Below are 129,082 nucleotides of genomic sequence, written 5' to 3'. Positions count from 1 at the left end.
AGAGGGTGAGGGGCCAAGCCACATGACCCACCAGTGTGCCCCATCTGCCCACTCCACGTCGGTGCCTGTGCTGTTCTACCATAGTGAGAGCTAGCACTTGCTTCGGTCCATGCACTGTTTCAGGTGCTTTCCCAGGTGTTGGTCCACCAGGTCAGTTGTCAGACAGTATTGCCATGTCAGTCTCCTGTCTCCCATGATGCAGCTCTCCTCCAAACAAATCACATAAACCCACTCTCTCCCCAACACCAGCAGCTCCAAGTCTTGTGCATTTTGGTTTCTCCATTTCTCACAGCTGATGACTGCAGTGCTCCATCAGGCACGGGACCTAAGTTGGGTCTGAATTGTGAGATCTGGAAAGGAAAAAGATAATGACAATGACAAATAATATGTGTGAGAACAGAGTGACAGAAGTATGAAGGAAAGACAGTCTATGATAGAATGAGTTTCTCAGAGATTTTACGACTGTGACAGGTGAATGGTTTTGAGTGAGTGTGACAGAGTGAATGTGTCATTGGCACAGGAATTCAAGAGGACAGAATATCATGGGCAGAGACTAAGTTGCAGATGATAGTGATAGTGATAGTGAGCCCCCAGGATGATAGATGGTAACTTAACATGTGCAGTGAGTGTTGAATAGTGCCACCGGATTCGTGGCCTGCAAAGGAAAAGATTTAATTCCGGGACCAACAGACGCAATTTCAGTCACTCAGAGAATTGTGTAGTAGGAATTTATTAAAGGGATAGTGATAGAAAAAGCTTCTGACATAGACATCAGAAGCGGGTGGAAAGAGCACCTGCTTTGCTAGTTTAAAGACAGCATTATATACTTTACTGCTAGCTGCTGAAAATAGATTTAGATTAAAATGATGCCTCAAGGCGGTGAAAATTTTGCCCAGACCCTTTCCCGTAACATACATCCTGGGATGACATCTGCAGTATATCACCCAGAAGAAATGGGTTAACCCAGAGCTCAAAGCCATAGAAGTTTTACCCAGACCTTCTCGCATGACATAAGTTCTGAGCTCAAAAAAATCATGTCCTTGAGCAAGAGATTCTGCTGCGGACCAGGCCTCCATGTCTAAAGTAAAAGAATGTGAAAAAGAAAGAATGTTCACCTCTTCCTTAAAGAGCCTTGGTCTCCCTAGCAACCTAAGTTAACTCTCTCACACATACGATGACAGAGTGAGTGTGTGGCACAGAGTGTCAGAGATAGAGTCTGGGAGAGATAGGGTGCAAGAGAGAATAAGTGTGATGGAAAACGCATTATAGAGTGACACAGGAATATTACAGAAAGAGTGTGTGTGACAGATATTCTGACTCAGTATGAGAAAGAAAATCTCAGAGGTAATATGTACAGAAGAAAATGGGTCTGTCACACAGGTCAGAGTGTGACAGGGAATGAACCTGACATGGGAGGCAGCAACCTGGGAAGGTGGATCAATCCTCAGGGCCCATGGTTCCCCGAGGGCGGCCATTCCCATGTCTCAGCCAGTCTGGAGGAAGTCAGCAAATTGACTTGGCTCAGATGCCCAATCACGGTCTACCCAATCAGTTTCATCAGTAATAAAGCTGATATTTAGGTTGAAACCCATGTCAAGGGAGATGTGTCAAAGGCTGCAGATGCTAAGCCGGACCTGTTTGGAAGGAGTGGGAAAGGTCACACAGCAGGTGTGAGTGGATGGTGTCAGTGAACTCCTTGTAGAGGAAATGATTCAGGTGGTCCAATGTGTAAAGCCACATGCTTTCTTTCGGGCTTTCAAAAGAGATGTGGTGCTTATCGTAAAGAATCCTCCTGCCAATGCAAGAGATGCAACAGACACAGGTTCAATCACTGGGTGGGCAAGATCCCCTGGAGAAGGAAATGGGAACCCACTCCATTGCCTGGAAAATCCCGTGGACAGAGGAGCCTGGCAGGCTCCAGTCCATGGGTCACAAAGAGTCAGACATGATTCATCCCCCACACACATATACACATATACTTTTAATCCAGGAGAAAGGAGAGGTTAGAGAAGCTTTTACAGTTCAGGACGAGCAAGATAAAACATGAGGAGGACTTCTCTGGGTTTCAGTGGATGGGAATCCACCTGCCAATGCAAGAGACACTGCTTCAACGCCTGGTCTAGGAAGATCCAACAAGCCATGGAGCAACAGAGCTTATGCCCCGCAACTCCTGAGGCTGTGTTCTACAGCCAATGTTCTGCAATAAGAGAAGCCATTGCGATGAGAAGCCTGTGCACAGCAACTAGTGTGTAGACGCGACTCGCCCCAACTAGAGAAAGCCTGTGTCCATCAAAGAAGACTCAGCACAGGCAAAAATATATGAATAATGTCAACATGACCAGAGGAGAGCAGGCCAGCTTCTCCGAGTAAAGGGCAGTACGGAGCTGGGCTAGGGATCCTGTACGAAAGCCAAGTAGGAAGTAAAGCCTCACAGTTGCTTACAGACGACTAAATGAGCTCTCTGTTCCAGGCTCCCTGTGGGTGCCCCAAAGGGGGAGCCCTGAGCAGACGTTGTTACAGTTTACTTGTAGGTTTCAGTTCAGTTCAGTTCAGTCATTCAGTCGTGTCCAACTCTATGTGACCCCATGCACTGCGGCTTGCTAGGCCTCCTTGTCCATCACCAACTCCCAGAGTCTACCCAAACTCATGTCCATGGAGTCGGTGATGCCATCCAACCATCTCATCCTCTGTCATCCCCCTTCTCCTGTCTTCAATCTTTCCCAGCATCAGAGTCTTTTCAAATGAGTCAGCTCTTCACATCAGGTGGCCAAAATATTGGAGTTTCAGCTTCAGTGAACACCCAGGACTGATCTCCTTTAGGATGGACGGGTTGGACCTCCTTGCAGTCCAAGGGACTCTCAAGAGTCTTCTCCAACACCGCAGTTCAAAAGCATCAATTCTTCGGTGCTCAGCTTTCTTTATAGTCCAACTCTCACATCCATACATGACCACCGGAAAAACCATAGCCTTGACTAGATGAACCTTTGTCGGCAAAGTAGTTTCTACTTTTTAATATGCTGTGTAGGTCGGGCATAACTTTCCTTCCAAGGAGTGAGCATCTTTTAATTTCATGGTTGCAGTCACCATCTGCAGTGATCTTGGAGCCACAGAAAAGTAAAGTCAGCCACTGTTTCTGCTATTTCCCCATCTATTTGCCATGAAGTGATGGGACCGGATGCCATGGTCTTAATTTTCTGAATGTTGGCCTTTAAGCCAACTTTTTCACTCCCTTCTTTCACGTTCGTCAAGACGCTCTTTAGTTCTTTTTCACTTTCTGCCATAAGGGTGGTGTCATCTGTATATCTGAGGTTATTGATATTTCTCCTGGAAATCTTGATTCCAGCTTGTGCTTCATCCAGTCCAGCATCTCTGATGATGTACTCTGCATATAAGATAAATAACCAGGGTGACAATACACAGCCTTGATGTTCTCCTTTTCCTATTTGGAACCAGTCTGTTGTTCCATGACCAGTTTTAACTGTTGCTTCCTGACCTGCCTACAGGTTTCTCAAGAGGCAGGTCAGATGGTCTGGTATTCCCATCTCTTTCAGAATTTTCCACAGTTTATTGTGATCTACACAGTCAAAGGCTTTGGCATAGTCAATAAAGCAGAAACAGATGTTTTTCTAGAACTCTCTTGCTTTTGCAATGATCCAGCGAATGCTGGCAATTTGAACTCTGGTTCCTCTGCCTTTTCTAAAACCAGCTGAACATCAGGAAGTTCACGGTTCATGTATTGCTGAAGCCTGGCTTGGCGAATTTTGAGCATCACTTTACTAGCATGTGAGATGAGTGCAATTGTGCAGTAGTTTGAACATTCTTTGGCGTTGCCTTTCTCTGGGATTGGGATGACAATTGACCTTTTCCAGTCCTGTGGCCAGTGCTGAGTTTGCCAAATTTGCTGGCGTATTGAGTGCAGCACTTTCACAGCATCATCTTTCAGGACTTGAAATAGCTCAGTTGGAATTCCAATACCTCCACTAGTTTTGCTTGTAGTGATGCTTCCTAAGGCCCACTTGACTTCACATTCCAGGATGTCTGGCTCAAGGTGAGTGATCACACCATCGTGATTATCTAGATCGTGAGGATCTTTTTTGTATACTTTTTTTGTATATTCTTACCACCTCTTCTTAATATCTTCTGCTTCCGTTAGGTCCACACCATTTCTGTCCTTTATTGAGCCCATTTTTGCATGAAATGCTCTCTTGGTATCTCTAATTGTCTTGAAGAGATCTCTAGTCTTTCCCATTCTATTGTTTTCCTCTATTTCTTTGCAGTGATCACTGAGGAAGGCGTTCTTACCTCTCCTTGCTATTCCTTTGAACTCTGCATTCAAATGGGTATATCTTTCCTTTTCTCCTTTTCTTTTTGCTTCTCTTCTTTTCACAGCTATTTGTAAGGCCTCCTGAGACAGCCATTTTACTTTTTTCATTTGATTTTCTTGGGGATGGCCTTGATCCCTGTCTCCTGTACAATGTCATGACCCTCGTCCATAGTTCATCAGGCACTCTGTCTATCAGATCTAGTCCCTTAAACCTATTTCTCACTTCCACTCTATAATTGTAAGGGATTTGATTTAGGTCATACCTGAATGGTCTCGTGGTTTTCCCTACTTTCTTCAATTTCGGTCTGAATTTGGCAATAAGGAGTTCATGATCAGCCACAGTCAGCTCCCAGTCTTGTTTTTGCTGACTGGATAGAGCCTCTCCAACTTCGGCTGCAAAGAATATAATCAGTCTGATTTGGGTGTTGATGATCTGGTGATGTCCATGTGTAGAGTCTTCTCTTGTCTTGTTGGAAGAGGGTGTTTGCTATGATTAGTGCATTCTCTTGCCAAAATTCTATTAGCCTTTGCCCTGCTTCATTCTGTACTCCAAGGCCAAATTTGCCTATTACTCCAGATGTTTCTTGACTTCCTACTTCTGCATTTCAGTCCCCTATAATGAAAAGGACATCTTTTGGGGGTGTTAGTTATAAAAGTTCTTGTAGGTCTTCATAGAACCATTCAAGTTCAGCTTCTTCAGCGTTACTGGTTGGGGCATAGACTTGGATTACCATGATAGTGAATGATGTGCCTTGAAAATGAATAGAGGTCATTCTGTCGCTTTTGAGATTGCATCCAAGTACTGCATTTCAGATTCTTGTTGACTATGATGGCTACTCCATTTCTTATAAGGGATTCTTGCCCACAGTAGTAGATATAATGGTCATCTGAGTTAAACTCACCCATTCCAGTCCATTTCAGTTCGCTGATTCCTAGAGTGTTGACGTTCACCCTTGCCATCTCGTGTTTGACTAGGAGAAATCCAGTTAGATAAATCTAGCTTTTTCGTATATGCACACATAGGTTGCTGGTTTTTTAAACTAGTAGTTTCTCTATGTTTTTTGCATCTATGTTCATGAGTAACATTGACCTGCTAATGCGGTAAATACATTATTGAATTAGACTTAAATCACTTTATTAAAATGGTACTTTTGTACAAACACAAAGCTTGGTATATATTTACAGAACTTATAAAGCCAGATATAATTTACCAACGAGCCTCAACAAATTTACAAAATCAACAAATTTAAAAGCAGCAGTGCCTGGTGATCATAGCACTGACTGTTCCTGCCTTTCTTTTTTCATGCCTGTGTTATCTTCATGCCTGTGTTAGTCATATTGTGATTCAGCTTCCCATGACTTTTCTTTATTTGGCACTTCCCGGGTGGCTCAAATGGTAAAGAATCTACCTGCAATGTGGGAGACGTAGGTTCGATCCCTGGGCTGGGAAAATCCCCTGGAGAAGGAATAGGCTACCCACTCCAGTATTCTTGCCTGGAGAATCCCATGGACAGAGGAGCCTGGCGGGCTACAGTGCATGGGGTTGCAAAGTGTCAGACACGACTGAGCAACTAACACTTTCACTTTCTTTATTTGACCTGCTGAGAAACCTTCGTTGGAACAGTAGAGCATGATCTTATTTTTGCTTTGCTCGTCAGAGATGTATTATTTACATGTCAAATTCACTTTTATTCTTTTCTCATTGGCTCACAACACCTCTAGTAGTGTCACAGGCACTCTTGTGCTTGTGAACATCAAGTCAGGAACGAAAATTACATGGTAGGGCTTGGTTATTAGATACTCATCTTGAAGGTCTAGACTATGTCAGGTTAATTTTATTGAGAGTCTCATCGAAATGAACATGCCATGTGTCTGTGTGCTTGGCCATGTCCCGCTCTTTGCGACCCCATGGACTGTAACCCATCAGGCTCTGCTGTCCATGGAATTTTCCACACAGGAATACTGGAGTGGGTTTCTACTTCCTACTCCAGGGACTCTTCCCCACCCAGGGATCGAACCCACATCTCTTGCACCTCCTACATTGGCAGGCGGATTCTTTACCACTGCACCACCTGGGAAGCCCAAAATGAACATGTGAAGCTTAGAAATCTTTTAAAAGCATCTGTGAACTCAAGACTCTTAGGTTATTGCCACTCCATCCAGAAGGAACCACCCTCCGTAGATTGCATTCTGGCTGGAAACAGCACAGATCAACACAGCAGTACAACTTCCCTGGACAGTGAGCAGTGTTGTAGATAAAGCCTCATACCCTGGGTGGGGCCTCCTCCAAGACCTGACATGTAGACACCAGAGCTTTCACACTGACTTTCAGTAGCTTCTCCATCGTGAACGGCAAGGAAAAGTGAGCTGTGTCCATGGACCTGCTGTGCTCTTTCCACATGCAGCCGTCTCAGCCTAAGGGGAGAGGAGAAATGGTCCAGTGCACTGGGACCAGTTACTTCCACCGGGTCCATCCCCCATCCCAAGGCACCAGAAGGGGCTGGTTCCTCTCCATCAGCACCAGCACTTCCCTTACAGACAGGCCACTGGTGACTCCCCCTTACAGCTGCCTGTATCCTCATGTTAACCTGAGCTACAATAAGTGAAAATGTCGAGGACAGGAAAAAAACAACCCTGGTTTCATTTGCTCTGGTCTCTTTTCTCTCATGATAATGGCTGTAAGCCCTGTTCATTCAACAGTGTTTGAGTGCCTTCCGTTTGCCAGGAATCCCACAGCCTTAAGGACCACCAGTTTCTGTGTGTTCCCTGATGGCTCCACCATCCTGTTCATACCAAACAAATCGGCCGGTATTTATTTACACAAGCCGGTATTTATTTACAGAAGGCTGGTAAAGCCAGGAGCATCTTTCCGAGTTCTGCTTCCTAATACACCATCTTAGGCAGAAACAACCCATGAGAAGCAGCTTTAAAGTGTTTTGATGCAACTCAGACATTTTCTGAAGGTTGTTTTCCTCCACACACATAGGTGAAGTTCCTTAATGTTATGGAACAAAGAGGCGAGTGGTGGATGGTCTGGGGCCGAACCGTAGGTGCGACATGGAGAGCTAAGGAAGGTGGCAGTACGTAGTAAACAAATTATTCCATTTTCATTTCTCTTTCAGACTTTGGCATATAGATCAGGAGAAAGTCTTTGACAAGCCCTGATGCCTGCTAACACTGCTTTTTAACAAAGAGACCTTTAAATAGATCTTAAACAAACAGATCTTTAGGTAGACCTAGACAGAATTAGAAATAATGTTTGGTTTTGTTGGTGTTTGTTTATGCCTACCACCTCTTCACTACTGAGAATACTGGTGTTCCCTTCACACTAGTGAGGCAAAATATCCCTTTTAAATGAAATGTGCTTGCATTGAAAGGGAAATGATTGAAAGATAACTAGTAAATAATAGTACTGTGCTGAGTTGCTCAGTCATGTCTGACTCTTCGTGACCCCGTGGACTGTAGCCCACCAGGCTTCTCTGTCCGAGGAATTCTCCAGGCAAGAGTACTGGAGTGGGTTGCCGTTTCCTCCTCCAGGGGAATCTTCCTGACCCAGGGATCAAATCCACATCTCCTGGTTGGCAGTTGGATTCTTTACCACTGAGCCACCTGGGAAGCCCCAAATAATAGTACTAAGTGTTACTCAAATCAAAATACAAAAACATCATGAAGGTGGTTGATGGTGAATCAAACTTTGGGAAGTACTCCCCTGGTGGAAAGAATAGAGTTTAGAAGCAGCCTGAACTGGCTTGACATGAACTTGGGCAAACTCCAGGAGACAGCGAAGGACAGGGAGGCCTGGCATGCTGTAGTCCATGGGGTCGCAAAAAAAGTCAGACACAACTTAGCAACTCAATAACAACAACAACTGAGCTGGATTGAAACCCAGCCCCGCCACTCACAGGACTGTGTGACTTTAAAGACCCCTCAGAGCCTCAGTTTCCTCATCTGTAAACAGGGTAGAAAGACCTCCAGGCATGCCGTGAAGTTTATTGGAACAACTCATGAGCAGCCTTCTTTGATATGGTCAAAGTTAGTTCCCTCTCTTGGCCACTGATGTGGAAGGAGAAACCTAATAGTATGTTGAATCTGAGCCAAAGAAATAATTTTTGCCCAAATGATGAGAAAATTACAAAATGGAAAAATATAGACTTTGGAGCCAGGCGACCCTGTTAGCTTTTTCGACCTTGAGCCTTCTGAGTCAGTTTCCTCATCCATAAAATGACGGTGATTAAGATGCCTAATTTGCATGTTTATTGGGAGAACCTGGGGTAATCTAGATGCTCAAATCACATAGTAGTAACCACACAGAGTGTGCAGCAGGCACTAAATGATGGCTCCTGTTGTAGTCCAGGTTAGGGGATGACCACTGCTTCCCTTCCTCATTTGGAACTGCCTTTGGTGGTTTGGGCAAAATCCTCTAGCACAAAGCCTATTTTATAATCAAGTGTTGGATATCTCGTGTAGTTTACTGGACAGTGTACTGAAGGTGAAAAGCAGAATGGCCATCTGGGTCCAGAGCGGTCGTTCGTGTATTGTGGTTTCCCCCGTGGTCACGAGGCTGACCGGGAGTTGCCCTGCCCAGCATCACGAGAGAGGATCGGACCACACAGCACTGCCCAGAAAAGAGCAGATTTCAAACTTCCAAGTACAGCTTTTAAAATGACAGCAGTCACGGCATCATGAGTCAGGGGCTATCTGCACGGCGGTCCCCTGGTCCCCTTGTGGTTACGATGGTGCCCTGGTTCCCATTAAGGGAAAGCAAGTGCGGAGCACCCTCAAGGAGGACCCTCCTGATGACGGTTCCTTTAAGTCTTCTCCAAGTCACATTTCCATAATTGCAAGTGAGAGTTTGCAGCTTAAATGTCTCCTGAAATTCTAAGGAGCTTGAAATTTGGCTTAATTAATTAACAGCTTCATTTTGCTAACATTTTAGAGTGCACTGATTTTCCAGAAGTTCTAATTACCAAGCTCAGCACACAAGACTGGCTGCCTATTAAACTGTCTCACCACATGCTCCCCACCGGGCTCAACCATGTCCTGGTTCAGCAGAGCCAGCCTCCCCGATGGGTAGGAGGCCCTGGCTGGTGCGGCCCCTTCAGAACCAGGCAGAGCACCTAGTGCCTTAAGCTGGGCTCCCAAAGCCATTGCCACCACGTCTGTCTTTAAGACATGTGTGTCCTTGGGGGCCAAACCTGCCTTGTGACATCAGAGAGCCAGAGCCTCTCTGCCGCCCTTCCCCACCCTCAGCTGCAGGCTCAGCTCCTGTCAGGTGACATGTCACGGTCCTGCAGCTCCTGCTGGGTCTAGGAGGCCCGGGAAGGTTCTGGCTGAGTCTGAGCAGGAACACAGCATGTGTGTGAAGTCACTTCAGTCATGCCTGACTCCTTGTGACCCTGTGGACTGTACGTAGCCTGCCAGCCTCCTCTGTCCATGGGATTCTCCAGGCAAGGATACTGGAGTGGGCTGCCACGCCCTCCTCCAGGGAATCTTCCCGACCCAGGGATCAAACCCGTCTCTAAGAGACGCCCTAAAACACCCTCCTTGGTGTCATTGCAATAGGTGGACACAGACACGCGTGAAGGTTGGTGTGTGGATGTCTATAACCATATAGGAAGATGTGGGACTTTGGGTTTTTTTCCATAATTTTTCTCATTGATTGTCCAGGGAATTTTCAACCCATGATACAGGTAATAAAGACCAGCTGAGCCCTCCCCACCATTTATGGGTCACCTGAACCGGGGTGACAGGCCACCCCAGCTTTTCTGAGTGTTCAGTGTTAACACGGGACAGTCCCAGATGCACAGGCGGCTGACCTACCCGCTCACAACCCCTGGGGGGCGTTTGTAGCCCACCCTCTCCTCCTCAGCCCCCAGCTCATTTCTTCCTCCCTTTCCCCACGCACCTGCCCGCACATGATCCTGTCCAGTGACCTCACCTCACCAATCAGGTCAGTTAGTAATAATTCGCCTGTTCCCTACCTGTTCCCAGTGTGCCTGGAAAAGTGAGATTTGCCTCCTGAGACATTTCAAAAGACAGCTTCTGTTTTGACATTAAAATGCGCCCTGAATCCATGGCTGGTGAGTGACAGAGATGGGGGCGCAGACACCACCATTGTCACCACCCCCTGCATGTGGCGCCGTGGTCCTGAGATGCTGGTGTCCCGTTAGGGGATTAGTTGAGGCTGCGTGAGGCTCAAGTCCTGGTGCAGAGCTTGCTGCCTGTTCACCAGGATCTGAGGGGGCTGGTGGGACCTCAGGCCAGGAGCAGAGAACTCGGATGGCTCAGACCCAAAAGCGTAATCCCTGTGTTTGCCCAGAGCTGTGCCAGTGTTTGTATGAGATAAAGATCATATGTGAAACGAATTGCCAGTCCAGGTTCGATGCATGATACAGGGTGCTCGGGGCTGGTGCACCGGGATGACCCGGAGGGATGGGATGGGGAAGGAGGTGGGAAGGGGATTCTGGAAGGGGAAAACATGTACGCCCATGGCGGATTCATGTCAATGTATGGCAAAACAAATACAATATTGTAAAGTTAAAAAATAGATAAATAATTTTAAAAAAAGCGAGACCTGAAGGAGATTAATATTTGGACAAGATGCACACACATGACATAATCTAGGAAAGTTACTACAGACTTTGAGAAGCTAAAGAGTCTTAACTCCCCTGTTTTTTATGACAAGGAACTGTGCTTGGTGATCGCTGCAGTTCAGAGCTTAAATGATGCCCTTTATCACATGATGTTGATTGGTGTTCATGCATTAGAGGGAGGGAGATGGAGGCAGTCATGGAAGGCTTCCTGAAAGAGGCAGAACAGGCTTGGCTTTTGCACAGCAGAGCTGGAAGGCACTGCTATGGGCTGAATGTTTGTGTCCCCCAAATTCATGCACAGAAACCCTTATCTCCAGTGGGATGGTGTCAGGAGGGGGAGCAGTCGTTGGGGTGATTGGGTCAGGAGGATGGAGCCCCCATGAATGGGATCAGTGCCTTTATAAGAAGACACGTGAGAGATGATCTCTCTCTGCCATGTGAGGACACAGCCCGGGGCACCGTCTGTGAACCAAGAAGAAGGTTTTCATCAGAACCCGACCCCGATGGCAACCTGATCTTGGACTGCCAGCCCCCAGAACTGTAAGCTATACACACTTTCTGTTTAAGTGGCCCCATCTGTGCTGTTCTTTTACGGCAGCCCAAGCCGCCGAGACAGGCCTTAGTGAGGAGGAAGCAGTAGTGGCCTGACACAGGGTGTTATTAGCGGGGCGCTGAGTGGATGGGGTGTGGCCTTGGTGGATGAGCACCTACACACACGTCTTTAACACCAATTATGGAGGATTGCCCTGTAAAGCGGATCCTGGAGCCACAGCCTGGGCCGGACCTCAGCTCGGGCAACCCTGCCTGCCATGTCGGGCAGATTGCTTCACCTCTCTGTGTCTCATCTTCCTCCAGCTGGGGATGGAAGCCGTGCCTGCCCGTGGCTTACAGGAGGATGTAACTGAAAGTCTTCGTGACTCCACAGTGGTATTTGTTTCCTGAAAGAGCTGTGAGGAGACTATGAGGGGCAGGGGGAGGGGGAAGGGTCGAGGCAGGCCTGAGGGCTCCATCAGGTCGGCAGAGCCTGCCCTGACCAGGGGAGAGGGCAGGGGACAAGGTGCTGGCTTCAGAAGTTCCCTGAGTCCTGCTCTGGTCGCTGGGTCTCATGTGGTGCTGGAATGAGCAGCCCCACTGAGCGCTTCGGAGCCTAGTATTTAGGAACCAGAGGGGACGTGAACATGGCTGTCCACCATGAGCTGAGGACCCTGTCGGGCGGCCACGCACTTCAGGGTGTGGGCTAGGGGTGGTTTGGGTGGTTGCAGGCAGCGGGGCCTAAAGTGTAGGAGGAGGGTACTCTGGGGGGCTGGAGGGTATGGGTCAGGATTGGTCTGGCTGCCAGGGCATGGTGGTGAGGAAAAGCAACCTGAAGGGATCCAGAGGGTCGGGGCGGTGATATCCAGGGTGTCCAGCGGCAACCTTGTGGGAGAAGGTGGGTCTCCATGAGCAGGGAGCCTGACGTACAGGCAAAATGAGAAATGCGGATGGTGCCTTAACCATATCTCCACCAGCAGCCTCACCGTACCTTTCACATCACTCGCTCAGGCAAAAATCGCAAACAACTTCCTGTCTCAAAGTACTCCACCGTGAGCGCCAGTTCAGAAGGAGCTCAATGTTAATGGCTGCCTGTTGGTTCTGTCAGTTCTAAAGGGGGCAGGGGCCCGGGCTGGGGAGGGGGTGGTGGGCAGTGGCCAGGGCCAGTCTTGGCCCAGGAGGAGCCATAATGCAGGGTTAAGCCTAAAGGAGAAATGTGGTGCTCTGGGCTTGTCGGTGCACGGGGACAGAGGAAGGACATGCTCCACTTCCTCCTTCTTGTTGGGAGCTTGAATTTCACTTTCCCTCCCTATTTTAGCCAATTGAGTGCTGAAAACCATGCCCTGCTCCAGACGTCCATTGCCGTCTGTCTGCAGAATTCTCTGGTGATGAGGACCTTGCAGCGCTATTTCCCCCCCTCCACTTTTTACTAAGCCTCTGCACGAAAGTCAGGGTTAAATCTAGCGTATGTGCCCTAGCCTCAAGTGTCCTTCCCGAGGGCATTGATTTCTGCAGTAGATGGATCAGGCTTCATCTTGTGCCTGTGCTGCTGTTGCGGGTTCAGGGTCCACATAGTTCGGTGATTGTTAAGTGCAGAAAATGAAAATGAGCTACTGTGCCCTCTCTGACTTTAGTTTTAGCTTCTGCACTTCTTAATACTGTATTTGTCTTCTGGTTGGAGGGGAGGTTCTGGGATCCAGATATTCAAGGAGTGCAACATAAGTGAAGACAATGTAAGAAGCCGGAGAATAAGACAGTAGTTTATTGCCATTCAGTATTAATTTTGGAATATTTTCTCATTTTATGAAGTGAAGTGAAGTGAAAGTCGCTCAGTCGTGTCTGACTCTGTGCGACCCCATGGACTATAGCGTCCATGGAATTCTCTAGGCCAGACAACTGGAGTGGGTAGCCTTTCCCTTCTCCAGGGGATCTTCCCAACCCAGGGGTCGAAGCAAGGTCTCCTACATTGCAGGCAGATTCTCTGCCAGCTGAACCACAAGGGAGGCCTGTGCCATGGCAATACTGTCTGAAAACTGAAGTGATGGACGAACACATGAAAGCACTTGAAATAACGATTGGACCATAGGAAGTGCCAGCTATCACTACGGTCAAAGAACACAGCTATGATGTGGAGTGGGCAAAAAGGGGACCAGGGTGGGTGGTGTGGCTTGGCCCCTTGCCCTCGACTCCCACCTTAGTCCCGTGAGACCCTTTGCGGCATACGTTGGAGAAATCAAAGTTGCACTGTGGAACTAGCTTTAGGCCATGAGACGGGAAAGTTGGCATTTGTGTCTCAGTGACGTCTCCGTGGACACTTGGCGGGCTCCATTCTACGCCAACTGAGCCGGCACTGGAGGGGCCCGTGTGCGCAGGCGCATCGGGGGCACCTGAAAGGAGCGTGGCATTGTGTCGGGGCGGAGTCCCTCCAGCCTCACGGGGTCTCCATGGCAGCCCATGGGTGGCTGGGCTGTATGCGCAGGCGCACTTTTGGCGTCCTTGCGCAGAAGGGGAGGGACTTCGTGAGGGGCCCAGTCTCTCCGCCCCTTATTTGGCATCTGAGGGAGACGCGCAGCAGCCATGCAGGCATCGCGTGGTGGTGCCGGTGGTGCAGAGGGCCGAGATGACCAGCATAGCTCCAGAGCACCTCCTTGCCAGAGTGGTTCAGGCAGCGCCGAAGGTGAGGATCGTCACCGGTCCCCAGAAGGCCGGGGTGGGCCTGGCAGAGGAAGAGCGGTGATGGAAGATCCTGGAGCTCGTCCCCGGGGTGAGCAGGCACCAGGTGGCCTAGGACCTGCTGGAGATGTAGCACCCGTGGTTGTAAGGCGTAGACGTGAAGAGGTGGTGCTGTATCCTTTTCATGGAGCCTTTCTGGGCAGGGTCAGTGGTGTGGTGGTGGGAAACATGCCGGCAGCCTGAGGAAGGGATAGAAGGGAGTACGGGGCGATCCGGGGCAGCAGGACTGGGCAGCCTGGCAGGAAAGGAGGTTGTCGAGGCCTGAGGAGCCTGGAGGGTGGGGGAGATGGACCGAAGGGTTAGGGAGGCAGCTCAGGGTGGTCTCAGGTTGTGGTCGGGAGGATGGGCATCCTGGGGAAAAAGCGGGCCTCTGAGGTGTGAGGAAGCCCGAGATACCAGAAAATTCAGTAATGGATGGTGCCTTAACCGTGTCTCTCCCAGCACACTCAGAGTGCCTTTCCAGTCGCCCCTGGAGGCAGACATGGCTCGCAGATCTCTGCTCCCAGATGCCCAACGCCACCAAGGATTGATTCGGAAGGAATTTGCAGTGAATGGCAGTGACCTGCTTGTGTGAGTTCCAGACGAGTTTGCCTTGGGAAGTGGGGGGTGGCGGGTGCTGTGGTCTGAGTTCCCTCTTAAGCGTGCTATGATGGAGACACTGTGGGGCTTGGTATAAGGAGGGGGGTTGGTACCCTAGACCTACAGGAGCAATCTTCCCTTTAACCTGATTTTCTTTTCCCTGCTTTTAGTAGATGGACTGCTGAAGACATTGCTTTCATCCGACTTTCCATGAACCCATTCCTCGATCAGCTTTCCCTGGTGATTCAGAACATTCGGAGCCTTGGGCTCCCACCTCGCTGAGGAAAGGGGCTGAGGCCTAACCTTGTGTCCCCTACTCAGCGGGGCATAGGGAATTCAAGCTAAGAGTCATCGCCACTTTGTTATTTGAGTCTAAGTTTTTGCCTTTACTGGCCTTTGGTCTCTCTTGGTTCACTTGCTTTGTTTCCCTGCTGCTTGAGGAGTGGGGTGCTTCAGTGTTTATTACAGCAGAAAATAAATCTAAGTCACTTTTTGTGCCCCAGTTTCTTTTCAGCTAATGCGCTTCGGATTTTAAAAACACTTTTTATCTTTGTTCTCGTGTTAGAGGGAAGGTACTGAAATTCAGATGTTTGAATTCCAATAACAAGGGAATTGAAAACAATTTGGGAAAATGAAAATCGAGCCTTATGTTCAGCACTAAATACGTCTACATTTAAGAATTTTTTCTAGTTGTACTTGCACATTAAATATATAATAGCATGTGATGTAGAAGTTATCATGTTTAGCTTTAATTTTTTTCCTGAATTTTTTTTCATTTAGTATACTAGCTTTTCCACTTTCTAAATTCTCTTCAGGAATGTGTTATTCAGTAGATAGAAGATGCAACATAATGTAATTATTGGGACTTCCCAGGCAGTCCAGTGGATAAGACTATGCACTTCCAGTGTAAGGGCTGCAGGTTCAATCCCTGGCAGCAGAACTACGATCCCACATGTCTTGTGGCGTGGCCAAAAAATTAAAATTGGGTCTTTAACTAAAACCAACAACAACAATAATAATCTCATTATGGAACATGTAAGTTGTTTCCACGTTTTTCATTACTATGGTTAATGAATTAGTGGAATTTATAAATCTTTCCATTAATGGTTATTTCCTTAAAGTATTAATATATTCCAAGAATTAGAAATACTGACCTGTTTACTTCTCTCTTTCTTTTTTTTTTTAAATTAATTTATCTTTTCAATTGGAGGCTGATTACTTTAGAATATTATACTGGTTTTTGCCATACATTGACATGTCCAGGCTCCCCCTGGGGTCCTCTTGGCCACAGAGCAGGGGACAGACATAGGCAGTAGACCAGGTCTTTGCACACCCTAAAACTGACTGGGAGCCAGAATCAACAGAAACTGGGAGGGTGGAAAGGTGGGATGGGGATGCCCCCCACACAGGAAAGGGTCAGCCAATGCTGGTGGCTCTTCCCCTCCAGTGTGGGTGAGGGAATGCTGCTGGGGGGCCGAGGACTCTCCAGCCAGGGGGTGGGGCTCAGGGACCGGATTGAAGTACAACCCCTGATGCAGTCACCTCCCATGTCACCAGTGGTCCCTGGCAGATGAACCCCACGCCCAGGCAGTGCTACCTCAGCCACAGGGTCTCCTCCGGATGTACCTTGCCTGTTGACTTGACCCCTTTCCAGACACAGAAGTAGACCAGCACCCATCAGGTCAGCAGACACAGGGTCACCTCCCAGTTGAGGTCCCCTGGTACCTCCAGCCTTCCGGACAGCCTCAAGACATTGACCCTGGGGAGGGAAAGGCCATGAGAGCTGTGCCAGCAGGAGAGGGCAAGAGACTGCGAGTGTCCAGGAGAACAGGGCCCTTCCCTCTGCCCTTGCGTCTAGCTGGTTCCTCCGGTGCTTCTGAGGAGCCCAGGGCTCGCCCACAGCCTGGAGTCCCTGCAGTCTGTGTGCCTGGACCCACAAGCATCCCTGCCCCATGCCTTCCCCAGTGGGCACAACAGTAGTCCCCACTTCCCTCTCCAGGTGGGCAGGAACAGCCCACTCCGCATTCTTGGTCTCAGGACTGCAGGGCCGGTTCCCAGCGCACCCCCATGTGCATGCACCTGCACATGCCCACATGCACGGACAAGATTGTAGACTTGAGCTACGTGTGGGAGACGAATGAGACCGACCGGGCCTGGCCCTGGTGCTCGACTCCCTTCCAGAAGTTGAAGTCAGTAGGCTGGTCACGTGAACATGGCAGCAGAGGTGTAAGGGGAAGGGGCTCACTTGGTGTTTCCACGTTTGGTGGGAAACAGTCACGTGCTCATAACCACCTAGGAGGGACATCCAGGGACTGATGTCAGGGCCTGATTGCATAGGCGTTCTCGGCACCCATAGTAACATCACCCACCCAGGGGCGTGGTTTCCTTTGGGTGCCTCAGCCCCTCAGACGGTCCGGCTGGCCGTGGTGGGCTGAACTGCAGCATGAGTGGTCCTGGAGGTCGCAGACCCAGTTGCCGGCAGAGGTGGCATGGCAGGAGGTGCTAGAGGCCATGGAGGCCCGGATAAACCTGTTGACCCAAATGGCCCCGAAGGGAACCAGGGCCTCAGAGGCGTGGGAGAGGCGGGTGCAGCCGCGGCTGGTGCCCCAGAACCAGCTCATGTACCTCACGCTCCGGGACCTGGCAGAAACGCCTTGCCAGGCTTGGGCGGACAGGCCTTGGCAGGGCCCGGTGGACACGCCGCGCCTTGGCCAGGTGGACAAGCCATGCCAGGGCCGGGTGGCCACACCGACCCAGGACCAGGTGGGCATGTGGTGCCAGGGCCCGGTGGTATGCCACCCCAGGGCCAAGAGAACACACCGGGCCGTGGCCTGGTGGACATGCTGCATCGGGACTTGGTGGGCATGTGCTGCCCGTGGCCAGAGGGCCTAGAAGCCAATTTCTCAATTTGTATCCTATTTGAAGAGAGGTGAGGGGTTGGACCAGGGAGGAACCGACCTGCTGGAGACAGTGGAATGGAGAGAAGGCGGTCAGCTTGGGGATAGGAAGTGCTGTGGGGAGGGAGACCAAGAAGACGGCTGGAGGGTCTGGCCTCGGGGGTATGGGTCAGGGGTGGCAGGGAGAGATGGTGCGTGGAAATGGCCTGAGGGACTGGAAGGGCTGGGAGCAGATTGGTGTGGCGATGGAGACAAGTGAGAACGGGCAGAAGGAAACAGGCCTCCGAATGAAGAGTAGGCCTGAGGCACAGGCAAGGTTGATGTGAGATGGTCCCTTAACCTCGCCGCCACTAGCTCCATCGTAGTGCTCTTCCCGTCACCCATGGAGGCAGAGATGGCCCGCCAGTCCCTGAGCCCACGCGTCCAGCACTACCACAGGGCAGAGGGAAGGAGCTCACAGTGAACGGCAGCATCCTAGCAATGTCAGTCTGCCAAGGGGCCTGGGCGGGTGGCAGGTGTCTGGGGTCATTCTAATAGTCAATTGGAAACCCCTGAAAGGCGAAGTCTAGGGATGTAGACATGTGCAGTGAGCCTGTCACCAGCTGAGGAGGCAGAGAGAATTAGAGGAACAGTTCCCACATTTAATTTGATTTTCTTTTTCCCTCCCTTTTTAGCTGGCTGACTGCTAAAAATGGTGGCCACTTCCGAATTTCCATCATCTCTTGTCTCAAGCAGCTTTTCCTGTTGGTTGGGATCAACCAACCAATGACAGGGTACTTTGTGCCCCTGGTTATCCCTGATCCTAGGCCAAGAAAGAGCACCTAAGATTAACCTAGGCAGTGCATCTTTCCCCAGGGCATTGATTCCTACACTGGTTGCTGATTTATTATGAGGGCCTAATTGTTTGTTTTTCTTGGCCTTTGGGCACTCTTGGCCTTGTTGTTTTCCTCTGGCTGGAGGAGGAGGAGGGTGTTTCAATATTTCTTGTAGCATAAAATAAAGCTCAACTATCATTCTGTGTCTGAATATATTTTCAAATACTGTGCCTCCACAGCTTATTGCCTTTGTCCTTGGTTTCAAGGGAAGGTTCTGGGCTTCAGATAGTCTAGTAGTAGAGTGTAATTGAAGACAATTTAGGAAATGGAAAAAAATTAAATGTATTATGCCTTGTTTTTCAGCATTAACTGCTGCCTGTATGTTGGAATACTTTCTTAGTTTTATACTGGCATTTTGGAGAAGGAAATGGCAACCCACTGCAGTGTTCTTGCCTGGAGAATCCCATGAACAGGGGAGCCTGGCGGGCCATGGTCCATGGGGTCGCAGAGGGTCGGACACGACTGAAGTGACTTAGCAAGCATAGTGGCATTTATATGGCTCAGCTGGTAAAGAATCCACTTGCAATGCGGGAGACCCGGGTTCGATCCCTGGGTTGGGAAGATCCCCTGAGTAGGGAAAGGCTATGCACTCTAGGATTCTGGACTGGAGAATTCTATGGATGGTATAGTTCATGGGGTCACAGTGGCAGACACGACTGAGAGACTGTCACTTCATATACAACAGTAACGTAAGTGTTGCATGCTCTGGATTAATTTTTTCCTGGAATTATTTTTATTTAACATATAAGCATTTTTCTCTTTCTAAAATTTCTTCAAAGCATGTACTTGGATGCATAAAAGAAGTACTATAATGTAAGTGTTAGATATTTAATATGTTTCCATTTTTCCCTATTAATGATTCAGTGGAAATCTTCTGTGTAAGTCTTTGCCTGACTGGTTATCTCCTCTAGATACATTCCAAGGGGTAGAAGTATGAGCTACAAATTCACATTTCTATTTATTTTTAAGGCTGTTGGTCTACAGTCGGTGGCTGCTACTCAAAAGTGTGCCCTTCCACCAGAATTCTTGTTTGCCCACCACCTTTTATCAATAGGTCTGATTCCTCCGAAAGTAAAAAGCTTAGCTTGCAGAAGATCAAACAACTCAGAAACACTAGATCTGTAACTTTATGGCCTACTGACCTTGTTTTAGAGCAATGTAGAAAAGTTTAGGGACAATTAGTTAAGCCTTTGGGGAAGGATTTAGCTCCCTCCAATGTCTATAGTGTTTCCTACAATCTCACCAGATTTGCTGATAGTTTTAGTAGTTCTGTGAATTACATTGTACTTTCTACATGCATGATCTGGTTATCTGCAGATAAGGTGTCCTCAGTCACTCAGCTGTGTTCGACTCTCCGTAACCCCATGGATTATAGCCTGCCAGGCTCCTCTATCCATGGAATTTTCCAGGTAAGAATACTCAAGTGGGTTGCCATTTCTTCTCCAGGGGATCTTCCTGACCTAGGGATCGAGTCTGTGGCCCCTGCGTTGGCAGTTGGATTTACCACTGTGCCACCTGGGAAGTGGCACAGGGTTAAAATTGAAAGAAACTAAATGTGCATCTTCACTGAGTAAAGATTCAGTAAATAGGAGTAAGCCCATCCCTTGGTGGCTCAGCGGTGAAGAACCCATGTGCCAATGCAGAAGACTTGGGTTCCATCCATGATTCAGGATGATCCCCTGGAGTAGGAAAGGGCAACCCATCCAGTATTCTTGCCTGGGAAATCCCGTGAACAGAGGATCTTGGTGGGCTACAATCCATAGTGTTGAGGAGTAGAACACAACTGAGTGACTGAACACAAAACAATAAGAAATCAGAAGAAGTTGAGAATCTGTGTAAGGATATGATATGTTCCTGTTCTTAACAGTATGCTCCCACCATGTGACTGTGGGTATTACTTGTGACACTTCTTTAACGTGTGTGGGTCTCAGTTGCAGCACGTAAGCTTTTATTTAATAGTTGCCGCATGTGGGATCTAGTTGGCTCACCAGGAATTGAACCTGGGCCCCCTGCATTGGGAGTGTGGAGTCTCAGCCACTGGACCACTGGGGAAGTCCCTGACGTAAGTATTTTCTTTACTTGGAAAAATACTACTTTGCTCTATTACATTAATGGGCTTCCCAGGTGGCACAGTGGTAAAGAATCAGCCTGCTAATGCAGGAGATGCAAGAGATGCAGTTTCAATCCCTGGGTCCAGAAGATCCCTTGGAGAAGGAAATGGCAACCCACTCCAGTATTCTTTCCTGGAAAATTCCGTGGACAGAGGAGCCTGGTGGTCTATAGTCTACGGGCTCGCAAAGAGTCTAACATGACTGAGAGACTGAGCATACACGTTCCATTAGATAAGGAAATAATCTTTCCCAGTCTGGTTCCTTTAAAACATTAGAAAATAATTTCGAAGTTGATGAAAAGTCTGTACCGCTGTCGAGGACATGTATGGGTTTTGTAACCCAGCAACCACTTTCCTTCTCTTGGTACTGATATGCTGTCACTCTGGAAAGTTGCCCCTTTCCTTTTCTCTAGGCCATTATGATTAGGACAGAGTTGACTTTAAGTCTGATTCCAGGGATAGACTTGTGGCTCAGGCCTGCCCAATTGGACCACTGCTTTCCTCCAGCCGTAGTGATATCATCCAACCAGTGACAGTCTGCGGGCTGTAGGGGATGCAGACTGGCAAATGACAGAGGGGGAGTTGGAGCAAGAAGGCAAATCTCAGGGAACAAAATGCTGCGTCCAGCCATGCCTGAAGACAGAAACTACCTCTGTACCTTGTAGTTAAACAGACCCAGAGGTTCCCCCTGTGGCTTAAATGAAGGTGAGTATTTTTTATTGATTTGTCCATTTTTTCACTTGCAATAGCAAAGTCTTGAGGGTTAGTCAATTGAAGAATCATAATTCTCTTTCTTACTTAACGAATGTCGTCTGAAGACTTGGCCCTTCTTTATTACTTCAAGGGAGAAATTGGCCTATTTTCTTACTAAGGGATTAGTTCCTTGCTGATCAACTCACATTGTGGTTGAAAACGAGACAGATGAGTCAAAGGAGGGGAGGGAAGGGAAACTGCAAGGGGAAGCTGAAGGAAGGGGACAAGGAAGAAAACCATCCCTTTCCAGACAGGGCGCCCAGAATTGACCCAAAAGGGGGCTACGCCAAAGCCTTTGACCGTGTGGATCACAATAAACTGTGGACAATTCTGAAAGAGATGGGAATACCAGACCACCTGACCTGCCTCTTGAGGAACCTGTATGCAGGTCAGGAAGCAACCGTTAGAACTGGACATGGAACAACAGACTGGTTCCAAATAGGAAAAGGAGTACGTCAAGGCTGTATATTGTCACCCTGCTTATTTAACTTATATGCAGGGTACATGATGAGAAACGCTGGGCTGGAGGAAGCACAAGCTGGAATCAAGATTGCCTGGAAAAATATCAATAACCTCAGATATGCAGATGATACCACCCTTATGGCAGAAAGTGAAGAAGAACTAAAGAGTCTCTTGAGGAAAGTGAAAATGGAGAGTGAAAAAGTTGGCTTAAAGCTCGCCATTCAGAAAACTAAGATCATGGCATCCGGTCCCATCACTTCATGGCAGATAGATGGGGAAACAGTGGAAACAGTGGCTGACTTTATTTTTCTGGGCTCAAAAATCACTGCAGATGGTGACTGCAGCCATGAAATTAAAAGACGCTTACTCCTTGGAAAGGAGGTTATGACCAACCTAGATAGCATATTAAAAAGCAGAGACATTACTTTGCCAACAAAGGTCCGTCTAGTAAAGGCTATGGGTTTTCCGGTGGTCATGTATGGATGTGAGAGTTGGACTATAAAGAAAGCTGAGCGCCGAAGAATTGATGCTTTTGAACTGTGGTGTTGGAGAAGACTCTTGAGAGTCCCTTGGACTGCAAGGAGATCCAACCCGTCAATCCTAAAGGAGATCAGTCCTGGATGTTCATTGGAAGGACTGATGTTGAAGCTGAAACTCCAATACTTTGGCCACCTGATGTGAAGAGCTGACTCATTGGAAAGGACCCTGATGCTGGGAAAGATTGAGGGCAGGAGGAGAGGGGGACGACAGAGGATGAGGTGGCTGGATGGCATCACCAACTCGATGGACATGGGTTTGGGTGGACTCAGGGAGTTGGTGATGGACAGGGAGGCCTAGGCATTTATAAGGCTCAGGGGTCGCCTGTAACTGGGAAATTAATTTCTTTATAACTTGTTCTTTTTTTTCTGATTTTGATCTAGTATCCCACCCCTATCTGAGTATCCCCAGTGGGTAATGGGATAGAAACATATGTTTTTTCCATTTGGCTTTTGACGAAACTTCCTCTCTTTTGTACTTTAACAGTGAGTAGGTGTTTGGACTCCCCTCCCCCCCCCCCGAGGTTCATGGTACATGGACTTGGAGCCATATTATAACATGAGGAATGAACATGGGAATAAATGTCTGAACAGGGGCAGGGACTAGCCAGAAGGCTGGGGAGTGCATCAAAGATAAGGAACAGAGGAGTAATGGTCCTGTTAGTTAGGCAGTGCAGAGGAAATAGTACCCTAGGAGTAGAACACAGCTAACGACATAGGCGATGCCAATGGAAAGACGAAGGATAAGTGACCAGTCCTGAGGGGAGATAGTTATTAGGCCTATAGCAAGGGCTAAGATTAAGAGTGCAGTTATAGTTAGAGAGACAGGAAGAGGCCAGCCAGGGCGAGGGTCAGAAGGTCCCAAGTTGGTGGTGGTTTGAATCTGAGGAGGAACAGTGTTCATTAGGATGTAGAATGATGTAGCGAATGAGAGTAAAGAAATCAATTTCGTCTGGAGTCAGGTTGTAGAAGGTTCCCTGAAGCCACAGTTGAGACCCCAGCATGGTCAGGTCTTCGAAGGAGGTTCCTGTTGGGGCGCTGGTCTAGAGGTCTTGTAGTAGTTGGGTCAGGAACAGCTGTAGGTTGAAGAGTGTCCACGTCATTCGGTGTCTTCTTAGATGGTCGACAGAGGTTGTCGTCGGGTAATTTTTAAGGAGGTGGGCCTGTGAGAGAGACCTGATAGGGGTCAGTTAAGGAGGGCAGTGCAGGATCAGATTTGAGGTGAGGGAGGTGTTCCCAGGAGGTGATTCCAGTGGGTAATGTGATAGAAACATGTGTTTGTTTGTTTGTTTGTTTGCAAAGGCAGTTTAATGTCTTAAGAAACTTGTGTCATGCACAAAACTCTCTTCTACTTGCCACAAACCGTTTTTACACTTTCTGTATTCATCACTTTATTTGCCCATTCATAGAACAGCCATCTGTAAGCCATACCTCTTTTTCTCTTAATAAAATGTACCACACATAGAACTTTTTTGGTTTCACTTTCCACAAACCTTTTTTACCCTTTCTGTATTCATCCATTCATAGAACAGCCATCTATAGGCCATACTTCCTTTTTCTCTTAATTCCATTTCTTATACCTTTTTACTGAACACATGCATCTTACTTTCTTTCAGAAACCATGAACTGTTGTTTAGCTCATTTATAAATTAACCTCAGCAATGTTATCCAGAGACAAAGACATGCACTGAGACATACATATATATCCAGACAGACAGAGATCTCACAGTTTTCTGCTTTAAGATTAAAAGGTCTTTTTGCCCTCTTTTTTTTTTTTTTTTTTTTTTTGGCTTGAAGTTGTACTAACCTGTCTAAGGCTGACATCTCAGGCAAAGTGGGTTGTCTATTTCAATAACGTGATAAGAGTTAAGTACAGGTTGTTGCCTAGGCATGTTTCTGTTATATCAGGGTTGGAGCTGTTGGGTCAAGAACAGCTGTAGGTTGAAGAGTGTCCAGGTAGCGCAGGATGAGAAGTGACCCGTTTTAGGCAGGAGAGGTGTACCCAGGAGGTGACCTTCTCGAGTTTAGCTGCGGTTGGGGTAAGCAGGATGATTTTGAATGGTCCCTGCCACTTTGGGTTTAGGTCACCCTGGGGAGTTTCTGACAGATAGACCATGTCCCCAATTTGTAAAGGGGGCAAGGGGGCTTGGGGGTCAGGGGCAAGCAGGTTGTGGTTGACGAATTTCGAGAGGGCATTGCGGAGTTCCGCCAGCAGAGGGGAGTGTAGGAAGCTTGGTATGGGAAGAGGTTCAGGGGGGAGTCCAGGAGGGAGCATGGGCCTTCCGTACATCACCTCAAAGGGGCTCAGCCACAAGGGCTTTCTGGGCAAAGCCCACATTTTGTGGAGAACAGTTGGCAAAAGTTTAGTCCAATCCAGATGTACCTCGAGGGTTAATTTAGTACGAGTTTCTTTGATTATTCTGTTCATCCTCTCTACCTTTCCTGAGGACTGGGGATGATATGGAATGTGAAATTTCCAGGGTATCTGTAAGAATTAGACAAGTTGTTGGGTGACCTTGGACGTAAATTCTGGGCCCTTATCAGACTGTAGGGATGAAGGCAGGCCAAACCTGGGGATAATTTCTGTGAGGAGGATTTGGGCCACGGTGTGGGCTCTTTTGTTTGTCGTGGGAAATGCTTCTACCCATCCTGAAAAGGTGTCCACAAGGGCCAGGAGGTATCTGAATCTCCAAACCGGGGGCATATGAGTCAAGTCTATCTGCCAAACCTGTGCTGGGAGGCTGCCTCGCATTTGATGGGTTGGAAAGGAGGTGGGTTTAAGGTTGGAATTGGGATTAATACGTTGACATGGTTGACAGGAGCGGTTAAGGTTATCTAAATATTGTTGGTCAGCAGTGGATGTGGGGAAGTGGTTACGGAGGAACTGTTGGAGTGTCTTGGATGAGGGATGAAAGAGTGAGTGTAGATAAGAGAGGATTTTTCTGGTGGTGGGAGGGTCGGATGGAGTCAGAGCTAAGATGACAGGGGACTGGAGGGAGGGATGGGACAGGGCTATTTCTTTTGCCTTCTGGTCTGCAGCTTTGTTGTAGGCTGATATGAGACTTTTCTTTTGATGTCCCCTACAGGGGAGGATGGCGGTTTTGTTTGGTAAGAGTGCTGCTTCTAGAAGTTTGTGGATCAGGTCTGAATTAATAATGGGGGAATCCCTTTTGGGTTAGGAAACCTCTCTCTCTCCATATTAGGATGTTTGAGTGAAGTAGGTTACAGGCATATTTGGAGTCTGTGTGGATGTTAACCCTTAGATATTTAGTCAGAGTCAAAGCTCTGGTGAGAGCTATCAGTTCTGCCTGTTGGGAGGTGGTGTGAGGTGGCAGAGGTGAAGCTTCAGTTGTCTGGGTCTCGTAATTGTGGCAAAGGTCCCTCTGGATGGTGGCATATCCCGCTGCGAAGGGTGGGGATTTTTGAGAGCCGCCATCAACGAACCAGTGTGAGGTGTCTGGGTCTAGGATGGGCTGATCTGTTAAATGTTGAAAGGGGTTTTGGGTAAGATCTACTGTTAGGCTGCAGCTATGTAGGAGAGGGTCTGTTGTAGAGGACGTGGGTAATAAGCTGACGGGGTTAAGGGGAGAGCAGGGGGAGAATGAGAGCCGAGGGTTGAGGAGAAAGGCATGTAGGACTTGCACCCTGGAAGGGGGAAGGGAGAGGAATGCCCGATGTGATAGTAAGTCTCGGAAGGTGTGTGGAGAACAGACTGTTAAAGGGGCATGTCAAGAGAGTTTATTTGCTTCACGTACGAGGGCTGCGATAGCAGCCATGGCCGGTATGCAGGGAGGCCACCCCTTGGCCACCATGTCAAGCTGTTTTGACAGATGGGCTACGGGAGCCCAGGTGTCTCTGGCCTGCTGACATAGAAGTCCTAGGGCCTGCCCTTGGTTGGAATGGGCAAAGAGAAAGAATGGTCTGGTGTGATCTGGCAGGTAGAGAGTTGGCACTCGGAAGAGGTTCTGGGTGAGCTGGCGAATAGGATTGGCCAGAGAGGTGGTGTTAAAGAGGGGCTCATCTGGACATCCTTTAGTAGCCTCATAGAGCGGCTTTGCAATGAGGGAGAAATTAGGGATCCAGATACGGAAAAAGTTTAGGAGGCCAAGGATAGACAGGAGTTAGTTCTTTTTGTTTTTGGAAGTGAAAAGTTAATTAAGGCCTAGATTCTATCTGGGGGAATAGTTTTTTGTTGGTGGGATATGGAGAGCCCCAAGTAGGTGATGTTTGTCTGTACTACTTGGGCCTTGGATTGGGACACCCGATAACCCCAGGACCCCAGGGCCTCAAGGAGCTTGGCAGTATGTTGGAGACAGAGTTTTTGGGTTGGGCTACAAAGGAGGAGGTCATCTATGTATTGGAGGAGATAACTTGGGGCTAGGTCGAGTGTGGCTCCTTTTGTAAAGCCTTTTCCAAAAAGTGGGGGCTGTCTCTGAACCTCTGGGGGAGAACTGTCCATGTTAGTTGTTGGGACATGTGAGTCTCAGGGTCTTGCCAGGTGAAGGCGAAAAGGGGTTGGGAGAGGGGATGGAGGGGGATGGTGAAAAAGGCATCTTTGAGATCTAGTACTGTGAAGTGGGTTGCAGTTGGGGGTATGGCAGACAGAAGGGTGTAAAGGTTAGGGACTACTGGGAATGTTGGCGTAATAGGCTCATTGATTTTTCTCAGGTCCTGGACCAGTCTCCAAGAGTTTGGTCCCTTTCTTACTGCCAGAATAGGGGTGTTGTGTGGTGAATGGGTAGGAATTAAGATAGAGGCCTGAAGAAGATGGCCTATGATAGGCTTAAGTCCCTTGTGGGCCTCTGGGGTGAGAGAGTACTGTTGTTGGGTGATTATAGTCGAGGGGTCTTTTAGGGTAATGTGGACTGGGGGATGATGTTTGGCTATGGATGGGTGATCAGCATCCAAGACTTGGGGGTCTCAGGCAGGTAGATCCAAGGGAAGGTCAGGGGTGAGGGATAGGGATGGTCCAGGTGCCATCTGCATGCAGAATATAGAGACTGTATCGAGGGGGGTTATGGTAATAAAGACTCCCAATTTGGATAATAGATCTCTCCCTAGGAGTGCCATTGGGCACTTAAGCATTATGAGGAATGAGTGTACGAGGGTCAATTTTCCAAATTGACAGAGTAATGGAGGGCTGATTTTTTGGCCTTAAGGGAACTCCAGAGACCCCCTTGATTGTGAGTTCTGAGTCTTCAGTTGGGCCAGAGTAGGAAGTTAAGAGAGAGAAAGCGGCTCCAGTGTCTACTATAAAGGAGGTCTTTTTTCTGGCCACTACCCCGTCTACCGTAAGTTCCGAGCTCATGTCCGGGACATGGGCTGGGGGGCTGCAACCTAGGCCCCGTCATTGGAACAACTCTCATAGTGTTGGGCTGGGGCTCTGGGGAGAAGTGGGGATCTCCCCAGGGGCACCAGGGCATCCCTGTGGACATTCCATTCTCCAGGTCTGGGAGGTGGGGACCTCTCCAGTGGTGTCAGGGCGTCCCTGGGGACAGTCCACCTTTTAGTGTCTCCACTGACCACAGGTTGGGTGTGCTTTTGTGGGGGGGGGTGTCACGGGTTTGGGCATGCCTTTGCCCAGTGTCCCGACTGGTTGCATCAGAAGCAGGGTCTGGAGGGGGGGGTCTTAAGTCCCAGTGTGGGATGACTTGGGCCGGGCTGATCTCTTCCCTTAATTGCTGCTGCCAAAAGGGCATATTTAGCTTTTCTCTCATGGTCTTTTTCTCTCTTAGCTTCCTCCTCTCTATTATTGAACACTTTGAAGGCTACTTCTAGAAGGTCTCTTTGGGGGATCTCAGGGCCCTTCTCTAGTTGTCGAAGCTTGTGTCTAATGTCAGGGGTGGACTGGCTGATGAATTGAACATGAAGGTAGAGTAACCCAGCAGGGGTGGTGATATCTAGGTTGGAATACTTTTGGACTGCCTCTATGAGGCGTGCTAAGAATAAGGCTGGATTTATGTGTGCCCCTTGGGTGATTTCTCTGACTTTATCATAACTGACATGGATATGAGTATTTTTCTGCATTCCTTCTAGAAGGCAAGTAATCGTATGATTGAGTCTCTTGATACCTGGGTCATTGGGCTGGTAAGTCCAGTGGGGATCTGTTTGAGGCACCGCCTCATCAGCAACTGGGCTATCCCGGTCTTGGTTATGTAAGTGATCGGCATGGGCTTTTGCTGCTTGCCAGATACGGTCTTTTTCATCTGGGGTGAGAGTGGCATTTAGGATATAATATATGTCACTCCATGTGAGGTTATAGGCCTGGGAGAGTCTCAGGAATTGTTTTCTGTATCTGGTAGGATTTTCATAAAATGATCCTAACTTTTCTTCTATCTGGCTCATATCTGACAATGAAAATGGCACGTGGACTCGTGTGGGGCCCTCTGGTCCTGCCACCTCTCTCAGGGGAAACATATGTTGGGTACGTGACCGTGTGGCAGGAGGGGAGGCAAGAAGGGAGGGGTGGTCACGGAGATGGGGTGGCGGGGTTGAGGGGGCGTCAGGAGAGGTTTTGGGGTAGTAGGTGAATTGGATGAGGGGGAAGGAGAGGGTTGGCGGGGTGGCAGATAGGGAGGGGGCTCGTCGGCTGGGTCAAATTCTGGGGGTGCAGAAGGTCATGACCAGTGGTTAGTTGAAGAAGAAGAGCCCTTTTGTTTGGGAGGCAAGGTGCATAGAAGGACTTCGTGGGTGGAGCAGTTCTTGCATAAGGGGGGCCTGCTCCGAAGGGCTCAAAAGGCTTGGGCATATGGGACCTCTGACCCTTTGCCATTCCGTTTGAGGAAGTTAGTGAGATCTGATAAAATATTGAAAGCAAAAGTCCCGAACTCAGGCCAGCAGTCTTGGTTGTCTAATTGGTATTGAGGCCAGATCTGTATACAGAGTTGTTTTAATCGGTTAGCTTTGAGTTCAGTGAGAGAGAGTGGCTTGAGATTTTTGAGAACACAGGCCAGAGGGGAATCCTTTAGGACAGATTGGCCAGATCCCATAATTGAAAGGCAAGTAGAGGCTCCTACTGGGAGCTCGAGTTGTCACCCATAGTTGCAATAGGAGTTATGAGAAGAGAGCTCTGTGTCTAGGTGGAGCGTCCCCTACTGTCGCCTACAGAGTGGCCCTAGGCCGGGGGACCCCGGGACCTGGAGAGGACTAAGTTTTAGGGCGCCTCTAGAAAAACTGTCCGGATTGGATCTTACCGTAATTTAGGGGCCGGCTTGAATGGAGTGTTGCATGTAAAGCGGTCAAATGGCAAAAGGCCTCTCTCCTGGAGTTGATCGGTCTCGAGAAAAAGAGAGTGTAGAGAAAACAGGAAGAGGGGCGCAGTATTCCTCGGGGTACGTGGAAAACCAATAAAGCCCTTACACAGGACTTGTACCGCTCACGAAGGCACAAGGCGTCCTCTCGAGGAGGTCGTGAAAGCTCGGGCAGGAAAGTGAGCTCGACAGTCTTCCACGCTCCGAAGAGCTGGCCGTGGAGAAGGAGAAGGAACCTCAACCTCCTGGGTGTCAGCATCAAAAATGTAAGGTACGGAGTTAGAGTAGGCGAGGTTCCGAAAAAGAATGAGACTGACACTCTACAGGAACAGATCACCTTTAATGAGGTGAGAAGGGGCAGCAGTCAGGTTAGCGAGCTGCTGCACTTATCTAAGAAAAGAGTAAGTATATATAGGCATGTATGTAGAAAGCTACTGTCTTAAGGGGGCCTGTTCTTCTCCAAGGTTGCTGGGAGTAGTTATCTCTTAAATGGCTGGGGCGAGGAGTTCTGGAGATCGGCCAGAAGCTGGGCCAGCTTGGAGCTGGGTGTAATCAACCTAATGTCTATTTTTTCTTTGAGTGAGAGAGTTCTTTCTTTTGCCTAGAATGGTGGGGAGGACCTGGAGGGGAGTTTTAACTCCAGCCTACCTCGAGCCATGCAACTTTCCTTCACTGCTGATATGGAGAGAAGGTTTTCACCTTTGCACAGAAGATCAAACCAGCCACAACATGCCCTTAAGCCAAAGCTTTACTCAGAGCAAAGCTGTAACTCTTCTCCTTTGTGAAGCCTGAGAGAGTTGAATGAAGCTGCAAAGGAAAAGTCTGAATCTAGCAGAGGCTGGATCATGAGGGTTAATGAAAGCTGTCTCTGGAACATAAAAGTGCAAGTTGAAGTCGCAAGTGCTAACGTAGAAGCTGCAGCAACTTATCCAGAAGATCTAGTTACAATAACTAATAAAAGTGGCTACACCAAACAACAAATTTCCAGTGTAGTCAAATAGCTTTATATCAGAAGAAGATGTCATCTAGGACTTTTCATAGTCAGCGAGAATGCAAGGCCTGACTTGAAAGTTTCTAAGAACAAGCTGGCTCTCTTTTAGGGGCTAATGCAGCTGGTAACTTTAAGAAAGAAGCCAATGTTCACTGAGCATTCTGAAAATCCTAGCGCTCCTAAGAATTAGGCTAAATGTATTCTACCTGTCCTTTGGAAGTGGGCTTCCCTGGTGGCTCAGACAGTAAAGAATCTGGCTAGAGTGAAGGAGACCTGGGTTCGATGCCTGGGTAGGGAAGATCTCCTGGAGAAGGGAATGGCAACCTACTCCAGTCTTCTTGCCTGGGAGAATTCCGTGGACAGAGGAGCCTGGTGGGCTACAGTCCATGTGGCCACAGAGTCAGACACGACTGACAGACTCACATTTTCACTTTCACTCTACCTATCCTCTGTCAGTGGAACAACAAAGCCTGGATGACAGCACATCTGTTTACTGCATGGTTTACTGAATATTTTAAGCCTGTTCTTGAGACATATTGCTCAGAAAAATAAAAAGATTGCTTTCAAAATATTACTGCTCTCTGGCAATGGACCAGTCACCCAAAAGCTCTAATGGAGATGTACAATGAGATGAATATTGTTCTCATACCTGCTACCACCCTATTCATTCTACAACTCATGGATCAAGGAGTAATTTCAGCTTAAGCCTTATTATTTAAGAAATACATTTCATAATGCTTTAGCTGCCATAGGTAGTGATTCCTCATGTAGATCTGGGCAAGGGCAATTGAAAATATTCTGAAAAGGTTTCACCATTCTAGATGCCATTAAGAACATTCATGACTCATGGGAGGATGTCAAAATATTGACATTAACAGGAGTTTGGAAGAAGTGGGTTCAACTCTCATGGATGATATTGAGGGTTTCAGGACTTCACTGAAGGAAGTAACTGCCGATGTGAGAAATAGCAAGAGAATTAGAATTTGAAGTAGAGCCTGAAGATGTGACTTAAGTGCTGCAATCTCATCGTGAAGCTTGAATAGATGAACAGCCGCTTCTTACGTGTGAGCAAAAAAAAAAAAAAGTTTTTTGAAATAAACTCGACTACAGGTGAAGATGCCATGAAGATTGCTGTATATGACATCAACTTAGTTGATAAAACAGAATTTGAAAGGATTGACTCACATTTTGATAAAAGTTCTGCTGTGGGTAAAATGCTATATCAAACAGCATCAGATGCTGCAGAGAAGCTGTTCGTGAAAGGAAGAGATAGTGAGGCAAATTTCATTTCTGTCTTATTTTAAGAAATGCCACAGTCACCCCAGCAACCACCATCTTAGTCAAGGTGGTACCCATCAACATCAAGGCAAGACTCTCCGTTAGCAAAATGACTGCGACTCACCGAAGACTCAGATGATGGTTAGCATCTTTTAGGCCTCAGTGCTGTTCTGTGCTCAGTAGTGTTTGACTCTTTGCAACACCATGAACTGTAGCCCTCAAGGCTCCTCTGTCCATGGGATTTTCCAGGCAAGAATACTGGAATGGGTTGCCATTTCCTACTCCAGGGGGTCTTCCTGACCCAGGGATTGACCCACTGTCTCTTGCATCTCCTCTGCTGGCAGGCAGATTCTTTACCACTGTGCCACCTGAGAAGCCCTTTAAGAATAAAATATTTCTTAATTAATTAACTTACATTGCTTTTTAAGATACAATGCTGTTGAACACTTAAAGACTACAGTATGATTTAAAGGTAACTTTTGGAATATGCACTGGGAAACCAAAAATTTGTGTCTCACTTTATTGTGATACTCACTTCATTGTGGTGGTCTGGAATACCCACAATATCTCTGAGGTATGCCTGAACGAGTTGTTACAATTAGAGGCTTGAGAGTGTGTACTATAAGTTACACTTGAGACTGATCACAGTTTGGTGAGGAAGTCCCCCACCTAGAAGAATTAAGACCAACCATACGTAACACTATTGAGGCAGCTGTCTAAACCTACTACATGGTACTTCATGTGCAATAACTTCTCCAATTCCTCCTCACCGACTGGCAGTAAAGTGGAGGACCATTTATTGACCATACAATTTGATCAACATTTTCCCACTACTGATTCCAGGGACTTCTCTCAAATCTCCTTAATTTGCCTCTGTCACTTTTCTATCATTCCTGTAACAAACTGCCATAAACTCAGTGGCTTAAAACAAGAGAAATTTTTAATCTTGTTGTTCTGAAGTCTTAAATGGCTCCCACTGGGCCAAGGTCAGGATGTTGGCAGGTATGGGTTCGTTTTGTTCTTTGTTATTATTTTTGTTAATTTTTTCTGTGCTGGATCTTCGTTGGTGCGTGGGCTTTTCTCTAGTAGCAGTGAGCGGGGGCGACTCTTTGTTGCTGTGTGAGGACTTACTGTGGAGGCTTCTTTTGTTGCAGAGCACAGGCTCTAGGTGTGTGGGCTTCTGTAGTTGCAGCACATGGGCTCAGTATTTGTGGTTCCCAGGCTCTAGAGCGTCGGCTCAGTAGTTGTGGTACATGGACTTAGTTGATCCGTAGCAGGTGGGATATTCCCAGATAAGGGATCGAACCTCGTCTCCTGCATTGGCAAGCCGATTCCTGACTGACGAACCAGGGAAACCCAGATGGATTCTTTCCTGAAGGCTCAAGGGGAGAATCAATTGCTTTGCTCTTTCTAGCTTTTCGAGGTCACACATATTCCTTGATATGGTTCACGTCATCCTTAACACCAGCAACAGCGGGTTGGATATTCTCATACATTACTCTAGCCTTCTCGTCTACCTCACTCCTACACTTCTAAGGACTCTTTACACTGGCCCCACCCAGAAAGGCCAAAATAGTATCCTTGTTTTAAGGGCAGTTGATTGGCAACCTTAATTCCATCTGCAGCCTTAATTCCCCCTTTGCTGTGTAGTATAACATATCCACATGTTCCAGAGACTAGGAGGTGGACATCTCTGGGGCAGGGATGTTCATGAGTCCCTTCTATTTCCTTTTCCAGAAAGCCACATATCTGTGCACAGCACATCCTAATCACCAAAACTTCCAAGAACTGTACAGGATCTAAGATTTTATCCTACATGCAAGCTAACAAGTTAGCTGGCCACGGTGTTATGGCTGCTGAGAGCAGACATGAGACTCCTGGGTCAGAGTCAAACGATTTGAATACTCATAGCGTTAGTGGTGGCCAGAGTATGAACATTCTCACCAGTTCCCCAGACTTCAGTTCCCACAGGGTAATGCAGAGGCCAGATGCTACCTGCATGTGCGCTAGGTTGCATCATAGGAGAAGCACCCCTAGCTTATGGGCATCGATGGAGTCTTTCATAAAGGGTGGTAAGCCTCCCTGAATCTTGCCTTGAGGAAGAAATGTCTTGGGCATAATTTCTAGTATAACCTGCCCTTTGCTCGAGAGAGGGTGACTCTATCTTCTAAGGCTGTTCACTATATAAATATCTTTGAAAATATAGTTTGGAAAAAAGGCAATCTTGGGTCTGCTTGAAAGATATACAGAAATTGAGATTTGTGGAGAATTCTCCCTCAATAATCTCTGAAGTCCCTTTTAATCTGGAACTGAGGTAATGGTCTCTACTCCAGTTACATTCTTGTGGAAGCAACTGGGCCATTTGCCCTGAACTATGTTCCACCTTTTGGAATTTTCTAATTGCATTCTTGTGATGTTAGTTCATAGTTCCCATGTCCCTATGTTAATATGGACTGATAATTTTAGAGGCTTGATCGATACAGATTCGATTTTTAGGCACAAGTACTTCAGAAATGGTACTGAATGCGTGTTAATTCATCCCTCCAGATGGCACATAATGTCTGGTTATCTCTCTTGCTGTGTTGAAGTGTTGTCAACCCAATCCACAGATTTTACATCTATGGATTTGAATTCTATTTCCTTAAATCCATTTCCTTCTCCAGGGGATCTTCCCGACCCAGGGATCTAAGCAGGGTGTCCTGCATTGTGGGCAGATTCTTTTATCATCTGAACCATCAGGGAAGCCCCACATATTTTGGATATTAACCGCTTATCAGACATACAATTTGCAAATAATTTTTCCCATTCAGTATGCTACCTTGTCATTTTGTGGAAGGTTTGACTTGCTATGCATAAACTTTTCAGTTTGGTATATTCCCACTTGTTTATTTTTGTTTTTGTTGCCTTTGATTTTGGTGTCAAGTCCAAGAATTTATCTCCATGCGTTATTTCAAGGAGCTTACCACCTATGATTTCAACAGAAGTTGTATGGTTTCAGGTCTTAAGGTCAAGTCTTTAACCATTTTGAGTTCACTTTGATGTGTGCTGAAGAGAGTGCTCCAGTTTCATTCTATTGCATGTGGCTGTTCAGTTTTCCCGGACCAGTAATTGAAGAGACTGACCTTCCCTTTTCATTTTCTTGGCTCCTTTGGTATAAAGCAATTGACCATCAATGTGTGGGTTTATTTCTAGATTTTCTCATCTGTCCTGTTGATCTGTATGTCCGTTTTCATAGCACAATCAAGTTCGTCAGCACACTCATCACCTCACAGAGTTAGTTTGTGTGTCTGTGTGTTTGTGTGTGTGGTGTGAACACTAAAGTTAATTTTTGTGTATGGTGTGCAGTGTGGATCACGGTTTGTGTTCTCTTCCAAAGTGTTTATCTACTTGTTCCAGCACACTTTTTTAAAAAGGCTTTCCACAGAGCTAGAGCAAATCATTTCACAATTTGTCTGGAAATATAAGAAACCTCGAATAGCCAAAGCAATCTTGAGAAAGAAGAATGGAACTGGAGGAATCAACCTGCCTGACTTCAGGCTCTACTACAAAGCCACAGCCATCAAGACAGTATGGTACTGGCACAAAGATAGAAATATAGATCAATGGAACAAAATAGAAAGCCCAGAGATAAACCCACGCACCTATGGACACCTTATCTTAGACAAAGGAGGCAAGAATATACAATGGAGAAAAGACAATGTCTTTACCAAGTGGTGCTGGGAAAACTGGTCAACCACTTGTAAAAGAATGAAACTAGAAAACTTCCTAACACCATACACAAAAATAAACTCAAAATGGATTAAAGATCTAAACGTAGGACCAGAAACTATAAAACTCCTGGAGGAAAACATAGGCAAAACACTCTCCGACATAAATCACAACAGGATCCTCCATGACCCACCTCCCAGAATATTGGAAATAAAAGCAAAAATAAACAAATGGGACCTAATTAAAATTAAAAGCTTTTGCACAACAAAGGAAACTATAAGCAAAGTGAAAAGACAGCCTTCAGAATGGGAGAAAATAATAGCAAACGAAGCAACAGACAAACAATTAGTCTCAAAAATATACAAGCAACTCCTGCAGCTGAATTCCAGAAAAATAAACGACCCAATCAAAAAATGGGCCAAAGAACTAAACAGATATTTCTCCAAAGAAGACATACAGATGGCTAACAAACACATGAAAAGATGCTCAACATCACTCATTATCAGAGAAATGCAAATCAAAACCACAATGAGGTACCATTTCACACCAGTCTGAATGGCTGCTATCCAAAAGTCTACAAGCAATAAATGCTGGAGAGGGTGTGGAGAAAAGGGAACCCTCTTACACTGTTGGTGGGAATGCAAACTAGTACAGCCACTATGGAGAACAGTGTGGAGATTCCTTAAAAAACTGGGAATAGAACTGCCATATGACCCAGCAATCCCACTGCTGGGCATACACACCGAGGAAACCAGAATTGAAAGAGACACATGTACCCCAATGTTCATCACAGCACTGTTTACAATAGCCAGGACATGGAAGCAACCTAGATGTCCATCAGCAGAAGACTGGATAAGGAAGCTGTGGTACATATACACAATGGAATATTACTCAGCCATTAAAAAAATACATTTGAATCGGTTCTATTGAGATGGATGAAACTGGAGCCCATTATACAGAGTGAAGTAAGCCAGAAAGAAAAACACCAATACAGTATACTAATGCATATATGTGGAATTTGAAAGATGGTAACGATAACCCTATATGCGAGACAGAATAAGAGACACAGATGCATAGAACAGTCTTATGGACTCTGAGGGAGAAGGTGAGGGTGGGACGTTCCAGGACAATAGCATGGAAACATGTATATTATCATATGTGAAACAGAACTCCACTCCATGTTCGATGCATGAGACAAATGCTCAGGGCTGGGGCAATGGAATGACCCAGAGGGATGGGATGGGGAGGGAGGTGGGAGGGGGGTTCAGGATGGGGAACACATGTAAACCCATGGCTGATTCATGTCAATGTATGGCAAAAACTACTACAATATTGTAAATAATTAGCCTCCAACTAAAATAAATAAATTGATTAAAAAAAAACCCCAAAATAAATAAATAAATAAAAAGGCTTTGCTTTTCCCCATTGAAGTACTTCGTCACTTTTTTCATAAACTGGTTGTGTATATGTGTGCAAATCTGTTTCTGGACCTCTATTCTGTTTCATTAATATATGTGTCTGTACTTACTTGCATCAGTAACACACTGTCTGAATTATTGTAGATTTAGGGTAAGTCTTAACATTACATAATAGAAATCCTCCATGCTAGTCCCTGCTTTGTGTATTCTAGTTCCTTTGCGTAGAAGTATAAATTTCTAACATCTCCATTTCAGTTTTCACCAAAAAGTTGACAAATAATTGATTGATCAAGTAGAAGACAAATGAGTAAAGTGTTATAAAATTTCAACAACACTCAATCAACTTGACATATATTAGAGAACACGGCACCCATCCTTGGCTGAATATGCATTCTTTTCTTGGGACACCTGAAACATTCTTCTAGATAGACCATGGGTTGATATCGAACAGAGTACGTTTTCCAACTGTTCATGGGCTTCATAGTCAACAAAAGTGTCCGAAATGCAGTACTTGGGTGCAATCTCAAAAGCAACAGAATGATCCCTGTTTGTTTCAAAGGCCAACCGTTCAATATCACAGTAATCCAAGTCTAGTCACGAACCAGTAATGCTGAAGAAGCTGAAGTCGAACAGTTCTATGAAGACCTACAAGACCTTCTAGAACTAACACCCAAGAAAGATGTCCTTTCATCATAGGGAACTGGAATGCAAAAGTAGGAAGTCAAGAGATACCTGGAGTAACAGGCAAATTTGGCCTTGGAGTACAAAATGAAGCAGGGCAAAGGCTAATAGAGTTTTGCCAAGAGAACACACTCATCATAGCAAACACCCTCTTCCAACAAAACAAGAGATGACTCCACATGGATATCACCAGATGGTCAATACAGAAATTAGATTGATTATATTCTTTGCAGCCAAGGATGGAGAAGCTCTACACGGTCAGCAAAGATAAGACTGGGAGCTGACTGTGACTGAGATCAAAACTGCTGATTGCCAAATTCAGACTTAAATTGAAGAAAGTAGGGAAAACCACTAGACCATTCGGTTATGACCTAAATCAAATTCCTTATGATTATACAGTGGAAGTGACAAACAGATTCAAAGGATTAGATCTGATAGACAGAGTGCCTGAAACACTATGGATGGAGGTTCATGACATTGTACAGGAGGCAGTGATCAAGACCATTCCCAAGGAAAAGAAATGTAAAAAGGGCAACACGGTTATCTGAGGAGGCCTTACAAATAGCTGAGAAAAGAAGAGATGCCAAAGGCAAAGGAGAAAAGGAAAGATATACCCATTTGAATCCACAATTGCAAAGAATAGCAAGGAGAGAAAAGAAAGCCTTCCTCAGTGATCAATGCAAAGAAATAGAGGAAAGCAATAGCATGGGAAAGACTAGAGATCTCTTCAAGAAAATTAGAGCTACCAAGGGAACATTTCATGCAAAGCTGAGCACAATAAAGGACAAAAATATTAGGGACCTAACGAAAGCAAAAGCTATTAAGAAGAAGTGGCAAGAATACACAGAAGAACTATACGAAAAAGACTTAGTGACCCAGATGATCACGATGGTGTGATCACTCACCTAGAGTCAGACATCCTGGAAAGTGAAGTCAAGTGGGCCTTAGGAAGCATCATCACGAACAAAGCTAGTGGAGGTTTTAGACTTCCGGTTGAGCTATTTCAAATCCTAAAAGATGATGCTGTGAAAGTGCTTCACTCAGTATGCCAGCACATTTGGAAAACTCAGCAATCGCCACAAGACTGGAAAAGGTCAGATGTCATTCCGTTCCCAAAGAAAGGCAAAGCCAAAGAGTGTTCAAACTGCCGCACAATTGTACTCATCTCACGCACTAGCAAAGTAATGCTCAAAATTCTCCAAGTCAGGCTTCAACTGTACATGAGCCGTGAACTTCGAGATGTTCAAGCTGGTTTTAGAAAAGGCAGAGGAACCAGAGATCAACTTGTCAACAACCACTGGATCATTGAGAAAGCAAGAGAGTTCCAGAAAAATATCTACTTCTGCTTTATTGACAACATCAAAGCCTTTGACTGTGTGGATCACAACAAACTGCGGAAAATTCTTCAAGAGATTGGGATACCAGACCACCTAATGTGCCTCCTGAGACATCTGTATGCAGGTCAAGCAGCAACAGTTAGAACTGGACATGGAACAACAGACTGGTCCCAAATCGCGAAAGGACTACGACAAGGCTGTATAATATCACCCTGCTTCTTTAACTTATATGCAGAGTACATCATGAGAAATGCTGGACTGGATGAAGCACAAGCTGGAACCGACAATGCTGGGAGAAATATCAATAACCTCAGATAGGCAGATGACACTAGCCTTATGGCAGAAAGTGAAGAACTAAAGAGCCTCTTGATAAAAGTGAAAGAGGGGAGTGAAAAAGCTGGCTTAAAATTCAACATTCAGAAAGCTAAAACCATGGCATCCAGTCCCATTACGTCAAGGCAAATAGATGGGGAAACAATGGAAACAGTGAGAGGCTTTATTTTATTGTGCTCCAAAATCACTGCAGATGGTGACTGAAGCCATGAAATTAAAAGACACTTGCTCCTTGGAAGAAAAGCTATGACAAACCTAGACAGCATATTGAAAAGCAGAGACATTACTTTGCCTACAAAGGTCCATCTAGTCAAAGCTATGGTTTTTCCAGTAGTCATGGACGGATGTGAGAGTTGGGACTATAAAGAAAGCAGAGCACCGAAGAAATGATGCTTTAGAACTGCGGTGTTGGAGAAGGCTCTTGAGGTCCCTTGGACCGCAAGGAGATCCAACCAGTCCATCCGAAAGGAAATCAGTCCTGACTATTCATTGGAAGGACTGATGCTGAAGCTGAAACTCCAATACTTTCACCACCTGCTGCAGAGAACTGACTCACTGGGAAAGACCCTAATGCTGGGAAAGATTGATGGCAGAAGGAGAAGGGGCCAACAGAGGATGAGATGGTTAGATCATACTACTGACTCGATGGACATGACTTTGAGCAAATTTCAGGAGTTGGTGATGGACAGGGAAGCCTGGTGTGCTGCAGTCCATGGGGTCACAAAAGAGTTGGGCACGACTGAGCGACTGAACTGAACTGAACATTTTCTGACAACTAGGGAATTAAGTGAAAATTGACTCAGAAAAAAGGCATCAGGAGAAAATGCCTGTATTTTTGAAGACTAAATGAAAGCAGCAGTAGTGGGAGCTATGTAAATTGAGAAAAAAGGGTTGATGCTGGGCTTTCCTGGTGGTCCAACAGTTAAGAGTCCACTTGTCAAGACAAAGGCCTCCCGTTCAAGTGACCCTGTGCACTAAAACTACTGAGGCTGCACTTTAGAACCCAGGAGCCCACCTCAGAGCCCATGCACACCAGCCGCTGAAGCCCGTGTACTCCAGAGAATGTGCTCTGCAACAAGAGAGGCCACTGCAATGAGACGCGCTCACATTGCACCTGGATGGTAGCCCCCGCTTGCCACAACTAGAGAAAGCCCATGCACAGGAACAAAGACCCCACCACAGCCAATGATAAATCAGTAAATAAATTTTTATACAGTGTACATGCCTTCTTCAAAACAGAATAAAACACAAATTCCCCTTTAACGTGAGCAACACAATAGAATAAACTTCAAATCCTGGACAACATTATTTTTCCCCTTTCAATCACATTATTTATTTATTTATTATTGGAGTATAGTTGCTTTGCACTGCTGTGTTGGTTTCTGCTGTATAGCATACTGAATCAGGTATACTGTGTATACTATGTATAAAATAGATAACTAATGAAAATTATTATTTTTTAAATGAAAGACTGCTACGTACAATAGATGGCAGAAATTTATGACTAGATATTTTTATTCTATACATTATGTGTTCAGTTCAATTCAGTCACTCAGTTGTGTCTGACTCTTTGTGACCCTGTGAACCGCAGCACGCCAGGCCTCCCTGTCCATCACCAACTGCCGGAGTCTACCCAAACCCATGTCCATTGAGTCAGTGATGCCATCCAACCATCTCATCCTCTGTCGTCCCCTTCTCCTCCTGCCCTCAATCCTTCCCAGCATCAGGGTCTTTTCAAATGAGTCAGCTCTTCGCATCAGGTGGCCAATGTATTGGAATTTCAGCTTCAACATCAGTCCTTCCAAAGAACACCCAGGACTGATCTCCTTTAGGATGGACGGGTTGGATCTCCTTGCAGTCTAAGGGACTCTCAAGAGTCTTCTCCAGCACCACAGTTCAAAAGCATCAATTCTTTGGCACTCAGTGTTCTTGATAGTCCAACTCTCACATCCATCCATGACCACCGGAAAAACCTTAGCTTTGACTAGACGGACCTTTGTGGACAAAGTGATGTCTATGCTGTCTAGGTTGGTCAGAACTTTTCTTCCAAGGAGTAAGCATCTTTTAATTTCACGGCTGCAGTCACCATCTGCAGTGATTTTGAAGCCCAAAATAATAAAGTATGTCACCGTTTCCACTGTTTCCCCATCTAGTTGCCATCAAGTGATGGGACCGGATGCCATGATCTTAGTTTTCTGAATGTTGAGTTTAAACCAACTTTTTCACTCTCCTCTTTCACTTTCATCAAGAGGCTCTTTAGTTCTTCTTCACTTTCTGCCATAAGGGTGGTGTCATCTGCGTATCTGAGGTTATTGATATTTCTCCCGGCAATCTTGATTCCAGCTTGTGCTTCCTCCAGCCCAGCATTTCTCATGACGTATTCTGCATATAAGTCAAATAAGCAGAGTGACAATAGAAAAATCATAGCCCATGAGGTATTACGATACAACTCAGTAAAAGCAATTTCTTGTCTTCCCCTGATCCCCCTGCGCTGACCTGGTCACCCCCAATGGGGCTGTGTTTACAGGTGTCAGTGTCCTTTGAGGACATGACCGCGGACTTCAGCAGAGAGGAGTGGCAGCACCTGGACTCTGCTCACAGGATCCTGTACCAGGACATGATGCTGAAAACTACAGCCACCTCCTCTCACTGGGTATGTGCAGCTACCCTGTGAATGTATGAGGACCCTGTTATGAGTAAAATTGTGTCCATCCAAGAAAATATGTGGATGTCCTAACCCCCACTATTTCTAAATGTGACCTAAGTAGAAATAGGGTCTGAGAGGGTAACAGGTAGGAAGCACAGAAGTCCCAGAGCGGCAGGAGAAAATAAACTGCAAGTGGCAGACATTAGTTTTCCTTCTCTGCTTTTAATTCTGTGTTGACGACACCTGGTTCAGAATTGAGCTAACCAATATGTTTCCTATGGAAAAGTTTTTCTTAAGCTATGTTAATGAAACCATGTATTTGATTTGGAATCTGCCTTCCTTGAAAATGGTTCTGCCTACGACTAACTTGTTTTTCTTTACTCAACCCTTGGGCTGATAATGGCTCAACAAACCAGTATTCATGTCAGTTGTTTTATGGCTGGGGGATGACACACCTTGGGCCCTCCTATCTCAAAAATGCTTATTGTGGGAGAGGGGCCTGGTGAAACTCCCTCAGCCTTGAGGTGTCTCTCTTATCTGATTAATAAGCTTGCTAACAGACATAAAACACTTTGCTAAAAAACTAGCAAGGGGGCATTCTTTCTGCCCCTTTCTGATGTCCATGTCAGAAGCTTTCTCTGTCTCTCTTATACTTTAATAAAATTCTGTTACACAAAAAATTCCAGTGGCCAAGCCTCATCTCTGGCCCTGGATCGAATTCCTCTCCTCCCGAGGCCACGAATCCTGGCGTAGCACACGGCTCACAGCAGTAACCTATCAGGTCTTTCCAGAAGTAATCAAGCTAGAATGAGGTCATTAGGTGGGCCCCAATCCAATATGCCTGGCATTCTTACAAAAAAGGGAAGTGTAGACACAAAGACACACAAACACACAAGGGAGACCTCGTGGAGGCACACAAGGAATAGATGACCGTGTGATTGGAGTGATGCCTCTATAGGACAAGACATGCCTGAGGCCACCAGAAACCAGGAGAGAGGCATGGAACACAACCCTCCCTAGCACCTTCAACAAGAGTATGACCTGGCTGACACCTTGATTTTAGACTTCTGGCCCCCAGAACTGCAAGACAAGAGATTCTTGTTGTTCTGAGCCACACGGTTTGTGGTACTTTGTTACGACAGTCCTAGGAAACTACAGCTTTCTGTACTTGGGAGTGGAGTGCTATTATAAGAAACACCTAAAAAGACATGGCAGTGGCTTTGGAATTGGGCAGCGGGTAGAGGCTGGAAAAATTTGTAGGTGCTTGATGGAAAAGGCTAGGTTGCCTCAAAGAAACTGGTGGGAGAAATAGGAATAACTGTGTTTTTGCTGAGGTCTCAGATAGGCTTCCCAGGTGACGCTGGGATGGCAGGAAGGCTCCTGCCGATGCTGGAGACTCGGGTTCCATCCCCGGGTCACGAAGAACCCCCAGAGAAGGAAAGGGCAACCCACTCCAGTTTTCTTGCCTGGAGAATCTCACGGACAGAGGAGCCTGGCGGGCTACAGTTCATGGGGTTACAAAGAGTCGGACCCGACTGAAGCGAATTAGCACACAGCACTGGCCAAGGAACCTAGCGTGTCTGGTACCTACCTGTTTAGAAAATGAATTCTAGATATTTCCTAAAAGAACTAGAAGATTTAGAAAAGCTAATTTAATCTTAATTTCTGAATAATTCTTTACTGATTGAATTTAACACATGTTGAATACGAGAAATTAATAGCTTTAGCTATTTTTACCCTGCACAGTGTTAGGTATAACTAGGTATTTAATAAGCATAGCATATCATGGCGAAAATCATTCAAGACAACTAACTTCCTAGATCTCTTCCATCCAACCCCCAGTGCTGACCATGTCACCTTGAATGGGACTGTATTGTAACAGGGGTCATTCGAGGACGTCACTGTGGGCTTCAGCAGGGAGGAGTGGCAGCACTTGGCCCCTGTACAGAGGTGCCTGTACCGGGATGTGACACTGGAGACCTACAGCCACCTGTGCGCGGTGGGTAAGTAAGCACAGCTGCCCTGTGCACCTGCCAGGGGCCTCAGAGAGGCTGCTTCCATTCTCAGCTGCTGAATGCTCTGGGGCATCCGAAGTGTGTAATGGTGTCATCCTTGATTTGCCCGAGGTACTTCCGTCCTTTTGCACTTCTTTGAATATTACTCTATTCCCAGGGAAATGGGATCCCTTTCCTGAAGAGCAGATAGAAGTGTGGTTGAAAGGCCCTGAAACCCAATGACCCGGACCCAATCCTGTATCGTGTCCTGTTCACAGGGAACCAAGTTCCCAAACCAGAGGTCATCTTCAAGCTGGAGCAAGGAGAGGGCCCACGGACATTGCAGGAGGAAACCCCACATCACAGCTGCTCAGATGTGTGAGCTGAGGAGATGGGGCCGTGGAGTAGATCTGTTTTTCTAGGAGAGGCTGATGCCTTTGAAAGGCTCTGAAGAGAATCTGGCTTGAAGGTTCTAAGAGCGCCCGTGATTCCTTTCCCAGAGTTCTCTGCGCCACGAAGCGCCCTCCTGGAACTCGGGGCAGTTTGTGTTGGCTGCAGCCGTTGTACCAAGATGGCAGCGTCGGCGGGGTGACGAGGGATCTCGCCTGGCCTGACCGGAGCCGGCGGCCGTGGTGGCAGCGGTATCACCACCGTAACTTCACGGCTCCCCAGCCCCCGAATTCGCCGCGAAAGCGAGGCCGCGGCCGCCGCCAGAAACAAGTGGCTCAGCCTGCTAAAGGTGAGAACCCCCTTAACAATCTGAGGGCTGGTGAAAAGAAACCTGACAGTAGCGGTGGTCAGGTTCCCCTTGGCCGATTCTGGGCCCTGTAACGCTGAGAAACAGCCAGCGTTTTCTGTTCCTAGCCTGCCTTCACAGCCTTGCTCCGTGGACGAGCCCTACGGGCGTCCATCGTCCCCTTAGAGGTGCTGGGGCTTAACCCTAACGCCATCTTTGTCTCTCAGGATGGCGAGCAGCAGCGGATACAAGGCTGATTTCATTGTCGGAGGGAGATATAAACTGGTACGGCACATCGGCTCTGGCTCTTTCGGGGACGTTTATTTGGCGATTGACCTCACCAACCACGAAGAAGTGGCCGTAAAATTAGAATCACGGAAGGTGAGGCAGCCGCTCTTGATACATGAAAAGGAACTCTACAGTATCCTTGAGGGTGGGGTTGGCATCCCCCAGATACGATGGTGTGGTCAGGAAACAGAATACAATGTGCTAGTGATGGATCTTCTGGGACCCAGCCTCGAAGACCTCTTCAATTTCTGTTCAAGAAGGTTCACGATGAAAACTATACTGATGTTAGCTAATCAGATGATCAGTAGACTCGAATATGTCCATACAATGAATATGATACATAGAGATATTAAACCAGAAAATTTTGTCATGGGTACTGGGCAGCAGTGGAAGAGGTTGTTCCTTATTGATTTTGGTTTGGCCAAGAAGTACAGAGACAGCAGGACAGGGCAACACATACCCTATAGAGACGGTAAACATCTGAGTGGAACACCCGACTTTGTTAGCCTCAACACACATCTTGGGGGTGAACAAAGTCGCCGAGATGACATGGAATCGTTAGGATATCTTTTGATGTATTTTTGTAGAGGCAGCCTGCCATGGCAGGGACTAAAGGCTCCAACAATGAAGCAAACATGTAAAAAGATTAGCAAAATGAAGATGACCACACCTGCTGAAGTCTTATGTGACGGATTTCCTGTAGCATTTGCCATGTACTTAAAGCACTGTCGTGGGCTGTCCTTTGACGAAGCCCCAGATTATGCGTACCTGAGGCAGCTATTCCGCACTCTTTTCAGGACCCTGAATTACCAACATGACTATGCATTTGATTGGATAGTGTTAAAGCAGAAAGCAGCACAGCAGGCTGCCTCTTCAAGTGGGCAGGGTCAGCAGGCCCAAACCCGGACAGGCAAGCCAAGTGACAAAACCAAAAGTAAAGTGAAAGCTCCTCAAGCATGAATCAAGGAACAGAAGATGCAGAGCAGGAGATTGGAGCAGGAAATTAATTTCCCTATAAACGCTCTGGTCAGCAGAGATGTGGTGTCTCCTGAAGGCTCTGTAATTAGTAAAACATGGTATCTGGTTTTCTATATCACTTTTTCAAGTGGAAAAGTTCACTAAATGCTTGACACACACAAATTGGTGGGAAAATTGTGCCTATGCCAGTTTTAATTAAAATCGTTTATTTTGAACTCTACTGCTTTGAGAGATCTCATTTCAGAAGAACAACCCGTACAGTCTTTAAGCACAGTTGCTATGGCTGTAAATGCATTCTGAGGGTTTATCCAACCCTGGGGTTTGCAAGTTGTTCATTTAAAACATTCTTTAAATGGCTGGCTACTTGTTTGCAAGCCAGCTGTTATGGTAGCAATCAAAGATTCCAGTGTTTGATCATATGAAAGACTGTGCCTGCTTACCTGTGCTAGAAATAACAGCATCTTAAGTGAAGGCTTAAGAAAAACTTAGTGACCACTAGATTACCCTTAGGACTGCATTAATTCTCTAATGTTCTTGGTATTTAAGAAAAAGCATATTTGTCACAGAATTTTAGTTAACATCTTACAACTGAACATGGATATATGTTTAGGTAAACTAGTCACTATAAACATCTACATGATCTGGAATTTGTTTTTACTTGGAAACGAGAGCTTTTTGGTTTACAGATTCACTAAAAACTGTAAACTGTTTCTGTAAAAAAATAATGTCTCTAAACTTTTAGGGTTGCTTAGGCAGAGTTGACAGAAGCCCCTTTAATACTTAAATGCCATGTCCTAGTATGACCCTTGGGAATATCCATTGTCTTCTTTGCTTGGCTTTTTGGCAGGAGAGCTATCTGCCCTTCTCCCCCTACCCCTGTACTCTAGATCACATGCCACGCTACCATCTCAGGCACCTTGCTTTCCTAGTTATTTTTTTCCTTCCCTACTTTGTGCTTCTTTTGTCCTGCCCCCCTCCCCACCATAGTTTTTGTCCTTATGTGTTCGGATTTCATGGCTCTGCTTCCTTTCAAAAGAACCAATTCCCGCCCTTGCTCCTGCCAATCCCTTTCCATTTCCTCTCCAGCTTCTCAATGTCATCTAAAACCAACCTCATTTTGTTTTATATATGTCAACTCTGACATCAGATTGTATACTCTTGCTCATCACCCTATACCTCATCCTCAGCTGCTAACTTTGTGGTGTTTCAATTTCTCTTATAATCTGCTACTTTGAATGTTAATTGGATTTGTTATCCATGTGGGGTTCCATTCTGTGAAGTGCTTGTTCTTATTGTTCTATCCATCTGTAACTGTAGATATTTTGCATTTTCCTTGTTGATGAGTACCTTGTTTTCTTTTTACAAACTTTTTTCCTTCCATTCCCTTTAACTGAAAGGCGCTGTCTACTGTCCTCTGCTCGTCCCTTCCTTAATGGAATCTTCCATCCATTCTGAACACGTTTTATTTTCCTGTTCTACTGACTCATATAGTGATACCCTTAGTCCTTGCATTATGTCTGTACCTTAGTACCAAAATTTACCTATGTGGAGTGACATTCCTCACTGTGCAGTTCTTTCACTCTAAATATATTATTAACTGGAATCATCATTGCCCAAATCAGATATTGTTCTCCAACATTCTTCACTCTGCAATTCCTCTTTTTTTCTCTTTTTGAAAGTGTTATTTAAATGCCCCCCCCACCCTTTTAAGTCCCATCTCTGTCACCACAACACAAGTCCATATTGTATCCTGGTTGAATCATTCTGTTCTTAATGGGATAACTAATTCCATTTTTTGACAAGTTTATTTTAAGTGCTACTGACAGATATCATTACCTAAACCATGACATTTATCTTGTGCTAGCCTTATGAAATAAAATTGCAGTTACTCCCTATTATGTAGCACATGATAATGAAACTTTGCTCTTAATGACAGCAGGCCCCTTATTTCTAACTCAAACTTGTATCTGTATATCTTCCACAACTCATGTTTAACTCCAGTTTTCTTAATGCTTCCTACATAGGAAATTTCTCTCTGTGTCTGGGCTATTGATTATTTAGGGCTCTATTTTGATACAGGCTTCACCTGTTCCATAAAATTGGGCCCTTAATCACTCCAGTATCTAATATTTTTTTTTTCCTTTTCTCACCCCCACCATCCCATAGAACTCAGAGCAAATAAAAACTTTCCCCCCTCTATTTAATTTTTAATTTAATTGGAAGGAAAAAGTTTGGATAAAGAAAAGAAGGTACTCATCAAGAAGGAAAATGCAAAATATCTACAGTTACAAATGGATAGAACAATAAGAACAAGCACTTCACGGAATGGAACCCCACATGGATAAGAAATCCAATTAACATTGAAAGTAGCAGATTATAAGAGAAATTGAAACACCACAAAGTTAGCAGCTGAGGATGAGGTATAGGGTGATGAGCAAGAGTATACAATCTGATGTCAGAGTTTGTTTGTTTGTAGAGATGACACATTCACAAACTTTGAAATTCAGATGTGTGAAAGAGTAGACACTAAAACATCTCACTCTCACCTCTACGCTCCGGTTCTCTTCCCCAGGGACTACCCATGTTAATCATTTTTTTGCTTTCTTTCCAGAAATATATCTTTAAAGATAATGTTTTTCGATTGTGTGGTACATGATTGTATTCCATCCTATACCTATGAGGAAACTTTAAACAATTAATAATATTTTATCCTTAAATTTTCTAGTGGAAAAATGGAGCAAACAGTTCAAGTACTGACATTAATAGTGTTTTGGAGATGTTTCAGTGGGTTTTTATTTTTAAAGTGTGTCAAAAAGAGTTCGTTAGTAGGAAGGGGGAAATGGCTTGAAAACAAAAAAGAATTCAGCCTTGTGCATTAATCACTCTAGTGAAGGAGACAACTCTCCCTCAAAAAGCATCAAGGCGGGCAGCATAGATAAAGTCTGCTTTTAACATTCAGAGAAAATTATGTCTCCCTAAAGTTGTGGTGAGACTGTGGACTAATTTTCAGAGCATAGTGCTCTTAACTGGTCTATGAATCACATATGTATTTTGAACTGGCACAAAGAGCAGAAAGAGCCAAATGAATGGAAGACGTGTATGTGAATAATTATTGGAGTGGGGAATAAGCTGGATGTTTTGAGGACACGTTCATGACTCACGGCTTCCCTCATAGCTTGGTTGTTAAAGAATCCGCCTGCAACGCAGGGGACACCGGCTTGATTCCTGGGTCAGGAAGATCCTGTGAAGAACGGATAGGCTACCCACTCCAGTATTTCTGGGCTTCCCTTGTGGCTCAGCTGGTAAAGAGTCTGTCTGAAATGTGGGAGACCTGGGTTCGATCCCTTGGTTTAGAAGATCCCCTGGAGAAGGGAAAGGCAACCCACTCCAGTATTCAAGCCTGGAAAATTCCATGGGACTGTTCAGTCCATGGAGTTGCAAAGAGTTGGACACGACTGAGCGACTTTCACTTCCACGACTGGCAGAATACAAACTCACGTTCATAGCTATGTTTCCAGACTGATGACTCTATTTATGTGCTGATAAGGAAGTCTATGGGCTCAGAATGTTAAAGATAATTATTTTCAGCACAGGCATTAACATTTTACATTGAATGGTGTTAACTGTAACTAGATATTATTGGCTCTAGAGAATTTTGTACATATATACTAAATGAAGTAGAAAGTTGGAAGAAGTCTCAATCCATGCCTGTGAATCGGGATGCATAAGATCTCTAGAATAAATGAAATGAGGCTTGTGGATATAAAGAGTACAGCATAGGAGTGAAAGAATAGTGAAGCTTGGCAGGGATAAGACAAAGTTCTAGATTTCACTATTTTAGCCTAACTAAACGAGGAAAACAAACTGGATTTCATGATCTGATCAGGCTCAATATTTTAAAATTTAGTATAATGGGATAATAGCATAACTTATTCATTCTATTTAATATTAAAACCTATTGTATTTCATCTTCTGTACAAAGCATCAGTGATTTTCCCTTCCAGCTGAGTTGGTACGTTACTTAGGGTAAAGCTGAGCTGCTGGAAGAACTAAATGGGTACTATGTAGGTGCATGTTTAGTCACTCAGTCGTGTCCGACTCTTTGCGACCCCGTGGACTGTAGCCCACCTGGCTCCTCTGTCCATGGGATTTCCCAGGCAGCAATGCCGGAGTGGGTTTCCATTCCCTTCTCCAGGGGATCTTCCCGACCCAGGGATGGAACTCGTGTCTCTTGTGTCTCCTACATTAACAGGTGGATTCTTTATCATCTGAGCCACCAGGGAAGCCCCCAAATGGGTACCAGATAGACTATGTAAGTGGAGACGTGCTGCATTGTTTTAATCTCTCCTGCATATGACCCATGCCATCTTGAGAAAAGTATTTACTTGTTCTGGCCTTTAGTTTCCTTTTTAAATAATGTTTAATAGTATCCAGCTCTTACGGTTTCTGAGAGAATTAAATGAGTTTATATGTGTGTACATACTTCTGTGTCACATAGGACAGTGCCTGGCATGTCCTAAAAACTATAAGCACATAGCATAAACAGAGAGCGATAGGAGTGTTCTCTATCATCATCATCCTCATCCTCATCTGCTTTCCCTGTGTCCAACCTGGATCACTTGCATGTAGCTCCTCTATATTTGGCTAACTGTTCTAAGTTTGAATTTTGCCTTCTTTTTCTCCTTTTAATAAAGAAACCTGAGACTGAAATCATAGAGTAGATTACCGTAAAAGCTTCATTTCACAATGAGAAACTGGATGAATTCAAGAGGAATTATTCATTGTTTCTTTTTAATTAAAATGATTATTCATTTTAACGGAGAAGGCAGTGGCAACCCACTTCAGTACTCTTGCCTGGAGAATCCTAGGGACGGTGGAGCCTGGTGGGTTGCCATCTATGGGGTCACACAGAGTCAGACATGACTGAAGCAAGTTCGCAGCAGCAGCAGCTGCATTCATTTTAAACAAAAACTGTGACAATACAATGACCAGATAAATATAAGGGAAACCAAAATACACCTTTGTGTCATGTTGCTTTCATCAATAAGAACACATTGAATAAGTATAGAGATTGTGAATGTAAGTACACTGGAATAATAACTTACGTGAGCCCATAGTTAGTTCATAAGAACAACCCCTTAAATATGATACATTTGGAAATGGTTTGAAGTATAGGTTAAACTTACAAGTCCTAACAGAAGTAACATAAGAAAAACCTTGAGAAGATTGTTGGTCGTAGTCAAATTTTAGTTATTCCCTTTTCTATACTATGTTAATTCTCATCTAAATGAGAAATTCTGTGAACCTAATCAGTGTGGGAAAGCCCTCAGCCAGAAACAAGAACACATTCCTCATTGAAAATTTCTTACTGGGAAGATAGCCTATGTATGCAGTGAATGTGGAAAGGTCTTCACTCAGAAGCCACACCTCTTTTTCCAACCCAGTCTGTGGGAAAACCCTATGAATGCAATGAGTGTGATGAGACTTTCACTCATCAGTCAATAGTGAGGTTGCATCAGAGAATTCACACAGGAGTGAAACCCTGCATATGCACTGAATGTAGGCAGGCTTTTATCCAGAAGACCCACCTGACCGCACATCAGAAATTTCATAGTGGAGAGAAGCCGTATGAATGCAGTGACTATGGGACATCTTTCCCTTCCAAATCCAATGCATGAGCATAGAAGAACTCACACAGGGTAAAAACCCATACGTGCACAAGATGTGGGAAGGTCTTCACCGAAAGATCCAATCTCCTTCTACACCAGAAGACTCGGACTGGACAAAGAACTTATGTTTATACTGAATGTGGAGAGGCCTTCACTTACAAGTCAGTCTTGATTACATATCAGAGAATTCATACTGGTGAAAAACCTTATGAATGCAGTGACTGTGGGAAAATCTTTACCCAGAAGTCGTACCTCATTGTACACCTGAATGTTCATACTGGAAGGAAACCTTCTGTGTGTGCTGAATGTGAAATACCCTGAACTCCCTCATGACCACTCTGACACCTCCCCAGTCTTCTCTAATGCTATCTTATCATTGGTAGCTTGTGAACCTCCCTGACTTGCCCATTCCTCAGATCATCCAGTGGTAAATCTCAGAAGGGGGACTGTTCCATCCTAAATTTCCACCCTCTCCCCTAGTTGTATGTCTTAGAAGATAATTCTCTGTCTTGCTCCCATGCAATAAACTGAGGGTACCACTGGGGCACTGTAAATATCACAGATCTCTATCCTCAGATCCAAACAACCCCCCTCCTCCTACTGCAGGAATCTTTCTGGACCAGGAATCCAACCTATGTCCCCTGTGTTGGCAAGTGGAGTCTTATCCACTGTGCCACCTGCAAAGTCCTTAATGAGTTTTAATCCTAGTATAAAACATAGTATGCCTGTTACTAAATACCTAATATAAAAGAACATTTTGTAAGAGAAAATATAACTGAAATTTCTGAAATTCAGTTTTCATGCAGTAATAGTTGTTCTTTACTAAAAATGAGGACTACATAGACAAACGAACGGATAGAGAATATGTGAGATACATATATATGTGAGAACCGTTTTCTAGAAGACGGCTGTGGCAGACCCTACTACAATACACTTAACGACAAGATTACTGTCGATAACACTCTGTCTTTTTCCTTAGGCCGACCCCTTTTCCAGTTTACACCTGTTGTTTGGTATAACCACTATTACTATTCTTAATGGCTGCATTGCACAGCTTGTGAGGTCTTAGTTCCCTGACCAGGGATTGAACCCAGATCCTCAGCAGTGAGACCACAGAGTCCTAATTACTGGACTGCCAGGAAGGAAGTCCCCCACCATAATTATTAACGATGCCCCTTCCGCATTCTAAAGTGCCCTGATTTAGATGATAAAGTACAAGGTTAACTCATCTACACTCCATAAGGAGATCAAACTTGTTTTTGAAATTCAATTATCAGGAAACATTTACCCTGGAAGAATTGGCATATTTTCTATCTGTGACCAATGTAAATCTTGCAAATGACTGCATTTCTTTTCCAGCTGCATCTAATAGGAAGGTAAGAAAGAAACTTATAGCTCAATTTTATTTACTTTGCAGGACTATCAGGCACAACTGTCTACACTCAAGATAGATCTTGGTGCTGACTTTGTTCATTCTCTCTATATCTCCTCTGACCTAAATTTATAGAGTCATAGCTGGACATTTTGCTTCAGGGATTCTTTTTTTTTTTTTCAAATAAATTTATTTATTTTAGTTGGGGGCTAATTACTTTACAGTATTGTAGTAGTTTTTGCCATACATTGACATGAATCAGCCATGGGTTTACATGTGTTCCCCGTCCTGGACCCCCCTCCCACCTCCCTCCCCACCCCATCCCTCTGGGCCATCCCATTGCCCCAGCCTTGAGCATTTGTCTCATGCATCGAACATGGAGTGGAGTTCTCTTTCACATATGATAATATGCATGTTTCCATGCTATTGTCCTAGAACGTCCCACCCTCACCTTCTCCCTCAGAGTCCATAAGACTGTTCTATGCATCTGTGTCTCTTATTCTGTCTCGCATATAGGGTTATCGTTACCATCTTTCAAATTCCATATATATGCAATAGTATACTGTATTGGTGTTTTTCTTTCTGGCTTACTTCACTCTGTATAATGGGCTCCAGTTTCATCCATCTCAATAGAACCGATTCAAATGTATTTTTTTAATGGCTGAGTAATATTCCATTGTGTATATGTACCACAGCTTCCTTATCCAGTCGTCTGCTGATGGACATCTAGGTTGCTTCCATGTCCTGGCTATTGTAAACAGTGCTGCGATGAACATTGGGGTACACGCGTCTCTTTCAATTCTGGTTTCCTCAGTGTGTATGCCCAGCAGTGGGATTGCTGGGTCATATGGCAGTTCTATTCCCAGTTTTTTAAGGAATCTCCACACTGTTCTCCATAGTGGCTGTACTAGTTTGCATTCCCACCAACAGTGTAAGAGGGTTCCCTTTTCTCCACACCCTCTCCAGCATTTATTGCTTGTAGACATTTGGATAGCAGCCATTCTGACTGGTGTGAAATGGTACCTCATTGTGGTTTTGATTTGCATTTCTCTAATAATAATGAGTGATGTTGAGCATCTTTTCATGTGTTTGTTAGCCATCTGTATGTCTTCTTTGGAGAAATGTCTGTTTAGTTCTTTGGCCCATTTTTTGATTGGGTCGTTTATTTTTCTGGAATTCAGCTGCAGGAGTTGCTTGTATATTTTTGAGACTAATTGTTTGTCTGTTGCTTCGTTTGCTATTATTTTCTCCCATTCTGAAGGCTGTCTTTTCACCTTGCTTATAGTTTCCTTTGTTGTGCAAAAGCTTTTAATTTTAATTAGGTCCCATTTGTTTAGTTTTGCTTTTATTTCCAATATTCTGGGAGGTGGGTCATGGAGGATCCTGCTGTGATTTATGTCAGAGAGGGTTTTGCCTATGTTTTCCTCTAGGAGTTTTATAGTTTCTGGTCTTACATTTAGATCTTTAATCCATTTTGAGTTCATTTTTGTGTATGGTGTTAGGAAGTGTTCTAGTTTCATTCTTTTACAACTAGTTGACCAGTTTTCCCAGCACCACTTGGTAAAGAGATTGTCTTTTCTCCATTGTATATTCTTGCCTCCTTTGTCGAAGATAAGGTGTCCATAGGTGTGTGGGTTTATCTCTGGGCTTTCTGTTTTGTTCCATTGATCTATATTTCTATCTTTGTGCCAGTACCATACTGTCTTGATGACTGTGGCTTTGTAGTAGAGCCTGAAGTCAGGCAGGTTGATTCCTCCAGTTCCATTCTTCTTTCTCAAGATTGCTTTGGCTATGCTTCAGGGATTCTTAAAGGCCCCCTAAAGACACTGGGAAAGCAATGGATGCAAAAAAACAAATACATGAATTAATGATAACTCATTAAAAACTTGGTTACTTCCTGCTTTTTTGGGAAGGAGCTTGGTCTGTGAAGTCATAAGTGTTGTAGAGATCAGATCCACCCGTCTGAAAACACCCACACTTCAGCTGGGGGTCGCACCCTGTGGGAGACCCAAGGAGCACCATATTTCTATGGCCACAAGCTGTGTATCTGTAACTGATATGATTGTGTGACACTTAGAAAAGGCAGGTTTCTCACTGGGACTATGTGTACCGACTATCCCCTCCTAAGTTGTTAAATATTTTTCCTTACACCGTGATCCAAGACTTCAATTTCTAGAAATCAGTCACCTATATGAAGAAAGGTTTAAGTGCAGAAATGTAACTACAGTGGTATTAATTGTCAAAACCCAAACTATCCTTCATGCATGTTTACTAACAGTATCAGTACAGTTCATTCGCTCAGTTGTGTCCAAATTTTGCGACCCCAGGGACTGCAGCACGCCAGGCTTCCCTTTCCATCACCAACTCCCGTAGCATGCTAAAACCCATGCCCATCGAGTTGGTGATGCCATCCAACCATCTCATACTCTGTTGTCCCCTTCTCCTACAGCCTTCATCTTTCCCAGCAACGGGGTCTTTTCTAATGAGTCAGTTACTCACAACATGTGGCCAAAGTATTGGAGCTTCAGCTGCATCATCAGTCCTTCCAATAATATTCAGGACTCATTTCCTTTCAGATTGACTGGTTGGATCTCCTGGCAGTCCAAGGGACTCGCAAGAGTCTTCTCCAACACCAAAGTTCAAACGCATCAATTCTCTGCCCGTCAGCTCTCTTTATGGTCCAACTCTCACATCCATACATGACTACTGGAAAAACCATAGCTTTGACTAGACGGACCTTTGTGGGCAAAGTAATGTCTCTGATGTTTTTCACGCTCTCTTGGATTGTCATAGCTTTTCTTCCAAGAAGCAAGTGTCTTTGAATTTCATGGCTTCAGTCACCATCTGCAGTGATTTGGAGCCCAAGAAAATAAAGTCTCTCACTGTTTCCATTGTTTCCCCATCTATTTGCCATGAAGTGATGGGACCGGGTGCCATCATCTTCGGTTTTTGAATGTTGAGTTTTAAGCCAGCTTTTTCACTCTCCTTTTCCACTTTCATCACGAGGCTCTTTAGTTTCTCTTTGGTTTCTGCCTTAAGGGTGCTGAAATTTGCACCTGTGAAGTTATTGATATTTCTCCCGGCAATCTTGATTCCAGTTTGTGCTTCATCCAGCCAGGCATTTCCCATGATGTACTCTGCATAGAGGTTAAATAAGCTGGGTGACAGTATACAACCTGGACGTACTCCTTTCCCGATTTGGAACCAGTCTGTTCTACCACGTCCAGTTCTAACTGTTGCTTCTTGACCTGCATACAGATTTCTCAGGAAGCAGGTCAGGTGGTCTGCTATTCCCATCTCTTGAAGAATTTTCCAGTTTGTTGTGATCCACACAGTCAAAGGCTTTAGCATAGTCAATAAAGCAGAAGTGGATGTTTTTCTGGAACTCTCTTGCTTTTTCAATGATCCAACGGATGTTGCAATTGGATCTCTGGTTCGTCTGCCTTTTCTAAAAGCAGCTTGAACATCTGGAAGTTCACGGTCCACGTACAGTTGAAGAAGCCTGGCTTGGAGAATTTTGACCATTACTTCGGTAGCGTGTGAGGTGATTGCAATTGTGCAGTAGTTTGAACATTCTTCGGCATTGCCTTTCTTTGGGATTGGAATGAAAACTTACCTTTGCCAGTCCTGTGGCCGCTGCTGAGTTTCCCAAATCTGCTGGCATTTGAGCACAGCACTTTCAGAGCATCATCTATTAGGATTTGAAATAGTTCTACTGGAATTCGATCACCTCCACTAGCTTTGTTCATAGTGGTGCTTCCTAAGGCCCACTTGAGTTCACACTCCAGGTTGTCTGGCTCTAGGTGAGTGATCAGACCATCATGGTTATCTGGTTCATGAAGATCTTTTTTGTATAGTTCGTCTCTGTATTCTTGCCACCTCTTCTTAATATCTCCTGCTTCTGTTGGGTCCATAACATTTCTGTCCTTTATTGTGCCCATCTTTGCATGAAATGTTCCCTTGGTGTTTCTAATTTTCCTGAAGAGATCTCTAGTCTTTCCCATTGTGTTGTTTTCCTCTATTTCTTTGCATCGATCACTGAAGAAGGCTTTCTTATCTCTCCTTGCTAGTCTTTGGAACTCTGCATTCAAATGGGTATATCTTTCCTTTTCTCCTTTGCCTTTAGCTTCTTTTCTTTTCTCAGCTATTTGTAAGGCCTCCTCAGACTACCATTTTGCCTTTTTGCATTTTTTTTACTTGGGGATGCTCTGGATCAGTGCCTCCTGTACAATGTCATGAACCTCTGTCCATAATTCTTCAGGCACTGTGTCCTTCGGATCTAATCCCTTGAGTCTATTTGTCACTTCCACTCATAATCGTAAGGGATTTGATTTAGGTCATACCTGAATGGTCTAGCGGTTTTCCCTACTTTCTTCAATGAAAGTCAGAATTTGGCAATAAGGAGTTCATGATCTGAGCCACAGTCAGCTCCCGGTCTTGTGTTTGCTAACCATATAGAGCTTCTCCATCTTTGGCTGCAGAGAATATAATCAATCTGATTTTGGTATTGACCATCTGGTGATGTCCATGTGTAGAGTCTTCTCGTGTGTTGTTGGAAGAGGGTGTTGCTATGAGCAGTGCGTTTTCTTGGCAAAACCCTGTTAGCCTTTGCCCTGCTTTGTTTTGTCCTTCCAGGACAAATTTGCCTGTTACTCCAGGTATCTCTTGACTTCCTGCTTTTGCATTCCAGTTGCCTATAATGAAAAGGACATCTGTTTTGCGTGTTAGTTCTAGAAAGTTTTGTAGGTCTTCATAGAACTGTTCAACTTCCGCTTCTTCAGCACTACTGGTTGGGGCATAGACTTGGTTTACTGTGCTACTGAATGGTTTGCCTTGAAACGAGCAGAGATTATTCTGTCATTTTTGAGATTGCACCCAAGTATCAGACTCTTGCACATCAGACTCTTTCACTGACTGTGAGGGCTACTCGATTTCTTCTAAGGGATTCTTGCCTACAGTGTTAGATATAACGGTCATCTGAGTTAAATTCACCCATTCCAGTCTATTTTAGGTCACTGATTCCTAAAATGATTCCTAGATTAACAGTATATTGGTTATAAAAATGATGATACATGCAAAAACTCAATATTATGCAACTGTTAAATTTGCATACAAAAATATTTGCTGACATGGAGAAAAGTTTAAGTTAGTGTAAAGAGCAAAAAATGAAGGTAAACAATTCTAATTTTCATATAAACTAAGTGTGCATATATTACTAATATATTAAACACTCAGGAACAGACACACATGCACATACACAGAAAAAATGTCTGAAACCATAAACATCAAAACGTTAATAGAATTGATAGTTAGGTGATAATAGAGTTAGAGGTCATTTTAATTTTCATCTTTCTACTTAGATTGTGTCACTTCCTGTTACAAACATGAAACTATTTTTATATAATCATATATATTAATATACATTTTTACATATTTATATACATATATGAATCTATATAATAATATAAAATACATTTAACTATTTCAAATCCATATAATCAACAAAACTAAAGTAATGCAGTTTTATAACACATACTGTCTTACTGAGCTCCTGTGACAACCAGCCTGTCCCCGAAGTTGACAGCAGAGTCGGGAGTGTCAGAAGAAGGGAGCTGTGGGGCAATGTCTGGCTCCCTCATTCTCCTCTGTTTGCAAAATTTCAAGGGGAACTTTTAGTGGGAAAGCTGGTCTTGGCTGGAGTGTGGGGAGGGTGGAGGACACAGTCAGGAGACCTGGCTCCAGTTCATTACAGTCACAACCCCAGGGACCTGGGCAACTCATGTACCTTCTCAGGCCACTTTATTCATCTTTGAGAAGAAGAGGAAGAACTAGAAGGGCCCTAGAGACTGTGCTCACCCTACTACCTGGCCATCCTCTAGGGTCCAAAAAAAAAAAAAAAGGAATTTTCTGCCCTAGATGAGGGTAGAGGGGAAATTAGCAAATCCCCAAGGATCAGGAAAACAGAAGATCGGGTGGTGATCAGCTGAGCCTTTGCCACAGAGCCAGTGGGGCATGCTGGACATCAGGGGGCAATGTCTCCCAGGCTGGGGCTGGTGGTCACCCTACCTGAACATTGCTGCCTGCAGACACCCTGGACCTCCCCCTCTCCCAGGCTCTGGGGGTTAACCCTTCATCCCACCTTTCCTCCATCAACTACATCACATTTTTCACTGAAAGAGGCAGGGCTCTGGATGTGGGACACCAGCCACGTGGTACTCACGCTCAGAAGTGGGATGGTGATTCATCTCAGGGGCAGCAAGTCTGGAATCTGCCCCTCCTGTGACACACTTGCTCTGCCCTGAGGCCCTGCTGATCAATATCAGGTACCTCATTTAATTTTCGCTGTAACCTTGCCAGCTACATGACAATGATGATCATTAAAACCATTTGACAGCAGAAGCTGTTGAAGCACAATGAGGCTAAGTCAGTTATCCCAAGGTCACACTACTAGCAAGTAGAAAGACCAGGAAATACTGAAGCCAAGGTCAGCCGACTCCAAAGTCAGTCTGTGATTCTGAACCCCATACCGGGTCGGCTCCCAATAAACAATACTCCTATTATCCATCGTCTTCAAGATGCTCCGGCTGAAGGAGGACATCTTGTGGGCATAAACTGAGCTTCTGCATATTTCTGTGCACATCCACAGCAACCTGCTTGAATTTCCCTTTTCTGACAGAGGCCAAAACTCAAACTCATCCTCCCTCCTTTCTTAGACCCTGGAAACCAGGTGTGCACCAAGTCCCCCTGTGACTGACCAACTCAAAAATGTTGGTCTCTGCTCACCTCACGTCCCTGGCACTATACCCCTGATTCCTCTCGCTGCCAATCACTCACTGACCAGCAGAATCCACCCATGGATGCACTACAGGGACTGCCAGAGGACACTTCAAAGTCACTTGAATGGCCAGGCTCCTCATATTACTAATCCACAGTGATGACTATGACAACACTGAATAATAACCAACACAAGTGCAGCAGTGCCCCATCCCACGCAGGTTTCCAATTATCTGTCTCCCCAGACTACCAATTAATGACCCACGTAGTTTTGAAAACTGCCTCATGGAGCAGCCAAACACTGAACTTTCCTGATGGATGCTATGGTTTTCATTTCAGAAACCCACCTAGTATCTTTCACAAAATCACTGACCCTCCAGTCCCTACCTGTCTGTCTCCACATCCCCATAAACTGAGTTGTCGAAAACAACACATACTGATTATCTCATAGTTTCTGTGGGTCAAGATCCTAGGCACAGCATAGCTCGATTGTCTGTTTCAGGGTCTCTCGTGTGGCTGCCATCAAGGTCTCAGCAGGGCTTGGGGCCTCATCCGAAGGCTCACCTGGGGAAGGATGTTCTTCCAAGCTCATTTATGTGGTTGTTTGCAGGATCCAGTTCATCTGGGCTGTTGGACTGAGAGCCTCAGTTTCATACTATTCGTCAAAGGCAGTCCTGAGTTCCCTGCTATCTAGGCCTCCCCAACACGGCAAGTTGGTTCACTAAGTCCACAAGGAAGAGAGTCTGTTAGCAAGACACAAGCTACAATCTCTTGTAAGCAAATCACGAAGGTGGCATCTCCTCAGTGTTAAAGGTATGCTACTGCTTAGAAGTGAGTCACACAAATGGAGGGAATTACACAAAGTCTTGACTACCAGGAGTCTGGGATCACTGGGAGCCATCTTAGAAGCCACTTCTCATAGGCCATCAATAAAGAAGGACTCTTGGATACCTATATGTGTATGGCTGAGTCCCTTTGTTTGCCACCTGAAACTATCACAACATTGTTAATCTGCTACACTCCAATACAAAAATAAAAAGTGTAGTTAAAAAGAAGGACTCTAGTGCAGAGATCCTATACCCACTCCCAAGAAAACACTCCTTAAAGCAAAAGAACAACAGGTTCAGACACTAAATAATTTGAAGACTCTTCCACCAGTTTACTCTATTTGATGAAAACACTAAAGGAAGTATTCTAAATAAATGAATACTGAATGAGAAGATAGACCTCAAAATAAGAGAGCAAAACAATGATTAGCAATAACTGTTGTGGTAAAACATTTGCACATTCATGTAGCTAGAGTTAAATTATGGTAAATAAAGTGATTGGGACCTTGAGGTACAAATACTAAGTAAGTTTTCTTGAAGCAGAATTGACTTACCCTAAGAAAAATACAGTCTTCCAAAGATCAGTTTAAATATTGCTAGAAAAACCCAAAAATAATACTGTTCATCTTCCTGAGGCAAATACGGGTGATAAATATCCTTCTCTACAAGGAAAGGCTGATTATATTCTGATCAAATAATAGAGAACACATAAATCATGCCTGTTAGAAGTGACCCAATATATAATTGTACAATTAGTAAACATAAAAAGCATTAATGCGGTAAGGGGGAGGGACAAAAATGAACAGAAGCATCAAAGTATTAGGAAGAAGGAAAGAAAAACGTTGCATTTAGGAAACAGTAAAATTGATAATAAGGATGGTATAATAGAAAAGACAAGATTATCGTACTTACACGTATTTAAATGGACTAAAGCCGAAGACACAAGTGTGTGATGAGAGCAACAAATGTATACAGTTGAAAAGAAGCATACCTTAAACAGTGAGAAAAATAAGGTTTAGGCAAAGATACACAAGGTTGTGCATGCTCAGTTGCTCAGTCGTGTCTGACTCGTTGCAAGTCCTGGACTGTAGCCCCCAGGCTCTTCTGTCCATGGAATTTTTCAGGCAGGAATACTGGAGTGGAGCGCCACTTCCTACTCCAGGGGATCTTCCCGACCCAGGGATAGAACCCATCTCTCCTGCATTGTGGGTGGATTCTTTACCACTGAGTCACCTGGGAAACCCACACAGAAGGTTAGTGGCTGCAAAATAAAAGAAGCAGTGATGATGTGCTTGGCAAAGTAAATTCAAGGTCAAAAGGACTCAACAAGCAAAACAGAGAAAACCCATAGTGGCGTTGTGCAAAAGAGCCTAAGATTGTGCAAAACTTTGGGGTTTCCCACCTCTACCTGCCAAAAACACAACTACAAAGAGAAATTTGTCTTAAAATATTACAACATTTATTCTATCTTTTGATAACAGAAGAGTTGGAACAGACAAAAAGACAAAAGTCAGAGTAAAGAAGCAGTAACTGTCAAACTAGATAGAAAAGTCCTAATGAGTAATCTGAACCTAACAGAAAATATGTTTTCTTACATCCATGAAAAGTCTTACAAAACTCACTTGAGTAATCTGGGCCACAAAGAAAATCTTGAGTCATGTTTGGAGTTCAGATTCAACATGCTACATTCTCTCATCACAGTAAAAGCATAATTACAAATATAGAAAGGAAAGATAGCCAAAACTGCTTAAGCAGTTAGAAACTAAGAAACATTCCTCAAAAGGTAGAATCAGAGTGAGAAATCAATTCTGAAGTTGCACTTTTCAGACCAGAGTTTATGAGGTACAGCTGCATTAGAAAAACGTGTGTAGTTTCAAATCCTTTACTACTATAATAGACTGGAAAACAAAAAATAATAAAGTTAGGAATTCAATTCAAGAAAGAACAAAATGAAGCAAACACATACAAATGAAACACAAAACAAACAATCAAGGTGGCAATTAATCAAATGAAAGTTTACAGAAATAAATATAAACTTAGGGAGTATAAATAAAACTAACATCTAATCTTATAATTATTTAAAGGGATTAGCTCCTGGAAAATATGATCAAGAAAGAAAAAAATACAATACTGGGAATAAAAAAAGGAGATATGGCACCAGATAGGGAGTGCATTAGATAACTAATATACTAGTGATGGTGGAATATGAGGTGTAAGTCTAGAGCAACATCCCGAAATATTTAGATGAAATATCTGAGTCCATGCAGAAGAAACAATAGTGAAAATTACTTGCCCCCCCAAAATCTCTGAGGGTCAAGTGAATATAAAAAGAACAGGAAGAGTAGTTGAAGTCTCTCATTGGAGGCATACCAGTCCCCACAGGCAGCGTTACTGGACACACCTCCACCGGCCTGGCAGGGCCTGGCAAAGGCAGATGTGGCAGAGGTCCCAATCCTCTTCTGGCAACCCTACAGGCATTAGGTAGACAGAGTCAGCTGGAAAGAGTAGACCCAGAGCAGGGTAGTGGGAAGAGGAGAACAAGACAGGATCAGAGGTCTGGGAGTGGGGGTGTGCATAGACCAGGACTCTACTGACAGGGGCCAAGGCTGACAGAAGGGCTGGGATCTCATGGTATGGTGAGGGGTGGAACAAGATGGGCAGGGGCAAGGGCACGATCGCATTGACACCTTGAACTCTCCTCAGTGTCCCAAAACGGAATCATCACCTTTTCCCTCCATTGCAACATTTTTCCAGCACCTCTGGCCTGGGGAATGCCAACAATTATACAGAAGTTGGTCAAAGTGCACTGATCAGGTGACAATGACAGAACTGATGGCCTGGGACGGGGGACTCAGGGTCACTGGTACCCACTTTGTAGCCTCACCTCTCCCTTGACAGAAAAGGACAAACTGAGCTGAGTGTGCAGCACTTCTCAGCCAACTCCAAATGAGCCTGCCACCCAAGTAAAGCTGCACTGTGACCCACCACCATCGGAGGTGTGGAATTGAGTTTGTGGGCACAGAGACTGGATTAGGGGCCACCAGGAGATATTAAAATGTCTTGCTAATCTCAAGTTTCTAAACAAAACTCTGGCCAGTGGGAGATGAGCACAGGGCAGACCCTTTGGCCCCGCCCAGATTCAGGAAAGAGAGAGACGGGGGATAAGAGAAAGGACAGAAATGGGGAAATTTTAAAGACCAGTCCACCTTAAGGAGGCGTAGAGACAGGATGCTAAATGGGGAACAGAGAAGCACAGAGAAACTTTGAGATGCCCTGAGAAAGACATGGTTATAGGAACAGGTGTGTGAGAAATTTGTAGTGTCTCCCTTGGACCAGGTATCGGGCATAGGACCTCAGTTGAGCAGAGCTCAGCTGTCTATTCTGGAGCGAAGGTCAGTGGTGAGTGGATCATGCTGGATTGCTTGGTGAAGCATCAGGGCCGGCAACCCTGTCCGATTCATCATGGCTGTGCGCTCCTTGTGTTCCTGCTCAGCCAGCTCGTGCAACTGCGGGGGGTAAGTGTGAGAAGGGGCTTCTAGGATCCCATGCTGCCCCTCAGCCACACTCAGCCTCGTAACCTACCACACAAACATGCTCTAGGTCCACCTCGGCACGCCTCAGCTTCTCCCAGCAATAGTGGAGGTTGCAAAGGCATTTGGGGAGATGACAGAAATCATCAGTGACCTCAAAGACATTGTGCACTAGTGGACAACCACACACCTGATCATCTGGAGCCTGAGGGCAGAAAGAATAATGATGAGGTGTGGAGGGGGGTGGCTATGGAGGGTGATCGGGCAGGTAAAATGAGAGGAAGAGGGGGATTGGAGGGCAGTCGGGCAGAAGGAGAGGGCCGGGAAGTGACCTAGCAGGAAGGAAGAGAGGAATTCAGTGATTACTAGGTAAAGAAGAAGGGGGCAAAGCGGGTATGATCAAGCACGGAGGATGGAGGAAGAAGCTAAGCTGGGATGTAGGAAAGGGTGTGATGGGTAGGATGGATGGAAGAGTAGAAAGAGATCAAACAGGAAGGAGAGGAAGGATGGAGGGGAAGTCTGACAGGGAGAAGTAGATGAATGTGAGTGACAGCCGCCCAGTCATGTCCAACTCTTTGCGACCCCATGGACCCATGGAATTCTCTAGGCCAGAATACTGCAGTGGGTAGCCTTTGTCTTCTCCAGGGGATCTTCTCAAACCAGGGATTGAACCCGGGTCATCCGCATTTCAGGCGGATTCTTTACTAGCTGGACCACAGTAGATGAATGGAGGTTGGTAAAACATAGAGGAGGTGAGGAATGGGGTCAGGAGTGTGGAGGGATGAGGGCTGATCAAGCAAAGAAGAAGGGATTTTGGAGATGAGAAGCAGGGAGAAGGTGACTGGACAAGTGAGGCAGCAAGAATAAAAACATAAATGAAGGGAAGTCCGAAATTCAAAAGAGAGGAATTGAGGGTGGCTTTTCAGGGATGGTTGGGGTGGAATGTCGGGCAGGGGCTAGGAAAAGAAAGTAGATGGGCAAGCAAGGAGACAGGATGAACAGGAGATGGTTTTACAGAGCAGGAGAGGAATGGAGGCTAGACAGGCAGAAAGAGAGAGACAGGCAGAAAGAGAAATGTTTGGGGGGGGTGTGGTCAGGCAAGGAGCTTATCAATAAAGAAGCAGCAACCAGGCAGAGAGAAAAGTGAGACTAGAAGATGCCTGAGCAGTAGGGCGGGGGAGTGTAGGGGAGGTCAGGAAGAGAGGAGGGGACCCACCGAGATTGGTCAGTAGGTATGAAAGCAGTCAGGCAGAGGGAAGAAGGAATAGGAGGCACTTCAAGCATGGAGAACCAGAAGAAGAAGGTGGTCAGGTAGGGAGAAGGGGAGAAATGGAAGGTCATGAAATAGAGAAGGAAAAGTCTCACCTTGGGGTCCACTGAGGGCTTGGGACCTCTTACTCTGTGGGTTGTAAACATCGTAGAAGAGCCTTGTGGCTCTGGGGAGAGATTGAAAGTGAGGTGCTAAAGATGAAGAGGAGGGTGGTTTCACCCTGAACCCAGGCCACACTTTCTCCCAATCCCACCCAAGTGGGCTTCCCTGGTGGCTCCTCACACAAACCCTGCCCCCCAATTCACCCACTTTTGCCTCTGAGCCCACCCACATCCTGCCCTTGATCTTGCCCACCCTGCTCCTGCTCCTGTCCACATCATGCCTTGGAAGCTTCAGCTTCATCATCAGTCCTTCCAATGAATATTCAGGGATGATTTCCTTCAGGATTCACTGGTTTGATCTCCTTGTAGACCAAGGGACTCTCAAGAGTCTTCTGCAGCATGACTATTTACCAGAAAAGGCAAGCATAGATTAGCCTCAGGGCAAGTTATTGAAACCTGTAGTTCACTGGGTTCCACCTCCAAGGTTCCCTCAATCAGTTGACTCTGAGACTTTTCCCTAGTATTCCCTGGCTGAGGGTTTCGTCCTGGGCTTTCCTGATTCCCTTGTTCCTGCAGGTTCTGCATTCTCAGGAGTCTCTTTCTCCAGTCCCTCATCCAGTGTCTTGGCATACTGTAATAATGACATACAGTTTTCCCACCTAACTTGGCTCCCTTCACGTGTTGTCCAGAGTAGGGGTTCTTCCCTTAGAAAATAGCTGTAACCAAGTGGCTAACACAGTGATGTTTAACTGCTTCTTTTCTCCTTCCTTTTTCTCTAGCATGCCCCCAAATTGAGCAGCTGCTGCTAAGTTTTATGCAATCGTCTGTTCTAGGTTGAAGCAAACGTTGCTAGGACTAGTGGGTGATTTTGAACTGCCTCTGGATCCAGGCCGGTAAGTTGTGGGGTGATTTCTCCCAGCTCACTTTTCGTAGAAGGACTTCAAGTATGGCCATGTGCAGGCCTCTCAGTGGGTCCCTCAAGTCATTAGTTCTTCCATGGTTGTGGGAGGTGGCATATAGTCTGAGTCTTTTGGCCACCTTTCCCCCTGATATGCTGGGTTGCTTTTCGGTCCTGACATGCCTGCTCCATCAACCAACCACAGCCTGCTGCTTGCACAATTCTGTGCAGCTACCAGGGCACATCCCAATGTTTGGGGCTGTAAATTGAAAACACACTGCCAGGTACTTGTGCAAACTTCTGTGGGTCTTTCCTGGGCCCACAAAAAGAATCCCTCAGTGAATAATGTAGGGAAGTTGAACAGCATGTAGATTTGTACTGTTTCAAGTCTGGGTAGCCACTTAATGGCATCAGTTTCATTGGCAAAGTGGTTAGGGAAGGCTAACTGTCTTGTCATTGAGTCAGGAAAAATGTAGAATTAGATGACTCTTGGGTTTCCTTTCCCATATTGTATTTTTCAGCCTAGCACCATTTTTGCTGGTCTATTCCAAGTGACAAATCCCCATCCTGTAGCCACCATGGGAGGTGGGGTGGGGACACCGTCTTTTATTAAAGTTCCCACTTACTCCTTAACAGTATTGCTTTCTCATCTCGGCTTTTCTAGCTATTTAGTTTGTAGATAAGAAAATACTCTTGAAGACCGAGATCTAGGCTAAGCCCGAAATGGAGTCAGAGCTGGGGCATGAGACTCACACACCTCACATAGGGCCGATAATTCATTACTGTCTCCTTGTCCTTCTTTGCAGGGAAATCTATTTAACTGCCCATCTTGAAGATCATAGTTTTGCCTTCACTAGAAGTCTGATCGAGGTGTGAAGATAAAGAGATGCTATGGAAAGGGACCAAAATGAGGGGAGACAGCAGAGAAAGGAGGAGGAGGATTTGCAGAAAGAGAAAGTGACTTTAATTCTCCCATTTCCTCTTCCATTTTCCTACATCTTCCCAAATAGTGTTTAACCTTCTTCCTAGGATGATACTCATCCTGTAAACACAAGTAATTCCTTTGCTGGGGATGAAAGTGCAAGTGTTAGTCGATCAGTCGTGTCTACCTCTTTGCAACACCATGGACAGTAGCCTGCCAGGCTCCTCTGTCCGTGGGATTCTCCAGGCAAGAATACTGGAGTGGGTTGCCATTCCCTTCTCCAGGGGATCTTCCTGACCCAGGGATTGAACCCAGGTATCCTGCGTTGCTAGCAGATTCTTTACCGTCTGAGCCACCAGGGAAACCTGGGCAAGAGGTTCTTCTAAAAACCACCGCATGTGTTAATTCATCCAAATTAATGGAAGCATCCTCAGGCCAATATAAGCCTGCATTTTCCTTTCAAATGGATTCCCTTCCAAATGTCATCTAGAGCTCTAGTGGCCATTCAAGAGAGAAGATCTGCAGGCAACATCTGGGCTTCCCGTCTTTCCCACCATTAAAGCTGATGGTGACCCTGATGGATTTTTAGGTCCTGTATTACGCATGCTTACTCAAAAAGAAAATCTAGAATCTGGACAGTGAGATCCATGCAGGTAGTATTGGAAAAGAGCAAAGAGCTAAGGGGGAGGCATTTTATAATTCATCTTCACTGGTCTGCTCAGTTCGGGAAATTTCAGGCCATCCCAGCCTCATCAGCAAACTGGGAAAATTAAAAATACAGTCTCCTGAAAACGCAGGAGATCTTCTCCACAAATGGAGAATAGAGACAGAATGATTTCATTACTGAGTATTAAACCAGACTGTGCTTGGCATCATGCGCAATCTGCTAATCAGACTGCAAAGGTAGCAAGAAATCAACCTTTTGCTTAACTGAGCATACACAGTCCAGTACCTGAATGTTCTTAAGAAGAACGACAACTAGTGGTCCTGCAAGAGGACCTGAGACCACCATTTTCTCTACATTCTCTTGTAGTTCATCCTAAGCTCAGCTGGTCATGGTAGTGGCATCTGTGCCAGTTAATTGTCTTTATCCGAAGGCAGAGTCAGACTTCTCCTGTCTCTTATGACAAGCAGGTATCAAGGAAAGATAAGCAAGCCTTCCTAAGTGATCAATGCAAAGAAACAGAGGGAAACAATAGAAAGGGAAAGACTAGAGATGCCTTCAAGAACATTAGAGATACCAAGGGTACATTTCATGCAAAATTGCGCACAATAAAGACAGGAATGGCATGGACCTAACAGAAGCAGAAGATATTAAGAAGGGGTGGCAAGAGTACACAGAAGAACTACACAAAACAGATGTTAATGACCCAGATAACCACGATGGTGTGATCACTCACCTAGAGTCAGATATCCTGGAAGTCAAGATATCCTGAAGTCAGATATCCTGAAGTCAAGTGGGTCTTAGGAAGCACCATTATGAACAAAGTTAGTGGAGGTGATGGAATTCCAGCTGAGCTATTTCAAATCCTAAAAGATGATGCTGTGAAAGTGCTGCGCTCAAATGCCAGCAAATCTGGAAAACTCAGCAGTGGCCAGAGGACTGGCAAAGGTCAGTTTTCATTCCAATCCCAAAGAAAGGCAATGGCAAAGAATGCTCAAACTACCACACAATTGTACTCATCTCAAACACTAGCAAATTAATGCTCCAAATTCTCCAAGCTAGGCTTCAACAGTACGTGAGCCGAGAACTTCCAGATGTTCAAGCTGCTTTTAGAAAAGGCAGAGGAACCAGAGATCAAATCGCCAACATCCGTTGGATCATAAAACAAGCAAGAGGATTCCAGAAAAACATGCATTTCTGCCTTATTGACTATGCTAAAGCCGTTGACTCTGTGGATCTCAACAAACGATGGAAAATTCTTCACGAGATGGGAATACCACACCACCTAAGCTGCCTCCTGAGAAACCTGTATGCAGGTCAAGAAGCAACAGTTAGAACTGGACATGGAAGAACAGACTGGTTCGAAACTGAGAAAGGATACGTCAAGCCTGTATATTGTCACCCTGCTTATTTAACTTCTATGCAGAGTACCTCATGGGAAATGCCTGGCTGCATGAAGCACAAACTGGAATCAAGATTGTCGGGAGAAATATCAATAACTTCACATGAGCAAATTACACCACCCTTAAGGCAGAAACCAAAGAGAAACTAAAGAGCCTCATGATGAAAGTGGAAAAGGAGAGTGAAAAAGCTGGCTTAAAACTCAACATTCAAAAAACAAAGATGATGGCATCCTGTCCCATCACTTCATGGCAAATAGATGGGGAAACAGTGGAAACAGTGAGAGACTTTATTTTCTTGGGCTCCAGAATCACTGCAGATTGTGACTGCAGCCACAAAATGCAAAGATGCTTGCTCCTTGAAAGAAAAGCTATGACAATCCAAGAGAGTGTGATAAAAATCAGAGACATTACTTTGCCCACAAAGGTCCGTCTAGTCAAAGCTATGGTTTTTCCAGTAGTCATGTATGGATGTGAGAGTTGGACCATAAAGAGAGCTGAGAGGCAGAGAATTGATGCTTTTGAATTTTGGTGCTGGAGAAGACTCTTGCGAGTCCCTTGGACTGCCAGGATATCCAACCTGTCAATCCTAAAGGAAATGAGTCCTGAATATTCATTGGAAGGACTGATGCTGCAGCTGAATCTTCAATACTTTGGCCACCTGATGTGAATAACTGACTCATTAGAAAAGACCCTGTTGCTGGGAAAGTTTGAAGGCTGTAGGCGAAAGGGACACAGAGGATGAGATGGTTGCATGGCATCACTGACTTCGACAGACATGAGTTAGAGCAAGCCCTGGGAGTTGGTGATGGACAGGGAAGCCTGGCGTGGTGCAGCCCATGGGGTTACAAGGAGTCAGACAGGACTGAGGGACTGAACTGAACTGAACTGTGTTCCAGCTTAGAGCCAGGGCCTGAGGCTAAGGTGCCAGGATGACAGAGAGACAGAGCACTGTCTGCTTTGGTGTTTATCGTTCAAGGAGATGGCTCCTAGGCCCAAAAGAAAATTATTCCCGGGTTGTTTTGCTGGCAGAAGGCTTATGAACCCTTTTCAGATTTACATATGTACCCAAGGGGCAGAGGAAGGGTTTATAAATACCAGTTTTCTCAAGGAAATGTTCTAAGAAAAGGGAAGGAGGAAAAGGTCTCTTTCTCTTCTAGCAACAGGGAAGATTCCGTTTTTTAAAAACGGCTGTGAGTTTTAAAAGGCTGTGAGTTTCCTAAGCCTGAGTTCCCGCAGAGGTGACGCAGATCATCCTTGACAAATGCCTGCCTGTGCACTGAGTTGCCTTACAGGAAAGGACCCTGAGCCTGGGCAACCTGCTCCCTAAGAGAAGCCTGGAAACCAGCCTTGGAGTCATTTGCTGTAAGCACAAACCTGAGAAATGCCAGGGAAAGAGCACTCGGGGCCTTGCTTTCCTGTCACACTCAGCAAGATGTGTAGGAGCGCAAGAGACCCATGGAGGAGTGTCTTCCAAGTCCAGTGGGACAGAAAAGAAGGCCTAGGCGGTGACACAGCACTCCCAGTGCCATCAGTCTGTGCTGTACATTTGTTTACAGCCACAAAGTCTCAAATGGCCAGGGCCACCGGAGCAACATACATTCCGCTGGCGGTAATCCACAGTGAGCCTGCACCCCGCGCTGGTTTTTCCCACTGGCCAGACTGGGCCATTGTATTGATGCTTTACTGTCCTAATCTACCTGCCACATCTTAGTCTTAATCAAGGCCGTAACTTCTCTTTGTCCTCCAGGGATTCTCTGCTGTTTCTCTTCGGACACCTGGGAGAGGATAGGGAGATGGGTTGGGGAATGCACTGCACACTCTGCTGTCATCTCTCTACATGTGGCAGCCCCTGAACCAGAGAATTTCCTTTGGTCTTCATCCAGCATTCCTAGAACAAGCATGCAAAACACTGTCCCGGTGATGTATTGGGTCATGGAAGCAACAATGACAGTTCTGTTGACCCTTGAACAACGTAGGGGTTAGGGGCACCAACCCCCCTCTGAGGCAAGAATCCAAGTATAACTTTAGACTCTTCCAAAACTTAACTACTAATAGTCTACTGTTGACTGGAAGCCTTACGGTTAACATAAACAGTTGATTAACACATATTTTGTATGTTATATCCATTACCTGGGCGCTAGTGGTAAAGAATTCGACCGCCAGGGCAGGAGACGAGCAAGATACGTGGGTATGATCCTCGGGTGGGGAAGATCCCCTGGAGAAGTGAAAGTCTACCCACTCCGATATTCTGGCCTGGAGAATTCCACGGACTATAAAGTCCACGGGGAAGCAAAGAGTCGGACACGACGGAGCGTCTGTCAGTCAGTCCTGACGTCCCTGCCTTCAATCTCGGTGCTTGCTTCTCTTACTTACTCGTAAATGTCTTTTTCCACATGGTTCCGGCAGAATAGGGCACTTTTATCTGTATTCAAAACCTCTTCAGGCAGATATCCCTCTCCTCAGCGGTTTTTCTGCCTGGTATCTGGAACGCATCTGCTGCCCCCTAGTGGGTGCAAGCTGCTTCTCCTCTCATCTTGACATTTTAAAAGCCAAACAAACTTCTTTCTTAAAATTATCAGACCTTTCTTTGCTGACATTGCATTCCCCAGCTTCAGATTCTTCACCTTCCTTTGCTTTAGGTTGTTGTTGAAAGACTTGGCTTTTCCTTGAATCATATAGAGGCTTTTGGTATGCCTTTCTCAGAGCAATCCTGCATCTACATTACAGCTGCATTTTCAAAATTAGATACAGCGTTTCACAAAAAGTGCAAGGTTTTCAGGCCTGTTGGTATAGCTGCAATGGCAGCTTCACCAATTTGCTTTTTTCAAAAGCAATAGGCCTTACGATGGGTTCTTTTTTCTTGAAATGGTGGGAAACCACAGCTGCAGACCTCAACCTATAGCAAATATCAAGCAGTTCAATTTTTTGTTGTAATGCTGTGGCTTTTCTCTGCTTCTTGGGAGCACTTCCAGCATCACTAGTGGTTTGGTCTGGTTCATGGTGTCATTCAAGGTTTACAATATTGCACTAAGCATGATGAAAACTACTTGAGAACCATAGGAGATGGCTTATTACTTCAACACACAATTTTTTGGAAAAACAAACTGCTCACACAGAGATGATTACTATCACATGGTGTTTAAGTGGATACCTGCATGTCTTGAGCTCATGGCAGGTGCAAAAGGAGCTGGCTATGAAATGATTACAGTAGTAGGTATGGACTACGGTTCAATTTATGCAGTTAGAATGTATTCCTGACTTTCTCCATTGCTTACATTTCTCTTGACTGTGAACCGCGCCATGGATTATAAACGTGTGCTTGAAGTTTTGATAAATTTTAACTTTTTATAATAGATTTGTGTATATTTTATGGTAGTAAATGCCAAAAGAGACTGTTATCTACACGTACTTTATGAATTCAGGATGTACCCGCTATTTTCTTAATTTTTCAATATTTCTAGGTTACACGATTCATCTGCAAATTTTTCAAATAAGTTGTTAAAACTCCAAAGAATGTTTTCAGTAGATGTTTTGAAAAAAATGTATGCATGATTGGACCCATACAGCTCAGAACCATGTTGTTCAGGGGTCAGGTGTACATTGAATTGACTTAACAGGGCGACTTTATGGTCCTTTTCCCTTCTCCAGGCCTAACCCCCATCAGTTGGATCTGGGTGCTCTCTCACCCCTCGAGATCAGATAGAACGGTCGAGGTGCATGTCGCCAACAGATCCTTAAAAGTCCAAGTCTCTCCCTTCACCAAAGTTCTCCAGAATACTCAGAGGGGGGTGTATGGCCTTTGGTCCCTCTTGGGAACAGGAAGCCCCACTCCAACCCAATAACTGCTTCAAAATGGCCAATTGCAGAATACAAGGGAAGGAAGGGACAACGTGTAGAGTGAGAGTGTGGCTCCATGCCAGAAGGCAAGTCTTTACCGTTATGTTTAGTTTTGAACAACGCAGCAGCTGCTTGGGCCTCAACCAAAGGATCTCATGTTTTCAGTATGCCCAGAGCTTTGTATCGGGCAGCACGTTCCTTGTGACTGATGCCATCTCTTTCAAATTTGAGGATGCCTTGATTCTGCAGCCATGGCCATGTGGCTTTCTAGTTGTGCCCATTGGCTAGCTGAGGTATTACTAGTGCAGTTGTTCTGTCACTAAGTCGTATCCAACTCTTTGTGACCCCATGGACTGCAGCATGCCAGGCTCCTCTGTCCTTCACTATCGCCCAGGCTTTGCTCAAATTCATGTTCATTGAGTCAGTGGTGCTATCTATTCATCTCATGCTCTGCTGCCCCCTTCTCCTTTTTTCTTCAGTCTTTCCCAGCATCAGGGTCTTCTCCAATGAGTCAGCTCTTCGCATCAGGTTGCCAAAGTATTGGAGCTTCAGCTTCAGCATCAGTCTTCCCAATGAGTATTTAGGGTTGATCTGTTTAAACATTGACTAGTTTGAGTTCCTTGCAGTCCAAGCGACTCTGAATATGGTGTGTGATCCCTGAAGGGAAGACTAGAGCAGTAGCAACTTTTAAAGATGTCCACTTTGATTCAGGGCATGTGCTACCCTTTTTATTTACAGTGGGGGAGCAAAAAGGTTTTCTTGACTTCTTAGGGTCCCTGGCTGAATGGGAAATTTAAGCTGACAGAGAAAGATTAACAGAAGAAAAGCATACACATAAGTTTTACATGATGTGGGAGCCTTGATAAGGGAATGAAGACACGAAGCAACAGTTTGACCTGAGGAGTTCTGTGCTGGGTTAGAGGAAGACTGGATGGTTGTGGAGGAATATGATAAGTCAGAGAGTAAGTTTAGTAACTGGGAGAGACTTAGCACAAACTGTTTCTTAGGGTCCCTTTGTTTTCTGAGATAAGTAAGGATGCTCTTTTAGTCTGGGTATAGCCAGGGAACCACTCACCTGAGGGTTCAATGACCTGCTTCAGGGAAGAAGGGCAGGGGGGAAGGTCGGAGGGAACGCACTGTTTCAGCTGTTTTCTCAGAGTCTTTCCGCTTAGAGTATTCTATACACCAAGGTGCCATGTTTGGGGGTAGCACATCTTGAAGTCCATCTATACCTCTATAACTTCCGTTTTTACTCACTCTTAAGATAAAGGCTAGGGAAATTTTTCAGGGCAGTGGAGCTGATCTCAAGAATGTATCTAGAATTTTGGGGGTCAATTTCTCTCTTGGCAGTATGTCGTCTTCATCAGCATTATAGATCCAGTATGGGGCAGTAGAGCCCGGATGCCAGTCATTGCCTCATCTGTGGTTTCCTACGGAAGTTTGTCTTGGTGAAATCTCCCCAAGAAGCTGTACCACAGCAGGAAGGATCTACTACAGAAACCTCTGAGTCCTTTGGCTGTGGTTTCTCAATGCATCTGAGGTAGGCATGGTAGACTGTAGATGGACTGAGCCATAAGACATTTCAGCTTCTTTTGCAACAAGTTTCACATCCCCTCCTGCTCCTTGCTCAACCAACCAGCGAAAGCTGTCACCATGTGCCTGGCTTCTGTCCATGCTGGTCATGAGTTTCTCTCCTTTTTCCCTGAGTGTAGATGCTCACCTCTGAAACTATTGTCTGAAGAAATGTTGCGAGCCACATCTGCCCTCCCCCAGCTCCTAGTACAGACTTCCCTCATTTTACTTGTGCCTTGCTTTATTGTGCTTTACAGATATCATGAGTTTTTTTTCTTTTTTTCAATTTTTTTCCATTATACTTTATTACAAGATATTGAATATAGTTCCCTGTGCTATATAGTAGGTGCTTGTTGTTTATCTATTTTATATATGGTAATGTACATCTGATAATTCCATACTCCGAATTAACACCTCCTACTTTGGTAACGATTAAGTTTGTTTTCTGTGTCTATGAGTCTGCTTCTGTACTGTGGGTTTTTAAAAAAAAAAACAAAAAAACCCAAATTGACAGTTCGTGGGCAACCGGGCATTCCGCAGGTCTGTTGGCACCATTCATTTTTCCAATAGCATTTGCTCACTGCCTGTCTCTGTGACTCATTACAGTAATTTTTGCAATATTTCTCACTTTTTCATTATTATTATACTTGTTATCTTGATCTATGATCAGTGATCTTTGATGTTACTACTAATCCATGACTCTAGGTTGGCAAACTTAGATGATAAATGTATGTGTTCAAACTGCCTTGCTTCCTGTCCTCCTCAGGCCTCTCTTTCCCTGAGAGATAATAATATTGAAAATTAGGCCGGTTGATAAACTTACAATTTGCCTCTAAGTGTTCAAGTGAAAGGAAGAGTCTCTCAGCTCAAATCAACATCTAGAAATGGTTACGCTGAGTGAGGAAGGTGCATCAGAATTTGAGGCAGGCTGAAAGCTAGGCCTCTTACACCAGTTACTGAAGTTATGAATGCAAAGGGAAAGTTCTTGTAGGAAATTAAAAGTGATGCTCCAGTGAGCACATAAATGATAAGAAAGAGAAATAGACTTACTGCTTGTAAGGTAAGGGAGTTAGAGAAGGTGAGGTTCAGAAAAAGAATGAGACCGGCATTTTACAGGAACAGATCACCTTTAGTGAGGCGAGAAGGGGCAGCAGTCAGGTTAGCCAGCTGCTGCACTAACCTAAGAAAAGAGTAAAGATGTATAGGCATGTATGTGGAAAGTTACTGTCTTAAGGGGGCCTGTTCTTCTCCAAGGTTGTTCAGAGTAGTTATCTCTTCAACAGCTGGGGCAAGGAATTTTGGAGATGGGCCAGAGGCTGGACCGGCTGGGAGCTGGGTGTAATCAACCTAATGTCCATGTTTTTCTTCCGGTGAGAGAGTTCTTTGTTTTGCATAGAATGGTGGGAAGGACCCGGAGGGGAGTTTTAACTCCAGGCTACCTCCAGCCGTGCAACTTTCCTTCATTCCAGACCCTAAGGAATATATACAAAAAGAGAAAGAGAGGTGGGTGCCCTTAATGTTCAGGGCTTCTTCGTGCTGATAAATGAGGGTCAGGGGTTGGTGGTACGGGAGGAAGGAAGTCTAAGGCCTGTAGTGTTGATTTTTTATTTTAGCCGTCAGGGTCTCAAGCAAAACAGCAGTCTTGACTTGGTCTCAGGAAAAGGCTCGGATTCGGTCTTGGAGGAATCTCTGGAAAAGATTAAACAAACAAGGCCCAAAGGTGAGTAGGAGGATGATAAAAATGAATGGTCTGAGAAGGGGTAAAGGTTAGAAAAGGCTTCCTGTAGCCACAGGGTGGCGATGTAATCTTCAATGTGTTCCAGCGTGGCTCCTTGAGGACTCCAGACCCAGCTTTCTGCTAGAAGTTGTCTCAGGCTCAGGGCCGGGGCAATGGGATGATCCAGAGGGATGGGATGGGGAGGGAGGTGGGTGGGGGGTCCAGGAAGGGGAACACCTGTAAACCCATGGCTGATTCATGTCAATGTATGGCAAAAACTATTACAATATTGTAAAGTAATTAGCCCCCAACTAAAATAAATAAATTTATAAAAAAAAAAAAAAAGAAGTTGTCACAGGAATAATTGTAGCCATGAAACCGACAGGCTCATCTGTTGCCAGTTTGGGGCGGTGGAAGCGGTGAGGACTTTAGAGTTGTAGGGCCTGTGTGAGAAACTTAATAGGTATTAGTCTGGTAAGCATTTTCATCAATGGGCTGCATAACCTTTTTTAACCGGGTAATGTGTACCCAAGGGGTGATTTTGTTGTTAGTTTTGGAGCAGTAGGGGTCAGCAGAATTACTGTGTAGGGTCCTTGTCATTTTGGAGTTAGATCTGAGTGGGACTGAACTGTCATATAGACTTTGTCTCTTATTTGAAGGGATGGGTATGGAAGATTGGGATGTGGTCGGGGGAGTAAGTTATCCATATGTTGTCAAAGGGCATCTCGTGTCTGGGCAAGTAAAGGAAAAGGAAGGTGGGAAAGCAGTTTGGGACTGTCTTGGGAGGGGGGAAGAGCCAAAGGTATTGTGGGCCTCCCATACATGGCCTCGAATGGACTGATATTTAAGGGTTTTTTTTGGTAAGGCCGGACCTTTAAGAGGGCTAAAGGGAGGAGTTTCGTTCAGTCTTGAAGTTTGATCGTTAATTTGGTCAGAGTTTTTTTTTAGGACTTGGTTGGCTCTCTCAACACTATCAGAAGATGGGGGATGATAAGGAATGTGAAACCTCTAAGGAACTTGAAGGGCTCGTGCAATATTTTGGGTGATTTGGGATGTGAATTCGGGTCCATTGTCAGCCTGGGGGGAGGAAGGCATTTCAAACCTTGAGAGAGTTTCAGTAAGAATAACCTGACCCACAGTAGGGGCTCATTTGTTAGTAGTCGGGAAAGCTTCAATCTATCTAGAAAATGTATCTACAAAGACTAGGAGAAATTTCAGCCTTTTTACGGGTGGCATGTGGGTGAAATCTACCTGCCAGGCTTGTGTGGGAAGATATCTATAAATTCGGTGGGTGGGGGAAGGAGGGGGGCGAATGTTAGAATTAGGATTTGTCCGCTGACAAATGGTAGAAGTTTGGGTCAGATTATTGAAATAAGTCACATCGTCTTTAGTCAGTTTAATCAAGTTCTGAAGGCAAGTCTTAAGTACTTTTGTAGAGGGGTGGAAAAGGGAATGTAAATATGAAAGTAAAGTGTGGATGTTAGGCTCACCAATTTTGGCTATAGTAAAGACAGGACTACCAGAGGCGGCTTGTCATTTTGTTTTGTGATTTGGTATATTGTTCTAAAAGGAGATAGGACTATGTTGCTGATGTCTCTGGCAATGTATTACAGCAGCTTGTTTGGGGAACTGAGCCGCATGGAGGAGTTCAGAAATAAAAGAAGCATTGAGAATAGGTGTGTCCTTCTGAGTGAGCAATCTCCTCTCTTTCCAGATTACAATGTTAGAATGTAATATGTTATAGACATATTTGGAGTCAGTGTAAATGTTTCTTTTTTGGTCTTTGGCTAGGGTCCAAGCTTGTGTAAGAGTTATCAGTTCAGCCTGTTGTGAGGATGTGTGAGCTGGGAGTGTGGCTAACTTGATGAGGCAAGGGGGGATAACTCTGTTGGGCTGTCTCTGGACTATTAGTGTTCATATTGCCATCTATGAACCAGGATGGGATTTTGGGGTCAGTAAGGGGCTGATCGGTTATATGTTCAAAGGGATTAAGTGTCATATCTAAGGTCTGAACACAGTCATGAAATAGGTGTTCTGCTTCTGGATCTGGTGTAGGGAGTAAGCTAGCAGGATTAAGAGGTTTACAAGGCATAAAAGAAAGGGATGGGTCGAGGAGGTGTGTGTGGAGGATTTGTAGTCGAGCAGGGGGCAGAGAAAGGAAAGTCTGATGAGAGAGTAAATCTTTGAAGGAATGAGGTGAGCATACATTTAGAGGAGCATTTTGGGTTGGTTTTGGGGCTTTAGGTATTAAGAGGGTGGTTGCAGCTATGTAGGAGAGGGTCTGTTGTAGAGGATGTGGGTAAGAAGCTGGCGGGGTTAAGGGGGGCGCAGGGGGAGAATGAGAGCCGAGGGTTGAGGAGAAAGGCGTATAGGACCTGCACCCTGGAAGGGGGAAGGGAGAGGAAAGCCCGATGTGATAGTAAGTCTCAGAAGCTGTGTGGAGAACAGACTGTTAAAGGGGCATGTCTAGAGAGTTTATTTGCTTTGGGTGCGAGGGCTGCGATAGGAGCCGTGGCCTGTATGTCGGGAGGCCACCCTTGGTCACCATGTCAAGCTGTTTTGACAGATAGGCTATGGGAGCCCAGGTGTCTCCAGCCTGCTGACATAGAAGCCCCAGGGCCTGTCCTTGGTTGGAATGGGCAAAGAGAAAGAATGGTCTGGTGTGATCTGGCAGGTGGAGAGTTGGCACTCGGAGGAGGCTCAGGGTGAGCTGGCGAATAGGATTGGCCAGCGAGAAAGGGTTAAAGAGGGGCTCATCCAGACATCCTTCAGTTGTCTCATAGAGCAGCTTTGCAAAGAGGGAGAAGTTAGGGATCCAGATACGGAAAAAATTTAGGAGGCCGAGGATAGACAGGAGTTCTCTTTTGGTTTTTGGAAGTGGACAGTTAATTAAGGCCTGGATTATATCTGGGGGAATAATTTTTTGTTGGTGGGACATGGAGAGCCCCAGATAGGTGACGTTTGTCTGTACTACTTGGGTCTTGGATGGGAACACCCGGGTCTTGGATGGGAACACCCGATCACCCTAGGATCCCAGGGCCCCAAGGAGTTTGGCAGTGTGTTGGAGGCAGAGTTTTCGGGTTGGGCTACAAAGGAGGAGGTCATCTACGTATTGGAGGAGATGACTCTGGGCTAGGTCGAGTGTCTCTAGGTCCTTTTGTAAAGCCTGTCCAAAAAAGCGAGGGCTGTCTCTGAACCCCTGGGGGAGAACTGTTAGTTGTTGGGAAGCATGAGTCTCGGGGTCTTGCCAGGTGAAGGCGAAAAGGGGTTGAGAGAAGGGGTGGAGGGGGATGGTGAAAAAGGTGTCTTTGAGATCTAATAGCATGAAGTGGGTTGCAGTCGGGGGTATGGCAGACAGAAGGGTGTAAGGGTTAGGGGCTACTGGGAAAGTCGACGTGATGGCCTCATTGATTTTTTGCCTATCCTGGACCAGTCTCCAAGAGTTTGGTCCCTTCCTTACTGCCAGAATAGGGGTGTTGTGTGGTGAATGGGTAGGCATTAAGATAGAGGCCTGAAGAAGACCGGTCTATGATAGGCTTAAGTCTCCTGTGGGCCTCGGGGGTGAGAGAATACTCTTGTTGGGTGATTATATTCGAGGGGTCCTTTAGGGTAATGTGGACTGGGGGATGATGTTTGGCTATGGATGGGTGATCAGTGTCCCAGACGTGGGGGTCCAAGGCGGGTAGATCTAAGGGAAAGTCAGGGGTGCGGGAGAGGGACAGTCCAGGTGCCATCTTCATGCAGAATATAGAGACTGTATCGAGGTGGGGTATGGTAATAAAGACCCCCAATTTGGATAACAAATGTCTCTCTAGGAGTGCCATTGGGCATTTAGGCATTATCAGGAATGAGCGTATGAGGTCGATTTTTCAAATTGACAGAGTAATGGAGGGCTGAGTTTTGGCCTTAAGGGAACTCCAGAGACCCCCTTGATTGTGAGTTCTGAGTCTTGAGTTGGGCCAGAGTAGGAAGTTAAGAGAGAGAAAGCGGCTCCAGTGTCTATTACAATACAGGTCTTTTTTCTGGCCATTACCCCGTCTACCCTAAGTTCTGAGCTCGTGTCTGGGACACGGACGGGGAGGCTGGAACCCAGGCCCCGTCATTGGAACAACTCTCGTAGGGTTGGGCTGGGGTTTTGGGGAGAAGCGGGAATCTCTCCAGGGGTGCCAGGGCATCCCTATGAACATTCCACTCTCCAGGTCTGGGAGGTGGGGACCTCCCCAGTGTTGTCAGGGCGTCCCTGGGGACAGTCCACCTTTTAGTGTCTCCACTGACCATAGGTTGGGCATGCTTTTGTAGGGGGCCGCAGGTTTGGGCATGCCTTTGTCCAGTGTCCTGACTGGTTGCATCGGAAGCAGGGTCCAGGGGGGAGGTCTTAAGTCCCAGTCTGGGATGACTTGGGCCGGGCTGATCTCTTCCCTTAATTGCTGCCGCCAAAAGGGCATATTTAGCTTTTCTCTCACGGTCTTTTTCTCTCTTAGCTTCCTCCTCTCTATTATTGAACACCTTGAAGGCTACTTCTAGAAGGTCTCTTTGGGGGGAGGTCTCAGGACCCTTGTCTAGCTGTCGAAGCTTGCGTCTAATATCAGGGGCGGACTGGCTGATGAACTGAAGATGAAGGTAGAGTAATCCAGCAGGGTGGTGATATCTTAGTTAGTAAACTTCTGGACTGCTTCTGTGAGGCATGCCAAAAATAAGGCTGTATTTATGTCTGCCCCTTGGGTGATTTCTCTGACTTTATCAAAATTGACATGGATATGAGCATTTTTCTGCATTCCTTCTAGAAGGCAGGTAATCATATGATTCAGTCTCCTGATACCTGGGTCACTGGGCTGGTAAGTCCAGTGGGGATCTGATTGAGGCACCGCCTCATCAGCAGCTGGGCTATCCCTGTCTTGGTTATGGAAGTGATCGGCATGGGCTTTTGCCACTTGCCGGATACGTTCTTTTTCATCTAGGGTGAGAGAGGCATTTAGGATATAATATATGTCACTCCATGTGAGGTTATAGGCCTTGGAGAGTTTCAGGAATTGTTCTCTGTATCTGGTAGGATTTTCATAAAATGATCCTAACTTTTCTTCTATCTGGCTGATATCTGACAATGAAAATGGCACGTGGACTCGTGTGGGGCACTCTGGCCCTGCTCCCTCTCTCAGGGGAAACATATGTTGGGTATGTGACCGTGTGGCAGGAGGGGAGGGAAGAGGGAAGGGGTGGTCAGGGAGACGGGGTGGCGGGGTTGAGGGGGAGTCAGGAGAGGTTTTGGGGTCAGTAGGTGAATTGGATGAGGGGGAAGGAGAGGGTTGGCGGGGTGGCAGATAGGGAGGGGGCTCGTCCGCTGGGTCAAATTCTGGGGGTGCGGAAGGTCATGACCAGTGGTTAGTTGAAGAAGAAGAGCCCTTTTGTTTGGGAGGCAAGGTGCATAGAAGGACCTCGTGGGTGGAGCAGTTCTTGCATAGGGAGGGCCTGCTCGGAAGGGCTCAAAAGGTTTGGGCATATGGGACCTCTGACCCTTTGCCATTCCATTTGAGGAAGTTAGTGAGATCTGATAAAATATTGAAATCAAAAGTCCCAAACTCAGGCCAGTGGTCTTGGTTGTCTAATTGGTATTGAGGCCAGATCTGTATACAGAGTTGTTTTAATCGGTTAGCTTTGAGTTCAGTGAGAGAGAGTGGCTTGAGATTTTTGAGAACACGGGCCAGAGGGGAATCCTTTAGGACAGATTGGCTAGACCCCATAATTGAAAGGCAAGCAGAGGTTCCTATTGGGAGCTCGAGTTGTCACCATAGTTGAAATAGGAGTTATGAGAAGAGAGCTCTGTGTCGAGGTGGAGCATCCCCTACTTTGGCCTACGGAGTGGCCATAGGCCAAAGGTCCCCGGGACCCGGGAGGGCTAAGTTTTAGGGCGCCTCTAGAAAAACCATCCAGATTGGATCTTACCTTAATTTAGGGGCTGGCTTGAATGGAGTGTTGCATGTAAAGCGGTCGAATGGCAAACGGCCTCTCTGCTGGAGTTGGTCGGTCTCGAGAAAAAGAGAGTGTAGAGAAACCAGGAAGGGGGGGCAGTATTCCTCGGGGTACGTGGAAAACCAATAAAGCCCTTACACAGGACCTGTACCGCTCACGAAGGCACAGGGCGTCCTCTCGAGGAGGTCTTGAAAGCCCGGGAAGGAAAGTGAGCTCGACAGTCTTCCACGCTCCGAAGAGCTAGCCGTGGAGAAGGAGAAGGAACCTCAACCTCCTGCGTCTCAGCACCAAAAATGTAAGGTACGGAGTTAGAGTAGGCGAGGTTCCGAAAAAGAATGAGATTGGCACTCTACAGGAACAGATCACCTTTTATGAGGTGAGAAGGGGCAGCAGTCAGGTTAGCGAGCTGCTGCACTTATCTAAGAAAAGAGTAAGTATATATAGACATGTATGTAGAAAGCTACTGTCTTAAGGGGGCCTGTTCTTCTCCAAGGTTGCTGGGAGTAGTTATCTCTTAAATGGCTGGGGCAACGAGTTCTGGAGTTCGGCCAGAAGCTGGGCCAGCTTGGAGCTGGGTGTAATCAACCTAATATCCATTTTTTCTTTGGGTGAGAGAGTTCTCTGTTTTGTTTAGAACGGTGGGGAGGACCTGGAGGGGAGTTTTAACTCCAGGCTACCTTGAGCCATGCAACTTTCCTTCACCTTTGCCTAGTTAGATCCAGACACAAAGGGCTCCTTGCCCTTTATGAAACATTAGGGAACATTTCAGAAAATTTATCACACACCACCGTGGGAAAAATTGAAGAAGTCCTAAAAATGCAGCGATGTATCATATGCATGTTCTTCAATCATGTCTGATGGGAAGAATTGATATTGTTCAAGGATCAATTTCACCCAAACTCCTCGATAGAGTCCTCCAAAATGCCAGCAACGATTTTTGCAGAAATTGATGAGCTGATTTCTTAAACAAATTCTTTCTTTCTTTCTTTTGCTCCATCAGGTCTTATTTGGGGAATGTGGAAACTTCATTGTGTCACGCAGGATCTTTTGTTGCAGTGCACAGGCACTCCAGTCACGATGCCCAGGCTCAGTAGTTGCTCCACTGCATATAGGATCTTCGTTCCCTGACCAGAGATTGAAGCGATGTCCCCTGCATTGTGAGGCAGGTTCTTTTTTAAAAGATTCATTTGTTTGCTTGTTTACGTAATTTTGGCTTGGCTGGGTCTTTGTTGCTGCACACGTCAGGTTATTCTAGTTATGGTGAGTGGGAGCTACGCTCTAGTTGCCGCAGATAAGCTTCTCATTGCGGTGACTTCTCTTGTTGCAGAGCACAGGCTCTAGGCACTCAAGTTTCAGTAGTTGCAGCTGTCATGCTCCAGAGCACAGGCCCAGCAGTTGTGGTGCTCAGGCTTAGTGGCCTTTCAGCTTGTGGGATCTTCCCGGAGCAGGGATCGAAACCGTGTTCTCTGCATTGGCAGGTAGAGTCTCAACCACTGGACAACCAGAGAACTCCCTGATGAGCTGATATTGAAATTTATGTGAGAACAGAAGCGCGATGATAGCCTGAAGACTTGTGACTATGCACAAATAAAAAGACAAACACAGCCTAGTTTCATTGCTTACTGTACATGTCCAGTAATGGAGCTGTGGATCCATGGGACAGGACTGACAGTCCAGAAGCATTTCCAGACATATGTATGTGGTCAATGGATATTCAGCAGAGGAGTCTAGGTAATTCAATGCGGGGGGGCGGGGGTGGATAATCTTTTGTTGAGCAATTGGTTGTGGAATATCCATATGGGGAAAGCAAACCTCCATTGCCTTGTGTACTTACCTTCCATCATTCACAAAGATTACAGTCAAACGCTCAGAGCTCTACACGCAAAAGCTAAAAGTATAAAAAGTTAAGGACTCAGATGAGAACGTTGTGACTTTTCAGCAGGCAAGTCTTGCACATATGAAGTCAATATTGATAAGCATGAAAAACAAAAAGAACAATATGAACCCAGACTTCACGAATCAAAAATATCAGTCAGATTATATCACCACTCTGTTGATAACTGTATGAGTTTCCTAGGGCTTCCATCATAAAGTACCACAAAGAAGATGCCTTCAGGCAAGAGAAATTTATTCTCTCACAGTTCTGGAGGCCAGGAGTCTGAGACTGGGATGTTGGCAGGGCTGATTCCCTCTGATGGCGCCAAGGGAGAGTCAGTTCCAGGCCTCTCTCATAGGTTCTGGTGGTGGCCTGCAGCACCTGGCCTTCTCTGCCTTGTAGACACTTCACTCCAACTCTTCCTCTGTCTTCACACAGCCTCTCTCTCTGTGTGCTCACATGGCTTTCTTATAAACGTAGCAGTCACTTGATTTGGGCCACCGTAACACACTGTGACCTCACCTTAACTAATTATATCTGCAAAACCCCATTTCCAAATCAAGTCCCATCCACAGGCTCCAGGGGGTGGGGCTTCAACATCTTTTTCTGGGGGACACAGTCCAACCCACAGCCACCCTCCACCACCTCCCACTTCACTCTGAGCACAAGCCCTCAGCATGTCCCCTGAGGCCTCCACATCCAGTCCCCGTCAGGTCTTGGCCCCCTGTCCTGCTGCTCTCCTCTTCACCCACTCTGCTCCAGCCACACTGGTCTCCTCACGCTCCCAAACCTCCCTCAAGTCCTCACTCCGTCTCTGCTTGACAACAAAGCCGACCCTGACCACCCAGTTGAAAAGGGAAAACCACTCCTCCAAGTGCTCCCTGTCTTTTCTCCTGCTGCCCTTCCGGCCAGAGATGTCACCATATTCCCAAAGGCTATCTAGTGTAGTTGTTATTTCATTTCTTGACAGTCTGTCCTGGCTAGACTGGAACCTCCATGGAGGCCTGGAACAGTGTCCAGCAAAAAATGTTCCTTGAGTTACCGAATAAATAAAGCTACTGTAGAAAATGTAATAAAATATTCTTCTGAGCCAGGAATGGGGAACTACTTCCTAAATATTGTTTTAAGCCCATAACAGATTAATATCAAGAATATACCGATATTTTAAATATTCTGCTGATAATCCAGAATTTAACTGCAATTCCGATTTGTGGAAATGGGAACAGGATACAAACAGGCTAGTTACAGCGGAGGAAACCCCCAAAGGTCGCAGGATACAGTAGGAGTGGAGATGGGGGCAGCCATAGCAGGGAGCAGTCTGGCATGACTGAATCCAGTGAAGCCTGCACATCCCTGACCTCCAGCATTTCTGCTCCTGGGAAACTGTGACCAGTCCCCTCAGCGGGGGTGTATGAGGGTGTCCTCATGGTGTCGACTGTGGAGGCGTGAGTCAGAGACACCTAGACGTCCCACTGACTGTCTTTCTGCTCTAATGTCAGACCCTCAGGTGGGTCTGCTTAATTCATGAATTTCCACTTGTGTATGGATGACAGAAGTCAACACGCTAGACCCTCTCTCTGTACGATCTTTGGGCTTTCCTCCCACATGTCTGACCAGAGTGTCCACACCTACTCTCTACATGTCCATGAGAATCCGGTTCTGGCCTGACACAGTTTTTCTCCAGGGATGATGGTGAAAACCTATTAATATCTGCTAAACCTACAACTAAAACTATCACAACGTCTGCTCAGGGCTCCCCCTTTTTAGCACCCACAGGGAGCTTGGACAGAGAGCTCATTTAGTCATCTGTAAGTAACTGCAATGCTTTACTTCCCACTTGGCTTTCCTACAGGGTCCCTAGCCCAGCACTGCACTGCCCTTTACTTGGAGAAGCTGGCCTGCTCCCCTCTCCTCCTGTTGATTTTATTTATTTATTTTTGCCTATGCTGGGTCTTCCTTTCTGCAAACAGGCTTTCTCTAGTTGAAGGGATTGGGGACTACACTCTAGATGCTGTGCTCTCATCATGTTGACTTTATTCGTATACTTTTGCCGGTGCTTGTCTTCATTGATGAACACGGGCTTTCTCTAGTTGTGGCGAGTGGTGTCTACACTCTAGTTGCTGAGCACAGGCTTCTCATCGCCGTCACTTCTCTTATTGCAGAACGTGGGCTCTAGAGCACAGACTCAGTTGCTCTGTGGCATGTTGGATCTTCCAGGACCGGGCATTGAAGCAGTGTTCCTCGCGTTGGCAGGTGGATCCCCATCCACTGAACCCCCAGGGAAGTCCTCCTCATGTTTTGTCTTGCTCCATCCTGAACTGTAACTACTTCTCTAACCTCTGCTTTCTCCTGGATTAAAATTACATGTGTATATGTGGGGGAGGGGGGAGAATCGTGTCTGACTCTTTGCGACCCATGGACTGTAGCCCACAAGTCTCTTCTCTCCACGGAATTTTCCAGGCAAGAATACTGGAGTGGCTTCCCATTTCCTTCTCCAGGGACTCTCCCTCACCCAGGCATGGGACCTGTGTCTGTTGTGTCTCTCATGTTGGCAGGCAGAGTCTTTACCACTAGCGCCACCTGTCTTTTGAAAGCCTGAATGAAAGTGTGCGGCTCTACAAATTGGACCACCTGAATCATTTCCTCTACAAGTTCACTGACATCATCCACTCATGCCTGCTGCGAGTCCTTTCACACTCCTTCCAGACAGGTCCAGGTTAGCATCTGCAGCCTTTGACACATCTCCCTTGACATGGGTTTCAACCTAAATAGATCAGCTTTATTACTGATGAAACTGATTGGGCAGACCGTGATTGGGCATCTGAGCCAAGTCAATTTGCTGACTTCCTCCAGACTGGCTGAGACCTGGGGATGGCCACCCTCAGGGAACCATGGGCCCCGAGGATTGATCCACCTTCCCAGGCTGCTGCCTCCCGTGGTCAGCTTCATTCCCTGTCGCACTCTGACCTGTGTGGCAGACCCATTTTCTTCAGTACATATTATCTCTGAGATTCGCTTTCTCATACTGAGTTAGATTATCTGTCACACACACTCTTTCTGTAACATTCCTGTGTCACTCTATAATGCTTTTTCCACTACACTTATTCTCTCTCACACCCAGTCTCCCCTAGACTCTATCTCTGACACTCTGTGCCACACACTCACTCTGTCATGGTGTCTGTGAGAGAGTTAACTTAGTCAGGTTGCTAGCGGGACCAAGGCTCTTTAAGGAAGAGGTGAACATTCTTTCTTTTTCACATTCTTTTGCCTTAGACATGGAGGCCTGGTAGGCAGCAGAATCTCTTGCTCAATGAAATGCTTTTTTTGAGCTCGGAACCTATGTCATGGGAGAAGGTCTGGGTAAAACTTCCATGGCCTTGAGCTCTAGGTTAAACCATTTCTTCTGGTTAATATCCTGCAGATGTCATCCCAGGATATATGTTATGAGAAAGGGCCTGGGCAAAATTTTCACCGCCTTGAGGCATCTTTTTAATCTAAACCTATTCTCAGCAGCTAGCAGTAAAGTATATAATGCTCTCCTTAAACTAGCAAAGCGGGTACTCTTTCAAACCCCTTCTGATGTCTATGTCAGAAGCTTTTTCTGTCACTATCACTTTAATAAAATTCCTACTGCACAAATCTCTGAGTGACTGAACTTGCATCCCTTGGTCCTGGAATTAAATCTTCTCCTTTGCAGACCACAAATCCGGTGGCACCTTCCACCACTCACCGTGCACGTTAAGTTACCATCTATCATCTTGGGGGCTCACTATTGCTATCACTATCATCTGCAGCTTAGTCTCTTCCCATCACATTCTGTCCTTTTGAATTCCTGTCCCAATCACATATTCAGGCTGTCACACTCACTCAAAACCATTCACCTGTCACAGTGGTAAAATCTCTGAGGAACTCATTCTATCATACACTGTCTTTCCTTCATACTCTCTCACTCTCTTGTCACACGTATTATTTGTCATTGTCATTATCATTTTCCTTTGCACATCTCACAGTTCAGAACCAACTTAAGTCCCATGCCTGATGGAGCACTGCAGTCATCAGTTTTGAGAAATGGAGAAACCAAAATGCACAAGACTTGGAGCTGCTGGTGTTGGGGAGAGAGTGGGTTTATGTGATTTGTTTGGAGGAGAGCTGCATCATGGGAGACAGGAGACTGACATGGCAATACTGTCTGACAACTGACCTGGTGGACCAACACATGGAAAGCCCCTGCAACAGCACATGGACCATAGCAAGTGCTAGCTCTCACTACGAAGGAAGAGCACAGGTACAGGTGTGGGCTGGACAGACGGGGCACACTAGTGGGTCGTGTGGCTTGGCCCCTCACCCTCTAGTCCATCGTAGTCTAGTGAGCCCCCTTCTACAGCACGACTATTCTTACAAATGTTCCCCCAACCTGACAGTGGGCCCCTAAGGGCGAGATGTGTCCAGGCTCCCCGCTGGGGTCCTCTTGGCCACAGAGCAGGGGACAGACACAGGCAATAGACTGGGTCTACCCACACTCTAAAACTGACTGGGGGCCAGAATCGAGAGAAAGTGGGAGGGTGGTAAGGTGGGACAGGAATGCCCCACCCACAGGGAAGGGTCAGCCACTGCTTGTGCCTGTCCTCCTACAGGGGGGTGGGGGAAGTCTGCTGGCCTTGGATTTGGAGGGCTGAGAGGACTCTCAGGCCAGGGTGTGGGGCTCAGGGGCCGGACTGAAGTACAACCCCTGATGCAGTCACCTCCCATGGCAGCAATGGCCCCTGGCAGATGCACCCCATGCCCAGGCAGTGCTGCTTCAGCCCGGTCGTCACTCCGGGCTGTACCTTGCTTGTTGTCTTCACCGCCTTCCAGACGCAGAAGTAGACCAGCACCCAGCAAGCAAGCAGACACAGAGTCACCTCCCAGTTGAGGGCCCCGGCACGAACAGGCCATCGGAGAGCCTCAAGACTTTGTTCCTGGGGAGGGAAAGGCCATGAGAGTTGTGCCAGCAGAGGGCAAGAGACTGCGGGTGTCCAGGGGAACACGGCCCTTCCCCCAGCCCTTGAGTCTAGCCGGTTCCTCCAGTGCTTCTGAGGGGCCCAGGGCAAGCCCAGAGCCTGCAGTCCCTGCAGTCTCTGAGCCTGGACCCCCAGTCAGCCCAGCCCCATGCCATCCCCAGTGAGTCCAACAGCAGTCCCTGCTTCCCTGCCCAGGCAGGCAGGATAGGCACAGCCCACTCCGCATTCGTGGTCTCAGGACTGCAGGGCCGGTTCCCAGCGCACCCCCATGTGCATGCACCTGCACATGCCCTAAGGCCCAGACAAGATCGCAGACTTGAGCTACGTGTGGGAGACAAATGGGACCGACCGGGCTTGGCCCTGGTGCTCGACTCTCTTCCAGAAGTTGAAGTCAGTAGGCTGGTCACATGTGAACGTGGCAGCAGAGGTGTAAGGGGAAGGGGCTCACTTGGTGTTTCCACGTTTGGTGGGAAACAGCGAAGTGCTCATAAACACCTAAGAGGGACATCCAGGGCCAGCGTCAAGGCCTGATGGCACAGGCGTTCTCGGCGCCCATCATGACATCACCTGCTCAGGGGCATGGTTTCCTTTTTGTGCCTCAGCCCCTCAGATGCTCCGGCTGACCGTGGTGGGCTGATGAGAAGCGTGTGTGGTCATGGAGGCCACAGACCCAGGTGCCAGTGGAGGTGTTGTGGTTGGAGGTGCTGAAGGCCAGGGAGGCCCAGATAACCTGGTGACCCAAATGGCCCTGAAGGGCACCAGGGCCTCGGAAGTGCGGGAGAGGCGGGTGCGGCCGAAACTGGAGCCCCAGAGCCGGTGCAGGCATCTAACGCTCCGGGACCTGGTGGAGATGCTTCGCCTTGGCTGGAGGGACAAGCCATGCCAGAGCCCGGTGGCCACGCTGCCCCGGGGCCTGGTGTATGTGCTGCATCGGGACTTGGTGGGCATGTGCCCCTGTGGCCGGAGCACAAGGAAGCCAACTTCTCAATTTATATCTTATTTGAACAGAGGTGAGGGGATGGAGCAGGGAAGAAAGGGCCTACTCTAGACATTGGAATGGAGAGAAGACGGTCAGCCTGGGGATAGGAAGGGCTGCGGGGAGGGAGAACAAGAAGACGGCTGGCGGGTCTGGCCTCGGGGGTATGGGTCAGGGGTGGCAGGGAGAGATGGAGAGGGGAGATGGCCTGAGGGACTGGAAGGCCGGGGAGCAGACTTGGGGTGGGGATGGAGACAAGTGATAACAGCCAGAAGGAAACAGGCCTCTGAATGAAGAGTGGGCCTGAGGCACAGGCAAGGTTGGTGTGAGAGGGTCCCTTAGCCTCGCTGCCACCAGCTCCATCGTAGTGCTCCTTCTGCCACCCATGGAGGCAGAGATGGCCAGCCAGTCCCTGAGCCCACGCATCCAGCCCTACCACAGGGCAGTAGGGAAGGAGCTCACAGTGAATGGCAGCATGCCAACGATGTTAGTTTGCAAAGGGGCCTGGGCGGGTGGCAGGTGTCTGGGGTCATTCTAATAGTCAATTGGAGACCCCGCAAAGGTGAAGTCTAAGGATGTAGACATGCGCAGTGAGCCTGTCACCAGCTGAGGGGGCAGAGAGAATTAGAGGAACAGTTCCCACATTTACTTTGAGTTTCTTTTTCCATCCTTTTTAGCTGGCTGACTGCTAAAAACGGTGGCCAACTCAGTATTTCCATCACCTCCTGTGTCAAGCAGCTTTTCCTATCGGTTGGGATCAACCAACCAATTACGGGGTACTTTGTGCCCCTGGTTATCCCTAATCCTAGGCCAAGAAAGAGCACCTAAGATTAACCTAGGCAGTGCATCCTTCCCCAGGGCATTGATTCCTACACTGGTTGCTGATTTATTAAGGGGGCCTAACTGTTAGTTTGCTTATATTGGCCTTTGGGCACTCTTGGCCCTGTTGTTTTCCTCTGGCTGGAGGAGAAGGGTGTTTCAATATTTCTTATAGCAAAAAATAAAGCTGAACTATCATTCTCTGTCTGAATATATTTTCAAATACTGCACCTCCACAGTTTCTTGCCTTTGTCCTTGGTTTCAAGGGAAGGTTCGGGGCTTCATATAGGCTAGTTGCTGCTGAGTTGCTTCAGTCGTGTCCGACTCTGTGCAACCCCATAGACAGCAGCCCACCAGGCTCCGCCGTCCCTGGGATTCTCCAGGCAAGAATACTGGAGTGGGTTGCCATTTCCTTCTCCAGTGCATGAAAGTGAAAAGGGAAAGGGAAGTCGCTAAGCTGTGTCTGACTCTTCGTGACCCCATGGACTGCAGCCTACCAGGCTCCTCCATCCATGGGATTTTCCAGGCAAGAGTACTGGAGTGGGGTGCCATTGCCTTCTCCTATATAGGCTAGTAGTACAGTGTAATTGAAGACAATTTAGGAAGTGGAAGAAAATTAAAATGTATTATGTCTTGTCATTCAGCATTAACTGCTGTCAGTATTTTGGAATATTTTCTTAGTTTTACAGTGGCAATATTTGGCTCAGCTGGTAAAGAATCCACCTGCAATGTGGGAGACCTGGATTCAATCCCTGGGTTGGGAAGATCACCTGAGAAGGGAAAGGCAACCCACTCCAGTATTCTGTCCTGGAGAATTCCATGGATTGTATAGTCCATGGGGTCGCAGTGTTGGACATGAATCAGCGACTGTCACTTCATAAATAACAATAATGTAATATTTGAATGTTCAGGATTAAGTTTTTCCTGGAATTAATTTAACATACACGCTTTTCCTCTTTCTAAAATTTCTTCAATTCTGTCCCGGATAGCCAGGACTTGAGAAAGACGTGGACGTGGGAGGAAGAGATGATGCAAAAATTACCTAAAAATTGGGGCGGGGAAAAGAGGCTAAAGTTTAGAAGTCGAACAAACTGCAAAAGTAACAGCGGAAAAGTTGAGTGGTCCAGTGAGTGCCCTGTTCCAGGGCGAAGAAGCAAGACTTTTCCCTTCTCTGACTCAGGAAGGTGCTAGACAAAAACATGGAATTTATTTCCCCAGCAGTGATTATAATCTTAGGTTGTGTTGCTGTTTTATTATTTCTTCAGTGGAAGAACTTGCGTAGACCGCCGTGCTTAGGGGGCTGGATTCCTTGGATTGGAGCTGGATTTGAGTTTGGAAAAACCCCTCTAGAATTTATAGAGAAAGCGAGAATCAAGTATGGGCCAGTATTTACAGTCATTGTTATGGGCACCCGAATGACCTTTGTTACTGAAGAAGAGGGAATTAATGTGTTTCTAAAATCCAAAGAAGTAAATTTTGAACTAGCGGTGCAAAACCCCATCTATCATACAGCCTCCATCGCAAAGAATATCTTTTTAAAACTGCATGAGAAACTTTATATCACGGTGAAAGGGAAAATGGGGACTTTCAACCTATACAAATTCCCTGGACAATTGACTGAAGAATTACAGGAACAGTTGCAGAATTTAGGTACTCACGGGACCACAGACCTGAACAAGTTTATGAGGCACCTCCTTTACCCAGTCACAGTGAACATACTCTTTAAAAAAGGTCTGTTTCCCACAGATGAGAGGAAAATCAGGGAGTTTCACCAGCACTTTCAAGTTTATGATGAAGGTTTTGAATATGGATCCCAGTTGCCAGAATGCCTCTTCAGAAACTGGTCAAAATCCAAAAAATGGCTTCTGGCACTTTTTGAGAAAAACATTCCAGATATAAAAACGTACAAATCTGCAAAAGATAATTCCCCGACAGTAATGCAGGCTGTACTGGATCTCCTAGAGATGGAAGCAAATGAACAAAAGAGTCCAAATTATAGGCTCTTACTACTTTGGGCTTCTCTGTCCAATACTGTCCCTGTTGCATTTTGGACATTTGCATTTGTCCTGTCTCATCCCCAAATCCACAGGACCATTATGGAAGGCATAGCATCTGTGTTTGGCACAGCAGGTAAAGATAAGATTCAAGTGTCTGAGGATGACTTGAAGAAACTCCCTCTAATTAAATGGTGTATTTTGGAAACCATTCGTTTACGAGCCCCTGGTGTCATCACTCAAAAAGTGCTGAAGCCAGTTAAAATTTTGAATTACACTGTTCCTTCTGGTGACTTATTGATGTTGTCTCCATTTTGGCTACATCGAAATCCAAAGTATTTTCCTGAACCTGACCTGTTCAAGCCTGAACGTTGGAAAAAGGCAAATTTAGAGAAGCATGCTTTCTTGGACTGCTTCATGGCATTTGGGAGCGGGAAGTACCAGTGTCCTGGAAGGTGGCTGGCTCTATTGGAGATTCAAATATGTATTATTTTAATATTTTATTATTATGACTGTAGTCTTCTGGACCCATTGCCAAAACAGAGTTCTCTCCACTTGGTGGGTGTCCAGCAGCCGGAAGGACGATGCCGAATTCAGTTTAAACAAAGAAAATGATGTCTGCCTGAGGGCCAGGGCCGTCTGGAGGAATGACTGAACCCCATCCAGTAGCCCGGAGGCACCTAGACCTGAGTTTGACAAGAACACGTCACTTAATTTTATTTTAGGATTTAGTTCAAGACAATGTCCAGGTGGCGTGTGTATTTGGTATTTGAAGTGTAGACGAAGAATCTGACATCACTCTCATTGATACTGAGGCCTCAATACAGGGTAAAATGTTTCAGTGATCCAAAAAGAGGTATTCTTCAGAAGTTGGCATTGGTTTTGTACATTACTGCAGCAGTCCCCAACCTCTTTGGGACCAGACACCAGTTTCATGAAAGACAATTTTTCCACAGATCAGTGGGGGAGGCAGAGTCTTCCGTTTCTCCCACCACTCACCTCCTGCTGTGTGGACTGGTTCCTAACAGCCCAGGGCCCAATACTGATTCGTGACTGGGGATCCCTGCATTATTATATCAAAACTTTAAATAGAAATAATGTCATTTGAATGAAATTTTTCATACATTAAATTCACTGTGAAGACAACATACTTCTATTTTGAAAAAGGCTAATAGTCTTAGACTTGAAAGAGTATTAAATAATGATTTCTGGAAAGTTGCTCTTTTTCTTAATATGATTCTTAACTAGCAATTGGAATTCTTAAACCACTATTAATTTAATTATTTAAGAAACATGTCTAATGCCAAATATATGAATAAAATGATCACTTTCTAAGACCTGTGAAGTCAGGGATCATGTCTGACACTCATTTCTATCCTCCACTCTGCCTAGGACAGCACTTCTCTATAGGATATATTCAATACATGTATGTTGACTGATTTATTCATTTGTATTTTAACTAAGATGAAAGCACCCTTTTGATTCAAGGTGTTTATAATTGTAGTTGAAGAGATAATATTTTTCCTAATTTATAGAAGCTCTAAGGGACGTGTCAAGTCAAATAACATTTCAATCTACTACTTAAGACCTTTGCCTGAAATATTTACTATGAAATCCAGAAAAGAAATCCTATCATGTTCGGGGGAAATATCTGACCCCAATCACAGCGTGATTTGCCCTCTAAGAGTCAATAAAATGCCGTCTGCCTCCTTGGTTGCACAATAAATAAGCTTCGCGAAAAAATAAAAAAAATAAAAATAAAATTTCTTCAAAAACATGTACTTGGATGCACAAAAGAAGTACTGTAATGTAAGTGTTAAACATTTAATATGTTTCCATTTTCCCCTTATAATAATTCAGTGCAATTCTTCTCTATAAGTCTTTTCCTGACTGGTTATGTCCTCAAGATAGATTCCAAAGGGTAGAAGTACTGAGTTAAAAATATACTTTTCTACGGATTTTTTAAGGCTATTGGTCTAGAGTAGGTGGTTGCTACTCAAAACTGTGCCCTCCCACCAGAATTCTAGTTTGCCCACCACCTTTTATTAGTAGGTCTGATTCCTCCCAAAGTAAAAAGCTTAGCTTGCAGAAGATCAAACAACTCAGAAACACTAGAACTATAACTTTATGGCCTACTGATCTTGTTTCATTTCAGTGTGGAAAGTTTGGGGATAATTAGTTAAGTCTTTGGGGGAGGAGTTAGCGCCCTCCAATGTCTAGTATTTCCTGCAACCGCACCAAATTTGCTCATCGTTTTAGTAGTTCTGTGAATTACACTGTATTTTCTACATGTACGATCAGGTTATCTGCAGATAAGGTGTTCTCAGTCACTCAGTTGTGTTCGACTCTTTGCAACCCCATAGATTATATAGCCTGCCAGGCTCCTCTGCCCATGAAATTTTCCAGGTAGGAATACTCAAGTTGGTTGCCATCCTCCAGGGGATCATCCTGACCTAGGGATTGAACCCACATCTCCTGCATTGGCAGGCGGATTCTTTACCAATGTGCCACCTGGGAAGTGACGCGGTGTTAAAATTGAAAGAAAGTCAATGTGCATCTTCACTGAGTAAAGATTCAATAAATCAGAGTAAGCCCATCCCTTGGTGGCTCAGTGGTAAAGAACCCATGTGCCAATGCAGGAGACTCGGGTTCCATCCCTGATTCAGGAAGATCCCCTGGAGTCGGAAAGGACAACCCATCCAGTATCCTTGCCTGGGAAATCCCATGGACAGAGGATCCTGGTGGGCTACAATCCATACTGTTGTGGACTAGAATACAACTGAGCAACTAAACAACAAAACAATAAGAAAGACATCAGAAGAAGTTGAGAATCTGTGTGAGGATATGATACATTCCTGTTCTTAAGAGTATGCTCCCACCATGAGACTGTGGGTATTACTTTTTTAATTTGTGTGGGTCTCAGTTGCAGCATGCAGGATCTTCAATGCAGCATGCGGGCTCTTATTTAATGGTTGCACCATATGGCATCTAGTTGGCTCACCAGGAATTGAACCTGGGCCCCCTGTATTGGGAGTGTGGAATCTTAGCCACTAGACCACGAGGGAAGTCTCTGACCTAAGTATTTTCTTTATTTGGGAAAATAATCGTCTGCTCTATTAGATTAATGAGCTTCCCAGGTGGCTCAGTGGTAAAATAAACAATCTGCCTGCCAAGCAGGAGATATGAGTGTGATCCCTGGGTCGGGAAGATCCCCTGTAGAAAGAAATGGCAACCCACTCCATTATCCTTGCATGGAAAACCCCAAGGACATATGCAGAGGAGCCTGGTGGGCTACAGTTCAAGGGGTTGCAAAAGAGTTGGGCACAACTTAGAGACTAAGCAAGAAGCTGACAAATACAGGGTAGGAAGTAAGAAAATGGACACTTTCATGCCCAATCGGTTGAAGTCAAATCGAAGCAACCTTTTTGGAGGGCAATTTGGTAACATGTATAAAACGTTTTAAAGAGAGATTACTTTTTGACCCAACAATCCTACTTTTTAAATCAGAATTATTGTACATAACGTGTTGGTGGTAGTGCTTTAGTCACTCAGGCATGTCCAACTCTGGCCACCCTGTGGACTGTAGCCCACCAGGCTCCTCTGTCCAATGGATTTCCCAAGCAAGATTACTGCAGTGGGTTGCCATTTCCTTCTCCAAGGGATCATCTGGACCTAGGGATTGACACTGCATCTCTTGCATTAGCAGGCAGATTCTTTACCACTGTGCCACTTGGGAAGCCCATTAATCGAATAGAGCAAAGTAGTATTTTTCCAAGTAAAGAAAATACTTATGTCAGGTACTTCCCCTGAAGTCCAGGGGCAAAAACTCCACACTCCTAATGCACGGGGGCCAGGTTCAGGTCCCGGTGAGCCAACTAGATCCCACACGCTACAACTATTAGATAAAAGCCTGTGTGCTGCAACTGAGACTCACACAAATTAAAAAAGTGTCAAAAGCAATACCCACAATCACATGGTTGGAGCATACCGTTAAGAACAGCAATGTATCATGTCCTCACACAGATTCTCAACTTCTTCTGATTTCTTATTGTTTTGTTGTTTAGTCACTCAGTTGTGTTCTACTCTACAACACTATGGATTGTAGCCCGTCAAGATCCTCTGTTCGTGGGATTTCCCAGGCAAGAATACTGGATGGGTTGTCCTACTCCAGGGGATCTTCCTGAATCAGAGATGGAACCCGAGTCTCCTGCATTGGCGCGTGGGTTCTTTATTACTGAGCCACCAAGGGATGGGCTTACTCCTATTTACTGAATCTTTACTCAGTGAAGATGCACATTTACTTTCTTTCAGTTTTAACACTGTGCTAGTTCTCAGGTGGCACAGTGGTAAATCATATACCTGCCAACGCAGGGGACGCGGACTCGATCCCTCGGTCAGGAAGATTCCCTGGGGGAAGAAATGGCAACCCACTTGAGTATTCTTACCTGGAGAAAATTCCATGGACAGAGGAGTCTGGCAGGCTGTAATCCATGGGGTTACACAGAGTCGAACACAACTGAGTGACTGAAAACACCTTATCTGCAGATAACCTGATCATACATGTAGAAAGTACAATGAAATTCACAGAACTACTAAAACTATCAGCAAATCTGGTGAAGTTACAGGAAACACTAGACATTGGAGGGAGCTAACTTCTCCCCCAAAGACTTAACTAATTGTCCCTAAACTTAACTACATTGCTCTAAAACAAGGTCAGTAGGCCATAAGTTACAGTTCTAGTGTTTCTGAGTTGTTTGATCTTTTGCAAGCTAAGCATTTTACTTTGGGAGGAATCAGACCTACTTATAAAAGGTGGTGGGCCAACTAGAATTCTGGTGGGAGGGCACACTTTTGAGTAGCAACCACCTACTGTGGACCAATAGCCTTAAAAAATCAATACAAATGTGAATTTTTAACACAGTACTTCTTCCCATTGGAATCTATCTTGAGGAAATAACCAGTCAGGCAAAGAATTATACAAAATTCCACTGAAACATTAATAGGGAAAATGGAAACATATTAAATGTTTAATTTAACTTACATTATAGTACTTCTTTTATGCATCCAAGTACATCTTTTTGAGGACATTTTAGAAAGATAAAAACGTTTACATGTTAAATAAAAATAATCCGGGGGACACATTAATCCTGAACATGCAAAAATTACATTATTGTTAAATATGGAGTGACAGTCTCTCAGTCATGTCCGACACTGTGACCCCATGAAGTATAAAATCCATAGAATTCAACAGGCCAAAATGCTGAAGTGCATAGCCTTTCTCTTCTCAGGGGATCTTCCCAACCCAGGGATCAGACCTGGGTCTCCCGCACTGCAGGCGGATTCTTTACCAGCTGAGCCATATATTGCCACTATACAACTAAGAAAGTATTCTAAAATACGGACAGCAGTTAATGCTGAATGAGAAGCCATGATACATTTTAATTTTCTTCCATTCCCTAACTTGTTCTTCAAATACACTGTACTACTAGACTATCTGAAGCCCAGAACCTTCCCTTGAAACCAAGGACAAAGGCAAGAAACTGTGGAGGCACAGTACTTGAAAATATATTCAGACACAGAATGACAGTTCAGCTTTATTTTTTGCTACAAGAAATATTGAAAGACCCTCCTCCTTCAGCCAGAGGAAAACAACAAGGCCAAGAGTGTCCAAAGGCCAATATAAGCAAACAGTTAGGCCCTCACAATAAATTAGCAACCAGTGTAGGAATCAATGCCCTGGGGAAGGATGCACTGCCTAGGTTAATCTTAGGCACTCTTTTTTGGCCTAGGCTTAGGGATAACCAGGGGCACAAAGTATCCTGTAATTGGTTGGTTGATCCCAACCCATAGGAAAAGTTGCTTGAGACAGGAGATGATGGAAATTTGGAGGTGGCCCCCATCTTCAGCAGTCAGCTGCCTAAAAGGCAGGGAAAAAGAAAATCAAATTAAATGTGGGAACTGTTCCTCTAATTCTCTCTGCCCCCTCAGCTGGTGACAGGCTCACTGCACATGTCTACATCTTTAGACTTCATCTTTGGGGGTTCTCCAATTGACTATTAGAATGACCCCAGACACCTGCCACCCGCCCAGGCCCCTTTGCAAACTAACATCGCTAGGATGCTGCCGTTCACTGTGAGCTCCTTCCCTACTGCCCTGTGGTAGGGCTGGACGCGTGGGCTCAGGGACTGGCGGGCCATCTCTGCCTCCAAGGGTGATGGGAGGAGCACTACGAAGGAGCTGGTGGCGGCGAAGTTAAGGGACCATCTCACACCAACCTTGCCTGTGCCTCAGGCCTACCCTTCATTCGGAGGCCTGTTTCCTTCTGGCCGTTCTCACTTGTCTCCATCCCCACAGCAAGTCTGCTCCCTGCCCTTCCAGTCCCTCAGACAATCTCCCCCCTCCATCTCTCCCTGCCAACCCTGACCCATACCCTGAGGCCAGACCCTCCAGCCGTCTTCTTGGTCTCCCTCCCCACAACCCTTCCTATCCCCAGGCTCACTGCCTTCTCTCCATTCCACTGTCTACAGGAGGTCCGTTCCTTCCTGCTCCAGCCCCTAATCTTTCTTCAAATAGGATATAAATTGAGAATGTGGCTTCTTGGTCTTCTGGCCACAGGTGGCACATGCCCACGAAGTCCCGTTGCAGCATGTCCACCAGGCCACAGCCCGCCGTGTCCTCCTGGCCCCTGGGCAGTGTGGCCACTTGGCCCTGGTGCCACATGTCCCAACTGGTCCCGTGGTGGCATCGTCACCTGGCCCTGACATAGCTTGTCCACCTGGCCAAGGCATGGCCTGGGCACCGGGCCCCATCAAGGCCTGTCCGCCCAAGCCCTGCAGGGTGTCTCTGCCAGGTCCCAGAGTGTGAGGTGCCTGTACCAGCTCTGGGACTCCAGCCGTTGCTGCACCCGCCTCTCCCATGCCTCCGAGGCCCTCGTGCCCTTCAGGGCCATTTGGGTTACCAGGTTCATCCGGGCCTCTCTGGCCTTCAGCACCTCCCACCATGCTACCTCCTCTGGCACCTGGGTCTGCAGACTCCATGACCACTCATGCTGCAGGTGAGCCCACCACGGCCAGCCAGAGCATCTGAGGGGCTGAGGCACCCGAAGGAAACCACGCCACTGGGCGGTTGACATCACTATGGGGGCCGAGAATAGCTATGCAATCAGACCCTGACACCAGTCCCTGGATGTCACTCCGGGGCAGTTCTGAGCACATAACTGTTTCCCGCCAAACGTGGAAACAACAAGTGAGCCGCTTCCCCTTATACCTCTGCTGCCATGTTCACATGTGACCAGCCTACTGACTTCAATTTCTGGAAGGGAATTGAGCACCAGGGCCAGGCCCAGTCTGTCCCATTTGTCTCCCACACGTAACTCAAGTCTGCGTCCTTGTCCATGTGTGTGGGCATCTGCAGGTGCATGCACATGGGGGTGCGCTGAGGCCTGGCCCTGGAGTCCTGAGAGCAGGGATGTGGAGGGGGCTATTCCTGACCACCTGGGGAGCGAAACAGGGACTACTCTTGGGCCCACCGGGGATGGCATGGGGCAGGGCCGTCTGGGGGTCTGGGCACACAGACTGCAGGGATTCCAGGCTGTGTGCGAGCCCCGGGCCCCTCAAAAGCACCACAGGAACTAGCTAGACTCAAGGGCAGAGGGAAGGGCCATGTTCCCCTGGACACCCGCAGTCTCTTGCCCTCTGCTGGCACAACTCTCACGGCCTTTCCCTCCCCAGAAACAAAGTCTTGAGGTTCTCCGGAGGGCTGGAGGTACCAGGGGACCTCAACTGGGAGGTGACCCTGTGCCTGCTTGCCTGCTGCGTGCTGGTTATTTCTGTGTCTGCACGGGGGTCAAGTCAACAGGCAAGGTACAGCTGGGAGTGACGACAGGGCTGGGGCAGCATTGCCTGGACCTGGGGTTCATCTGCCAGGGACCACTGGTGCCTTGGGAGGTGACTGCATCAGGGGTTGTACTTCAGTCCTGCCCGTGAGCCCCACACTCTGCCCAGAGAGTCTTCTCGGCCCTCCAGATCCAAGGCCAGCAGCCTTCACCCCACCCCCCCTTGGAGGGGAGAGGTACCAGCAGTGCCTGACCCTTCCCTGTGGGTGCGGCATCCCTGTCCCACCTTCCCACCTTGCCAGTTTCTGCCGATTCTGGCCCCCAGTCAGTTTTAAGGTGTGGGTAGACCTGGTCTACTGCCTGTGTCTGTCTTCTGCTGTGTGGCCAAGAGGACCCCAGCGGGGAGCCTGGACACATCTCTCCCTCAGCGGCCCACTGTCAGGTTGGGGGGACACTTGTAAGAATAGTCATGCTGTAGAAGGGGGCTCACTAGACTATGATGGACTAGAGGGTGAGGGGCCAAGCCACATGACCCACCAGTGTGCCCCGTCTGCCCACTCCACGTCGGTGCCTGTGCTGTTCTACCATAGTGAGAGCTAGCACTTGCTTCGGTCCATGTGCTGTTTCAGGTGCTTTCCCAGGTGTTGGTCCACCAGGTCAGTTGTCAGACAGTATTGCCATGTCAGTCTCCTGTCTCCCATGATGCAGCTCTCCTCCAAACAAATCACATAAACCCACTCTCTCCCCAACACCAGCAGCTCCAAGTCTTGTGCATTTTGGTTTCTCCATTTCTCACAGCTGATGACTGCAGTGCTCCATCAGGCACGGGACCTAAGTTGGGTCTGAATTGTGAGATCTGGAAAGGAAAAAGATAATGACAATGACAAATAATATGTGTGAGAACAGAGTGACAGAAGTATGAAGGAAAGACAGTCTATGATAGAATGAGTTTCTCAGAGATTTTACGACTGTGACAGGTGAATGGTTTTGAGTGAGTGTGACAGAGTGAATGTGTCATTGGCACAGGAATTCAAAAGGACAGAATATCATGGGCAGAGACTAAGTTGCAGATGATAGTGATAGTGATAGTGAGCCCCCAGGATGATAGATGGTAACTTAACATGTGCAGTGAGTGTTGAATAGTGCCACCGGATTCGTGGCCTGCAAAGGAAAAGATTTAATTCCGGGACCAACAGACGCAATTTCAGTCACTCAGAGAATTGTGTACTAGGAATTTTATTAAAGGGATAGTGATAGAAAAAGCTTCTGACATAGACATCAGAAGCAGGTGGAAAGAGCACCTGCTTTGCTAGTTTAAAGACAGCATTATATACTTTACTGCTAGCTGCAGAAAATAGATTTAGATTAAAATGATGCCTCAAGGCGGTGAAAATTTTGCCCAGACCCTTTCCCATAACATACATCCTGGGATGACATCTGCAGGATATCACCCAGAAGAAATGGGTTAGCCCAGAGCTCAAACCCATAGAAGTTTTACCCAGACCTTCTCGCATGACATAAGTTCTGAGCTCAAAAAAATCATGTCCTTGAGCAAGAGATTCTACTGCGGACCAGGCCTCCATGTCTAAAGTAAAAGAATGTGAAAAAGAAAGAATGTTCACCTCTTCCTTAAAGAGCCTTGGTCTCCCTAGCAACCTAAGTTAACTCTCTCACACATACGATGACAGAGTGAGTGTGTGGCACAGAGTGTCAGAGATAGAGTCTGGGAGAGATAGGGTGCAAGAGAGAATAAGGGTGATGGAAAACGCATTATAGAGTGACACAGGAATATTACAGAAAGAGTGTGTGTGACAGATATTCTGACTCAGTATGAGAAAGAAAATCTCAGAGGTAATATGTACAGAAGAAAATGGGTCTGTCACACAGGTCAGAGTGTGACAGGGAATGAACCTGACATGGGAGGCAGCAACCTGGGAAGGTGGATCAATCCTCGGGGCCCATGGTTCCCCGAGGGCGGCCATTCCCATGTCTCAGCCAGTCTGGAGGAAGTCAGCAAATTGACTTGGCTCAGATGCCCAATCACGGTCTACCCAATCAGTTTCATCAGTAATAAAGCTGATATTTAGGTTGAAACCCATGTCAAGGGAGATGTGTCAAAGGCTGCAGATGCTAAGCCGGACCTGTTTGGTAGGAGTGGGAAAGGTCACACAGCAGGTGTGAGTGGATGGTGTCAGTGAACTCCTTGTAGAGGAAATGATTCAGGTGGTCCAATGTGTAAAGCCACATGCTTTCTTTCGGGCTTTCAAAAGAGACGTGGTGCTTGTCGTAAAGAATCCTCCTGCCAATGCAAGAGATGCAACAGACACAGGTTCAATCACTGGGTGGGCAAGATCCCCTGGAGAAGGAAATGGGAACCCACTCCATTGCCTGGAAAATCCCGTGGACAGAGGAGCCTGGCAGGCTCCAGTCCATGGGTCACAAAGAGTCAGACATGATTCATCCCCCACACACATATACACATATACTTTTAATCCAGGAGAAAGGAGAGGTTAGAGAAGCTTTTACAGTTCAGGACGAGCAAGATAAAACATGAGGAGGACTTCTCTGGGTTTCAGTGGATGGGAATCCACCTGCCAATGCAAGAGACACTGCTTCAACGCCTGGTCTAGGAAGATCCAACAAGCCATGGAGCAACAGAGCTTATGCCCCGCAACTCCTGAGGCTGTGTTCTACAGCCAATGTTCTGCAATAAGAGAAGCCATTGCGATGAGAAGCCTGTGCACAGCAACTAGTGTGTAGATGTGACTCGCCCCAACTAGAGAAAGCCCGTGTCCATCAAGGAAGACTCAGCACAGGCAAAAATATATGAATAATGTCAACATGACCAGAGGAGAGCAGGCCAGCTTCTCCGAGTAAAGGGCGGTACGGAGCTGGGCTAGGGATCCTGTACCAAAGCCAAGTAGGAAGTAAAGCCTCACAGTTGCTTACAGACGACTAAATGAGCTCTCTGTTCCAGGCTCCCTGTGGGTGCCCCAAAGGGGGAGCCCTGAGCAGACGTTGTTACAGTTTACTTGTAGGTTTCAGTTCAGTTCAGTTCAGTCATTCAGTCGTGTCCAACTCTATGTGACCCCATGCACTGCGGCTTGCTAGGCCTCCTTGTCCATCACCAACTCCCAGAGTCTACCCAAACTCATGTCCATGGAGTCGGTGATGCCATCCAACCATCTCATCCTCTGTCATCCCCCTTCTCCTGTCTTCAATCTTTCCCAGCATCAGAGTCTTTTCAAATGAGTCAGCTCTTCACATCAGGTGGCCAAAATATTGGAGTTTCAGCTTCAGTGAACACCCAGGACTGATCTCCTTTAGGATGGACGGGTTGGACCTCCTTGCAGTCCAAGGGACTCTCAAGAGTCTTCTCCAACACCGCAGTTCAAAAGCATCAATTCTTCGGTGCTCAGCTTTCTTTATAGTCCAACTCTCACATCCATACATGACCACCGGAAAAACCATAGCCTTGACTAGATGAACCTTTGTCGGCAAAGTAGTTTCTACTTTTTAATATGCTGTGTAGGTCGGGCATAACTTTCCTTCCAAGGAGTGAGCATCTTTTAATTTCATGGTTGCAGTCACCATCTGCAGTGATCTTGGAGCCACAGAAAAGTAAAGTCAGCCACTGTTTCTGCTGTTTCCCCATCTATTTGCCATGAAGTGATGGGACCGGATGCCATGGTCTTAATTTTCTGAATGTTGGCCTTTAAGCCAACTTTTTCACTCCCTTCTTTCACGTTCGTCAAGACGCTCTTTAGTTCTTTTTCACTTTCTGCCATAAGGGTGGTGTCATCTGTATATCTGAGGTTATTGATATTTCTCCTGGAAATCTTGATTCCAGCTTGTGCTTCATCCAGTCCAGCATCTCTGATGATGTACTCTGCATATAAGATAAATAACCAGGGTGACAATACACAGCCTTGATGTTCTCCTTTTCCTATTTGGAACCAGTCTGTTGTTCCATGACCAGTTTTAACTGTTGCTTCCTGACCTGCCTACAGGTTTCTCAAGAGGCAGGTCAGATGGTCTGGTATTCCCATCTCTTTCAGAATTTTCCACAGTTTATTGTGATCTACACAGTCAAAGGCTTTGGCATAGTCAATAAAGCAGAAACAGATGTTTTTCTAGAACTCTCTTGCTTTTGCAATGATCCAGCGAATGCTGGCAATTTGAACTCTGGTTCCTCTGCCTTTTCTAAAACCAGCTGAACATCAGGAAGTTCACGGTTCATGTATTGCTGAAGCCTGGCTTGGCGAATTTTGAGCATCACTTTACTAGCATGTGAGATGAGTGCAATTGTGCAGTAGTTTGAACATTCTTTGGCGTTGCCTTTCTCTGGGATTGGGATGACAATTGACCTTTTCCAGTCCTGTGGCCAGTGCTGAGTTTGCCAAATTTGCTGGCGTATTGAGTGCAGCACTTTCACAGCATCATCTTTCAGGACTTGAAATAGCTCAGTTGGAATTCCAATACCTCCACTAGTTTTGCTTGTAGTGATGCTTCCTAAGGCCCACTGACTTCACATTCCAGGATGTCTGGCTCAAGGTGAGTGATCACACCATCGTGATTATCTAGGTCGTGAGGATCTTTTTTGTATACTTTTTTTGTATATTCTTACCACCTCTTCTTAATATCTTCTGTTTCCGTTAGGTCCACACCATTTCTGTCCTTTATTGAGCCCATTTTTGCATGAAATGCTCTCTTGGTATCTCTAATTGTCTTGAAGAGATCTCTAGTCTTTCCCATTCTTTTGTTTTCCTCTATTTCTTTGCAGTGATCACTGAGGAAGGCGTTCTTACCTCTCCTTGCTATTCTTTTGAACTCTGCATTCAAATGGATATATCTTTCCTTTTCTCCTTTTCTTTTTGCTTCTCTTCTTTTCACAGCTATTTGTAAGGCCTCCTGAGACAGCCATTTTACTTTTTTCATTTGATTTTCTTGGGGATGGCCTTGATCCCTGTCTCCTGTACAATGTCATGACCCTCGTCCATAGTTCATCAGGCACTCTGTCTATCAGATCTAGTCCCTTAAACCTATTTCTCACTTCCACTCTATAATTGTAAGGGATTTGATTTAGGTCATACCTGAATGGTCTCGTGGTTTTCCCTACTTTCTTCAATTTCAGTCTGAATTTGGCAATAAGGAGTTCATGATCAGCCACAGTCAGCTCCCAGTCTTGTTTTTGCTGACTGGATAGAGCCTCTCCAACTTCGGCTGCAAAGAATATAATCAGTCTGATTTGGGTGTTGATGATCTGGTGATGTCCATGTGTAGAGTCTTCTCTTGTCTTGTTGGAAGAGGGTTTTTGCTATGATTAGTGCATTCTCTTGCCAAAACTCTATTAGCCTTTGCCCTGCTTCATTCTGTACTCCAAGGCCAAATTTGCCTATTACTCCAGATGTTTCTTGACTTCCTACTTCTGCATTTCAGTCCCCTATAATGAAAAGGACATCTTTTGGGGGTGTTAGTTATAAAAGTTCTTGTAGGTCTTCATAGAACCATTCAAGTTCAGCTTCTTCAGCGTTACTGGTTGGGGCATAGACTTGGATTACCATGATAGTGAATGATGTGCCTTGAAAATGAATAGAGGTCATTCTGTCGCTTTTGAGATTGCATCCAAGTACTGCATTTCAGATTCTTGTTGACTATGATGGCTACTCCATTTCTTATAAGGGATTCTTGCCCACAGTAGTAGATATAATGGTCATCTGAGTTAAACTCACCCATTCCAGTCCATTTCAGTTCGCTGATTCCTAGAGTGTTGACGTTCACCCTTGCCATCTCGTGTTTGACTAGGAGAAATCCAGTTAGATAAATCTAGCTTTTTCGTATATGCACACATAGGTTGCTGGTTTTTTAAACTAGTAGTTTCTCTATGTTTTTTGCATCTATGTTCATGAGTAACATTGATCTGCTAATGCGGTAAATACATTATTGAATTGGACTTAAATCACTTTATTAAAATGGTACTTTTGTACAAACACAAAGCTTGGTATATATTTACAGAACTTATAAAGCCAGATATAATTTACCAACGAGCCTCAACAAATTTACAAAATCAACAAATTTAAAAGCAGCAGTGCCTGGTGATCATAGCACTGACTGTTCCTGCCTTTCTTTTTTCATGCCTGTGTTATCTTCATGCCTGTGTTAGTCATATTGTGATTCAGCTTCCCATGACTTTTCTTTATTTGGCACTTCCCGGGTGGCTCAAATGGTAAAGAATCTACCTGCAATGTGGGAGACGTAGGTTCGATCCCTGGGCTGGGAAAATCCCCTGGAGAAGGAATAGGCTACCCACTCCAGTATTCTTGCCTGGAGAATCCCATGGACAGAGGAGCCTGGCGGGCTACAGTGCATGGGGTTGCAAAGTGTCGGACACAACTAAGCAACTAACACTTTCACTTTCTTTATTTGACCTGCTGAGAAACCGTCTTTGGAACAGTAGAGCATGATCTTATTTTTGCTTTGCTCGTCAGAGATGTATTATTTACATGTCAAATTCACTTTTATTCTTTTCTCATTGGCTCACAACACCTCTAGTAGTGTCACAGGCACTCTTGTGCTTGTGAACATCAAGTCAGGAACGAAAATTACATGGTAGGGCTTGGTTATTAGATACTCATCTTGAAGGTCTAGACTATGTCAGGTTAATTTTATTGAGAGTCTCATCGAAATGAACATGCCATGTGTCTGTGTGCTTGGCCATGTCCCGCTCTTTGCGACCCCATGGACTGTAACCCATCAGGCTCTGCTGTCCATGGAATTTTCCACACAGGAATACTGGAGTGGGTTTCTACTTCCTACTCCAGGGACTCTTCCCCACGCAGGGATCGAACCCACATCTCTTGCACCTCCTACATTGGCAGGTGGATTCTTTACCACTGCACCACCTGGGAAGCCCAAAATGAACATGTGAAGCTTAGAAATCTTTTAAAAGCATCTGTGAACTCAAGACTGTTAGGTTATTGCCACTCCATCCAGAAGGAACCACCCTCCCTAGATTGCATTCTGGCTGGAAACAGCACAGATCAACACAGCAGTACAACTTCCCTGGACAGTGAGCAGTGTTGTAGATAAAGCCTCATACCCTGGGTGGGGCCTCCTCCAAGACCTGACATGTAGACACCAGAGCTTTCACACTGACTTTCAGTAGCTTCTCCATCATGAACGGCAAGGAAAAGTGAGCTGTGTCCATGGACCTGCTGTGCTCTTTCCACATGCAGCCGTCTCAGCCTAAGGGGAGAGGAGAAATGGTCCAGTCCACTGGGACCAGTTACTTCCACCGGGTCCATCCCCCATCCCAAGGCACCAGAAGGGGCTGGTTCCTCTCCATCAGCACCAGCACTTCCCTTACAGACAGGCCACTGGTGACTCCCCCTTACAGCTGCCTGTATCCTCATGTTAACCTGATCTACAATAAGTGAAAATGTCGAGGACAGGAAAAAAACAACCCTGGTTTCATTTGCTCTGGTCTCTTTTCTCTCATGATAATGGCTGTAAGCCCTGTTCATTCAACAGTGTTTGAGTGCCTTCCGTTTGCCAGGAATCCCACAGCCTTAAGGACCACCAGTTTCTGTGTGTTCCCTGATGGCTCCACCATCCTGTTCATACCAAACAAATCGGCCGGTATTTATTTACACAAGCCGGTATTTATTTACAGAAGGCTGGTAAAGCCAGGAGCATCTTTCCGAGTTCTGCTTCCTAATACACCATCTTAGGCAGAAACAACCCATGAGAAGCAGCTTTAAAGTGTTTTGATGCAACTCAGACATTTTCTGAAGGTTGTTTTCCTCCACACACATAGGTGAAGTTCCTTAATGTTATGGAACAAAGAGGCGAGTGGTGGATGGTCTGGGGCCGAACCGTAGGTGCGACATGGAGAGCTAAGGAAGGTGGCAGTACGTAGTAAACAAATTATTCCATTTTCATTTCTCTTTCAGACTTTGGCATATAGATCAGGAGAAAGTCTTTGACAAGCCCTGATGCCTGCTAACACTGCTTTTTAACAAAGAGACCTTTAAATAGATCTTAAACAAACAGATCTTTAGGTAGACCTAGACAGAATTAGAAATAATGTTTGGTTTTGTTGGTGTTTGTTTATGCCTACCACCTCTTCACTACTGAGAATACTGGTGTTCCCTTCACACTAGTGAGGCAAAATATCCCTTTTAAATGAAATGTGCTTGCATTGAAAGGGAAATGATTGAAAGATAACTAGTAAATAATAGTACTGTGCTGAGTTGCTCAGTCATGTCTGACTCTTCGTGACCCCGTGGACTGTAGCCCACCAGGCTTCTCTGTCCGAGGAATTCTCCAGGCAAGAGTACTGGAGTGGGTTGCCGTTTCCTCCTCCAGGGGAATCTTCCTGACCCAGGGATCAAATCCACATCTCCTGGTTGGCAGTTGGATTCTTTACCACTGAGCCACCTGGGAAGCCCCAAATAATAGTACTAAGTGTTACTCAAATCAAAATACAAAAACATCATGAAGGTGGTTGATGGTGAATCAAACTTTGGGAAGTACTCCCCTGGTGGAAAGAATAGAGTTTAGAAGCAGCCTGAACTGGCTTGACATGAACTTGGGCAAACTCCAGGAGACAGCGAAGGACAGGGAGGCCTGGCATGCTGTAGTCCATGGGGTCGCAAAAAAAGTCAGACACAACTTAGCAACTCAATAACAACAACAACTGAGCTGGATTGAAACCCAGCCCCGCCACTCACAGGACTGTGTGACTTTAAAGACCCCTCAGAGCCTCAGTTTCCTCATCTGTAAACAGGGTAGAAAGACCTCCAGGCATGCCGTGAAGTTTATTGGAACAACTCATGAGCAGCCTTCTTTGATATGGTCAAAGTTAGTTCCCTCTCTTGGCCACTGATGTGGAAGGAGAAACCTAATAGTATGTTGAATCTGAGCCAAAGAAATAATTTTTGCCCAAATGATGAGAAAATTACAAAATGGAAAAATATAGACTTTGGAGCCAGGCGACCCTGTTAGCTTTTTCGACCTTGAGCCTTCTGAGTCAGTTTCCTCATCCATAAAATGACGGTGATTAAGATGCCTAATTTGCATGTTTATTGGGAGAACCTGGGGTAATCTAGATGCTCAAATCACATAGTAGTAACCACACAGAGTGTGCAGCAGGCACTAAATGATGGCTCCTGTTGTAGTCCAGGTTAGGGGATGACCACTGCTTCCCTTCCTCATTTGGAACTGCCTTTGGTGGTTTGGGCAAAATCCTCTAGCACAAAGCCTATTTTATAATCAAGTGTTGGATATCTCGTGTAGTTTACTGGACAGTGTACTGAAGGTGAAAAGCAGAATGGCCATCTGGGTCCAGAGCGGTCGTTCGTGTATTGTGGTTTCCCCCGTGGTCACGAGGCTGACCGGGAGTTGCCCTGCCCAGCATCACGAGAGAGGATCGGACCACACAGCACTGCCCAGAAAAGAGCAGATTTCAAACTTCCAAGTACAGCTTTTAAAATGACAGCAGTCACGGCATCATGAGTCAGGGGCTATCTGCACGGCGGTCCCCTGGTCCCCTTGTGGTTACGATGGTGCCCTGGTTCCCATTAAGGGAAAGCAAGTGCGGAGCACCCTCAAGGAGGACCCTCCTGATGACGGTTCCTTTAAGTCTTCTCCAAGTCACATTTCCATAATTGCAAGTGAGAGTTTGCAGCTTAAATGTCTCCTGAAATTCTAAGGAGCTTGAAATTTGGCTTAATTAATTAACAGCTTCATTTTGCTAACATTTTAGAGTGCACTGATTTTCCAGAAGTTCTAATTACCAAGCTCAGCACACAAGACTGGCTGCCTATTAAACTGTCTCACCACATGCTCCCCACCGGGCTCAACCATGTCCTGGTTCAGCAGAGCCAGCCTCCCCGATGGGTAGGAGGCCCTGGCTGGTGCGGCCCCTTCAGAACCAGGCAGAGCACCTAGTGCCTTAAGCTGGGCTCCCAAAGCCATTGCCACCACGTCTGTCTTTAAGACATGTGTGTCCTTGGGGGCCAAACCTGCCTTGTGACATCAGAGAGCCAGAGCCTCTCTGCCGCCCTTCCCCACCCTCAGCTGCAGGCTCAGCTCCTGTCAGGTGACATGTCACGGTCCTGCAGCTCCTGCTGGGTCTAGGAGGCCCGGGAAGGTTCTGGCTGAGTCTGAGCAGGAACACAGCATGTGTGTGAAGTCACTTCAGTCATGCCTGACTCCTTGTGACCCTGTGGACTGTACGTAGCCTGCCAGCCTCCTCTGTCCATGGGATTCTCCAGGCAAGGATACTGGAGTGGGCTGCCACGCCCTCCTCCAGGGAATCTTCCCGACCCAGGGATCAAACCCGTCTCTAAGAGACGCCCTAAAACACCCTCCTTGGTGTCATTGCAATAGGTGGACACAGACACGCGTGAAGGTTGGTGTGTGGATGTCTATAACCATATAGGAAGATGTGGGACTTTGGGTTTTTTTCCATAATTTTTCTCATTGATTGTCCAGGGAATTTTCAACCCATGATACAGGTAATAAAGACCAGCTGAGCCCTCCCCACCATTTATGGGTCACCTGAACCGGGGTGACAGGCCACCCCAGCTTTTCTGAGTGTTCAGTGTTAACACGGGACAGTCCCAGATGCACAGGCGGCTGACCTACCCGCTCACAACCCCTGGGGGGCGTTTGTAGCCCACCCTCTCCTCCTCAGCCCCCAGCTCATTTCTTCCTCCCTTTCCCCACGCACCTGCCCGCACATGATCCTGTCCAGTGACCTCACCTCACCAATCAGGTCAGTTAGTAATAATTCGCCTGTTCCCTACCTGTTCCCAGTGTGCCTGGAAAAGTGAGATTTGCCTCCTGAGACATTTCAAAAGACAGCTTCTGTTTTGACATTAAAATGCGCCCTGAATCCATGGCTGGTGAGTGACAGAGATGGGGGCGCAGACACCACCATTGTCACCACCCCCTGCATGTGGCGCCGTGGTCCTGAGATGCTGGTGTCCCGTTAGGGGATTAGTTGAGGCTGCGTGAGGCTCAAGTCCTGGTGCAGAGCTTGCTGCCTGTTCACCAGGATCTGAGGGGGCTGGTGGGACCTCAGGCCAGGAGCAGAGAACTCGGATGGCTCAGACCCAAAAGCGTAATCCCTGTGTTTGCCCAGAGCTGTGCCAGTGTTTGTATGAGATAAAGATCATATGTGAAACGAATTGCCAGTCCAGGTTCGATGCATGATACAGGGTGCTCGGGGCTGGTGCACCGGGATGACCCGGAGGGATGGGATGGGGAAGGAGGTGGGAAGGGGATTCTGGAAGGGGAAAACATGTACGCCCATGGCGGATTCATGTCAATGTATGGCAAAACAAATACAATATTGTAAAGTTAAAAAATAGATAAATAATTTTAAAAAAAGCGAGACCTGAAGGAGATTAATATTTGGACAAGATGCACACACATGACATAATCTAGGAAAGTTACTACAGACTTTGAGAAGCTAAAGAGTCTTAACTCCCCTGTTTTTTATGACAAGGAACTGTGCTTGGTGATCGCTGCAGTTCAGAGCTTAAATGATGCCCTTTATCACATGATGTTGATTGGTGTTCATGCATTAGAGGGAGGGAGATGGAGGCAGTCATGGAAGGCTTCCTGAAAGAGGCAGAACAGGCTTGGCTTTTGCACAGCAGAGCTGGAAGGCACTGCTATGGGCTGAATGTTTGTGTCCCCCAAATTCATGCACAGAAACCCTTATCTCCAGTGGGATGGTGTCAGGAGGGGGAGCAGTCGTTGGGGTGATTGGGTCAGGAGGATGGAGCCCCCATGAATGGGATCAGTGCCTTTATAAGAAGACACGTGAGAGATGATCTCTCTCTGCCATGTGAGGACACAGCCCGGGGCACCGTCTGTGAACCAAGAAGAAGGTTTTCATCAGAACCCGACCCCGATGGCAACCTGATCTTGGACTGCCAGCCCCCAGAACTGTAAGCTATACACACTTTCTGTTTAAGTGGCCCCATCTGTGCTGTTCTTTTACGGCAGCCCAAGCCGCCGAGACAGGCCTTAGTGAGGAGGAAGCAGTAGTGGCCTGACACAGGGTGTTATTAGCGGGGCGCTGAGTGGATGGGGTGTGGCCTTGGTGGATGAGCACCTACACACACGTCTTTAACACCAATTATGGAGGATTGCCCTGTAAAGCGGATCCTGGAGCCACAGCCTGGGCCGGACCTCAGCTCGGGCAACCCTGCCTGCCATGTCGGGCAGATTGCTTCACCTCTCTGTGTCTCATCTTCCTCCAGCTGGGGATGGAAGCCGTGCCTGCCCGTGGCTTACAGGAGGATGTAACTGAAAGTCTTCGTGACTCCACAGTGGTATTTGTTTCCTGAAAGAGCTGTGAGGAGACTATGAGGGGCAGGGGGAGGGGGAAGGGTCGAGGCAGGCCTGAGGGCTCCATCAGGTCGGCAGAGCCTGCCCTGACCAGGGGAGAGGGCAGGGGACAAGGTGCTGGCTTCAGAAGTTCCCTGAGTCCTGCTCTGGTCGCTGGGTCTCATGTGGTGCTGGAATGAGCAGCCCCACTGAGCGCTTCGGAGCCTAGTATTTAGGAACCAGAGGGGACGTGAACATGGCTGTCCACCATGAGCTGAGGACCCTGCCGGGCGGCCACGCACTTCAGGGTGTGGGCTAGGGGTGGTTTGGGTGGTTGCAGGCAGCGGGGCCTAAAGTGTAGGAGGAGGGTACTCTGGGGGGCTGGAGGGTATGGGTCAGGATTGGTCTGGCTGCCAGGGCATGGTGGTGAGGAAAAGCAACCTGAAGGGATCCAGAGGGTCGGGGCGGTGATATCCAGGGTGTCCAGCGGCAACCTTGTGGGAGAAGGTGGGTCTCCATGAGCAGGGAGCCTGACGTACAGGCAAAATGAGAAATGCGGATGGTGCCTTAACCATATCTCCACCAGCAGCCTCACCGTACCTTTCACATCACTCGCTCAGGCAAAAATCACAAACAACTTCCTGTCTCAAAGTACTCCACTGTGAGCGCCAGTTCAGAAGGAGCTCAATGTTAATGGCTGCCTGTTGGTTCTGTCAGTTCTAAAGGGGGCAGGGGCCCGGGCTGGGGAGGGGGTGGTGGGCAGTGGCCAGGGCCAGTCTTGGCCCAGGAGGAGCCATAATGCAGGGTTAAGCCTAAAGGAGAAATGTGGTGCTCTGGGCTTGTCGGTGCACGGGGACAGAGGAAGGACATGCTCCACTTCCTCCTTCTTGTTGGGAGCTTGAATTTCACTTTCCCTCCCTATTTTAGCCAATTGAGTGCTGAAAACCATGCCCTGCTCCAGACGTCCATTGCCGTCTGTCTGCAGAATTCTCTGGTGATGCGGACCTTGCAGCGCTATTTCCCCCCCTCCACTTTTTACTAAGCCTCTGCACGAAAGTCAGGGTTAAATCTAGCGTATGTGCCCTAGCCTCAAGTGTCCTTCCCGAGGGCATTGATTTCTGCAGTAGATGGATCAGGCTTCATCTTGTGCCTGTGCTGCTGTTGGGGGTTCAGGGTCCACATAGTTCGGTGATTGTTAAGTGCAGAAAATGAAAATGAGCTACTGTGCCCTCTCTGACTTTAGTTTTAGCTTCTGCACTTCTTAATACTGTATTTGTCTTCTGGTTGGAGGGGAGGTTCTGGGATCCAGATATTCAAGGAGTGCAACATAAGTGAAGACAATGTAAGAAGCCGGAGAATAAGACAGTAGTTTATTGCCATTCAGTATTAATTTTGGAATATTTTCTCATTTTATGAAGTGAAGTGAAGTGAAAGTCGCTCAGTCGTGTCTGACTCTGTGCGACCCCATGGACTATAGCGTCCATGGAATTCTCTAGGCCAGACAACTGGAGTGGGTAGCCTTTCCCTTCTCCAGGGGATCTTCCCAACCCAGGGGTCGAAGCAAGGTCTCCTACATTGCAGGCCGAGTCTTTGCCAGCTGAACCACAAGGGAGGCCTGTGCCATGGCAATACTGTCTGAAAACTGAAGTGATGGATGAACACATGAAAGCACTTGAAATAACGCTTGGACCATAGGAAGTGCTAGCTATCACTACGGTCAAAGAACACAGCTATGATGTGGAGTGGGCAAAAAGGGGACCAGGGTGGGTGGTGTGGCTTGGCCCCTTGCCCTCGACTCCCACCTTAGTCCCGTGAGACCCTTTGCGGCATACGTTGGAGAAATCAAAGTTGCACTGTGGAACTAGCTTTAGGCCATGAGACGGGAAAGTTGGCATTTGTGTCTCAGTGACGTCTCCGTGGACACTTGGCGGGCTCCATTCTACGCCATCTGAGCCGGCACTGGAGGGGCCCGTGTGCGCAGGCGCATCGGGGGCACCTGAAAGGAGCGTGGCATTGTGTCGGAGCGGAGTCCCTCCAGCCTCACGGGGTCTCCATGGCAGCCCATGGGTGGCTGGGCTGTATGCGCAGGCGCACTTTTGGCGTCCTTGCGCAGAAGGGGAGGGACTTCGTGAGGGGCCCAGTCTCTCCGCCCCTTATTTGGCATCTGAGGGAGACGCGCAGCAGCCATGCAGGCATCGCGTGGTGGTGCCGGTGGTGCAGAGGGCCGAGATGACCAGCATAGCTCCAGAGCACCTCCTTGCCAGAGTGGTTCAGGCAGCGCCGAAGGTGAGGATCATCACCGGTCCCCAGAAGGCCGGGGTGGGCCTGGCAGAGGAAGAGCGGTGATGGAAGATCCTGGAGCTTGTCCCCGGTGTGAGCAGGCACCAGGTGGCCTAGGACCTGCTGGAGATGTAGCACCCGTGGTTGTAAGGCGTAGACGTGAAGAGGTGGTGCTGTATCCTTTTCATGGAGCCTTTCTGGGCAGGGTCAGTGGTGTGGTGGTGGGAAACATGCCGGCAGCCTGAGGAAGGGATAGAAGGGAGTACGGGGGCGATCCGGGGCAGCAGGACTGGGCAGCCTGGCAGGAAAGGAGGTTGTCGAGGCCTGAGGAGCCTGGAGGGTGGGGGAGATGGACCGAAGGGTTAGGGAGGCAGCTCAGGGTGGTCTCAGGTTGTGGTTGGGAGGATGGGCATCCTGGGGTAAAAGCGGGCCTCTGAGGTGTGAGGAAGCCCGAGATACCAGAAAATTCAGTAATGGATGGTGCCTTAACCGTGTCTCTCCCAGCACACTCAGAGTGCCTTTCCAGTCGCCCCTGGAGGCAGACATGGCTCGCAGATCTCTGCTCCCAGATGCCCAACGCCACCAAGGATTGATTCGGAAGGAATTTGCAGTGAATGGCAGTGACCTGCTTGTGTGAGTTCCAGACGAGTTTGCCTTGGGAAGTGGGGGGTGGCGGGTGCTGTGGTCTGAGTTCCCTCTTAAGCGTGCTATGATGGAGACACTGTGGGGCTTGGTATAAGGAGGGGGGTTGGTACCCTAGACCTACAGGAGCAATCTTCCCTTTAACCTGATTTTCTTTTCCCTGCTTTTAGTAGATGGACTGCTGAAGACATTGCTTTCATCCGACTTTCCATGAACCCATTCCTCGATCAGCTTTCCCTGGTGATTCAGAACATTCGGAGCCTTGGGCTCCCACCTCGCTGAGGAAAGGGGCTGAGGCCTAACCTTGTGTCCCCTACTCAGCGGGGCATAGGGAATTCAAGCTAAGAGTCATCGCCACTTTGTTATTTGAGTCTAAGTTTTTGCCTTTACTGGCCTTTGGTCTCTCTTGGTTCACTTGCTTTGTTTCCCTGCTGCTTGAGGAGTGGGGTGCTTCAGTGTTTATTACAGCAGAAAATAAAACTAAGTCACTTTTTGTGCCCCAGTTTCTTTTCAGCTAATGCGCTTTGGATTTTAAAAACACTTTTTATCTTTGTTCTCGTGTTAGAGGGAAGGTACTGAAATTCAGATGTTTGAATTCCAATAACAAGGGAATTGAAAACAATTTGGGAAAATGAAAATCGAGCCCTATGTTCAGCACTAAATACTGTCTACATTTAAGAATTTTTTCTAGTTGTACTTGCACATTAAATATATAATAGCATGTGATGTAGAAGTTATCATGTTTAGCTTTAATTTTTTTCCTGAATTTTTTTTCATTTGGTATACTAGCTTTTCCACTTTCTAAATTCTCTTCAGAAATGTGTTATTCAATAGATAGAAGATGCAACATAATGTAATTATTGGGACTTCCCAGGCAGTCCAGTGGATAAGACTATGCACTTCCAGTGTGAGGGCTGCAGGTTCAATCCCTGGCAGCAGAACTACGATCCCACATGTCTTGTGGCGTGGCCAAAAAATTAAAATTGGGTCTTTAAATAAAAACAACAACAACAATAATAATCTCATTATGGAACATGTAAGTTGTTTCCACGTTTTTCATTACTATGGTTAATGAATTAGTGGAATTTATAATTCTTTCCATTAATGGTTATTTCCTTAAAGTATTAATATATTCCAAGAATTTGAAATACTGACCTGTTTACTTCTCTCTTTCTTTTTTTTTTAATTAATTTATCTTTTCAATTGGAGGCTGATTACTTTACAGTATTATAGTGGTTTTTGCCATACATTGACATGTCCAGGCTCCCCCTGGGGTCCTCTTGGCCACAGAGCAGGGGACAGACATAGGCAGTAGACCAGGTCTTTGCACACCCTAAAACTGACTGGGAGCCAGAATCAACAGAAACTGGGAGGGTGGAAAGGTGGGATGGGGATGCCCCCCACACAGGAAAGGGTCAGCCAATGCTGGTGGCTCTTCCCCTCCAGTGTGGGTGAGGGAATGCTGCTGGGGGGCCGAGGACTCTCCAGCCAGGGGGTGGGGCTCAGGGACCGGATTGAAGTACAACCCCTGATGCAGTCACCTCCCATGTCACCAGTGGTCCCTGGCAGATGAACCCCACGCCCAGGCAGTGCTACCTCAGCCACAGGGTCTCCTCCGGATGTACCTTGCCTGTTGACTTGACCCCTTTCCAGACACAGAAGTAGACCAGCACCCATCAGATCAGCAGACACAGGGTCACCTCCCAGTTGAGGTCCCCTGGTACCTCCAGCCTTCTGGACAGCCTCAAGACATTGACCCTGGGGAGGGAAAGGCCATGAGAGCTGTGCCAGCAGGAGAGGGCAAGAGACTGCGAGTGTCCAGGAGAACAGGACCCTTCCCTCTGCCCTTGAGTCTAGCTGGTTCCTCCGGTGCTTCTGAGGAGCCCGGGGCTCGCCCACAGCCTGGAGTCCCTGCAGTCTGTGTGCCTGGACCCGCAAGCATCCCTGCCCCATGCCTTCCCCAGTGGGCACAACAGTAGTCCCCACTTCCCTCTCCAGGTGGGCAGGAACAGCCTACTCCACATTCTTGGTCTCAGGACTGCAGGGCCGGTTCCCAGCGCACCCCCATGTGCATGCACCTGCACATGCCCACATGCACGGACAAGATCGCAGACTTGATCTACGTGTGGGAGACGAATGGGACCGACCGGGCCTGGCCCTGGTGCTCGACTCCCTTCCAGAAGTTGAAGTCAGAAGGCTGGTCACGTGTGAACATGGCAGCAGAGGTGTAAGGGGAAGGGGCTCACTTGGTGTTTCCACGTTTGGTGGGAAACTGTCACGTGCTCATAACCACCTAGGAGGGACATCCAGGGACTGATGTCAGGGCCTGATTGCATAGGCGTTCTCGGCACCCATAGTAACGTCACCCACCCAGGAGCGTGGTTTCCTTTGGGTGCCTCAGCCCCTCAGACGGTCCGGCTGGCCGTGGTGGGCTGAACTGCAGCATGAGTGGTCCTGGAGGTTGCAGACCCAGGTGCCGGCAGAGGTGGCATGGCAGGAGGTGCTAGAGGCCATGGAGGCCCGGATAAACCTGGTGACCCAAATGGCCCCGAAGGGAACCAGGGCCTCAGAGGCGTGGGAGAGGCAAGTGCAGCCGCGGCTGGTGCCCCAGAACCAGCTCATGTACCTCAAGCTCCGGGACCTGGCAGAAACGCCTTGCCAGGCTTGGGCGGACAGGCCTTGGCAGGGCCCGGTGGACACGCTGCGCCTTGGCCAGGTGGACAAGCCATGCCAGGGCCGGGTGGCCACACCGACCCAGGACCAGGTGGGCATGTGGTGCCAGGGCCCGGTGGTATGCCACCCCAGGGCCAAGAGAACACACCGGGCCGTGGCCTGGTGGACATGCTGCATCGGGACTTGGTGGGCATGTGCTGCCCGTGGCCAGAGGGCCTAGAAGCCAACTTCTCAATTTGTATCCTATTTGAAGAGAGGTGAGGGGTTGGACCAGGGAGGAATCGGCCTACTGTAGACAGTGGAATGGAGAGAAGGCGGTCAGCCTGGGGATAGGAAGGGCTGTGGGGAGGGAGACCAAGAAGACGGCTGGAGGGTCTGGCCTCGGGGGTATGGGTCAGGGGTGGCAGGGAGAGATGGTGGGTGGAGATGGCCTGAGGGACTGGAAGGGCTGGGAGCAGATTGGTGTGGCGATGGAGACAAGTGAGAACGGCCAGAAGGAAACAGGCCTCTGAATGAAGAGTAGGCCTGAGGCACAGGCAAGGTTGATGTGAGATGGTCCCTTAACCTCGCCTCCACCAGCTCCATCGTAGTGCTCTTCCCATCACCCATGGAGGCAGAGATGGCCCGCCAGTCCCTGAGCCCACGCGTCCAGCCCTACCACAGGGCAGTAGGGAAGGAGCTCACAGTGAACGGCAGCATCCTAGCGATGTTAGTTTGCAAAGGGGCCTGGGCGGGTGGCAGGTGTCTGGGGTCATTCTAATAGTCAATTGGAAACCCCTGAAAGGCGAAGTCTAGGGATGTAGACATGTGCAGGGAGCCTGTCACCAGCTGAGGAGGCAGAGAGAATTAGAGGAACAGTTCCCACATTTAATTTGATTTTCTTTTTCCCTCCCTTTTTAGCTGGCTGACTGCTAAAAATGGTGGCCACTTCCGAATTTCCATCATCTCTTGTCTCAAGCAGCTTTTCCTGTTGGTTGGGATCAACCAACCAATGACAGGGTACTTTGTGCCCCTGGTTATCCCTGATCCTAGGCCAAGTAAGAGCACCTAAGATTAACCTAGGCAGTGCATCCTTCCCCAGGGCATTGATTCCTACACTGGTTGCTGATTTATTATGAGGGCCTAATTGTTTGTTTTTCTTGGCCTTTGGGCACTCTTGGCCTTGTTGTTTTCCTCTGGCTGGAGGAAGAGGAGGGTGTTTCAATATTTCTTGTAGCATAAAATAAAGCTCAACTATCATTCTGTGTCTGAATATATTTTCAAATACTGCGCCTCCACAGTTTCTTGCCTTTGTCCTTGGTTTCAAGGGAAGGTTCTGGGCTTCAGATAGTCTAGTAGTAGAGTGTAATTGAAGACAATTTAGGAAATGGAAAAAAATTAAATGTATTATGCCTTGTTTTTCAGCATTAACTGCTGCCTGTATGTTGGAATACTTTCTTAGTTTTATACTGGCATTTTGGAGAAGGAAATGGCAACCCACTGCAGTGTTCTTGCCTGGAGAATCCCATGAACAGGGGAGCCTGGCGGGCCATGGTCCACGGGGTCGCAGAGGGTCAGACACGACTGAAGTGACTTAGCAAGCATAGTGGCATTTATATGGCTCAGCTGGTAAAGAATCCACTTGCAATGCGGGAGACCCGGGTTCGATCCCTGGGTTGGGAAGATCCCCTGAGTAGGGAAAGGCTATGCACTCTAGGATTCTGGACTGGAGAATTCTATGGATGGTATAGTTCATGGGGTCACAGTGGCAGACACGACTGAGAGACTGTCACTTCATATATAACAATAACGTAATTGTTGCATGCTCCGGATTAATTTTTTCCTGGAATTATTTTTATTTAACATATAAGCATTTTTCTCTTTCTAAAATTTCTTCAAAGCATGTACTTGGATGCATAAAAGAAGTACTATAATGTAAGTGTTAGATATTTAATATGTTTCCATTTTTCCCTATTAATGATTCAGTGGAAATCTTCTGTGTAAGTCTTTGCCTGACTGGTTATCTCCTCTAGATACATTCCAAGGGGTAGAAGTATGAGCTACAAATTCACATTTCTATTTATTTTTTAGGGTGTTGGTCTACAGTCGGTGGCTGCTACTCAAAAGTGTGCCCTCCCACCAGAATTCTTGTTTGCCCACCACATTTTATCAATAGGTCTGATTCCTCCCAAAGTAAAAAGCTTAGCTTGCAGAAGATCAAACAACTCAGAAACACTAGATCTGTAACTTTATGGCCTACTGACCTTGTTTTAGAGCAATGTAGAAAAGTTTAGGGACAATTAGTTAAGCCTTTGGGGAAGGATTTAGCTCCCTCCAATGTCTATAGTGTTTCCTACAATCTCACCAGATTTGCTGATAGTTTTAGTAGTTCTGTGAATTACATTGTACTTTCTACATGTGTGATCTGGTTATCTGCAGATAAGGTGTCCTCAGTCACTCAGCTGTGTTCGACTCTCCGTAACCCCATGGATTATAGCCTGCCAGGCTCCTCTATCCATGGAATTTTCCAGGTAAGAATACTCAAGTGGGTTGCCATTTCTTCTCCAGGGGATCTTCCTGACCTAGGGATCGAGTCTGTGGCCCCTGCGTTGGCAGTTGGATTTACCACTGTGCCACCTGGGAAGTGGCACAGGGTTAAAATTGAAAGAAACTAAATGTGCATCTTCACTGAGTAAAGATTCAGTAAATAGGAGTAAGCCCATCCCTTGGTGGCTCAGCGGTGAAGAACCCATGTGCCAATGCAGAAGACTTGGGTTCCATCCATGATTCAGGATGATCCCCTGGAGTAGGAAAGGGCAACCCACTCCAGTATTCTTGCCTGGGAAATCCCGTGGTCAGAGGATCTTGGTGGGCTACAATCCATAGTGTTGCAGAGTAGAACACAACTGAGTGACTGAACACAAAACAATAAGAAATCAGAAGAAGTTGAGAATCTGTGTAAGGATATGATACGTTCCTGTTCTTAACAGTATGCTCCCACCATGTGACTGTGGGTATTACTTGTGACACTTCTTTAACGTGTGTGGGTCTCAGTTGCAGCACATAAGCTTTTATTTAATAGTTGCCGCATGTGGGATCTAGTCGGCTCACCAGGAATTGAACCTGGGCCCCCTGCATTGGGAGTGTGGAGTCTCAGCCACTGGACCACTGGGGAAGTCCCTGACATAAGTATTTTCTTTACTTGGAAAAATACTACTTTGCTCTATTACATTAATGGGCTTCCCAGGTGGCACAGTGGTAAAGAATCAGCCTGCTGATGCATGAGATGTAAGAGATGCAGTTTCAATCCCTGGGTCCAGAAGATCCCTTGGAGAAGGAAATGGCAACCCACTCCAGTATTCTTTCCTGGAAAATTCCGTGGACAGAGGAGCCTGGCGGTCTATAGTCTACGGGCTCGCAAAGAGTCTAACATGACTGAGAGACTGAGCATACACGTTCTATTAGATAAGGAAATAATCTTTCCCAGTCTGGTTCCTTTAAAACATTAGAAAATAATTTCGAAGTTGATGAAAAGTCTGTACCGCTGTCGAGGACATGTATGGGTTTTGTAACCCAGCAACCACTTTCCTTCTCTTGGTACTGATATGCTGTCACTCTGGAAAGTTGCCCCTTTCCTTTTCTCTAGGCCATTATGATTAGGACAGAGTTGACTTTAAGTCTGATTCCAGGGATAGACTTGTGGCTCAGGCCTGCCCAATTGGACCACTGCTTTCCTCCAGCCGTAGTGATATCATCCAACCAGTGACAGTCTGCGGGCTGTAGGGGATGCAGACTGGCAAATGACAGAGGGGGAGTTGGAGCAAGAAGGCAAATCTCAGGGAACAAAATGCTGCGTCCAGCCATGCCTGAAGACAGAAACTACCTCTGTACCTTGTAGTTAAACAGACCCAGAGGTTCCCCCTGTGGCTTAAATGAAGGTGAGTATTTTTTATTGATTTGTCCATTTTTTCACTTGCAATAGCAAAGTCTTGAGGGTTAGTCAATTGAAGAATCATAATTCTCTTTCTTACTTAACGAATTTCGTCTGAAGACTTGGCCCTTCTTTATTACTTCAAGGGAGAAATTGGCCTATTTTCTTACTAAGGGATTAGTTCCTTGCTGATCAACTCACATTGTGGTTGAAAACGAGACAGATGAGTCAAAGGAGGGGAGGGAAGGGAAACTGCAAGAGGAAGCTGAAGGAAGGGGACAAGGAAGAAAACCATCCCTTTCCAGACAGGGCGCCCAGAATTGACCCAAAAGGGGGCTACGCCAAAGCCTTTGACCGTGTGGATCACAATAAACTGTGGACAATTCTGAAAGAGATGGGAATACCAGACCACCTGACCTGCCTCTTGAGGAACCTGTATGCAGGTCAGGAAGCAACCGTTAGAACTGGACATGGAACAACAGACTGGTTCCAAATAGGAAAAGGAGTACGTTAAGGCTCTATATTGTCACCCTGCTTATTTAACTTCTATGCAGAGTACATCATGAGAAACGCTGGGCTGGAGGAAGCACAAGCTGGAATCAAGATTGCCTGGAAAAATATCAATAACCTCAGATATGCAGATGATACCACCCTTATGGCAGAAAGTGAAGAAGAACTAAAGAGTCTCTTGAGGAAAGTGAAAATGGAGAGTGAAAAAGTTGGCTTAAAGCTCAACATTCAGAAAACTAAGATCATGGCATCCGGTCCCATCACTTCATGGCAGATAGATGGGGAAACAGTGGAAACTGTGGCTGACTTTATTTTTCTGGGCTCAAAAATCACTGCAGATGGTGACTGCAGCCATGAAATTAAAAGACGCTTACTCCTTGGAAGGGAGGTTATGACCAACCTAGATAGCATATTAAAAAGCAGAGACATTACTTTGCCAACAAAGGTCCGTCTAGTAAAGACTATGGGTTTCCGGTGGTCATGTATGGATGTGAGAGGTGGAGTATAAAGAAAGCTGAGTGCCAAAGAATTGATGCTTTTGAACTGTGGTGTTGGAGAGGACTCTTGAGAGTCCCTTGGACTGCAAGGAGATCCAGCCCGTCCATCCTAAAGGAGATCAGTCCTGGATGTTCATTGGAAGGACTGATGTTGAAGCTGAAACTCCAATACTTTGGCCACCTGATGCGAAGAGCTGACTCATTGGAAAGGACCCTGATGCTGGGAAAGATTGAGGGCAGGAGGAGAGGGGGACGACAGAGGATGAGGTGGCTGGATGGCATCACCAACTCGATGGACATGGGTTTGGGTGGACTCAGGGAGTTGGTGATGGACAGGGAGGCCTGGCGTGCGGCGGTTCATGGGGTCGCAAACAGTCGGACACGACTGAGCAACTGAACCGAACTGATAGTGGATATGGTAAAGCCTGTGCCATCCACAGTACTTTTAAGAGCCATTTAGCATTCTCCAGAATGTGTAATCCATACTTATTTGAACCAATCTCTTGTATATAGGCCGGTAGGCTGTTTGCAATTTTTCAGTATTATAAAGAATGCTGAAATGGATATTCTGGTACATTTGTTTCGTGTTAACACATTACGTGGAGAAGGAAACGGCAACCCCCTCCAGTATTCTTGCCTAGGAAATCCCATGGACAGAGGAGCCTGGTGGGCTACAGTCCACAGGGTCACAAGAGTCAGACATGCCTGCGTAACGACACCACTACCACCAACACATTATGTTCAATACTTCTGATTTAAGAAGTAGGATTGTTGGGTCAAAAAGTAATGTCATTTTAAAATGTTTTATATATGTTACCAAATTGCCCTCCAAAAAGGTTGCTTCGATTTGACTCCAAACAATTGGGTATGAAAGTGTCCGTTTTCTTACTTCCTACCCTGTATTTGTCAGCTTGTTGTTTAGTCTCTAACTTGTGCCCAACTCTTTTGCAAGCCCATGAACTGTAGCCCACCAGGCTCCTCTGTGTATGTCCATGGGGTTTTCCAGGCAAGGATAATGGAGTGGGTTGCCATTTCCTTCTTCAGGAGATCTTCCTAACCCAGGGATCCAAGTCCCATCTCCTGCTTGGCAGGGAGATACTTTATTTTACCAGTGAGCCACCTGGGAAGTCCATTTGGCAGCTTAGCCTGGCATGATACAATAATAATAATAATAAAATACCACAGACTAGGTGGTTTAAGGGCTTCCCTAGTAGCTCAGCTGGTAAAGAATCCACCTGCAATGCAGGAGACCTGGGTCCAATCCCTGGGTGGGGAAGATTCCCTGGAGAAGGGCATGAGAACCCACTCCACTATTCTTGCCCGGAGAATCCCTGTGGACAGAGGAGCCTGGCAGGCTACAATCCATGAGGTCGCAAAGAGTTGGACAGGACTGAGCAAGTAAGCACAGCACATTAGGAACAATGTTTGTGAATAAATTTGCCAATTTAGATGAAATTAAGAAATTCCTTGAATGATACAAATTCCCAAAACTAACTCAAGATGAAAGTGGAAAACCTAAATATCCCTAAATCTAACAAACATATGGAACAGGAAACTCCAGGCCCATGTGACTTAACTAGTGAATGCTATGAATTACCTAACGGAGAAATATCCCCAATCCTATACAAATTCTTTCAGAAAGTAGAGGAGGGAAAACCCTTCTCAAATCATTTTATGAGGCCAGCCTTACAAAATACCAAAACCAGATGAAAATGTTGCAAGAAAAGAAAACCACAGACCACTATCCTCATTAAGTTAAGCACAAAAAATGAAATGTTAGCAAATTTAATCCAGCAATATAGAAAGCATTATGGCCAAATGAGATCTACCCCAAGAATGAAAGAGTGGTTATGCATTAAAAAATCATCAACCAGTGTCATTCATCATATTAAGAAAACACAGGAGAAAAACCATATGATCATTTCCATAGATGCCATAAAAGCTTTTGACAATATTCAACAACCACTATGATAAAAACTGTCATCAAACTAGGATTACAAACAGACTTTCTTAATCTGATCAAGGTAATCTACAAAACTCCTACAGCTAACATGATAATGGAGGAAAATATAATCATCAGTGGTCCCTGCAAGACGCACACCACCTCCCAGGCAGTGGTGCCCTAGCCCCGTCATCACCCCCGGCTGTACCGTGCCTGTTGACTAGACCCCCTTCCAGACACAGAAGTAGACCAGCACCCAGCAGGCCAACAGACACAGGGTCACCTCCCAGTTGAGGGCCCCTGGCACCTCCAGCCCTCCAGAGAGCCGCAAGACTTTGTCCCTGGGAAGGGAAAGCCCATGAGAGTTGTGCCAGCAGAGGGCCAAGAGACTGGGGGTGTCCTAGGGGGTATTGCCCTTCCCTCAGCCCTTGAGTCCAGCCAGTCCCACCGGTGCTTCTGGGGGGCCTGATGTAAGTCCCCAGCCTGGAGTCCCTGTAGTCTGTGTGCCTGGAGCCCCAGGCGGCCCAGCCCCATGCCATTCCCAGTGAGTCTAACAGCAGTCCCCCCCGCTTTCCTCCCCAGGTGGGCAGGCACAGCATGCTCCGCATCCCTCGTACCATGCCTCCAGCGCCGGGTCACCCCACTCCCACGTGAAGGCACCTTGCAAGCATACACACAGAGACATATGCCCATGTGAATGCATCCCAACCGTGGCCTCTTTGACGCACACACACACACACACACACACACCCATGTGCATGCCCCTGACCACACGCTCTCTCTGACCACACATACATGCCCACACACAAGCACCTCCACACACAGACACATGCACATGCTTATGTCATGAATCTGTGCGTGTGCTCTCTCTCTGAAACACACCCACGCACACACCTGATGGGCAGGCACCTGTGTAAGGGCACTCTCTTGGACACACACACAGATAAGCACATTCACACGCCTATGTGCATAAATCTGTGCACATGCTCTCTCTTACAAGCACACCCATACACACGCCCATGTGCATGCACCTGCTCATGCGCTCATGCACACAGAAACACATACACACACGTGAGCTATGTGCGAGATACCAGAGGGACAGACCAGCACTGACCCAGGGGTGCCCAGCTCCCTTCTGGGAGTCAATGACAAGGACCTGCGCTCAGCAGGATGGTCACCTGTGAGCGACGCCAAGCTGGCAGCAGCACAGACTTTAGGGTGCACAGGGACCAGGGCTCACTTGGGGTTTTCAGGCTTGGAGTGGAAACAGTCACGTGCCCTGAGGAGTAGGACAGGGTCTGTTTGAGCATGTGCACTGAGGAGCTGCCCCCACACTAAAGGATGGAGCGCCACCCAGAGGCCTCACGGCTGAGCCGTTTACCAGGTTTCTGGGCCTGAGGCAGGGCTGACTTAAGAGGGCCCAGACCACATGGGTGTGTGTCTGCGCACGCGCATTGGGGCAACATGGCGCACGAAGACGTGAAGTTTAAGCAAGGGGTTCCCGGTGCCCGAGAGCCTGCAGTCATCACGGGAACCAATGGTTGGTGGGAACCAATCGTGAGGCAAGACCAAGATGTGTTTCCTCAGGCGCTCTGCCGATGCTGAGTTGCAGGTTGCACTACAGGGCTGGGATCTGTAGGGACGGTTCAGTGTTTCCCGCCGCGGAGGGAAGGGGAGAGGGGTTCAAGATGGAGTCCGAGGCACACGGTGGAGGAGCCACGAGGGCAGCCTGTGAAGACACAGGTGCCACGGCCTCTGCAGCAGGCACAGCACGTGGCGGCCAAGGTGTGCCGGGTGGTGCTGGTGGCCGCGATGGCCCTGGTGACCCAGATGGCCCTGGTGATGCCATCAGTCAAGGAGTCCCTGTTGGCTCCAGCGACCTGAATGATCCCAGAGGCCCCAGCGCTGCAGGAGAGCCAGATGGTGCAGCCTGTGCAATTATGCAGATCCCGGGGGCACCCCACGCACCAGGGTGTGGTGGAGACGCTGCACCCGGAGCCGGAGTTCTGAGTAACTGAGACTTCCAGTTCTATCCTATTCCAGGAGCCCCGGTGGGCCAGGCGGCTGGGGGGGTCGGGGTGTGGGCTAGGGGTGGTTTGGGGGGTTGCAGGGGGCGGGGCCTAAAGTGTAGGAGGAGGGTACTCTGGGGGGCTGGAGGGTATGGGTCAGGGGTGGTCTGGCTGCCAGGGCATGATGGTGAGGAAAAGCAACCTGAAGAGGTCCAGAGGGCCAGGCAGTGATGGCCAGGGTGTCCGGCGGCAGCCTTGTGGGAGAAGGCGGGTCTCCGTGAGCAGGGAGCCTGACGTACAGGCAAAATGAGAAATGTGGATGGTACCTTAACTGTATCTCCACCAGCAGCCTCACAGTGCCTTTCTCATCGCACGCGCAGGCGGACAACGCCCGCCACCTCCTGACTCGATGTACTCAAATGCGATGGCCGGTTCGGAGGGAGCTCTACGTTAATGGGCGCATGTTGGTTCTGTTAGTTCTAAAGGGGCCCGGGGCGGTGGAGGGGTGGTGGGTGGTGACCAGTCTCGGCCCAGGAGGAGCCATAATGGAGGGTTAAGCCTAGAGGAGAAGTGTGGTGCTCTGGGCTTGTCGGTGTGCGGGGACAAAGGGAGGACATGCTCCTCTTCCTCCTTCTCGGCGGGAGCTTGAATTTCATTTTCCCTCCCTTTTAGCCGATTGACTGCTGAAGACCATGCCCTGCTCCAGACGGCTGTCGCCTTCTGTCTGGAGCAGCTTTCCCTGGTGATGTGGACCTTGCAGCACTTTGTGCCCCCCGCCTTTTTGCTCAGTCTCAGCACAGACGAGGGCCTTAAACCTAGCCTACGTGCCCTAGCCTCAAGTGTCCTTCCCAAGGGCATTGGTTTCTGCAGTAGTTTGATGGGGCTTCATCTTGTTCCTGTGATGCTGTTTGGGGGCTCAGGGTCCACATAGTTTGTTTGGTGATTGTTAACTGCAGAAAATAAAACTGAGCTACTGTGCTGTTCAGTTCAGTTCAGTTCAGTCGCTCAGTCGTGTCCGACTCTTTGCGACCCCATGAACCGCAGCACGCCAGGCCTCCCTGTCCATCACCAACTCCCGGAGTTTACCCAAACCCATGTCCACCGAGTCGGTGATGCCATCCAACCATCTCATCCTCTGTCGTCCCCTTCTCCTCCTGCCCCCGATCCTTCCCAGCATTAGGGTCTTTTCCAATGAGTCAACTCTTCGCATGAGGTGGCCA

General features: G+C 46.6%; 1 protein-coding gene, 3 long non-coding RNA genes and 2 pseudogenes across 6 annotated transcripts; all 6 read left to right on the top strand.

Annotated features, from left to right (window-relative positions):
- The first annotated feature begins 12,683 nt into the window (after positions 1-12,683).
- LOC145535545 (uncharacterized) lies at positions 12,684-15,252 on the top strand. Its single transcript, XR_014075460.1, has 3 exons — positions 12,684-14,294; positions 14,623-14,751; positions 14,931-15,252. It is a non-coding gene; the product is annotated as an uncharacterized LOC145535545 (long non-coding RNA).
- A 1,575-nt stretch (positions 15,253-16,827) lies between these two features.
- On the top strand, positions 16,828-71,315 carry LOC145535705 (uncharacterized). The gene is given in 7 exon segments (XM_081564076.1): positions 16,828-16,953; positions 17,203-17,550; positions 41,917-42,042; positions 43,919-44,039; positions 44,309-44,406; positions 69,488-69,990; positions 71,309-71,315. Coding segments are annotated over 7 exon segments (1,329 nt in total).
- LOC145535542 (casein kinase I pseudogene) lies at positions 44,566-46,252 on the top strand (annotated as a pseudogene). The gene is made up of 2 exons (XR_014075457.1): positions 44,566-44,769; positions 44,994-46,252. The product of XR_014075457.1 is annotated as a casein kinase I pseudogene (transcript).
- Positions 71,316-76,240: 4,925 nt separating the features above from the next.
- On the top strand, positions 76,241-88,068 carry LOC145535547 (uncharacterized). The gene is made up of 6 exons (XR_014075462.1): positions 76,241-76,374; positions 76,485-76,591; positions 82,698-82,855; positions 83,556-83,717; positions 84,034-84,286; positions 86,594-88,068. It is a non-coding gene; the product is annotated as an uncharacterized LOC145535547 (long non-coding RNA).
- A 4,174-nt stretch (positions 88,069-92,242) lies between these two features.
- On the top strand, positions 92,243-94,977 carry LOC145535540 (24-hydroxycholesterol 7-alpha-hydroxylase pseudogene; annotated as a pseudogene). The gene has a single exon (XR_014075456.1). The product of XR_014075456.1 is annotated as a 24-hydroxycholesterol 7-alpha-hydroxylase pseudogene (transcript).
- Positions 94,978-115,486: 20,509 nt separating this feature from the next.
- Positions 115,487-117,357, top strand: LOC145535548 (uncharacterized). Its single transcript, XR_014075463.1, has 3 exons — positions 115,487-115,854; positions 116,184-116,312; positions 116,492-117,357. It is a non-coding gene; the product is annotated as an uncharacterized LOC145535548 (long non-coding RNA).
- Positions 117,358-129,082: the final 11,725 nt, after the last annotated feature.

Source organism: Giraffa tippelskirchi, chromosome X (assembly GCF_054371585.1).
Source record: "Giraffa tippelskirchi isolate mGirTip1 chromosome X, T2T-mGirTip1v1.2.pri, whole genome shotgun sequence".
In the NCBI taxonomy this organism is placed as follows: domain Eukaryota; kingdom Metazoa; phylum Chordata; class Mammalia; order Artiodactyla; family Giraffidae; genus Giraffa; species Giraffa tippelskirchi.
Note: the sequence above shows the minus strand (reverse complement) of the source record. Positions and strands in the feature narration are given on the sequence as shown.